The sequence below is a fragment of the Rhopalosiphum maidis genome, chromosome 2, assembly GCF_003676215.2.
Source record: "Rhopalosiphum maidis isolate BTI-1 chromosome 2, ASM367621v3, whole genome shotgun sequence".
In the NCBI taxonomy this organism is placed as follows: domain Eukaryota; kingdom Metazoa; phylum Arthropoda; class Insecta; order Hemiptera; family Aphididae; genus Rhopalosiphum; species Rhopalosiphum maidis.
Window position 1 is genome coordinate 51,734,983 of NC_040878.1, and position 121,127 is coordinate 51,856,109.

Consider the following 121,127-nt stretch of genomic DNA (forward strand, 5'->3'; position numbering starts at 1 on the left):
ATACATTATTAAAGTTGTAGTAAACACCGAGTACTAGAGATCGTATAATAGTAACGTGCATGATTAAATAACCCACGTAAACGTGACTGAACTATTTAACTACATAAGATGATTAGGATGATTTTTTTTTACCTAGAAGTTTGTTATCTCTGTCAATTTTTGTTTTAAATAAAAAACTGTCTGTGAAGATGTAATTTGGTGAGCGCGATTAAAATAAATAATATATATATATTATGGTCTATAATGTTTTTACGTCAACTAAAAACTAATGAATTGCTTGCTATATTTTATCGTAATAGTTGTTTATCGTTTAGTTTTTAACTGATATTTTTATTTATAATCGTATATATTATGTATAAAGTATAGCTAGATATGAAGAACGGTTTGCTTTTTCTCCGTCTATCCAGTTTTATTCATACTGAAAAACTCGTAAGTACCTAACTGTAGGCACCACATAATTCTTTGTATAGCATATATGCTAAAAAAAATTCATATTAGTCTCGTTTATTAAAAAAAACACGAACATCGAACCAAAGAATATTATCATTTATCAATTTATCATAATATTATAGTTATCTTACGGTCTACGAAAAATTACTTTGTAAAATACGTAACCAACGCTATTGTATACAACTGCTACCATACCTACTGTGCGCGCGGCCGACTGCGTATGCCAAATATTCATTAACGATGTACGTATAATTGCAATGTTTAGCCAAAAATATATATAATATATTTGTTTAAAAGTTTTAGAAAAACACTTTGTTAAACGTTTGCCGGCATTCTTTGTCACTGCCGTCTACTGCCAGTTCTACGCGTATGAACTATACACCGTCACTTCGTGGTGCTATATTTAATACAGGTAAATATAATATAATATATTATATATTATCTACCCAAGTGTTTATAATCTTGAGGAAAAAATCATGATTATATTATTAAAGACTTTCTCGCGTGTGCCGCGTTTAAAAATGGAAAAACCCTTGATTACGCGTGCGTTTTTCCCCCATAAAATTCATCAAAATGTCTTTAAACTAGTAAACGTCATCTATATAGTGCAGTATTGTCACATTTTTTTTTTTCAAAAACGCACTTATTGCGCGTCATACAAGTCATGTATATTTTAACCGGATTTCCCGTTGAATATCCGTTATATATACACAATACACACATTATCATTTTCTTCAAACGGTATAATTTACAAAATATTTTGACTTTTTTAGTTTTTTATTCTTCAAATATCAATAAAATAAATAGTCAGTCGGTCAAAAAATTCAATACAATGTTCCTCATAAGTTTTTATTATAATAATTTAAAAGATTTAATACAATATATATATATTAATGATTTAAGATATATAATATCAGTTTCTCCCAAAACCTTCTTTCCACTTAGAACGCTAAATGCTAATCACTTAGTTTTATTTTTTTAAGCTTTTATCTCTTTACTAACTTTTCATTTTTATTGACTTGATGTAAAAACACTCAATAAACTGAGAAAATTTATTTTGGTACATCAGAATAGGGCGACGTGTGTCCAATGTGAAAACATACGTATTATTCAAATAAATGAATATTATTTATTTTAAAACAAAAATTGAAAATATTTACTATTGCAATTTAAAATTATGATCGGTGTGATTATTTTTTTCTCTTTATTGTTATTTCCACAAAATCTATTCGGTCAATCAAAAAACCAGACTTTATATTGGATTTTATTTTCTGTGCTAAGTGAATAATACAATGCTACACCGGTCATGGGCTGTAAATATTATTGTCCGGCCATTTTCTATTCATGAAATTATCTACTATTCATCGTCTTTCACTTTGTGATTTACTAGTTTATTAATATTTTACGAAATCCGAAAGCATTAAATAAATAATGACCGTAATGTATTTATATTAATTCAGTGACTAAAAAAGTAAGCAACTATAACTTGATGTATTTAACACACAGAAATCATTATAAATACGAAGCAATCATAGTCGTGACAAATTGACTTTACCATTCGATCACCCGAATCGTTTACTGTCGCAACTCCCGGCTGTGTACAATAAATTTAACACAATGATACGTAATCATTTAAGTACATTATAATACTATTTTTTGTATATATCAGCTAAGCGTACCTTTATAAACCAGCTGTTATATATTTTCACTCAAATTATATATATATAATAGTCTGAATATGTCATATTTTTTTAAAATAAGTAATAAAATAAAAATATTAGGTATAATAACATAAGCGTGAAATAAATGAACAAACATTGTATATTATGCGGACTGCAGTCGTCGTCGTGATATGGCTGAAAAAATGCAATTCACTATGCCTAAATCCTAATATGTACAATAGTAACAAATTTATTGAATGTTCATCATGAATTCATGAAATATTGCAGTAACAGTAGTAAAGTATAGTCTTCTTTGATTTCATCGTCGCAATTACGATCTATCGTTTATTTCTATCCTATAATTATTCCAACGATTACGGAGAGTACAATTATAAGATCTCTTGGAACACCTTCAACCCGAAACGGGTGACATAAGTTACGCGTGTATACTGACGTACCGTTTACGATAATAATAGTGAAAGCTCTCAGTGTTAAATACAGTAGACGCCGCTTATAAGACTCACGGATATAAGGTTCAGTCGCTTATTAGACTCAAAATCGTCTAGAACAGTCCAAACGTATCAAAACACATTAAAAAAAAAATCGGTTATAACACTCAACACTTAAGTAACAACTTCAACAAATAAATAGTAGAAAATGAACTTTTTTGGTTATAATTTAGAAATAAATTGGTATTGAAAAATTAAATAATATTTGTGTTGATTATTTTTAGTTTCTGTTGGTACTTTATAACGTATAATAATTTTTATCACAGATAAAAGTTCATATTTACCGCAACCATTATCGTTATTATATTTTCGGAATATTAGAACAAAATAAAAAACAAACTAAAATTACAAATTTTTTCAAAATAAATAATAAATACATTATAATACATACATCCTTTATAATTTTTTATTAATGTATAATTTTTATAATATTTTTATATGTAATATTTACCTATTATAATTTTAGTTTTTTTTTATCAGGATTATAAAATGTATTCAATAATAAATATGTAATATGTAATATTTGTTAAAGTATTAAAATTAAAGCAAAATATGTAGTAAAATAAAATTTATAAATACGTATTATTACGTATACGTAATTAATTTTTTTTTCCACTTCGTCTATAAGATTCATTCGGTTATAAGACTCACTTTGGGACCAGCATAAAGTGAGTCTTATAAGCGGCATCTACTGTATATATAAGCCATTAGAGTTTTTTGTTTTAATTATTTTGTTACACTCATTTTGTAAGTTTAATACGTATTATTACAATATCGGTTTAATATTATAATCCGTGTTTAGTAACTATATAAAATCTATAAACTATTTCCAAAAATCGTAAAAAGTTTCATTTATACTTAAAGATCAATGTGTTAGACGAATGAGTCATACAATCTTTACGGGTGGCAATCGTTCGGTTAACCTAACGTGGAAATGTATTCCATCTTTCAAGCTAACCTAAGTTTTCGAAGATTATGGAAAAAAATTAAATCAATGAAACAAGTTCTTATGAGAATAATTTAATTAAGACAAATTTATATCTACCTAATAATTTCTATAGATATACCTAGGTATTAAAAGATTAAGTTAAATTCAGGATGTATAAAAATGATGACCTTAACATATTCTTCTCTTTGAAATAAAAACATATTAAAACATGATTTATATTTTATTATTAAGTTATACTCGTATAATATATTTAAACAAAACCTGTTAATACACTAAATAGTTAAAACTATATTTATAATAAAATTAAGAAAATACTCATAGTTGTTGTCTATTAGTTGTTATATAACTATAAATACCGTTTCAAGGTTAGATCTAGTTCGATAAAAACTAATTTTCATACTAGTTGAATGTAAAATCGTAAAAAATCTAGATGATCGACCATTTTTTTTCAATTATTATTTTCTATGCCAGAATCCAGAAAACTTGTGTATTATTTCAATAGGTACGGGTGATAATATGTCAAATATAGTAGTCCTAATCCGCTTTATAGCTATATTGATGATCGTTTCTTAAAAATACAAGGATCGAAAATTCATTTAAATTTTAGAAGATGCTGAGAATAAATTTAATCAAACATTTCATTTTATTAATTAGTACCATTAATTTTCATGACATATTATGAAAAAAAAATCATTTAAATTCTTGTATACATTATTATAGTTATTACAATTTTCTTATACACATTTTAAACCAAATTTTTCCTCTTTTTTCATCCCAGCGTATTTATATCACCGTCATTATTGAGTTCATTTTTTTACCTCAAAAGACTAAAGACACGTTTTCCGGTGATATATCATTATCTCACGGCGTTATGGATAGGCTATTTATGTACAATATAGACTATAATTATATAATTATTATATATTGATAAACAATGACTGTACAATTTTACATTTACCACAAACTACATCTTTGACGAGTATACGAAATCTGCGGTTGTGGTATTCTGTTACTTGCACTATAAAATATATGTTAATATCACAGCAGTACGCGAATATACAACGTTCGCATAATAAACAACGCCGATATATTTTGGTTATAAACAGCTGGATTTAGAATTTATGCACTAAAAAATAAAAATGATCAAAATTTTTATTTGAGTATGTAATTTAAATTATAGATTAATGTTCTAAAACAAGTACCGGCAACCCGCGGCTCTCGGAACTTTTTGCTACGGTCCACCAAATATATTTCATGGTGTTAAAATTTCAATTTTATATCTTAAATTGATATAAATTAAATTTAAACATGACTTTAATATAACAATGTGCACATCTCATGACATAAGCTATGATCAAGAACGTAATCTAATCGTATATAATGTATATATCGTAATATACATATAATATACATAATAAATTATATTTTTTAATATTTAATTTTTGTAATCGGCCTTCAATGAAAAACTGAAAAAAATTATGGCCCGTGTAGGTAAAAAGGTTGCCGACCCCAGTCTAAAATATCAATTTTTTTAAACATTGTTTTAACTAAATATAATAAAAAGTAAAGGTATATATCGAAATAAAAATGATTAATGATCATTATTAAAAATGTATAAGGTTTGGTACTTATTATATTAAAAATCTTAGCAATATAATTGCAAATACAAGGTGATTTATATTTATTTTAGTGTCTATGTTTAATATTTCAAAATATTTTTCTTTTATAATTTTATGTCATCTATTAAAACATTATTACTTAAGTTTTTATTTTTCTGAATGACACTATTCATTTTTAATTTAAAGTTCCAAAACAAAATATTATTTAAAATATTTTTATCTATAAAAATCAAATTTTAGTTAAGTAGGTAGTTTATTAGATAGTAAAAGTTAAGTTAAAGTTTAGATAAATGTAGTAGTAGACCAACATTTTCTGGGATATTGTATACCGGTATACTCAGAATATAAAATCATAAAATGTATGTTATCATTCAAAAAACTGAAAGACTTAAAAAATAATAATGATAAAATATTAAAATTTAATTTATTTTTTAAAACGTTATTTTATTTATTTATTTATTTGAAATGTTATCAAATTATGTTAAATAAATATTTTTAACATTTTTAGAAATTTAAAACTTTTAGAAATATTTAGTGTAGACATACTTAAATGGATTATCCTGTATATGCAATCAATATTACTTAAACATACCGTTACAAAGGACAATTATTCTGTATAATAAATAATAATGCGTATAAAGTGTTATAAACCGTTAGCTATATGTGCTCTAATATTGATACAATTTATTACCATCGATTAAATATTATTATTGTAAACAGTAAACAGTAAAAATAAACCGTAATTAAAATAACAATACGAAAAATAGTTGTACAATGTTTATGGAGCATTATCGATATCTGCAGTATTTTAATTATTTATTTTGTTAATCATAACTTTTTTTTTTGCTATTTTTAATCGATTTGTATTTGAGCGGCGAGTAATATGTTCAATGAATACATTTCATAGGTGTTTTTATAAATTTATAACGATTAATTTCATAAAATAAATTATAGTAATTTATTATATACTTAATATGAATTGGATGATCTCAGACATTATCGAAAGCTTAAATGCACGCGCGTGCGGCGCCGGCGCCATCTAACAGACACGCGTGTGGAGTATTCGTGTAAATTATAGAATATTCTAGAAACAACAGGTTGCGCCGTATGTCTGTGTTTATCTGTGGTAAATATTAAACATAAACACTAAACAACGTTATAGATAGCATTGCATCAACACCTGATTAATTTATTCTGTGATCTGATGTTCGTATTCGATATTTCCATCATTCTAAACTCTGGTCTGTGAAGTAAGTAGTACCTAACCACTAACTACTAAGTAACTTAACTCGAGATTTAAGAACAGTTAAGATAAATATTATTTTTTTTATTATTTCTGAATGCTGCGGAACACGGTGCATCGTATACGATTTATGTCACATTGAAGAAATAAAATCTTTCGAGTTTGTAATTTTTATTTGATTGTGCGACAAATATTTCGAATTAAAAACTAAATAGCTGTCAAATATGGCACTATCAAGTTATAAACTGTTGCAAGACCTCAAAAATTCGACAAACTACCAGTGTCTAACTACCGGTAACGGTAAGTATAACACCATCGCATATATCAAGCTGCTTAAATCGGACCATATAGTATAGCGATATAACCTGTTACAATATAATTAATATTGTATTGGCCAGACATGGAATGGGGATGGGATACCTTGGAATCAACTACTGATGTGAATATATCAGACGACAACTTAGAGGTAGTAATTCATCCAAACTCTAGCCGTGGTACTGGAGCTGTTCGTGGTGATATGCCGTTTTTGCCCGGTCATATCTACTATTGGGAGATCAAAGTGGATGGCTCGCCTATGGCCACCGACATGGTAACACTTTAACAATCATTTAATTTTTTTTATCTGGGATATCTATAAATATTTATATTTAAAATTTCATTATGTTGACAAATAAATTCTGTACTCATAGATAGTTGGTGTTGGCACAAAAGATTTCGACTTGGAAAGCTCTAAAAACGAATATACCAGTCTAATAGGATCAGATAAAAAATCATGGGGATATTCATATAAAGGTAAATCGAACACCTGAATTCTATAGTTTTATAATTTTGTTTTTTTTCTCTCGCATAATATTATGTATTATTTTTTTCATAGGTGTTAAACATCACAATGGAGAAAGTTTAATCTATGGTCAGAGATACGATCAGGGTGATGCATTGATTGGAGTTCGATTGGACATGTGCAGAGGGACATTGGAATTTTTCCTTAATAGAATTCCATTAGGTGAGTGATACTACTAAATTACCCTGTTAATCAAATAACTTATATTTAATAATTTTTAGGTGTGGCGTTTGAAAAATTGGATAGTAAACATCTTCTTTATCCCATGGTGTGCTCCACTGCATGCCGAACTTATTTCACAATAAAATACTGTCGTTCATTGCCAGTAAATCTGCAACTTTATTGTTTGCAAGCTTTTGACTCTAGTAAGAATCCATTAATACCATTTGGTATTTTGAAAATGGTAATGGACTCTTGGTGGATTCCTAAATCCTCTTCGTCATAACTTAACTTAAGGTTTTGTGATTATAGTTTTAAGATTGTTTTAATGTTATTTATTACATAAAAATTTAGTGAAATATTCTCATTTAGATATAAATGCTGTAGTGTATTATTCTATGCTAATTTGTGATTTATTAACAACTATTAATTAATTAAAAAATAGCATGATGAACCTGGTTCAGATGTAGTGATAATTTTTATGTTTTGTGATAAATTTATTATTAACAATAATTGTTTCAATTTAGTTTGATTTTAAGTTACCTTTAATGAGGTATGTTCAAGATTATATTTAAAGTGCATTATAATTTAGTGAAAAAAATCAAATAATTAATTGATGTATTATTTTACTTAATTACGATTGATAATAAGTACTAAATGCATGAAATAAAATGTGCTTAGATTTTGAATATTTAAGTTTAATGATATTGAATAATCATATATTAGCCTTACATTATTTGTTTGACTAATTCTATTTTGTAAATACATACATACCAATTATATAGTTGTCAACTTATTTAAATTACTATTTTAGAATAAAGAATATTTTGATTCTTTTCTACCTTAAAAATAAACTTAAATACAAATCTATTTCTATACTACTAAAGTCCATTCCAAATAAGATCAGCCTTCAGTGGCCGAATTGTGCGCGTAGGCGTGGCTTCCGCCGCTGGTAGAGCTGCAGTCGAACAACTACTAGGTGGGGGAGCCTAACTGCCTCCGAATGAAAACTGGTCGCCGCGCAAGGCAGATCTCATTTGGAATAGACTGTATACATATAAATTATAATAACTTTTTAGCTTATTCCATAAACAGCATAAACATTATGCTTAACATCGCTTATTTTGTTTTAACTTAATCTGATATTCTGATAGCTTTATAAAATATTTTATTAAATTTAGCCAATATATGTCCTGACAAAAATGTACTCATATTCTTTGAATGATGTTTAATATTAACAAATAGATACAATCATACTATTAGTATAGTATTATATATTTTTTGTAATTTGTTCTAAATATATTTAAGAAAATATCCATATATTGTCATAAGATAACAATTTAATGTATTTATATTATATTTTACTATAATATTTACCTACTATGTAAACACACTACTACAGTAATGTACTAATGTAACAAATTTCTTTCAAATAACTATTGGAGAAATAATTTTAAATATAAATTTAATGTAAAATGTTTTATGTATCTATAATTTATACTATATACTATATTTAAATTTATTTTAATTTTTAGATATTATATAAGTCAAAATAATACATAGTACAATAATTATTGACAGTCACCATGTGTAATAGTTTAAATAAAATGTGTGTTTATGGATACAGTATACCTATTTTTAATTACTTACCTATTTTAACAAAAGGCAATTATGTGTTACAACTAAGAGATCCTTAACCCAGTCTATTGCACTTGTGGTTCTAAAATTTTCTATAAACGTATATATAATACTGTACCCAAGAGGTACTCGTACGCCTCAAGCCAATTTAAAAAAAAACTCATATGAATTTGTTAACTCATGAAAAACTAGTATTTCTTTTATTTGTATAGTGTTGCCGTGTTAACATAAAATAAAATAGTTATAAGTGGATATACGTAACCTTAGACCTGTATTTTTTATTAAATGTGGTCAAAACCAATAAAACCATCCAAATGAATATGTGTAATTTATATTTAAAGAAAATTAAGATAAGGTAAAATTACTGGCATTGATCTTGATTCTTGTTCAACACCATAAGGCAATGCAGAATCAACTTTAACTAACACATACGTATAATATAATATTAGGTATATAAAATTATTAAAATTACTTAAAATCTAAAACTTATTCAAAATACAAATCCATAGGTTTAAAAAATTTTTGATAGATTCAACAATGCGGGTGAATTGTGTTTTGCATTCTGGCAAAATGCTAAATTGCTACACGCATCTGGATATAATAAATCTAGCATTTAAAATATTATTTAAATTATTTTAATGATTTTAATGAATGAAACAAATATTAATATGTGATACAATATGTCAGATAAAAAGAATAATTGGTAAATGGTAATGAACTATATGAGCATAAAATCAATATACCTAATATATTTTGTTTATACGTTGACGTTTCCAGTGCTAGAACAATTTTAAGTAAACACAAATATAAATATAAATTATAATTTATAATTAAACTTTAATTATTGTAATTTTAGATTCTGAACGGAGTAATGAATGTATTGATTTTACAATGTTTTTTTTTTTTAATTTTTATATTTGTAGATTATATATATATCTAGTAGTATTAGTACTTTGATTTTTGACTTCAGCCTTTCTTTGAAAAGGAAAATTAATCTAGGTGGTACTTTGTGGGAATCAAAAGTAAAAAATGTCCAGTATTTCAAAAGCGATGCAAAAACCCCTTAAAAAAGTAACGGAAAAACGATAATTTTAAATTTTTACGCATCATCATTTTTCTACAAAATCGATTTTTTTATTTTGCTGTAACTCAAAAACGAATCATTGTAAATACTTGAAATTATCACAAAATGTTTATATTAGCAATTACCGTTTTTTATTTACGATTACATTTTTAAAATATTTTGAATTTTTTTAAATTATATTAGTTTTAGACAATTGAAATTTTTGATTTTTTTAAGTTTTTTTTTTTAAAATGCCTATAAAAAAATTTGGCACTCCAAAAAATCTTTAAAATTTAATATAAGGTTTATTATAAGTTGCACTTATTGCAGTAAAAAAAAAATCAAAAATTGTGACTAACAATTTTTGTTAATAAGCATTTAAAATTCGAATGTTTACGAAATAGCTTCATTTCGTCGTTACCGTTCCACATTTTTTGTATCACAAGGTGTTTTTAAAATGTTGATATTTTTAAGCATTGGTTAAAAAAAGAGTGGAACGACTTAGTAGTTCTAGCCAAACTTGCCGACGCAGAAGCCCAATATTAAAGTGGAAATAAGCTTTCTTCATTTATGAAATTGTCAGTTCAGTCATCACAGTACTTTTTTAATCTTTCATCATCAGGATAGTCTGACATAAAGTCATTTACAAAACATTCTGACACCTACTTCATGTGGGTCTAAAAACAATAACCCAAAAGTGAGTCTAATCCATTGTCCTATTTCAAATGACATATTTTTATAATATACGGGTAATCCAAATGTTTGTATACTTCCGACTTCGCCGCCAAGCTTGAGTCAAATTAAATCTACAATCTACTATTTCAACGTTAGGCCAAACAACTTCTACAGCTTTGTGAATTACAATTTCAAAGTCTATTGTGACCCGTTTTGGAGAAAATTGTATATTAAATTGATATAAATATAACATGCTATTTATTTTATTAAAAGTATATAGGTACGTCAATTTTATAACTTTTGTTTAAGAATAAACAACAAATTAAAGGAATACATTGACCATTTTTAAGTACAAGAATGGTAAACATTTGTGTAAAAAACCGGGGACAAAATTTAAACGTACCATCCATAAATTATATTGTATCTATTTTAGATAGTAACTTTAAATTTGTGTTACAAGAAAATATAACCGTTATACATTGTATTATGTCAAACAAGAAGAAACGCTGGTTTATCTTCACTTCCAAAAAACCAACTAATATGAACGAAATGAAACTTACATTGAAGAGTGAGGACTACAAAAATAGTAAAATCTGTCGAACAAAAATTAATTTTTAATTTAACAAATGTAATAATACCTATGTTAAATAATATGTTCAGTTGTTAAAATTGTAAATTTTAAAGAAAACTGTGCTGGCCGAAAAGTAAACGGTAAGTTTTGGCTAAAAAGTGACAGTGGCCGAAAAGGGAACTGTAAGTGTTCAAAAACGGCGACGCCCAAATAAATCAGTACCCAACTAGTGTAGTAATTTTAAATTCGGGACCCAACTCGGATGCAGCCCTTTCAAAATGTATTCAAATTATCGCGGAGGCGGACCCAATTTATTTAGCCCCAAATTTACCGATAAAATAAATATTTGATAATAAAGGTTAAAAGGTTTCTCTGTACGACCCCGATACAATGATATTATAATTATTAACTCTGTAACGGCAGCCGTATAATACTATTAATATACCTACTATTTAGCAGTGTCGGGAGAGGTGATTTCGAGTGTCTCGTACTCTCGTGGGTCGGTTTTATCACTTGTTTCCGGCGATACGCGTGAATACAATTAATGAATTAATGAATTAACTATTATTTATTAAGGTATACAAATACAATAAATGGATTCAGATCTAGTAATAAAATAAACACCATCATTTAGTTATTTAATATGACAATATTTATATCTAATACGTAAGTAGGTATCTATATTCTCTATATTATATACGCTGTAGTAATGTATATACACTTATCACACGAAAACGTATTATATACTGGTATCGAAGAAATATTTTAGTAAAATGAAAACCAGCAAAAGTAAATTACTTTAATAAAATCGACTCATCGCGAACAAGAAAATATCAGGTATCTACGTTACCTGAAAATACCTCGTATATTATAATCTGAACATATAAACTAATAATTTATGCTCATCCTTGGATAATTTTCTGAGTTCAGACTACGAGTAAAATAGTACTAGGTACTTATTATCCTTAATACTTATAATAATATTAGGTACCTACCTACATGTAAAAAACTAAAAAGTAAAAACTTTAGTCTGTGGCAGGGGTTAAGTTATATAGTAATTCGTGACCGACTTTCCGTTTAGTTTATTAATTGCCAACATTATATTGTTACCTACAATAAACGTTTGACAACGTGCATGAATTCGAGGAAGAGAAAATAAATTGTACAAAATTGTGACGTCTGTCTAGAAAGTTCTGAAGTGAACGAAATGGTTCACATAATTCAAAGTAAGTAAACTTACCTATTATGTACGATAAACACAATTTTCGGAGAACCAACCCGAGAAAATCAACCAATAGCAGTTGACGACGAATCCAAGGCTGTTAATTCAATGCACTAAAAACCTATTATAAATATGAATAAGGCGTTCATATAGACTATGTACCTACTCAAAAATAGAAAAATAGAAAAATGTATTTTGTTAAATAAATTTAAAATTTTATATATATTATAGAATAAATGGTACTACAAAAATATAGTTAATAGTATACATCAAATATTATAATTGTACTTATTTCTTATACATAAAAAATGTTAGTTAAGTTTTTTGAAAGGATCAATAAATAATACTCATACAATAAGCCAATAACAAAAAAAAACTATGTATAAATATATAAATTATTAATTATTATATGTGATAAATATCAAATTTAGATGAATTTAAGATATGAATTTATTTCCTCAAATATTTATAATGAATACAAAAAAATATTGTTATGACTTGCACTATAAAACATTTATATAATATCATCTAAAAACATACAAAATAAACACTATTATATCTTTAAATGATAATAATTTTTCTTGAATCAAATTTGTACCTCGATTATTTTCAATTCAGATTTCAGAATTATGAATGCGTTAAAATTTCGGACACATTTGCAGTTTTGCAACTAAAACTACCAAAGGATTTATACGAAAATTAACTTATATTAATAATGATTAATATATATATCAATACTCTGCAAATGAATCGACTGATCTCAAAAATTACATAGCTCAAAATAATTTTTCGTATTAACATTTGTCGAATTTAATTACTAATTATAAGTCGTAAGGTATCATAATTTATCACATAACAGTATAATACGATTTACAGTTCGTTTTCTGGTAAGTATTAATTAAGTATTTTTCTAATATTTGCAAAATCATTCGATGAATAAGTAGATAACTATAATTATATATATATATATGATATATTTGCAATTCACACTTATATTTATCTCGGTTTATAAATTTTAATTATACTATATTATAAATACATATAGGTACATAATATAACATGTTCCTGACCCATAATCGTAATCGCACGATTTTTAATTGAAAAGAGATTTGTTAGGTTTTTACTTTGTTGATAAAAACAGTCGCATGTAGATTAGCCCGCAGTCGTGGTAATTTAAACAGCATATGCTATATGATTATTATTTATAATACGGATCATCGCGCAAGTCCACGAACCACTTCAGTACGTGATATAATCGCACCCGGGTATATTGCCCGCGTATTCCTGCATACAGCAGCATCTCTATCGATCTCATACACCTAATCACAGCAGTGAGGTAAGTCTCGTCATTCGTCGATGTATAATATTACGAGTATTATAATTTATAACCAATACAGACAATACAGTCATATGAATATTGTTATTTATTATATTAAATAAATTATTGTATTATTAATTTACCCCGCACAATCGTCACCCGAACTCGTGGTAGTCGCCGTTATGAAACTCGAGGTTAGACATTACTATACATTATTAGCACCTATACTGGCTATACTTAAAGCTCTTATCATTAACACTTATTCACATCGTATGTCTTTCGAACTATAGTAAATTGAAATACTCTAGTAAGCCAGTAACTATCTTCTGCAAAACAGAATGATGATTTATCATTTATTATTTATTACACCAATATTACGATTGAAAATGTATGCGTTATTAAAACGTCATCTATACCTCTATTTGTGTAGTACGGGTCGAGTGTATATTATACTCTACAGATAACTAAAATTATATTAATATATAAATACATATATTACAGTCGAGTCAACTCGAAGTTGAAGGGAGATAAAAATTTGCTTCGAGATAATATGTATTATTCGAGAGATCTAACTTGAATCTATATTAATTTATATATAATTTATATTTCTAGAAGAATAAAAAAAAATTCGAATTGCTAAATTTTTCGAGTTATTGCGACTCGACTGTAGTTATTAATTTATTTTTTTATAAAATCTAAAACGTTTTAGCATGTATAGGCCGTATATATATTTTTATTAATATATATATTTAAATAATACATCCTAGATATATTATTATATTATATAATAGGTACCTTTAATATTATATTTATATTTATATTAGGCAGTAAATAGATACTATAAATTGCATCGAACATTTCATTTTATATTCTAGTATCTTATATTTAATTAATAATTTGCATTTTAATTATATATTTTTGCCTTTTTAAATACCTACAGGCTACAGCATTATGGTAGGTACTCAATACATTTGTATGTGATCCACATCAGATTTAAAATTAATATAATTTGTTATGAAAGTAGTAAGTGCTAATTACGTAGAATATTCTAATTAATATTAGATTTCTCTGTTAAGCTAAGTAAACACTTTCACATTACATAAAAGACATAGTTATATGTACCAATTGGATCTTAAAACAATTAAAGATTTATTTTTGTTATTACATAATAACAGTTATTCTCTGATAGTGTCACCTTATTATGTGGCCTATAGCTATTTTTTTATAAATATTTTAAAGGTTATTATAACAAAGCAATTTACCCATATTTTTGAAACTGTAGAAGACTACAACAGATTATACTAGATTGATTTGTCTTACACTCTTAAATGCATATGATAAATAATAATAATAATATAAGACTGATGAGTTGTAGATAACCAGTGAAGAGAAAATACATTTAAATTAAATTAAATGAAATACGATATCTGACTATTTTGTAACAAAACATTTGATACTAAATTTACTTGTGTTACCTATGTAGTTTATTTTCTTTCTTTGAAATACTTCAAAACTAACTATTTTTAATTATATTTGATATATTACATATCACATATGTATACATTTTTCAATGGGATAGGTTTCTATCAACACCTTAAGTATATAAGTAAAAATGAAGACATATTACATACATATATATTGGAAATGTAATATTATTATATTATATTATAATTTAAATTTTAAAGCCCTGACGAGCCAAAATTGAAAATTGCGCTGGTTCAGAAATTAATATTACTTAAAACTGTGTGGACTTTAATATTTTTTCTCCACACCTTAAAATTTCACAAGATTTGGGATCGCTTTAAAAAAAATATAATACACAAATAGTACATAGAATATACGATAACATACAATTTGGCAGAACAAATACAATAGTAATTACTAATTATTGTTACTGCAACTGTTGTAAGAACACTAAGAAAGAATAACTGTGAATTTGGTCTCGTACTAATTTAATAGTACCTATAATCATATGTATACTTGACAAATTATAATCTACAGATATAATATGATCATTATACCATTTGACATATATTTAAACATTTTTCAATTTGTTAAATGAAATAAAAATAATGAAAAATGGTTGTTTTAGTTTTAGCACATTTCCCTTCTTACTTCAACAGGTTTATATGGCTATTTATTTAAAAACAATGTTATTAGGTAACAAGTATGTTTAAAAAAAGTGTATATATTTTATTTTTGTTAAGTATACACTTATAATATTTTATGATTATTACATTTTTATTACTATTTAATATTTAAAACATTTTATCAAATTTTATTAAATTATATTAAATACAGCAATACAAAAATAAAACTAATATTATAAATAATACATAAACTATGAGCCTACAATTCATATGTACATATGTATCATTGCAGAAATTATAAACATTTTTATAAAGTGATGGCCTTGGAATTAAATGCTGAAATTTAAAAAAAAATTTTTTTAGTAAATACTACGTGTATTTATAAGTTACTTTTAAAGTTAAGTGATTTACATTATGTGTGAAACTTAATGATTAGTTGACAAATCCTGGTTGAAAACTCTTGCTATATACATATTTATTTGGTGATCCTCACAAGTTACAAGGCTATTATAGCCTTCTATAATATTCAAGGCGTTTTGCTACATAAGACACATTTTTAAATTATTTTAATTTATTATAAGATAACATTTTTAAAGAAAAAAATTAATTAAAACAAGTTTTACTTTTTTAAATGATTGGATTGCAGCATAGCATTCATTGTTATTTCATATTCCTAAACAGAACTCATATGAAAACTTAAATAATTAATATACTGGAATATTAAATAAAACATTTAGGTACATCTGGTATAGGTAAAATGTAAATTTCATTAAAAGAACATTTTTTTTGAAAAAAAAATGTTTGGTAATGAATTACGTTATAAAATAATGCATTAAAAAATTGTTTCATTCGAATCAATCCTTGGAGCAGTAAGAAATACCTATAACTTATGTATTATTAATAAAAAAAAATTTACAATAGTGCATTATAAAGGTAAAACAATTTTCATTTGTAAATTACATATAATGCATATATTAAACTAACATAAAATTACGGTAGATAAAATACTTATGGTAGATAACAGATTAAGTAAGTTAGTACCCAACAACGTTAATACTTTAAAAAAAATCACCTAGTACAAAATGAATCTATTTTATACAATAAATTCTGTGTAGTGTAAAATTTTAATCATTCTTAAGTTAGTCATTATAATAATTTGAAGAAGCGATACATCCAAATTGTTTTCATTAAATATTATAATGTAGAATGATCTATAGTATGCTAGGTGTGATCAGTATTTTAGTTAGGCGATAATAGTCGTTTACATCAATTATTAAAAGTCTATACTACAACTGGAAATAATTGATTTTTTTTTTTATCGTATGAAAATATAGAACTTCGACAAATATTTCTTTCGTCTCTCGGATAATAAGTTACTTGTTACCGATAATTACCTTGTTTAAATATAAGTCGCGTTTTACGAATGATGTCATAAAGTCACACTGTCCGACGGGCCATATATCTAAAATACACGCGTGCCATTTACTTCTTAGTTCGTACGATTAAAATAATTATAAAAATGAATTATTTATCTTATAAGTTGAAAAAGTGCATTTCTAAAAAGTTTATCTATTTTTTCAGATATTCTCCAGTGTAGTTTATAGGTTTATTTAAAAATAAAAATAAAAATATACTAAATACTAAAAATAAATAATATTATAATTACAACTTTGTAATTTAAAATTTAAGGTAACGTACGAGTCTTACTGAAATGTATAATATTAATGTGAGAAGTGAAATAAATTTATAAAAAACCTTCTATAAAATAGATAATTCAGTAGTTGGCGTAGGACGTAGAATGTATGAAATGCGAATTGCTATACGCGTACATCTATGCCAGCACTTAAACGTAATTCACATATATTGTAATAATATTATGTAGATTGTATAGATCATTGCGCTCAGGTTTCGGATAATTTTGAAGACGATTTCCCTATTATGCGCAATGCGCTCCACTTAAACATAACTGAGCGTAGGTATTTTATATTATATACGATTAACTGATAACAACGGAAACGAAATATCATAAGTTATTATTCAAAATAAATAATAATGTAATATACCTGCACAGTCCAGCTTTAGCAGTTATGTTATTATACTATATCGATTTGTTGGATCTATGATATTTAAGCACGTTGCAGATACATTTTGTATAGTATGCGTTCATTTTAATATTAAACTAATAATTTATTATTAAGTATTATGCTTTTTTTCGTGGTATTATTCGTGACTTTACCATACGTCAAAAGAACGTTTTATTATATTATAGTTCACACACTTTCTCTTCACGTGCGTATAGGTATAGGTATAGGTATAGGTACCTATATATATATTAACATTTAATTCAACAATTTTTCAACACGATTGGTGTTATGAAAAATGTACATACACCATCAAACGTTTTATAATGTTTTAAAATACATATATATTTTCATCGATCGCTCAATTTGCTCAGAAATCAGATATCGTTTAACTATATATTAGTGTTATTGTTATATATAACAGATTCAGATATGGGTGTATGCATTTTTATTACTTAACTAACCCATAAATCATAATATAATAAAATAATTATAAAAATGTTATTTATGAAGATTTTTTAAAAAAACTAGGTCACCAAATTTGAAAATTTTTCAGACACAATAGGTACATAAAATAAAAATAAACTTTTTTTCGAATTGGTTCATTGAAAAATAAAATTAGTGGCCGCTTGATGGTTCCTAACGAATAACGATGAATTGTGAATCATACCTACATAATATCCTAATAATGACAAAATAATTAGTTCACCGCTGAATGAACGAATAAGCTACTTTTCCTATGAGAGTTGTTAATAACAAACAATATTGCAGTTGCATTGTACTTATATATTACTATAATAATATTTACTACATTACTGTTGATATAGTTTTATAGCACTATACCTTATATGTAAATATCCTACATAGAGATACATATCATACATCATACATACGAGTTCCTAGGTACATATACAATGTATAACCCAGTAGGTACAATAATAATATTATTCTTGTCTGTGCGGTTGTATACAAAGGGCTGTAATAACATTAAACACCGTTCTATTGCAGTTTGTATACTATACATTATACAGGCGACAATAATTACGTGAGTGTGTTATTATACGGTTAATAAATAAAAATGAAATTAGGTACCTATTAACATATTTACATACATATTTTAATAGTATAATATTAAAATATACACATTTTATCCTCGTTTGGATTAATATTGTTTAATTACAGCCCTACTGTTGTCTTACAGTTTATAATTTGTATGTGTGTAATGTGTATACTATATTTACCTATATTTTAATAGTCCTACAGTTCTGTATAAAAAACCTTGTTGACCGGTTAACAAAAAAAAACTGGAGCATACCGCAGCATCACTTTTGCTGTTGTTGTCGTAGTCCAGTAGAGCAGAAAGAAAGGCCAGTGTGTGGTATATGTAGATATTTGAACATAATATTATTATAGTCGTCAAGGTTTTGCGTCAGCTTAAAATTGCCTCTGTTAAAAACTGTTTTCTTCTTTTAATTTTCGTTGCTCACTTCCTATGCAAAATTAAAATAAAAAGTGTAATCATATTATACCCTAAAGACATTTAAAGTATTCCGAATTTCGAAGTTTAATATTTTTACTACACTACTACAGCACACATATACATACACAGACAAAGCATAAAATGTAGAAAATATACCTACTCATAATATTATGTTTAAATCTTATTTTGAGTAATAAACATTAAACCTATACCAAATAATAAGTTTTAAGAATACGTTATTAATTTTTTTAATTAAAGTATGTGTATATTATAGCTATTTGTAAAATCAATTTTCCCTGAAAAGTTGTTCAATTTATAAAATTAGTGCAAAAGTTGGTATTTAAATTATTAATTATTTATACCGTTATAGATGTTGTTCTAAAAAACTAGAGCATTTTTATTAAACACATCAGAAATGTTGAGTTTTATTGGTATAATAATGATATCAGGTAAGTGTTTATACTGTTTATAGGGTTATTGCAATTTATGCAACCCGTTATCTTGACAAAATATTTCGGGACGGATAATTAAAGGGATCTGTGTAAAAACAAGATAATTCCATTTTTCAAAACTTTTCAGGAAACACAAAGAAAACACAAAGAATTGTCTTAAAAATATTGTATTAAAGATAAAATTAATTTTAAAATCAATTTAGAATCAAACTTAAATATTTTATATTAACATTCTGTTTCTACTTAACATTCCATAGTAAAAAAACAATGTTATATTGATAAATTATAAAATTATTAATTATTAATTACTTGATTTACTAACGAAATTAATTTAAAATTATTATCGCTATTATATTACGTATACGTAATTGACAATTTTGTCAATTACTCATTTCAGTTTGTAACATAATTGAGTATACGTTTTCGCCTTATAGAGTAGTGCTGAACTGCTGAGTGCTGGCCATCGTTTATTCTAGTTACGATAGAATAGCAATATAAAATGTTAAGCTTAAGACTGATAATTGACTGTGGAAGAATTATATGCACAACTTTTGTGCTTATAATTTACACAACAAATATTTTTTCCGGTCTAAGTAAAATAAAAAAAATGGCAACCTATTATAGTGGGTTTTGAGATAATAGGTTTTTAATTTGTTATTCTTTGTGTATTTATTCTTGCATACAGGATTATGTTAATGCTGTGATAATTTATAATTAATATACCCGAAAAACGATGGTTAGCAAAAACAATATTTGTCTGCCTATATTACTAAATCACTAAATAGGTATACCTATCTTATGATATATATATATAAATATATATTTATATGCTACTATAAAGTAATTTATTTTAGTTTTAGTAGTACACTAATATGTATAGATTAGATTGAATGAATTATTGAAATTGTCAGTATGTATAGAAAATTAGAATATATAATAATATAAGTTATAAGTTTTAAATATCTACAACTAATATTTTTAAATTATATAACAAAATAATAACTATACGAATTTTATTATAATTTTAACTTGAATTAATATAAAAAAGAATATTGTTTGCTTATATTATATTTTCGAAATATTCGATATTTTTAATTGGCATATAGATAACTAATGAGGATCCTCGTATACATTTTCTAGATTTCTAATACAGTGAAATTTTTTTTTTGAAAAAAAATTGCAAATGTCAAATATCTTAATGTATTTAATCTATACTTCAAAAATCGTTAAAATATTTTGAAAATTAATCAATATAGAAAATTTTAGCATAAATCTTTGGTGAAACTTTCAAGAATCTAAGGTTATTAGTTTGTTATTACTGTTTGGTTAAACATTTATGTATTATATAGTGTTTAATTTCAGTTTTTAGGACATTTTTTCGTGCCATTCCATTGATTCTTGCACTTATATGTAGCATTTCAGCTAGATATTTTATAAGAAAGATCATTTTCGTATGTCGATGCAGTTGATAAAATTGAATCATCATTATATAGATGAAAATTACTTGGAATTAAACCTTGAAGTAGCAATACTTATTTTAACCTTTCATTAAATCTAAAATGTAACTTAATCTTTAATGAGTATTAAATTATAGATAAATGGTATAAATATAGATATTTTAAAATATTCTTCTGAGTTATTAAATATAAAATTAATATACATTAATAATTTGTGTATGACAGATACTATAGGAATTTAATTTTCAACATTTACAATAGAAGCTTATTACTTATTAGTTATTTTGAAAACATTGTATTATTTTTTTTTTTTTAAGTTATCTATGTGATGTATTCTCGAATACTTTGTAAAACATTTTTGTTTAGGTATAGGATACATATCTATTTACATTTATCATTTACATCAGCTAATACATTACATATGTCTTATTGTTTACTTTGTAAAAGTTTAAAATATATATTATATAACGTTTATACTTTATACAATATACATACCTCTCAGTGTCTCAACGTTCTCAACGAATAAACTGTGTATTATTGTGTATTGTATTATGTACCAATTACTATAGAATAATATTAATAAAATATATATTTACTATTTACAAGTTGAAAGAATATGTTAAACATCTATGCGAATCGATTTTATCTTTAGCCCTAATATATTGACAAAACTGTAAAGCTATTAATTTTTTCTAAATTAATATAAATTTGTCATCGCAAAAGAATGCATACCTAGCTATTTAATATGTAAACCTCATCTGTATATTAAAAATAATTCAACTACTGAATATATTCATTATTTTTGTATAATATAATACAACTGTTGTATTATATTATAATTATACATTACAAATTTACAACTATATGAGTCAGTAATTGGGAATTTGCCTTAGATTATATTTTTTTAGTATAAAACTGTAAATTGTTTTACTTTAAAAAAAAAATAGTTGAATTACTATTAAATTATAAATATTGCAAAATATTATTAAAATAAGGCTCTGTGAGATCTGGCCCCTTATCCCCTTAATTACTCCCTTGATACGAACAGATATTATATTGTGTACAAATGTGCTACACTTATGTACTAATCACCCCCGCTGTCTGTAGCACACATATTTTTAAACCTATTATAAAATGGAACTGTTATTTTATTTTACACTATTATTCTTAATTTCTTATAGTACACAGTTAAAACAACTCAAAAACTATCGGTTCAAATTTTGATTCTGATACATTTTCAGAAAAATTATCCGCTAAATAATTTGCAGTCGAACGGGAGGCGTGTATTTGAAAAGTAAACGTTTGTATCTCTTCGGGACACACCTTACCGGGTGCAAAAAGTTTATGACAATTATTTGAAAATACTATTTTTAAATATATTTCAAAATTTCAAAAATCATATTTTGAACAACTGAATTATTACAGAAAAATAGGAATTGGGATGCTCAGTGGATCACGGTGTATAATATTATTTGTCGGCGTGGGATTGTTTACATTGCAGCGCAGTTCTAGGTATACATGTACACGCCTACAGCTGCTGCTGCTGCTGTGCCACCTGGCGCCGGGCCGATCTAGTCATCACTTCATCACTCGCCGACGACGTTTGTCCGTCTTAAAATAACGTAACTCGTTCTTTCGAAGTCTGACGTAGTCGACCAACTAACCGACTGCGACGCGTTGTTTGGAATAACAAAAAAAATAATAAATAATTTGTCATTAACATAAACATAAACAATAACAACGACGACGGCGGCGATCAACATTCAACAGTCCGTCGCCGCGCAAATGCGCAATCCTCACTCCGGCGTGCCCGACGGCAATGTCCGCAGTGTCGCCCCTCTCGTGCGAACCGCGGGGGGATAGGATCGGTTGGCTGCACTAAGGCGCCCGTAGTTCTCTCGCTCGCCATAATGTTCCCCGCACAATCACAGACACAAAACATAAATAGCTCTATTTATTATTATTACAACATCCGGTGGTGGTGGTGGTTGCGGTGGCACAGGAGGCGTATCAATGAAATTGCGTTGGAGTACGGGCTAGGTGGTCGCGGTGGGGAGGGGTGGGGGTGCGGAGAGCGGACAGTCGTCGTCAGTGATAGTAGTGCGTACATTAATATCATTATGAATGAATCCAAGTGAAACGTAGTGAATTGAGTTTGTTGCGGGGGCACCGTGTCCGTGGCTCTGTGTACGTCGGTCGAGTGTTTTATTTTTTTTTTTTTTTTTGTACTCCGTTTACCCTTTCCCGCCCAATCAACGACGTGTAACTGGGTAAGTATCGTAGTAATATTGTTATTAATAATCTACATGAACGTCTTCAAGTGATTCGAATTCGCTGTCTCCCGAGTTCCGATACTTCCGATCGTCGTCGTTCCGTTTCGTGTGTATCTCTCGAGTATAATATCGTTGTTATATTACATCGTCGCCGTCCGTTCAATATGTTACCGCGTTTCCGGTGGTCAACTCGGGGCCGGATCGACAGCGACACCACACGAACGGAACGCCCGACGCGGCAGTCGTCTTATTAGTACCGGTACGTCATCTTCAATCCGATATTGTCCGTGTGTTGCAGCAAAAGTAGCGGCGGCGACGGCGGTAGATCATTCAATCAACTGTTACGTCATGTCGTCCTTGTCGTTACCGAGGGTACTGCAAAACCGGAAGACCAGCCTGGATCAGGAACGTGAACACTTTGAAAAGATTCAAGTAAGATGTCAATAAGTTATGTTGGATTATCTCGGTTAACCTACCCCTCCGCCGCAGTAGTACTTCCTTTGCTATTGTAAATTAGTGTACACATATTATAATATATATATATATATGTATGTATATTTATAAACCCTTACACGTTTCAATAGATAATAAACACTTCAAATCTATGTCTTGGCCGCCCAATATTATGACCACTTGTTTCAATTAAATATGTTGATATTTTCAAATAATTAGAGATAAGGATTTCATTCTGTTACACTTGAAATACATCATTATTATTTCACTTGGCGATTAAATAATTAGTATTGATTATAACTAGTATTATTGTCGTCAATTCTGCAATAGTTTTTGTTTTATTTTTTCATTGAACTAAGTAATAAGTATCTCATGATAAAATTGTAGTACACGAATCGAGTAGGTACAATTTTGTATATTTAGTGATATTCTTTAGAGGTGTGACAAAAAACTATAGCCAATTTTTCATTGTAATAATGGAAGAACTTCATGTAAGAATTTGAATTATATACATACCTACTTACATATTTTACCTATTATTTTACATTTATTGGATTACCAATACTTATTTTGTTATTTCTTAATTTTTGGTATCTATACTAATTAATAACTTCATTATTCTCATAGTTTGACTAATAAGTCATTGTAGATAAGTACTTACAGATACTTTATTTTAAATGTAGGTACTTAATTGTAAACTATCCCTGCTATTATGGTAATCAATATAATAATGAAATTTACAACGCATATTGTGTTTACCTTTTATTAAAAAATAAATAAATGTAAAATATAAACTACTAAAAACTAGAAAACCAATTTTTTTACTATAATTTTATTTTGTATTTTATTTATTGTTTTAGGCTGCAAGTATTAGTAAAGCAATTAATACATTAGAGAATCCAGTTAAAGAAAAACATGCTAGAAGTATCCTTTTCTTAATAGTTAATGATTTATATAAAATACCTTTATTATTGTATTTTATAATTTTAAATAATCCATTAAATCATTTCCTTATAATAAATTATTTAAGATGCTATTATAGGAACATTTCAAGAAAAAAGTGCTGAGACTTTTTGGCGTTGTGTCACTAAATTACCATTACAAGAACACCGTATTGTGGCCTGGAAATTTTGCCACGTGTTACACAAAGTTTTGCGGGAAGGTCATCCAAATGTTTTGGCATCATCACAACGACATAAAACACTTTTACAGGACTTAGGAAAATTATGGGTATAGTTAAATTTTTTCTTAACATCAACTTAAAAAAATTTTTTTTTAATATTTCATTAAAAAAGTAGTTTTCAATTTATTAATTATAATTGTATTATATATGAATTTTTGAAGGTGCATTTGAAAGATGGTTATGGGAAACTCATCCAACAATATTGTCAATTACTACTTACAAAATTAGATTTTCATCGACGTAATCCTGGATTTCCTGGAAATTTAGTTTTATCTGAAGAAGATCTTTGTAGAATTGGAGACAACGATGTTAATAATTATTTTCAAATGTGTGTCGAAATGTTTGATTATATTGATGAAATTCTGGGACTTCAGTCTGCAAGTGAGTATAATTAGGGCAACTTATAATTTATATTTTTTTGATTGTGTGTATTTATTTAATTTTCCATATAGTCTTTGGTTCATTGGATATGTCTCGCTCAAATTCAATGACTAGTCACGGTCAGTGTCGATTGGCTCCTTTGTTGCCTTGCATATTAGATTCTGCACAGTTATATGATTTATGTGTGAAAATTCTCTTTAAAATGCATGCTACTCTACCACCTGATCTATTATCTGGCCATAGAAAACGTTTCCTAAGACAATTTACTATATTACGTCAATTTTATTTGGGGTCATCTAATCTCCAGTATTTTAAAACACTTATACAGATACCTCTTTTACCTGAGGTAAATTAACTAAGATAATGAATGACTGATTATTATTATTATTAATATTTATATTATTATTATAATAGAATCCCCCAAATTTTTTGGTACAAGCTGAATTATCAACCTATGTTACTCAAGCTGCCATAGTATTACCAGATGAAGATCCATCAGAGAATAATAGTATGATTGGTGAACTTGTTGATCTAGGAATTGGGAATAGCGTCACCAGCAGTGAAACAAGTCAAAGATCTTTGTCGCCGGATCTTTTAACCCAAAGGTATATTATTTTATTTTTTTAATACTTAAAGTTCAGCAGTGACGACAACAATTTAATTGAATTACTTCTCTTTAAATAATACTATGAATAGTATTATTTATATAGTTATTGGTATATAATATGCATAAATGTATGGTTTTTTAAATTTTTATTACACAATTATGAATATACATTACAGAGATAACATGATTCAACATTTACATGGAGAATTAAACGCTCATCAATCATTAATAATTCAATTAAAACAACAAGTTTCTACATTAGAAATGGAATTGGCAAAAAAAGTAAGGATTTTATTAAAAAATTATATAAATCAATAAAATCTAAATTTTTTATTATTTGAAAATATAGTGCTTCAAAAAAAATCTTTAAATTACTGTCTGGTAATTACTTCCAAAAAAATATAAGTCATTTTACATGTATTTAAAATTCATATTTCTAAATGTTTCTTCAGATGTTAGTATTATTTCCATAACATTAATATTGTTTCAGGATAGTTTATAGATTATTGAAAATATAATATTTTAAATATCAAGATAAATGATATACACTATAATTTAAAGTTTAAATTAATACATTGTTATTATTTACAATATAGTAACTAAAATAAATGTACATACAAATCCTCACAAGTCACAATAAAATATATAAATAAAATTGTATAGGTTGAATAGGATTGATTATAAAATGTTTGTTTTAAAAATCTGTAGTTCTTAAAATTGATAAAGGTTATTTTTTCCCTCAGAAAATGTCAAGATTGTAAAAATGATTTCGAAGTCTCCTACGTGATTTTTTTTTTATTATTTTAATTTATAGTAATGTTGTATAAAAAATAAATTGTTTTATGTAGTAAGTATACCTTCATTGTAGGTTCACATTCTAATTATATTTAATTTATCAGAGATAATCATTATGAGTTTTATTAATGTACCACAAAGCATTGGTTATTATTCTGAAGGTTATTGACAGAAATTGTATAATTTTTGTATTGTGTTTTTGGGTGTTTTCCAAAAAACGAATTACATAAGCAACCGGTAATTGAATCTGAAACAATTTTAAGCACTATAAAAATAATACAAATATCTGAAGAGTACATTGTACTTTTAAAATTTACACATCATATAGATATTTTTCTATAATTATTTTAATCATACAAAGTAAATACCATGCATGTATTTTTGATACAGCCAATTAAGTGGTATAAAATTATAATGTAAAAAGTGACTTATATTTAAACATGGACGTAATTACACACAACAATAATTTTAAAAAACACCAAAATTATTCATTTTTTTTTATCTCTGTGTTTTTACACATTAAAAAAGTATCGGTAATTTTTGTTTTATAGCCATTGTACTAAAGTAATAACTCATTTTGTTTATTTATTATTAAATTTTATAGGACAGTGAATTAACTCAAGAAAGACTTATCAGAGATGATTTATTGCATCAAGTAAATTCTATGGACAATTTTGATGAATTAGATAGTAAGTTATCATGTTATAATATACCTTTAGACAAACATGTCCTGGTCAATATTATAGAGTAGAATTATAAGTTTAATAAATAAGTATTTCACTATTTTGTAACATTTTGTTGTTTAAGTTTTTATGGAATAGGCATCCAAATTTTCATTACTAGAAGTTCACTAAAAATATTCTACTTTGAGAATTATTTGATAATTATAACTGTAGTAACTGTTTAATATTATTTTTAAAATAATAATTATCATTTTTAGAAAAATATAAATTACTTGAAGAAAAGTTTAACAAGTTGAAAGAAGTGTATACCAAATTAAGAGAAGAACACATTACATTGTTAAGACAGGTAATCATTTTTATTCAATTATTATTTACATTGTAATATTATGTTTTTAGTTTGGTGCCCTAAATAACTAATTTTTAGAAAGCTGCCGTCGATAAGTCACTGAAAGGATCAGAAAAAATGACTAGATTTGCTCAAACTGCCAATTCCTTGTTACTGTCCATTGTAAGCTATAGTTGTGTTTTACGTGATGGGCAAGGTATTGGGAAGGTGTAGGTCAATTATTGAATGATTAGTTGTACAAATTATGGTTCTCTTTATAAATTAATTGAGTTATACAAATACAATTTTTAGTTTATAACTGAATATTATGATAGTGGTTAGTTGGTCAAGGGTGTAGTGCTTGATTAAATTTATTTATTTCAATATATTATATGACGGAATTTTTAATATAAGAAACTCATTATTTCTAAAATGTTTTATTATTCCATAACTTATAATCATAACAATATAAAAATTGTCATGGTTATAAGTTGTTTTTAATTTTTTGCTATTTTGAATGACAAGTTTCTTATTTCATATTCTTAACCAGAATATTTTTTGAAGAATCTCAAAGAAAAAATGGAATTTAAATAGATAATTAAGTATTTGAAGTTTAGATGGGTACAATAGTGGCCTTACGTCTTTCAGGGCCTTTGATATTACTTTACTCGTTCAACTTAATATACTAATTGACTACATATAAGTAATTCAAATTAGATACTTAAAAAAATATTCTGATTCGGACTATGAAATTAAATATGTTGTATTTAAAAAAAGTAAAGTAAAACTTAAATAATAATAACAATAATTAAAAAATATATTCTAACCAAATATTATACAAAAATTGAATTCATTAGCTTAAATTCCTTATTTTGTAACATTTATGCTATACTGAGGATATTAAATTTAAGTAAAAATAAAAAGGTTTTTATTAAGTAGGTAAGGTTATTGGACAAATATTTTGGTTTCTGATGAAAATTAAGTATGTACCTAATATATAATTATATCTATTATGGGCAATGTTAAAATTTGCCTCTGTATAGTACAATGTCAATGATAATTTTATGTTATTTATTATATTTTATAATACTTCTTTCTGTATGATCTCTTACATACATATGAATATATGACTTAACAAATAACACCTAATAAATAATAAATATTCTGAAAGACATGAAAAATAGTAAACTGAAATTTACTATTTAGTGTTACAAATGTAAATTAGTTGATAAAACACATATAAGACTTATCCAGATAAAAACTAGAGTAATTTTAAAATTTTAAACATTTATATGAAATTCAATATAATGGGTAGTTTTTTTTTTTTTTGAAAATGTGTTATAACATCTAGTAAACATTACAGTATCAACATTAATATATAAAAGATTAAATATTTTCAATTATAAAATTAATTTTATTACTTTTAATATTTTGTTGACCTTTTATTATAGTATTTAAAATAAGAATGTATTTTATTTTCTCAGTTTTTATTTCCAATTTTTTTACTATTTCTTCATAACTTTTAATTACAAAAAAATTCTAAACAGCCTTTTACCATTAAAAAAATAATATATACTATTTAATGCGGTTTTTGTAAACTTTTACAAGCAATATATAATATTGATAAATTAAAAAGGATGACTGATTACTAAGTTTTGATGTACAAAATATGACATTTTTAGTTTTTTTTTGCAGAATACCATATGCTATAAATGTAATTTAAATGTGCTGTAAAATATTTTATTAAGATATTGATTAGTATTTATATAGTAGATAAATGTACAATATTTGTATTGATGTAAATTTGTATATATTTTTATTTAAAATAATATTATATTTTAAAATAATATGGTTATTTTAGAAATCTGACGTGGACAAGCAGTTGTCAAACATGCGTACTGTTGAATTTAATATGGCACCTCAAAGAATAAAGTTTGAAGAAGAATTAATAGCACTCCAAACTACTGTGGATTCGACTACTCTTCACAATGATGTATAAATAATAATGTACAAATCATATATTTATATTAATATGTAATCTTTTATTAGGAACTTTTGAGAGTAACTGAGCTATTAAAGACTGAAGTTAGTGAAGTAAAGCAAAAATTGACTGATGCCGTACAAATAAAATCTGATTTAGAATTAAAACTTTCTGAATCTGAGGAATTACGGTTTTCTATCAATGCTCTTTGGTTTGGTTAGTGTATAACATTATTTATAATATTCTTATTTATTGAACTTATTTGATATTAATTCAGTATGTAATTTTTATTAGAATGTTGTCGTAAAATAATTGAACATACAAGTGAAATGTTAGATTATCCTTCTATGTCTTCAGCTACTTGTTCTCCTGGTATGTTATGAAATTGTTGTATAATTTTTATACTTTATAATACTTATTTTCTTTTGTTAAATTTAGAATGTGTATCTTTAATCAAAGAAAAACTTGTCAGTTCCATTGATAAAGGAAAAGATGAAGTTGCAGGGTTTGCCCATTATGTTGCCATGTATATTGTTCTTGGAAAATCTGTATCAAACACAAAATCTGATCTGAATGATGCTCAAAGTAAATTTGTTTATACCACTCTATATTATTTAAAATAGATTTTGCATATTTTTTGTTTTTTGTTTGATATATAGAGTTGTCGGATAAATGTAAACAAGTAGGAAAAGACAGTGTAAAACTCTTAACTGCTTGGCAGACTGGCGTCAAAATTGATGAATGTTGCAATGGTCTTATCAGTACATTGAATGATGTTGAATCCATGGCATTTTCTACGCAAGCAAACGAGTCGTTGGGAGATTTGGTTGAAGATGAGCTTAGTATAATGGATAGAGCAATTGAGGAAGCGGCTAAACGCATTCAAGTACACATTGAAAGTTAAAGTACAAAATATTCTTTCAAATAATAATTTAATACATTTAAAATGTTAGGAAATGATCACTGAGTCGAGAGCTGCACATTCTGGAATTAAACTTGAAGTGAATGAACAAATTTTGGATTCGTGTACTTCCCTCATGGCTGCCATTAGAGTGTTGGTGCACAAATCACGTAAACTTCAAGCTGAAATTGTAGCTAATCAAGGTTCTAATGGGTCAGCTAAAGAATTCTATAAGCGTAACCATCAGTGGACTGAAGGGTTAATATCTGCAGCCAAATCTATTGGGCTGGGTGCTAAAGGGTTGTTGTAAGTAACAATTTTGTTGAATATTAAAATAGTATAATTATAAAAATAATACTCATAATATTAAATAAATTGGTTTCTAGAAGTTTGCAATATTTTTTCCACATAATTTTATTTAAAAAATAATTGGATATACATTTAATATATTTTTAAAAATGACAAGTTGAGTTAACTTCATAAATATAGAAATATAAATTAATATAGTATAGATATAAATAAAATTATAGTATAAGGTAATTTTAAAATGATTATAAATAAAAATGCAGGTTTTTGAATAAGTATAAAAAATATTTGTTCATTTTTGTCGAAGTATATTAGACATAACAGAAAGTTATAATTAATTTTAATGGACTTAATTTTTGCTAGTAAAATAGTATAATCATAACTTCTAGTTATAATTATATTATTTTTAAACCATATTCTAAAGTCAAGAGAATTTTGACTTTTTTTAAATCTATAAAAGAATTAATATTGGATTAATATTTTTGTATTTAAATTCAGATTAAAGGTATCACTTATTCTTTAGTCAATATTGAAAAAATATTTATATTTATACAATAATTAATGTATCTGACTTACTTTAATATTATATTTAAATAGAAATTTCTATTAATGGCATTAGTGCTAATTTACATATTTTTTCATTATAATCAACCATCATCACAATATTACAATATGCTAAACTAAATATTTCTTCATGATGTTATGTGTATGTTATATAGATTTTTCAATGTAAGTGCAAATGTTTTCATTTCTTATGACTAATTATTAGTTTTTTATTCAATAATTAATTTTATCTAGATATTATTCATTTTTAGAATTCTTTTAGGTTTATTTTCTTTTAAATTAAAAATATTTATTTTATATTGTTAATAGACAGGCAAAATATTAGATACAATTTAAAATCAAAAATTTGTAAAGACTTGTCTATAGTTAAAGTTCTGATCAACAACAATTTATATTTAATTATATTCCAAGAGTAATATTATGTGCATATTAAAGTTATGTTATTAAAAATTAATATTGTTCAAATAGAGATGCAGCAAATGAGGCTGTAAGTGGCGAAGGAAAACTTGAAAGATTAATAGTGGCTTCACATTGTGTGGCTGCCGGGACAGCACAACTTGTGGTTGCCAGCCGTGTAAAAGCTTCACAAAACAGCGATAATTTGGCTGAATTATCCCAAGCGTCACGTAATGTTACTAATGCTACTGCTACAGTGGTAGCCACTGCCAAATCTTGTGCCCAATTAGTTCAACAAACAGGTAAAAAAAACTAAGATTATCTCATATTTAATATAAAGTAAATAATTTTTTTATTCATAATTTACTTATAAAATTTTTTTTTTTTTTTAATTTTTCAGAAGACCTAGACTTAGGTGTCCTGAATGAACATCAAACCAAACGTTTAGAAATCGAGTGCCAAGTTCGTGTGTTAGAGTTAGAGTCATCATTAGAAAAAGAAAGAATGAAATTATCTGCATTGCGTAAATTACATTACCAAGAAGATCAAAGTTAGCGAACAAAGTATAAATTTCCTCTAATAATTTGTCTATTGTATCAAATTTAATCTGCTTCCAAATAATATTTTTCTTCTTATAATTTGACCACTAAGTTTATATTTTTATACTGCTCAAACCACTACTATTAGACATATTACGTGTTTTAACTTTTATTCCATTTTAAGCTTAATAAATTATTGATGTTTTCCTTATTATATTTACATTCATGAAAACTGATTTAGTAACCTAACTATATGGCTGTTAAATAATATTATATAGTATCAGTTTCAGAGATCTCTTTACTCATGTTTCTAAAGTTGTTTTTAAACAAAATAAAATTGCCAGTCAAATATTGAATTTTTAGGACTTTGGGTACAACAACTATAAAATTATTTATTTATAATAATTTATATTCCATTTTTATTTTACTTTTTATTGAGCATGCTTGAAAAAAATTACTTTCTTATTTTTTTTTTTTTTAATGTTATTTCACTCGTTGACGTTTATATTAAAAAAGTTATGTAGTTTGTATCTTAATGTTGTGTAATAATGATGTATTGAACAAAATAATCTAATATTTATTGTTAAAATAATGGATATTATGTTTATTATAAATTATATTGTAGTTGTTGCGTATGCGAACAATTAGATATAAGTTATTATGTTTTTATACATTTTTTTAAAACCTTAACATAGCAAATGTAAGTTAAAATTTTTTCTATTACTTTATTTTGTGGCATATTTTATAATTTTTCTACTTAGCTTACTTATTGGGCCATTGATCTGCGCCAATTCACAAATATTATTGTTAATCATTGTAACCTAACCAAATATTAAATTATGTTTCCTTTTTTTTTTATATTATATAATTATTATTATTATACATATTATATAATAAAATGTGAACTATTACTTTTATTATTTAAACGACCACAATTTTGTCATATCCTTAAACGTTCTCCTGTGTCATCATGTGTTGCAAATTATCTCTCAGACATCGCGATCATAATAGTAATATAAGTAGTGTATGTAATAACCTTTTTGAAGATAATGGTTGTAGGTATAGTATAGCTTACTATTTCAACATTGGCTTTACACAAATACACAATTACTCTGTTGGCTTAAATTAATTTGCAATATTATTACTCATTAGCTACAATATGAAATTGTTAACATATTATAATATGGTATAATAAAATATAAGTGCTTTATAAGTTGCATTATAATATTCCTAAGTTAATAGGAAATTTAGATAATAATTAGTATTAATTTCTATGACATAAAGTTGGTTATTTTATTAATACGTACATTAATATAATCATTAATTGTATAAATTTATAAATTATTTTGGACTACAAATTCATAAAAATTATACAAGATTTTTCATAAGTTATTCACCTATAATAATAAAAAAAAAAATGTTTTGCTAGAGAGACTTTAATTTACGACATTGCAAATTCATTATTCACCCGTAAAATATCACGAGATGTATTTAAAATGTTGATACTTTTATTTTTTTTTGAATATATCTGTTTGAACTTCATTAATAACACCGGTTTCGACCGTTCGGGGTGTACCTACTTCAACCGGGGTAACTGCAGGTTTGCTTTCAACTCGAACACCACGTGTGATGAAGCGTATTTTTATTTAGACATCACCACAAGTATCATTTTGTGTTAAACATAAATACAGACATACATTCTTAAAATTACTATATATAAACTTTTTCTTAAAGTTCCCATCCGTTTCGGATGTTAGAAATCAAATTGAATATTGTTTCTCTTTCCAACGATGAACAAAATAATTCGTTAGGTAGTTGTTGCGCCAAACCAGAACTCACCGAGATTTTTCCACCACGATGTCCTTCGTCTTCCAATACTTCTCTTACCTTCTATATGTTTCCTTGAAGTATACAAGTTGCAGCGATCCATATCTTAGATTATTTTTCATCGTGTGACCCGGGTATTCCAATTTCCGTGTTTTTATAGTCATCATTTCATCAGTAATTCTTTTTCCTTTTGCATTGTTTGAAGTACCTCTACCTCAGAGCTTCCGTTGGATAAACGATCTGTCCAGTCCACGATTACCATACCGAAAACACGTACAAACAAAAAATTTATTTTTGCACTAGACAATTTAGCTGTTTTGAAAACCATAGTTTTTCGAAAAACGTGATTTTATTTTTTACATTGTTGACACATATAGATGGACTTAGGTCCATACTTAGGTCTTAGACAAGTTAGACGTGTGGTCTATTTCCATATGATTAGAAATTATTCTGGAATAATAATAGATTTCGTAGGAACTTTCATAAGCATTACCTATATCAATTGTTAAAAGTTCATAAATTCAATTTAATTTAATCTTTTTCAAATTATTATTTAAAAATCTTATTTGAAATAAATATAGATAGGTACTTGACACGGATTCTTTTGACTCTTATTAGTAAAATCTTTTTACTTTTAAATTATTACATAACATGTAAATACGTTTATATTTTATACATATCAAACAAATGTTCCTAATGGCAACGTGCTACAAAAAAAAATTCACGAAATGTATGTACCTATATATGAAATCTTCTATATCCCGAAGATTTGCGGTTTACTGCAATTAACGTGATTAAAATATTTTAAATTAGTAAATACTTTCAAACAACACTATATTTATAATATAATAATATTGTTTTATTTGTACATTATTATTATTCTTTGGTGTTTACAGCTAAACATGACGAAAAAATGTATTTTTGTATTTTGCTACGGTGCGATGGTAACGTCTAACTCGTATAATGATAATCTAACATCACGTGCGGTTACTTTAAATATTTTACTTTTGATATAAAATTCAATTGGTAATTCATTAATCGGCTCGATATTTGGAAATAAATTTAAATCCGTCTATTTTGTTCATTACTGTCTCTCAAAAGTTTTTTTGATTTGGTGTGGATAACGTATTTATGAATGTTTTAGTTAGTTGCAAGGAAACCAAAATATATTTCAAACTTTATGTTTGCTTTATTATTATTTGAGAGTTGATTTTATTTTGATTCAGTTTTCAGTCAAGATACGTACAAATTATACATATTTTATGTTCTACGAGATTTGTAAAATATGTATAGCATAATTATGAAACTTCGATTTGCCTTTATCGTTTTCGTGACATGCTTTATCTGCGGGACAGTGGGAAGAACGTTTAATTTGGATACTATCCCTGCACAATGTCAAAATGCAAGTACCTACTTATATGACTATATTTATTTACCTTTTATAACTGTATTAATAAATATTAATAAATATTAAAACGACTCGAATTAAATAAACCGAGTACAGAAGTTTTTAATTAAGGAGATAGTTATCTTAAAATTAAATATATTTTTTGTTATTGACTCGCTATTCTGCATGTACGGTTTAATTTCTTCTCGGCCGTACAACCGACTTGTTAGGTACGCAAAAAAAAATTATCACTATTGGCTAACTATCAGCTGTTCGTTGAACATTAATAAGTTGTGCATATCGTAACGATTCTTTCAAATAAAATTTATTAAAAATAATATAGGTAATATTGCTTATAAGTTATAATTTATTATATATTATCATGTTTTCCTAAAGAAAAATTTGATGTGTGGGAGGGGTATGATAAAAAAAACAATAGTATATATTTGGTACCACTTTTTTAGAGTAATTATATTTAAGTAATAAATACTGATCCGTATGTGGCTGTACTACATTCCACGAATAAAAAAAATTGTATTTAACTAAAACTTTTTTATTTTCTATTTCAAGTATGATACGATCACCGTGACAAGTCTTATGCCCGTCACACCACCGTGTTTTGAATGCACGACGCAGACCGCACAACCGGCAAATAAAATTTGTTCCGATCTGGTCGCAACATTCAAATACGCATGTACAGATGACCCGTGCCATACAACGAGTCCGTGTTCAACTCCTAAGCCCAGTTGCAAGAAAAAAAGGTCTAAAAAACCGTGCTGTATTAAACATTTGGAAGAAGCGTACAGAAAACGTAAATAACAATATAATTATATTATAACGCTATTGTAGGTGGGTACTATTACTGTATATGGTGTATTACACTATTACATAACACAACTACATTATAATTTATAACGTAAATAAATTATTTATGATTATATTTTTGTGAAGCTTGCGAACGTTTTTCAGCTAAATAAAGCCCCCTCTCTTCCTTTTGTGCGAAGACGAAAATTTTACTCACTACAGAGTCATTATAACTAACTACTGCAAATATCAAAAATCCGACCTAACCTCTTATAGGACCTGGACCTTATGCTAAATTAGGAAGTGTTTGCTTTTAAAGTATTGAATCGGATAGTGACTACTGCAGTCTATAGTAAATCGAAATCTATTTTCAGATTATAAAAAAATATTGATTTCCTTTAACAAATAACTGATATACTAAAGGGAATATCTTGCAATGTTAATTAATTATAAATGTATAAAAACAAATTAAGTATTGAATTTTTTACCTAATTTTGTTCATGACTGCACGTTGGCACTTCTTTAAAACGTTAAAAGTATGTTATAGCATATTATTATATTTTTTTACTCTACCACTAGCTAATTTTATAACGTAAAAAAATTTCTAATTAAATACTAAATAGTGATAAACTAATTACTCTTTGGGAAATATTTTAAGCACTACGATACAAACCTTGATCCCTGTATTATTAACATTCACGTTACACGCGTATACCTATGTATTATAGTGTTGTTATCTATGTAGGCTATAATATAAGGCTCTGTTAATTGAACGATATATATCTTAAAAATGGATTAAAGCAAATATGTGATAAGCTAGACTTAATTATATTTTGTTGAACACACATATGTTTAAAATTATTAAAACCATAAATATTTTCACAGGCAAGCTCAAAACGTTGAAGAAAAACAAGAAAAGTAAAATCATAAAAAAATACGGTTTCATATAAATATTTTTTTTCATTTATATCTGCTTATATTTACCTATATACTTTATCTTTAGTTATATAAACCTATATTGTTAATAATAAAATATTGAATTCATTATGAACTGTATAGTTTTCATTTATTTTTGTGTAATTTATCATTTCTAATATTATTTTAATAGATTCGCAGGCCTATTGTTTTTGGGACCACAGGGGTCTAGTACAGGACTAGATGTTTTGCGGGCTTTACCTACATAAAACTTCCAATAACAAAATTTATCATAAATTATAAAAGGCAGGAATAATAAGGATTCTTAAGTACAATATAAATATAATGTCTTTTTTATTCTTTTTTTAATTATAATATTATTTAATGTTCTAAATATAAAATAACATTAAGTATAGTTTTCTCTTTTACTATATTATACAATTAGCATTAAAAATGATCAAGGAAAAGCCTAACCTAGTATAGTGTTATTGTAGGTACATACTATATTCACATATACTTTAAATAATATACCCATCATTGTTTTTCATCAATTATTAAATTATTATATTATAATATAATAATTATATATTGTGAACCTAATTTATTATACAAGTAATAGATACTACATTAATTTTATTAATAAGGTAACTATAAAAGATGGCATCTAAAGTACCTGTATGACATTAAATAACAATTAATTATACCACAGTTAAAATAACATAATATTATATTTATGGTTATTGATATGTTGAAAAAGTGTTAGGAATAAATTTATTGAAATATACGTTTGTTCTTTAAAAATTTTAAATTTTAAAATGTACAAAATAATAAAAAAAAGTATAACGTATTTAGTTGCTACGGTGCTTTTTTAACTATATTTTTATATCGGGGCTTCTTTATCTGTATACTATTGAAAATGTGTTGACTGGCTATATTTAAAATATTAATTAAATTATTATCACATATTCATATTTTAGTGGCGTCATTTGGGGGGTGGCCATTTGAGCATTTGCCCTAGTCTGACATTTACAGCAACCTTAAGCCGGCACATTTAAAAATTATAAGAAGTTTTATTTTTAATTACTAAAGGCCATAGTTATAAATCATAATGTTGAATACTGATATTTTATAAGAAAAGATTTATGTTGATTTTTTTGTTGGTATTTATATTATGTGAATGTAAATCTGCAGTATTAAAAGGTACCTATTACCTATTTATTATTTATTTACATATTATTCAGTTATTCTATATAATAAATATTAATACATATTAAATATAAATATTTGACAAAATTTTTTGTACCTATTTAAAACTTCAAAATATTTTGTGTGACGTTTATATACCTGAAAATTAATCACCCCCTCTCAACAACTATGGCACTATTCTACGTGAACTGCGTGGAAAAAATTTTGAGTCGGCAAATCAGTTAGTAGTTGCCCTAGTCAAACAAAAACTGAAATGACGCTACTGTCATATTTGCAATATACTAGCATGAACCTATTCACACAATTTTACGATAATATGGTATTGACTCAAAAGTTAATACCTAACACTAATATAATATTATAATAATATAATAAATGCAATGTTTTCGGAAAAAATTAAATGGACTTAGCGTAATAACTAATAAGTAATAAGTTAATAACTACATTCTACAATAGTAAAATGAATTAGTTAAATAGCAATATTAATAAATATATCATGAAGTATACTTATAGTAGTGTAAGCTGACAGACCGTCTCCACTCAGGATCAGGATTTTCGTATGCAATGATATATCATTGAATTCAAATTTAACATAATATCTATTACAGTTCTGTTTTATGTTTTATTTAACATCTACTGTACAGTAGAGCGGTACCCACTATTGTTCACTTTTTTATAGCAGATTATAGGTAATATCATTAAAACAAAACACAATGCACAGTTATTATATTTGTTCATATAGTATTATGTTTTATTTTTTTAATCATAAAACACTAAATGCTCGAAATCAGGTGTAGTTTATAAGTAGATTATAATAAATATAAATTTAAGATATATGGAAGCGGTCGTTTTATCTTAATGGGTATATTATAATTAATATTATTATAATATTATAAAACATTAAATAATAGTTGTAACATAACTATAATAATACAAATATAATATCTACTTTAAAATAAATTATACATACGAATATACGATTCAATATTTGTAATAATTGTGTAAAATATTTTGGAAGACTCGTTTGCGTTCAAAAAGCTTTATGTTAACATTGGAAGACATATTTTTCAATAATATCACAAAATTATAAACAAATGCTCAATCTTTCTACACACGTATAATAGTTGTGCAATATAACGTAGAACCTATTTTGTTTCAGCCAACACCTGGCGAAGTCTGTCGAGGAACATGTGAGCATGATGTGGCTGAAAGATCAATGCCGGTCGCATCCTGATACCCACAATTCCACATCCTCCAGATTGGACTCCTGATTTAAAAATGAAAACAAAATAATAATAATTACAGTCAGTATCATACAATTTGTATTATATGTACATTGTACTCATATAGTTATATAATTTATTAATATTATTTAGTGACTTATACATGTTTATATAGACAAATCTATAAGTTAAAAAAATGACTTAACAATTTCATAAAAAAAGCATAAATTATACCAACGTTTATATTTTATGCGCTGCATAAATTTGTACACCCTACTTTACCTATACATTATTTTTGTTTATTATTAGATATTCAGTTTCTGAAATGTTTATTTTTATTCAACGAAAATCTCCAACAAGAGATAGATTAAATATATACAAAATATAGATATACAGTGATTATATAGGTACACTATTCAATAAAGTTTTATTATTTATTTTATTAGGTAATTATTATTTTATTTAAATGAATCGTATACTAAACATGGCCGATATATTATAATATTAGATTTAAATTACTTACTGTTGAATTGTGTTTTACATAATGTAATAACTACTAACCAAATTAAAATTCAATAAAATTAAAATAATCAACTTGAATAATGGGTATATACACTAGCTAGGTATGTCAATTTCAGAATATAAAATAACGATTGATAAGACGTAATGTTCATTTTAATACAACTTTAATGTTCACGTTATTGTTTGATTATTAAATGGCAATTAAACTTATTTAAATTTATTTGTTTAAATATCTTTATGACTGTATAATTATGTTAATAATATTAACAAAAAATTAACAAAAAACTATAGTTAAAGCGTAACAATTAAAAAGGGAAAATTAAAATTAGTAAATAATTAATCTTCAATAATATTAAATTGTATACTTATTACCTACCTACCCATTATTTTAAAATTAGGTAAGTACGTTTAAATAGTTTTTTGTATAAAATAATATACGTTTGTTGGTTTTTGAATAATACTTAAAGTTGCATACATTTAGAATTGAATATAAAGCTTAAATGATTAAAGTATTATCAAATAAATACATATAAAAATATAATAGTATCATATCTAGTGGAGTATTATATTTATGCTCTTACCGTTAAGTGTTTATTATCGTAAGATATGTTTATAATAGCTTTAGATAATTTAAGCAACATATTACACGTGGACGAGGATACTGTTGAATACTATAGACAGCTATTAACATTATAATATTCCAAACATGATAACATAGGGAAAATATTATAATTTAAATGTAATAGTAGTTTTAGAATTTAGAATGTAAGTCATTATCATAGGTATGACCAGACAATGGCAGACTGAAAAATATCGGCCCGGGAATACTGTTTTACCGGCTTTCAAATTTGTTTACATATATTAAGTGATTTTATTTATGAAAGGGTATAAATACTAAAATACGAGTACATCCTTGTTTTTAAGTTTTATAGAACATTTTGCCCTCATACCAGTTATTAATAAACAGAACAACTCATACTTTACATCTTATAAGAGCAGAATAAAATATTAAATTTAAAAAAAATGTACCCACATTTTTTATAATTTTTTCGCTAATAAATCTTTTATTTTTCAACAATGTCTATAAAATCTTAATCATAAATATTCTATAAGTAGGTTTTAGAATGTGTTACTCAAAACGAGTAGTACAATACACTACATCACTACATATAAATCATTGTAAAAGGACGTAGAAAACGGATTCTATTTATAGCCATAAAATAATAATTTTTGAATATTAAAAATTTAAAAGATTATTATACGAAAAATAAAACACGCATTAAAGGTTTCATAACAATAAACACAAAATATACACTATTAATTCGTGTTCAATATTATTTTAATATTTACCTTTAGTTAAAAGTCTATCGACGATGTCGTTTCGGAGTTTGCAATTAGCAGCGTCGAACGATATGAATGTACCGCGACCTCTAGTAGAATTTATCAAAGCCGGAAATTCGGCTTCCAAGTCTCTGAGCCCAGACATGAGTACATCACCGGACTTTTCGACCAATGACAATAGATTGTCCCTCTTAATCACCTTCAATACAGCATCGAGTAGTATGATTTTGGTCGGATCTCCCATCCAAGTATTGAACACACGGTACGGAATGTCGGGTCTGCAAAAGGTAGATGGGTATTTAACAAAAAACAAATTGAGTAACTCTTCTACAGCGATAGTGATTTTTATTTTATATTATTACAAGAATTCGTTCTTCAAGTAGTATCCACCGGTCTGCATTTTTTTGCTAAAAGTAACAATGTCCGGAGAAGTTTCCAGGTCGAAATGTTCGTGACACCACATCTTACCAGTGGGGCCGCCGCCGGTCTGCACCTCGTCGATTAGATAGCCCGCATTATACTACAGTTAACACATGATAACAAATTTAATACCGAATACGATCAACTTATGCGTATTTTTTTATTCAGATCTTTTAACAGCTGCTGTACAATCAACCGACCTTTTTGGCAATCTTCTGAAGTTTCTGGAAAAAATATGGAGACGCGTGGTTGTCTCCACCTTCCGACTGGATGGGTTCCACCACAATTCCGGCAACAGGGTTACCCTTCTTATCCCACTTTTCTATCAATTCCTCCACCTATAAGGACAAAGTCAAACCGATCAAATCTTAAAATAGACCTATACTTAATTTAAAAAAAGGATCTGCTAATTATAATAACTAATTGTTTTTGTTTTTAACACGTAAAGCGTTTCAACAATTATATTTAATATATTCAATTCAAAATTTGAACGAATAGTTTCTCAATTATTAAAATGTTTTACTATAGAGAAAAGTCCTTAAAAATGATTTTACAAAAATATAAAATAGATATAACATTGTATTTTGTTTTTATTATACTATAAACTTGTACTAATTTTACAAATCCATAATTAGGGATTTATTATTCATATTACCTACACAAAGTTAACAGTAGAAAGGCAAGTTTTCGTTTAAAAAAAAGAAGTTTGTAACTCCGTACAGGATATTTCTTAAGTAGATCAAAAAAAATCTCAAAAATTTGGTTTTTAAGTAGGTACCTATATTTAAAATTGTCAAAATCAGATTTTGAATAACTGCATTATTGAAGAATAAAATGGGTGAATACATTTAATGAACAATCCTACATATAGAATATAGATAGTATATATACATTATAATATTTATAATGTATAATGGGTATTATATAAAATATTGTACTCACTTCAGCTAAGCAACGTTCGTCTTCTTGTTCATTTTCTCTGAGGTTCTCGTGCAATGGATACTTGTACTCGGGGAATCTGGCTATCGGCCAGTCGAAAGCTGGTACGTCTAACTTGTGTACGTATTTGGAATGCGTGGTGGATAAGACGCCCAGTGTGCGGCCGTGGAACGAGCCCTTGAACGACAGTATAGACAATTTTGGCGCGCCAGGTGGCATGTTAATCATGCACGACTCCTTTTCCAAGTCTGTGAAGTCCGAAGTACCTCCTCTCTTGTCTCGCTGGTACTTCATGAACATATTTTTATATGCGTTTTCGTTGGAACAAGATCCACACATCATGGTCGTAAGAGAGTCCATACCTTTAGGTGCAACCTATATACATAAATATATAATATAATTTAATGAACACTTATAGTCATATAATCATAATCATAAATTATAATTAGTATCAATCATCGAAGAAATCAATAAAATCATATTATTCCTATACGATATCTTGGCCAAAACAAAACGGCATTGGATTAATAAAATATTCAAAAACATTTTAAGAAAACTAATTATTATTTATTTGGAACGGTGTGTATACAGTTTTGACACCTGGCTGCAACATTATACGTAGTTTTATTACTGATAAACTAATTTACTTTATGTGATGGTAAATTGTCTACGTATTTATAAATGAGTAGCGTTTGCTAGTAACAATATTCAATCGAAAAATGCAAAAGGTTTCAATCAAATGCGCTATGTTATAGTCTGGTACCACTATTGTACATCTTGTACAAATAAATAATAATACATTTTTTTTCTTATCATTCATGTGTTGCTATATTATGCGTGTACTGGCACGGCTATGTTAAAGGCTATAGCGCATTACTACATACTCTGTTCAAGCAAAGAAATATATTCGGCGGCCGATTAATGCGCATGATGGCTGCATAAGCGTGGCCAAATTACACGGCAGGCATAAAGGTAATGATTTAGTGGGGATCAGGGTCGTACCCAAGAAAAAATTTCGGAATGCGGGGGTGAACCTCTATAGGTACGGCCTTAGCGGGGATGACAAACAGTCTGATTTCCGCCTAATGAATACTGGTCACCGCTGACTATGTTTCTTAACTTGTACAAAGTATACCTACATAAGTATATAAAAAAAACTTACACTCATGAGCGTGTTTCGTAATTTTGCTGGCCAGTCACCAGCTGGGAACACACCCAACGCCGGACGATTGACAATGACTTTCTAATACGACAAAAAAATATTAATACGACATTATTAAAACGTGATAATAGATTACGCGAAGTCGATGGATATCGTTATTTGGTATATAATAAGTGATCAATTATTTAATATTATGATTTTAATAGTTTACAGTAATACTTGAAGTAAATTAATTACTTATACCTACTTGTATAGTTTGAACACCTATTTTATTATTATCTAATTATTATATATAGTTAAATAAATTACTTTATAGCAATATAAAATATACATAGTGTATACATAGTGTGCTTGTCGACAACCCGTCTTTTCTCAGATTCATCTTTCGTATGTAACGTTTATCATTGAATTCAAATTTAATATAATATACATTACAATGACATATTCCAAAATAACGAGGTAAACTCGCTACCTCTATATTCTCCCTTTTTTTAAATTATTTTTGTTGTTTCAATTTTGTTTCAGAACTAATACATTAAGGCGATGGAATAAAATATTTTAGTTATTTTATTTCCATTGAGTACTCTAAATTTTGAACGAATCGTAAATCCGAGGACAGTCTCAATTAAGTAATGTTCATACTTTGTTCTCGTCGCTATCCAACACTTTCAACATTTCCGGATGGTTGTAACCCAATGGCATTGATGATATTTGCGTGTATACATCCAACATAACATTACCGTCGACGTCAACCAAGTAGTTGCCCAGAGATTTGTTATAGTCGGCGAATAGCTGAACCGAATCGGATTGCTAAAAACACATAGTAGAATGATGACTTTAATCACAGAAATAATCTTTTAAACAATCTAAACAGTAGTTAAACACAATACTGTTAAATTATACGTCATTAAGTGTGATATTATTCACGTGTTGTACTTTTATTATTTCTGAAAGTAATATATGATATGTAAGTATACATTTATAAACATTTATAAACTATATAGGAACAAGATGTAAATTCACGTACAAGAGATCTGTTTAATTTATGAAATAATTTATCATATTTTCAATTTTCTTAAAAAATTAAAAATAACTAAAAAATAAATGTTATGGTTTCATAACTGGCAATCAGGGGCGTCATTTGGAGGGATCAGGGTGTGCGGTTGCACCCCTTATACTTTTAAAATAGTTTCAATTGTCATGCACTCTGATGAAATAATGCACGATTATTAATATGAATTAAATTAAATCGTATTTTAAATATTTTGAATTTTATATTGACATTTATCAATATTGGTATACTGTCAATCATGATTACAACTTTAAATTACATTGGTTATACACAAATATTAAGTTATAAATTGTTATTGTATTTTAGTTTTTAAATTGATTTTTAATATTTATGTTAATGCATTGATTCGGTCTATGATGTATGGAAATAATTGGAAGCAAAATAATGTACATATACGTAGTACATATATTTTTATATGGTCTGATAAAATTTCAAAATGACCTGCTTGATATTTCGCACACCCGAAAAAAAACCCGAAATGTCACCCCTACTGGCAATCACTGTTTAGTGTTTACTGTTATAAATATAAATATTTCAATCTATTTAGTAGTAAATAATTAAATTTGTATTAAACTAATATTTTGATATATCTATAGAATCTACTATATATTATAATGTTTAATGTTTAATGTTTAATTTATTTATTTGGTATTTGAAAAATAAAAAAAATATGGAAATTCAGACTAACAAGTATAACTAGCATCATTTTAAACAATATCTCCTACATATTTTATAGACCCTTGTTGTTGGGTGTTTAATAATGCACTTTATTTATTAAATTAAACAACACTATTTCCTGTCATAAAATGAATATGAATAAATAAAACGTGATCTCTGCATTAAATAATATCAGAAGATGCCATATAGCCAAAATTTGTCGATTTAGCTATTGTCTCACCTGAATTTGTGAAAGCTCAGCGAGAAGTTTTTTTGACTTAGGTCCAGGTACCGAAGTTTCGACCGACGGTGCAGCATATTCTCCGGGACACAATGAAGATGCCATCCTCACTGAAACATAGAAAATATAATATATTATTTTAAAGAAAACAAAATTATTATGCGTTATGTCTATGTTTTCTACAATTATTACCATTCAAAACAAACGATTTTCTTTTCAATTATGTGTACATAATATTCAAGAATGCATTTAAAATAATATTTTTAGTATTTAAGACTCCAAAATATAGACACTGGAAGATTTTAATAATTATAATGTTATGTTTTAATTAAGTATTGTAATTATTGTAAATTTTTTCACCACATCTTTTGATATACGTATATCATCTATATATTATATATTTATATGTTTTGATATTCTAATCATATTCTATAACTAATGCGACTTATGAGAGTACATAATAAGTACATAAGCACCTGTATGAAATTTATTACTTATATTAGTTATTTATGTTTATAAATTATGCTGTATCATAACTTCTCATTTATTGGTCTAGAAAAGTTTTTATTACTCATTGTATTTAATCTTTGTTTATATAGATAGGTACTTTAATATCTAATATTGAATAATATAATGCCTAATGAAATTCGTTAATACATTTGAATTCAATGTATTATTAGTTATTAGCAATTTGAACTTTATTTGAAACAATTGTATCAAAAATGTGGATTCTTGTAGTGAATATAAGCAAAATTCATATTTTATTGTTATAGTATACCTAGTACCTACAATTGTTAATTTTACAGCCCATACTATAAAAGCTGGCGGAGAGAGGTATTATAATTTGATTAAGGTTACAAAAATATTCTGTATGCAACAGTAGATTCCTATATTATGTACTTATAGTATAATAAAAGTATAGGTATACATATAAATTAAGAAATAAATCTCGAGTTTTAACAGCATAAAACGAACAATATTTTTGATAACTTAAAAACACTTGACACGGTTTCAGAAATGTTTGTATAATTTGTATATTGTGCCTTGTCGATGAAAAGCTACAATATAAAATATAAAATTAAACATTATGATTTAATGTGTTTATTTGATTAATACAATCGGATAATAATAAATAATAAATTAGAACTAGTTATTTTAGTAAAAAATATAAAAGAATTAGTTTTAGCTAATTATTATGGATAATCTAGATTTTAATTTTTGTAGTGGTTATAGTAGTTCATGATTATTAATATTGAAATTTATAGAATCTGCCTACATCGTGTTTTTGTATAAACTAATTATTTGTCAATAAACAATACACTTCTCAATATTAAACCTATATTATACTGTTTGATTTCTGTAAATAATCTGATACTTATGTGAAACAAGTAGTTTGAAAACATCATACATCTTCATACATAATTACAGATTATTAATTAATCAATTAGGTGTTAAAAAAAGTTATATTAGCTTCAAGTAGGTACCTATGCATACATTATAATAACGGAGTTAGACATCAAACCCCGGAACCCAGCCATCAACTTATGTAAATATTGTTTTTGACCTTTGTTTGCCGACATTAATCTTTAATAATATACTAATACTGAACTAGATACTGAAATCTACCTACCAATAGATTCATTTTTATTTAGAAAAAATAATACATTCATATCGCTTCAAACGATTGTAATAACAGTGTGTACGTACAATATGTATATACAGTATAACTGATGTGCAGTTGTTTTAGTTATATAACTACAATATGCCGATCAGTGATTGTGTCTACCCATATCATCCAACTAGACAAACAAATATAAACTTAATTAAATAATAATTGATAAACTGTTTTGGACTATGACGTATTATATAATATAATATTTGTACATTGGGATCAATTGTGAAAAAACACTTAGACAATTCAAAAAAAAAAAATTTTCGATAGTACCTAATCTACATAGGTATAATATTATAGAATAATAGGTAGATACTATACTACTATATCAAGATAATATTGTATAGAAAATACGAAATTATTATAATATTCATATTATTGTATCATTTTGTCTGATTATCCACCATAGGATGTTATTTAAACTTGATTTTGTAATAATAATTTAAAAATAACTCAATCATTAAAATGTTTTTCATAAAATGACTAGGTACAGTAGAAGAAAAAAAAATTATGTATTATTACCTACCGTGCGTTCCAAAATTAATCAGTTGATCTGATTCTCCAACTGGACATATTTTTATGTATCTATAGATATATAATACACTATAAAAATATCATAACTTGTATCAATATCAATAGTATGCATTGATTATTATTTATCCATATAGATAATATACCTTATTATTTGTTAATCGATAAACATAAAATCCGACAAATTATGATAAATGTTAATCAGTGTAAGAAATTATGAAGTCATGTGTGGATATTATATTTTAGCTAGATATTTCACTGTATTGTAACACTACATACAAAATTACAGGTTAGGAAATAGCAACAACATAATGTCACCAATTACTGCATTTTGATGTCTAAAGTTTAAATTCTAAAAATGAATGGTATAGGACCCATATTAATAAGGTACGGTTTTTAGTACAATGAGTATAATGTTAAGTAACTAAAATCTAACATAAATTAAGTACATTATTAAATACATCAGCTAGACGTATCGATATTCAAAACTGACTACAGTGCGTATAAATAAATATGTATAGGTAATGAAAATATTATACAAATTAGATCCATGATAACACCGTGTGTATATAATATAGAAGCAAAATTAAGAATACGTAATTGTTTTTCTAATTATTTATACATAGGGTGATTCTTTTATCGAACAACAATTATTATTTAAATAACCAGTTAATATTTTTGAAAATATTGTTTATCGTTATAATTTTTAAAGTTTATTACTTTTTTGAATAAAAATATACATTTTTAATTTCATATACTGATGTAGAATATTTTTCGTAGTATTTTGATTCATAAAAATCGAAATTAGGACGAATAGTTAATAAGTTATATCTTTAAAGTTTAGTTTAGCGGAGTGGAAAGGTATAGGGTTACTCCACAAAATATTCCTTTACTACTCCGTTTATCATTATTTTAAATATGTATAACTCATAAACTACCGAATTTCAATTTTTATGTACCAAATACCCATTGTAAAAAATATTTTGCTTCAGAATATAAAATTAAAAACTATGTTGTCATTCAAAAAAGTAAAAACTTAAAAATATATTACAAATATAATTTAAAAAATAAGATTTTTTTATTTTGATAAGAAATTAAATAAATTTATTTTTCTAGTACATAATATGTATTATACCTACACACATGCATCAACTTTTGACCGACACGAAGATATTTTTCTGTTATAAATTTCAGACGTACAGGTATTACAGTTTTCTGTTTACCATTGAAAGATTTGAGAGTCTATATTATAATTTATAAGTGCCTACCAATTTATGGCTTATGCACTTGCACTATATAACTACAGTAGAATAAGTACCTAATGTATTAATAGCATAGGCGTGCGCAGACCTGCATTTCGGGGGTGCCTACAATTTTTTCGGGCCCTCTAGTAACAAGATATGTATATATTTTAATAAATTATAATGCCTGAATAAACATTGCTTAAATTATATTACATATTAATCAGTAGTATGTAGTTGGATCTAAAATCTATTTTAAAGATAATTGCAATATATTTTATTTATTATTTTTACTTTTGTGGTCAATGACATCTAGCTGTTATAATCATAAAAAGTTTTACCACCCAAATTTAAAATATTTTAAGTTGTATTATTTTTTTTTATCTCAAAATATAATTTTTTACAACATATTTTAGAAAAAATATCATTTTTATTCTAGTAACATTAGTTAAAATACGGACCCATATATATGCTATAGGACTTAAATTTTAGGGCCCCAATTACATGTCGGGGGGTGTCCAGGCACACCCAGAACCCCCCGTGCGCACGCCTATGATTAATAGATATTTTTAATTGTAATATTGAATATTTTATAAATACATAATATAAGTACTTTAAAATTTAAATTACATAAAAAAACGACGTAAAAACACAAATAATGTTCTTATACCTTTACAATTAATTTTAGTAATAGGTCAACTCGTTGTAACACTATACCTACCTAGCTAACCACATAACATTTGTTCCATATTTGAACCTACGTTATTAGTACCTATAAGACGTAGACAACAAACACATATTATATGCATAGACGAAAATAGATTGATATTTTTTTTTGCGGGGGAGGGACTGAAGCTTAAGTCTTTTCCGGACTCGTTTCAGTAGTTTTATGTTATAATAAACCCCCCAAACAACTGTTGTGAATGTAATGAAAACTTAACCTATTAGTATCGGAAACATACATATAACAATAAAAACAACTAAATCGGATATTTATTACGGTCAATATTTAATAACTATAATAGGTACCTATATGATATAAGAGTATCAATTATTGCATAGTTCAATTATAGTTTTATACTACAAGTCTATAGATTACGAACCTCTCTAATTATTGTGTAAAACACATTTTCAAACACACGTATACTAACGTGAAAATGTCTATACACAGTCATTAAAGCGAATTTCCAACTTTCATATTATAGTGAAGTTAAGTCATGCAACTTACATGGTGTGTTGACAAAATGTTTGGCCGCTGTCGCCGCTGGACGGGCCACGTCTTGGAATCTATACATAGCTGAGTGAGGTTTTTGATATTATATTATTATTATAACGGCGCGTTCGTATGCCACCGGCGGATTTTACTTTTCGATACGACGGTGTGTGTATGTGAGATGTATAATGTGCAGTTCGATTTCGACTTGTTTGAAATATTAATACTTTTATTATATGTATTGTCGTCGAATCGCGATGAGGTTTTTTTTTTTACAGCTCAGATCGTCACGATTTGCGTTTGTAGGTGTTCAAAATGAGCCTTACCGGAGTCGCGGTACACAAAGCTGGTAATATGTAGGTATGTATTGACCGGTCTTCACCGCGGTGGTGGTGTTGATGGGCCGTCGTCGTGAGTGTGACTGTGCGCCGTCCGGGCGAAAAGTATTACCGCGTGCGCGCTACCGACTGGTGCTAGCGGGGCGGCGACGACAACGACCGCGAAGTCGCCCGATCAATATAGAACATATAATAATAATATATATATAATATTCAATCATCGCATGAATGATGAACCGCAAAACATTTATCGTCTGTTATACCGACATCGAGACGTTAGAAAGTTATTTTTTCAAAAGATTTTCTTGATCGCGATAATCTATTTCGTCGGTGTATAAGTATTAGATATATATTATATATTATTGTGTATTTATATGTACGATGTACAGTATAATATACATAGGTACCTTATATATATGCAGGATATTTCATCATAGACACCGCAATAGGTTCCTATAAATTACTACAATTATAAATTATACATGTATTTTTTTCAATTATAAGTTTTAAAAATGTGAGGTAAGTACTCAGGTAAATTAGCTAGACCAGCGATTCCCAAACTTTTACGACTACTAACGGCACCCTAGACAAATAGTTTGTGTTTCGCGGAACCCCCTTTTTAATGATATAAAATGATAATTTTTGATACCTAATATAAATGATAAAAATATAATATAAAATAATTGTCCCGATAATCACATACATCTGGCGGAACCCTCGAGATTGCGCATAAAGGCAGCAGCCCGCAGGCCATATTGCTCTGCATGGTCCGGTCTTAATCAGTCCGGTCCGAACCGAACCGGACCATGGTCTGGTCTAGTCCGATCCTAACATACAAAAACTATGAATCATCGGTTTGGTCAGGTTCAATATTTTTTAGGAGTAATTCAGTCCAGTCTTCAGACAAAATGCATTATTTTCAGTCCCTTTCGGTTTCAAAAAAAAAAAAAAAATGAAAAAAGTTCAGTCCGGTTCGGTTCGGGTCCCAATCACGGTTCTTAAAATCTAAGGAAGTTATTTTTACGTAATGCCATTGATTATAAATACTATAGATAGCTCATTTAAAAACAATCTCTTTCCATTGTAATACAAAACACATCATTGTCCAGTCTGAGCTAATATTGACTGAACCTTACGGTCCGGTCCGTTAACGGTTCGAAGTGTTTTAAGATCGAACCGGCAGTCCGGTCCCGGTCTACTCTATATGAATAAATTTAATAACTGGTCCGGTCCGGTCTATAAATAATACGTATAGCCACGGTCTAGTCCGAATTCGGTCCCTTCCTCAAATTTTAAGTCCGATCCGATCTTTAAAATAACGGACCGTGCAGAGCTCTACCGCAGGGTGTACTGAACTGGTTCAACTGGCCCATTCGTATAATGCTCAAAAAAAAAAAAATTAGTTGGTTATCCAAAAAGTGTATTAAATTGCTAAGCATTGAGCAACCAAGCTAATCTTCTCTGTGTTTAAACTTTAAATAGGTTATGGATTACAAAAAGCACAGCGACAACAGACTTCTACAGTATTCCATGTCTATTATTAACATCATTACGTATGTATCATGTACATAATATAAATACTCATTGTATCATTCCCAATCAAACGTAGTCGGCTTGTATTAAAAAAGGCTTAGAAGCTTGTATTATTAATTTTGATTTGGTACCTATACCAGTGTTGAGCAAATTAAGTCTATGATTAACCAATATGATTACCGTTCAAAAGAGTTTTATCTATAATTCAAAAGCCGTGAGTTGCATTAAACATAAATTCATCGTTTTGTCGATACTTAATTATTAAGGTAATGTAATATTTATATTAATATATATATTTTTTTTATAATCAAATGTTATATATTTGAACACAAGTCATAAATATTATATTATCTTAATCCTAATTCCTAAGTATTAACAAAATGTATGCTTAATAGTTAATGCAATCCATAACTTTAGAATTATAGATAAAACCCATATAGGTATACGTAAATTGCAATCATCGGTTAATCATACAATTTTTTTCCCCAATACTGTTTAGTATACAATTTAAAGTTTATAATTTTAGATTCTTAACGGAGTGATGAATGTATTGATTCTACAATGATGTGTGTGTTTTTTTATTATTATTATTATTATTTTTTTTTATTTCTGTGTCATCGCATTTAGTTTTCAAAAGCGTCAGGTAAAACCCTGAAAAAGTAACGGAAAAACGTGAATTTTTACGCATAACCACTTTTCGACAAAATCGATTTTTTGTTTTTACTATAACTCAAAAACGAATCATTGTAAATATTTGAAATTTTCACAAATGTTTATATTAGCGTTATCTATTTACGACTAAATTCCTTTTCAAAATATTTAGAATTTAAACTATTTATAAGCCATTGAGGTTTTTGATTTTTTTCTTGAAATGCCGATAAAAAAAATTTGGCTTTCCAAAAATATCTTTAAAATTTAATACAAGGTTTATTATAAGTTGTTCTTGTTGTAGTAAAAAAAAAAAAATCAAAAATCGTTAGTCACAATTTTTTAAAAGTTAAAAGTTAAAATGTTTACAAAATCGCGAAAATTTGCAAGGAATTTTGAAATTGAAAATTCATATAATTTATGTGATTTATATCTAAAGTTAAAAACCCAACACAAGGTTATCCATATCTTTTTCTTCAAATATCAGTAAAAAAAAACTCCAGCGTTAATATAGAAAATAGTTTATGAGCGTATGAAATTGATTTTTTATGAAATCGAATAAAATAACGATATTGATATATATTAAATTATTAACTACTTTATAATTACAATTTCAATATAGGTAATAATATAATATATACTTATATACTACTAATTATCCTAGACTTACAAATCATCTCCGTTCAGAACCGTTTTTCGTATACAATGATACCTGTCATTGCATTCAAATTTAACACATCCATTGTAGTGACCTACTCATCTTCGTGTATACTATACAGCAGAGTGAATCCACTTGTCCACCTTTTTTTTAAAATTTATGTTTGTACTTTATTTTTACTTAATTCGATATTTTATTTTAAAACTTGAATCCGTCCAATTTATATAATTAAATAAATATTTATATATAATATAAATATTCTATAATATACTAATATATCTATCGTAATTATTTGTTAGTAATTTATTTATGACATTTATGTAGAACCATACATATATCATAATGTATTGTGTATAAAATATAAAGTAATATAGATATCTAGGTATATAATTATGTTATTTAAGATATATATTATTACATTTGAGGAAAAGATGTAAAATTGTATGCAAGATATCAATAAAGCTCAAAGGTTACATTTTACTTTTGAGTTTAAAAATGTGAACCATTAATACCCTCTGCCCTCGACTTGAAACTCTACGCACGCTTATGTAATAGATGTTGGTATACTTATAGATAATTGTTCTGTTGCATAGCTAGTTAAAATACCTAAATAATATAATTATTAATTATATAACAATTTGAAGCCAAAAAATTACAATTCAAATTCAGAGCTTAAAATTAAAAAACTGTAAAATAATGTTTCTTTTTTAAATATAAGTGGTACGTGGCAAAATTGATAATTGTATTATTTCGCCATGAACTAGGTACTTATAGTTTTATTTTATTTTTATATTATCAAGGTTTAAATTAACTTTTTTTTCATATATGAAGTAAATAAGCACTTTTTGATGCATTGATTTTTCGTTTCATATTGCAAGCACGGGTGGGGTACTGGGGTGAGGACTGAGGAAATATAATTTATAAACACTACCTATCATAATATTCTATATTAATAAAATAGATAGCATAAGATAAATTGTTTTTATTTAACGAAACTGACTAATAAATTTGTTTATATTTGATTTTCTATATTTTTTTTAGGAATTTATTGAAATTTTATTTTAATTAAATATATGACGAATATATTATAAAAGCATGAATTATTTAAACATTGGCATAACATTAATAAGACTTTATTTGGCTAACCTTATGGAATTTTGTACTTAACCTACCCCTTAAACTTTTACCTATGAGCGCTCATGATTGCCACATTAATACAACAATTTTATAATAAAAAAGTTTAATACAGGGGTAAATTTGAAAATTTTTATAACCAGATAAGACATATTAACAATTAATTTATAAGCCTTAAAAATTAATTCAATCAGGATTAATTCAATATTTTTAGCAGAAGCTTAAAGTTGAGATAAAGTTAAGTGAAAATCGTTAAAATTCTTCTTATTTTAACGGCACTTACGTTAAAACTTAAATAGCGCAGTCAGGTATAATAAGTATATATTACTATATACATACTGTATATATTTACTTATCAAACGAAATATAATAATCATTATTTATTAGATTATTTTACACGTGGTTGCGTAGGTACGAGTTGATTCTCGATATTTTTCAATATTAAATATTATTTATTATACCTAATATTCAGCCTATTAGTGTAACCCAATAGACACCACAAGGAGGTTGGCTGACAAGTTACTCCCTAATGTTCTTTTTAGTTTTTCATATTTTGAAAATCACTCATTTTTTTAATTTATTGTATCATATTATAATTTATTAAGAAAATTATTAGTAAAAAATGTAAGTAGTTAAAAAAAATTTAAAACATATTTATTAAAAACTTGTATCTGATAATGAGATTTCGAGTTACCGTGACATCACTTCTCACAAAAAATTTGTTTTTCTGATCCCGTTGTAGTTGTACCTATGTGGCGCCGTAGCGGTCGAACTCTACCGTCGTGTAATCTATTGTTAAATAGGGAATCAACTCGTACCTACCTATTAATGATCCGGGAATCAACTAAAACATAAAAGGTCTCGTGAATCAATATATCACAGCGCACACGTATACTTAACGTTGATTGTCGTTAGTTGTAAACTGTAAAGGCATATGCATTATTTTTTATAGTAATAAAAATAAATAATAATAAAGATCTCAATTACTTATAACGCGACACGTAATCAAACGTAATCACAGCAATATCATTATTAATACCATATTAGTATGACAGTTTACGTGTAGGGAGTTCTCCCCTCAAAGGCGTGTGAAACACAAACGTTACCATAGGAAACAACATACAGGAACACATCAATTTGGTGTTGGGGAATAATCAACGAGGTCGACTAGCTAATTAAACCTGCAGGTTCACACTTCACACTAACCATAGTACCATCCTAATAATATAATATTTATTTTACTTTTCGATTCTCTGTTATTTTTCCAAATTTTTTAATAGTAATAATTACAATAGTAAGTATCAAACAAGTTCATCAAAACTAGATACAACATAAATAATAGTAATAATAATAATAATAATAATAATAATAATAATAAAATAAATAATCATAAATGGAAAAAAATTAAATCAAACAAATAAAAAAAAAAAACTAAAAGGCATGTAAGAAAAACATCATCACCGTTTATATAATAATCATTATTAAATCATAGTTAATTTTAACATATATAATTTTTATTATATAATAAAATAAGAGTAGGCTCTACTCCTACACATTATAACTATTTACATGCATTCAATAAACAAATCGTACAGATTTTTGGTTTTGAGTTATGACATATTTAAAGAAAAATAATATTAAAACATTAACATATTGTATAAAACATGTTTTGAGAGACAAATATAAAATATACATCACTGTAAAACGTTTTATTTATAGTTATATATATTATATTATTTTTACAAAAAAACGGTTAAACAGATAAAAAATATATACTTTGATTTAGATTTTTGGAATGAGTGTTTGGGCTTCTGAGCGGTTAAACAAACATCAATCGTTTAACAGTAACTTTGTAATAAACTTGTTATCTTGTACAATAGTAAAGTTATTCAAACAAAATTGATAAAAAAAGATAGATTCACCAGCAAATCAGTTTATGTCAATAACAAAATATTCATGTTGTTACTGAATAGGCAGTGAACTGTCCGTAAAAATGTCAATAAAACAAACAATAAGTTAGCTAAAAATATAGATTTTCTCTAATATATCAATAATTTTTGTTATGATAATATATTGTATTAATAAATAAAATAATCTATTGAGTAAATGTAAGTTTTTTTCTGTAAGATAATAAAAAAGAACAAAAATTGTTTATTAAAATAAATAATAAAAAAAAACATCAAAAATGTATGATACCTAGAAAATTATCACAATTGAAAACCGTTTTTTAGACTTCCATGTATTGTTCACAAAATTTGTCCCTTATATTTTTCAATTTTGACACAAAAAACTGTTCTAGAATTTCGGCACACTTATAGAATTGTGATTCACGTGGATTATAATATCTACAATTGTCAAAAACCTTGATCATGTCACGAATGAATTCTGTGAGATTCTTGTATTTCTTATCGGTCACATTTTTACCAATGCAATTCAAGTCTGATAAAAATAAGCAAGAGGTTACACAAAATTTTCAAAATAATCAAATTAAAATAGAGAAGTTTCCTTACCCATAGGCTCCTTGACAACATTGTAATAATCAGGAGCTTCATGAGGATCAACTGGCTCCATGAAAGGCCATGCACTTTTATGCGACTAAAAATAAAAGAATTTTGTGTAAAAGGTTAGGTTTAGTGTTTTTATTGTGATTCACAGTAAATAATTACATGTATTTGTTTGATAAGTTTCAATAACTCATCATTGTCTTGTTGGTTCAATGGTTTCAAATTGGCAAAATTTATTTCAGAGTTGGACATACACCTAGGACAATTGTAGTCATCCATTTTATCGCCTTCACACTGCAATACACCAACACAGCTGCCATGGAACCAGTCTTGGCATTTATCACAGCAAATATAAAATCTAAAAAAAAAAAGAAAATGACTAGATAGTAAAAGTAATAAACTGCAGATGTAAAATTAAAATGTAAAATTGTATTTATTATTCAAACTTTATACTTTCTTATTGTTCCATTGAATTCGATAGTAAAATAGCAAAGTACCTTTAAACCTTCACCTTTGTACAATCGATTCTGATGGAAATATGAATCATAATATTATTATATATATATTGTTTTACTAATTTATACATATACAAGAATATTTAAAATAAATTATATAAAATACTTTTAATAAATAGTATTTAGCAGATGTTATTTTATCTCATAATTTGTTTCATGTTCTGTGTCAATTAAGCTTCAAGTTTCCGTGACTGTAAAAAGGTTGTTTTTTAAATACAATTTAAGTGTCCCAGAGCTACATGCGCATGAAAATTTTGTAAAAAAATAATTTGAAAGAATGAACAAAAATGGATATTGCTCTGCTTTAAATAGATGTGGAGAGTAGGTCACTATTATAATGGATGTGTTCAATTTGAATGCAATAACAGGTATCATTGTATATGAAAAACGACTAAATGGAGATGATTTGTCAGTTTAGGATATTATATTATTACCTATATTTAAATTGTAATATATTTATTTTTTTTTTATAAGTAATTTATTTTAATCAACTATTGGAGAAAGTTTCAAGTTTCTAAGACATTTTTTTTTTCTATTTGAATCGACGACGTTGTGGGGACAGCTTCCATATTACTTCCACAATGTTTCTTACTTATACTTTATGAATAACTACAAATATTTTAAATCATTTAAGGATATATCGTTATTTTATGTGATTTTGTAAAAATTTAAATTTCTTACACTCATAAAATGTTTTTTATATTGATGCTGGAGTTTTTTTTTAGTTATTAGAAGGAAAACTTGTGGAGAACCTTGTATTAGGTATTTTAACCTTAGATATAATGCAGGGATGGCCAAATTGCGGCTCTCTTCATTGACGTATGCGACTCGCGGTCTTATTTACAAAAACCAAAGTTTTAATTTTTTTTGCATACATTTATAAAAAAAAAAATGTTTTTATTATTATTATTTTATAATTTCATATTTCGTAATTTGATATGTTTATCGGATGTAAGCTATCTTTATTATTTTTATGATATAAAAGTACAGATTAGATAATTTAGCTCTTGATATAATTGCATTAATATCTGTGGCTCACGTACATAGTCATGTTGGCCACTCCTGGTACAATGTATAATTCACAAAACTGTTATGAATTTTCAACTTCAAAATTTCTTGCTTGCAAATTTTCGCGATTTTAAAATATTTCATAAACATTTGAATTTTAATGCTTATAAACAAAAATTGTGACTAATAATTTTTGATTTTTTTTGTTACTATGATAAGTACAACTTAAATAAACCTAGTATTAAATTTTAAAGATTTTTTGGAATGCCAAATTTTTTTATAGGTATTTTAAAAAAAAAAAAATTAGAAAAATCAAAAACTTCAATTGTCTATTAACAGCTTAAAAATAGTCAAAACATTTTTACTTTGACCACCCAACGTACCAACTAGATTCACTTTCCTTTTCAAAAAGGGGCTGAGTCAAAAATCAAAGCATTATTACTAAAAAAAAAAACCGCGATGACAGACACAAAAAAAAAACATATCATTGTCAAATTAATACATTCATCATAGTGATGAACGTAGTGTTCAGAATCTAAAAGTACAATAATAAAGTTTTTGAAACACAATTTATTAAATTTAAATTAACAGATACAACTTACTGTTGATCATCATATGGTTTTTTACATATACAATAGAGAACTTCAGGATCTCTGGATCGCTTGCATTCTGGACAATACCATTCGGAAATTCTTTTAGACATTTGCACAGTGATGCCGACACAAGAACCATGGAACCAATTATGGCACATATCACAGCCAACATAAAACCTAAGACAAAACACAATTATAACATACTTGGTCATAGGGCATGAGTCATAATAGATATTTACTTTGAACTGTCATAAGGTGTGCGACATAGACACATAATTTTTTCCTTTTTACTTTTCTTTGGGCTAGATTTTTTAGCTGGTGTTAATGATGATGGTCGAGAATGGTTTCGATTTGGAGCTGGAGGAGAAATCTTCATTGGTCGTCGTCGACCAGGTCCCAAATTACTAGTTTTTGAATTACTATTGGCATGTGGTGTAGTTTGTATAGTGGTTGGTGGTCCTGAAGCATGTTTACGTTTACTACTACCTTGAGGAGGAGGAGTCACTTGTGCAGCAACTGGTGTTACTGGGATAGACTTTTCAGTCACATTAGTGGATGTGGTCGTAGAGTCAGCTGATGAAACAGTCACATTAGCAGCTATTTCATTCTGAAAAACACATCACACATAAAAATAATTTAAAAATGAAAAAGTTGTCTAAGCAAACATATTACGCCACCAAATAAATTCTTTTCTCCTACTAGGTACATTGTACACTGTAATCAAATCGAGCAACGACATTTCTGGAATCGGAACTGAGGATCGAAACTCAGGAAATTATGTTTGTCAGGAAGTTCGATAAAACCGAATTTCGAGAAAAACATGACTAAAATACATACCTGAATATCGATTTGCAATTCTTTTTCCAGAAGCGCCCTCTTTTTTAGTATATCTTTTTTCAATAATTCTTTTTGTTTGAACAAGCTAACCTGGAGTTTTGATTGAAGTTGTTGCATTTTACGAAGATCATCGCCCTGTTTTAATGTCTGATATAGTTTTGATTGTTCGGGAGACACCAACGACCTATAAATATACAATAAAAAGGATTAATAACACAAATTAAACTGAATCAAGAGTTGTACATATACAAAAATAATATAAAAGTTGGTAGAGTTATTAATTGAATTACAAAATTGTTTAGTTTTTATTAACAAAATATAAAAATACCCAGAATTTTCATGTTCGGTTGATTTTTTGGGTGGTTCAAATTCTGACAAAGTATCAGCATCATAAGGTCGTTTTCTAACAGGAGACGCAGGTACGGTTGGTTGCGATACTGGATCGCGCAATTGTTGTTCTTGATATTTTTGCAATTGTAACAATTTTTCTTGTGTTTCTGGGTTCAAATCTTCATTTTTTAAGACATTTTTAATTGCTATAACAGTTATGAGTTTAAAAAAAAAAACATTTAAGTTACAACTAAATACAACTTACATTGACTAATATAGTTTGGAGTCACTACAAATGAATTGGAGGAATCAATTGGTTCTTCTTTAATAACGGGAATTTTATTCACAGGAGACTTCGATGGCTAAAAAAAAATATATTATTAGGTTTCATTAATAAATTGTACTTTAAATAATAAATTTTACTGGTTCGGTTTTAATTTGAGTTATGCTTTCAGATATATTGTTTGGAACAGGAACTGATGGCTTAGAGGATGGTTCAATTTTAATTGTAGGTTGGGCTGTGATGGGTGCAACAATTCCAGTTTTTTGTACAGGAGGAAGTTGAGAATCTGGTGGTTGAACAGCAAGGTAAATTTTTGTAGGGCCTAACACTCCTTGAGTACCACTGGATTCTTGAGCTAAAATATTTAAATAAGCACATTAAACTATAATTCAAATTGTTTGCTGAAATATATAAAACTGCTCACCTTTTAAGAGTTGTTGTTTGACTTGTTGTTGTACAAGTTGCAATTGTTGAGGTGTGAAATCGTTACCTTGCAACCCTTGCAAAACTATTTTATTACCATGCGTTGGACTCTGAATAACTTGAGCTGTAATACATTTTATTACAGTACCAGGTGGCTGATTGGCTAATAATAATTTTTCTTGTTCATCAACTATTGGTGCAGGTACAATTTGTGGATGTACTGGTCTATGTTGATCCTAAAATCAGTGGTCAATTAATATTATAGGAAAAATGAAAACTATATTTAAAACCTTACTTTAACAATTCCAGTTGTTGTTTGATTAACTCTAGGCGATAGTGGTGGTACTGATTGATGAACTTTTTGTACTGTTTGCTGAGGTCGTACAAACTTAATTGTCTGGCCACCACTACTTATGATGTTGGCAGAAGTACCTAATCAATTAAAAATAATGATGTATTCGTGCTTTAAGTCATTAGTATTAAGATGACCTGAATGAGTTTGTCTGTGTCATTTAAATGTTCAATATGGGAATTGGAGTACATACATTTTAACTATGTGTTGGTTTTCATATTAGAGTAAATTGATCTATTATCAAATTCAGATTATCTGATTTATACATAGATTATTTTGCTATTTTAATGTGCAAGCATGCATGATAATGATAAATATTAAAAATGTAAAAAAAAATATTAATATTAATACTTATTTATTATAAATACTGATATTATTTTTTAAATAATACTAATAATAGCTTTAAAATTAAAATATATAAAAAAAAATACAGATATTATTTTTACCATTAAGTATGATAATAGGTTATAAACCTATAGGTTACTCTAATATTAAAACTAACACAAAATTGAAATAAGAAAATTTACTATAAAATTTGTCATATTATATATTTTTAAGACAGACTACAATTACAAGTGTAGGATTCTATTAATTTTTAAACTTACTAGTATTGGGCCGTATTAATACTTGTTGGCCATTAATAGTGGCTATAGTAGCTTTATTTGGATTAATATGTTGCACAATCATTTGTTGACCTTGTGAAACATTTACTAACTGTCCACCAGAAACTACCATCTGTAAAAAATACAAATCATTACTTTTCATCACATATAATTTATATAATTATCAATGAAAACAAATATATTTAAATAATAATTTAAGTAAATATATATATATATATATAAATAATGCATTTTATTAATTTTTTATATTAACATATTATTATATTAATATTACTTGAGAAGTTTGAGGTTTTAAAACTTGTTGAATAGGCTGTGATCCTCGGTTCAAAATAATTGTCTGTGAATATACATAATAAAGTGATAATATTAAACACTTAATAACTTTACATAAACAATAAAATAAACATGCAAACACACATATATCACACATTAAAACCTTACTTGAGTGCCAGATTTTTGAAAATTATTATTATTTGCCAATATTGTATTCTTAGATATTTGCACAGTACGAGATGGGCTAGGATTTATATAGCTGGTAACATGTAATTTGCCATCTGGTAGTTGAATAAGTTGTTGTCCTATATTTGTCCAATAATAAAGTTTTAATATTTAAATGAATAATTCTGATTAGGTAATGTATATTAATATTACCTGGCAAAAGACCTTTGAATTGTAATTTTCCGTCTTCGCCTTTAATACATTGCAATTTTTGTTGGGTGACATTATTTGCTAATAATAAAAAATAAAAATAAATAAATAAATATTACCTATCAAATTTGAATGCACGTTTATTTAAAACTTACTAGTAACTATTTGTGAGTTAGTCGATTGTATCTTCATTGAATTTTGATTCATCACATTAGTGTCAGTGATTATTGTTTTTGGTGTAGTCACAAGTCTGGTTTTACCATCAGGACCTATATTATAAAGGCAGAAGTATATAAAAATAAAATTGTGTAGGTACTCATATATTAATTCAAAAACCAAATACAATACATATAATAAATAGTACATACATTTAGTCATGTATATACGTCGAGTAGATGGAGTGGTATTAGTAGCTGGTTTATTGGCAACTCGCGGGGAAGATTGAAGTAAAGAAGGACTTTGAGCTAAAGGTTTATTATTAGGCATTAGTCTCAACCTTCCACCTTCACCTGTACAAATAATAAAAATTTACATCTACTTTCATCAATTTATAACGGATAAGTTGTGTAAGACTAATTTGCCAGCAATCAGTATATGAAAACAATAAATGTTCTATAACATAAATTGTCAAGTATAGTATTTATGGTAATAAAACAAAATCAGTATTCTTATAAATGTTAATATGTAAATGTATAATACCGTTTTAATAACTAATAAAATTAAATTTCATGGCTCTAAAAGAATTTTTGCCAGCATAATTTTAAATAGTCTTACCAGGTACTAGTTTCATACGTTGTGTTGAACTGCTAGTCACCGGACTCTGTGAGTTAGATACGTCCATGCACAATTTCTTATTTGAAGAGTTATTATCATTGTTTACTGACGATCTTTTATAAGCTATTCTTTGGGCTCTAAGAGACTGTTCTAGTTGCTCTTTTATGTTTTCTGTTGTATCTGAGTTTTGTATGCGGAGTTTATCATTTATATTTCGATTATGAGAAGAATCATTATGCAACAATTTATTAGCAAAGGCTGTAGACGCACGTGTTTTCATGGCCTGTTGCATCTGCATTTCACGTTCCACTCTGTAAAAAATGAAATTAATTACTTTGCAAAAATTATAATGAATAATAATAAAATATACCTTTCATGGAACTGCTTGATTTCTACCAACTCTAATTTACTTTCATCTACCCACACTTCAGATACCTGTGGTGCGGTGTTTCTTGGGGCTTCCTCCCTTTTACGTTTTCTTAAGCCACTTCGTATGGGTGTAACTTCTGAAGTTTTAAAAAATAAGAGTTTTGTATTCAATTTACATAATTTGAATGATAGTTTCACTTACCTCTGACTTGTTTTGGTATATCTAATGGTATTACAACTTTGCGAATTAAATATTCAGTGTGTTCATTGAATTGGCCCGAAGTACGGCACTCTAAAGTTTCTGTAGTAACTAATTCAGTTTCAGTTGTTACCTCTCGTTTGCTAGCCAAATGAGCAGTCTTAGCAGTTAATTCATCCCATTTTAAGCATGCCCATAAGATTCTTAATTGTAAAGCAGCAGCTGATATGGTGTTAAACATTATTGTTCTATAAAGCCAGCATGTCTTAAAATATGGTCTTGGGCAAGGATATGGCCATACAGCGTTATTGGTCTGAAAGAGAAAATAGTTGAATAAAAATAATAAAAAAAAAGTTATCTTCATATACCTTGCTATTTGGATTGAAACCATTAACAATATCATGTCCACCGTGTCTAGCTAATTTTCGAAGCTCGTGTTTTGGCAATACTAATAAACTGCAACGTTTACTTCGTGTATAAAATCGTGAAGTAGGAGGGTATTTAATTTTCTCTGCTTTCTTTTTAACAGGAACATTATTACTTAAAAGCTTTTTCAAATAAATCTTAAATGAAAAAAATAATAATGACTAGGTTATTAATTAAACTAAAAAATATTTTTTAATGAATGATTAAATCTTGATTATATTAACCTTTTTTCGTGTGTCTTCAGTGGAATAAATACGACCGTCATCTATACAATCTACTAAAACACCTTCCCGCTTAGCACCACCTCTTTTTCTTGCTGGCTTCAAAACACTTAGACTAAAAACAATTTTATTACTAAATGGTTATGAATATTATATTTTCATGTTAACATACCCTGTAGGACTGCTGGTGACGTCAACTTTCACATTTTGTTCATCTTCACTTTCTATTTTTATATCTTTTTGCTTAGTGATACTCTCGGTTTTAACTTCATCATTCTCTTGAGTTACCTGTTCAGTTTTAACAATATTTTCTTCTTTCTTAACTTCAGTTTTAATTGTAACTGGTTCATCTGGAGTATTATCAGTCTTTTCGGTTTTCAAATTTGATACACCCTGGTCATTAGGCATTGATGATTTTAATTCTGTAAATTTAAATACGTTAAGTAAATATTTATTGGCAATATATATTAAATACTCACCGGTTAATTCTGATTTTAATATATTCATTTTTCGTAGCAATGATAGAAGTTCGTTTCGTACACTCACGTGTCTAATGCAAAGTGGACTATAACATGAGGAAGTTACACTAGATTTGTTAGCTGCTCGGCAGCTACTATTATAACATATCATATGTTCAGACATAGTATTAAATGATAAATAATGCTGTTTGAGTTGAATCACACGTTTTTGTAAATTGCTCAACATATATGACTTTTCTCTCATTTTGGTAATGATTTCAGATGGCATTTGGGAAGAAGCACTTGAAGGCTTAGTATTTACAGCCTAGAAATAAATAGTTAAAATAATAAAAATAGAATTAAATACTTGGTAAGATTAAATATAGTGAAGTCTAATTAAAATATATTTCTCAGTTATTGATAAAAAGCATAAGAATAATTTTGAACTGGAATGTTATTTGTTAAAATAAACTCTCTTAAAGATAACACAATATACTAGAACTAATTAATAAATTGGAAATACCAAAAATTATGTTCATTTAAAGATTTACATAATTATTTATATGATGAAGTTTTTTTTAACGTGTGAAAAATAATTAATAGAATTAAAATCAACTTGATTACTTCCAACAATTTTTTCATTTTAAAATTTAAATAATAATAAATAGTCAAGATATTTACTTCTGGAACTGATTTTGGAGTGTTGGTATTTTTTGTCAATATTGATCTTTCTTCAGCTAATTTTAATTGCATTCTTCTTGGTAACAACATGTCTGTTTTACATTTTTTGGCAAGTTTAGGATACATTATACGACTAGTAGAACATAATGTACTGCTAATATTGATGTTTTCATCTAGTTTATCAATGGGTGAAAGGATTTTCATATTTATAAAATCAATATCTGAAATAAGAGATTTTATTATTAAATGATGTCTACACTGATGTAAAAAAAAAAATGTTGTTTACCTGAAACACTATCTAAATGTATGACACTTTGGTCATCGAGAATTCCACTTGACACTTCTGAATCAAATGTACACTCTTTTAATATTATAGAGTCGTAAAGTGTTTCAGCGATAGAAAATGTTCGAACTCCTTTATCATCTAATTAAAAATAAAACAACATTTTAATTATAAATTAACCAAGATGATCTATTGAAGATTCAAGGTTTCAAACCCTCAACCTAACGTAGAATCTGTAATATATTTTTAATCCATCCACTCATTTAAATGAGTTTAATTTACCTTTGCCTTGAAAAATTCTTTTGGCAGGTCCAGCTGCTAAGCCCTGTTTTGAAGAATCAGCTAATTTATAATCTCTTGTTTTAGATAGCCACTGCCACCCCCATTGACCATGAATTCTATATTCTTCTCCTTTTTGTTTGTGAACCTAACACACAATGTACTTAGCAAAACTTTCAAAATTGAATAAACCACATTATAACTCACTTGATGTTTCAAACCTAGAGTGTACTTGACAAAATGTATGGTCAATCTATTACGCTCGTCTTCTTCTGCGTCTTTATCTTTTTTATCTTTTTTGTCTGTTTTTTTCTTTTCTTCGCGTTCCGCATGTGTGATACGATAAATTTTAACATGTCCTGAAAGTCACATAAAATGAATGAGTATAAAGCCAAAAAAACCATCTTTACATAAAAGTATAATCTTTACCGAGTTGTTCGTGCCAAACTGGTGCATAAACAACTGGTTTAATGCAAGACATCAAAACAACCATAACTCTTGCAAAATCCTTAGGAGTAGAACAAGAGTTAACTTGATTTAACCAAGGTTTACGTAACACTGACCAATTGATATGCATCAATGATGATGGTAACAAGTTGTCTAATGAAATAATAGTTTGTCTGACAGTACTGATCAGTGTTGACCGAGCACCTAAAAATAAATAAGGAAAAAATTAAATAGAAATAAGCAAATATGTTTTGTTGATTTAATACTATTACTATTACATACCAAATATTTGCCCACACCACTTGAATTCACCAGGTCCCGTAAGTGAAAACTTGTGGGACATATATCGCTTTTTATCACGTTCTTCATTTTTTTGAATTTTATTTAACGCAGTTGGGTTTGTACTGTATTGATTTACATATGTCTTAAAGCTATTATCCATACCAAGTTTGTATAAATAGGTACCAGCTGCTATATGTTGAGCTTTGAATCGAGTGACCCTAGTACCCAAGTTATCTAAATATGAATGAACTGGAGAAGGTTTTTCAACCACAGGTATTTTTTTTGGTTGTTCTGGAGTTTGGCGTTGTGAAACTTGTGCAGGTTTTAAACGTAAGGATCTGTTACGAGTGCTCCCTAAAGAAACAAAATAATATTAATTAATATTGATATTTATTAAAAATAAATTAAATTATCTGAGTTGAATTTAAAAAACTCATTTCTACTTACTTAAACTATGATTATGTTCACCATCATCAACATCCATTGAATTCTCATCATTTTTTAAGTCACCACTACCATCTTCATTTTCTAAACATATATCTTATATGAATAAATCAATATGTGAAAAATAGTAGTACATACCATTTTTGTCTGTAGATACATCATCTGAATTTTCTTGTTTACAATCTTTTTTAGATTCATTATCATCTTTTACATTGTCAGCATCGTCTTCGGTGTTGTTACTTTCATTTTTTGCCAATTCGGTTTCTTTTTTTTTTTGCATCTCTTCTCTCATTCCTATTATATAACCTATAATATGTTAATGTAAATCATCATTAATCAATCCTCTTTTTTATTTAAGTATTTTTTTTTGTATTTAATTTAATAATGATGAAATTAAGAATATTGATAATGAATGATTAAGATTTTGGCCTGTTTCTAATCTAATTGGTTTTATACCTTTCACGGTGACAAAATTGTGAGACTTTGGCTTTTCACTGAGATTTTCATTCGGTTAAAAACTTTTAGACATATTTTTTTAAACTTAGGTATTTTTAAAATATGTATTTTAAGTAACTTATGCATAAATAACAAAATATTTTAAAAATATAAATGTTCTATTTGTTTATACAAATATAAATCAAAGACAGGGAAAATAAGAAAATAAAAGATATTTCCTTACCTAGGACTAGATTTTGTTTAGATATAAAAACTATTCTCATTATTAATTTCTTAATGTTTACTAATTTTTGTGATTATTAAAATGCTGTATATAAGGTTTAACATTTAAAATTAAATTAAAGAACAAATATTTCTTGCAGAAACGTATTATACATATAGCAGAAATCGCTACAAAAAACATTGATTAAAATGAGCAAAATAGGTACTGGTAAGTTCATATAGTTATACATTAAAAATTAATTTTCTTAAAATAAGTAATAAGCTTTTTGATATAATGAGAAAAAGTATTTGACCTTCTGAACTCAATGTAATTGATTTCTGCTATACATACTTACATTTAAAATGTCTATTTTATGAATAATGAGAAAAATAAGCTTTAAGTGAATATTTTACTTTATTTGATTGAAGTATTTAAATATTTACACAATTAAAATATTTTCTAATAAAATGCAGTAATTAGCATATTAAAGCTGTTAATTTTTTTTAAAAAACAGGGTTTTTATTAATATGATATTTTTATTTTAATACTCACCAATTCAAAAACAAATTAAGAGATACATAAAATTAAAATAACCAATTACTTAATTAAATAATTATATTACCTCATATACAATATGAAATACAAATAAAATTAATATATTAGTTATATTTACAAGCATGCGCAGGTCCTATTAATAAGGGTACCTTAGGGTTTAGGGCCCCCTCTTAATATTTTTTTCAAATATGGCCTTAAGGTGAAACAACAGTCTTTGAAATGAATTTTCACACAAAATCATGTATATGGTTATAAAATAGCAAATTAAGTATAATAAATGTACAGCGAAAATGACTTAACGGACTCTTTGTACTATGAACATGGACACTAATATTTTACTTCGACGAAATAAAAAAATCCTAGTTCAAATCTAAATGTAATATCAAATTATGTATATAGAAACTGGGAAACAGCTTCAATACAGAGTGAAATTAAGTACACGTGAAAACACAGATTATGACCAATTGCATTATCCTCGATTTCGATAACGTTAATTACGAGTACCTATTGAATTTATGAAGTTGAGATACATTTAAATAGAAATAAATCAAAAATAAATTGTTATAATATGTTTAAAAGAAAAACCATAAGTAATTCTTATATTTTTATTCAGTTTTTACCGATTCGCAGTCAAATTTTACATATTTTTCTTAGCAATGGCACTTATAGTACTGCGTAAATCTTTCAAGTTAAAACAAAAGGTAAACATTATTCGTTGTAAAGAGTAGCAGTTGGTCTATTCGTAAAAAACATGCTGATAAATATTAAAATTAAATAAATAACGTATATATAAAATATAATGATATAATAATAATGACTTATAAAACACTGAAACCTGTCTAAAACTAATATTTAAATCGCATTATCAGGTTTGAGATATATTTGGTACTGCTGCAAAGCCATTATTTTCACGAAATAGTAACTATTGCTTAAGTTGTCTTTATAATTAGATAACATAAAATAGAGTAACAATATTATTTTAGTATTTTATTTGTATGGTTCATATTAAGAAGGTTTTTTAAAAAATATTAAATACTTTGACAAAATCTTGCAGGATAAGCAATCGCCTCCCCTACATACACTTATGGTATAAACATTAGGTATATTTTTTTTATTATTTACTCAGTAACTATATATTATAATATTAACTATTATATAATATACTAAATTATAATATTGATAAAGATTTTCAAAAGTATTTATATTTATAACTAAGCTTTTGAATTTTTCCTTGCTTTAAATAATTTATTATTATTAATAAGGTTCTAATTACTTACTGTTTTCTATATCCAAAAATGTTTTTCTGTTTGATGGTCGATATTGTAAAGTTAAGTCCATAGTTATTTTCATTTGTCGATTAATTTCTTCTTTGACTTTTTCTATTTCGTTGAAAAGAGCAGATTCCATTTCACGATCCAAAGAGTCTATTAATAAGCCCAACTGCTCTTCTGTTGTATAATACCAACATTCTCCAGTTTCTTCATTTTCACTATGCCACAAGACATATTATGTTAGTAGATATAATATTATTATTATAAATACACTTACATGAAAATTCGTCTAACTAGGAACCAATATTTACGACCATGTCGGTCATAAGCTAAATGGTCCTGACGGGATGATAGACCAGATTTCTCATCATCAGGTATGCAATCAGATACTCCAATGACTTTGTGCTCTTTACACAAATTACATTGCCAATCTTCTGTAGGAACATCATGTAAAGGAGGCTCAGCACATTCTAAATGAAATACAGCAGGGCAGGTCTCACAACATAAAAGATCTCCTACTTTATGGCACACTCGGCAATGATCGTCATATTGAAAACTGTGACCTACAAAATAAATGTTTGATTAATATTTTAAGGCTTTTGACAATTTATTTATATATTTTATAAACAAAATAATAATAAATTATTTTATATTAATATTTATGTACCTTCATGGATAAAATCTTCTCGAATAAGAGTAGAAGTCAAAAATTGATCAGTTAAAAACTGCAGTACAGATAATCTATTTTTGATGTTTGTAAATGGATATTCATCTCCATTATTAAATACTTTTAGAACTTGTGGATCAAATGATTTATCAGATTCAATATATTCTCTTAATACTTCAGGCCATGTAATAGTATCCATAAAATACAATATGCTATTGATGCTGTCTTTTTGATCAACAGCACCATAATGAGTCTGCTGTAAATCTTCTTCCCGTAATATTGCTTTCAGTAGCATTATATGAATCTCTGCCAACAGGTAGCTTTGCTCTTCATAAACAAGAGCTGCACAAAAATCTTCAAAACGAAATGGTGACAATCGCACCTACAAAAAAATACATTTAAAAAATAACTTAGAATGGAGAAAAAACTACCTATTTTTTAAATGTAATATACCTGGCTTTTGAACCGTCTCAACACTTCGTAGACACTCAATGCTTGCATGACATGTTCGGTAGGCACTAGGAGATCTTCTGAAGATTTGGGTAACTCCAATTTAGGTATTTCTTCACCCCTAAGCCATAAAGGCTCAGGACTAGGATTCCTGATGTAAGAGACATTGCTTTTACGTGCACGGCTGGTAACGGAAAAGCCAGACACGGAGAAATCACTATCACTAACATCATCAACAGCGTCTTCAACATTAGTGTCAGACTGTTCACTCTCAGAAGGCTCTTCGCTCTTTTCAGACTCGTCAAAGTCAGAACCATAATGGTAATCATGACTTTTGTCAGCAGTAGTCTTTTTCTTAATCTTCTTCTTACTAGTTGATGGACGTAGTGCCCTAGGTTTTGGTACGGCTGGCGTTTTGGGAGTTTTGGGCTTCTGATTAGATCGCCGTGTGTTGCGGGATGGCGTTTCGACAACAGCCGCAGTACGACTACTAACAGACGCTGGGGCGCTGCGTCTTGAAGCTGCAGACCGTGCAGGTGCTGGAGATTGGACAACGTCCACGGTTTCGAGGTTCTGCAGGTACTTGGGTTTTTTCAGCAAGTGCATTTGAAACTTGGGCTTGTCCGAACCCGAGGTTTTCGGAGGACGGCCTCTGCGCTTTGGTCTGCCAGACATGGTTCGCGTCGTTATCACTACAACAACAACAACCACTACTGGCGACCGTTATTCGGACGATAACCGAACAACTGAATAAACAAAATAATATAGTCCGGGGTTGTCCGCCGGGACGCACAGCACCCCGAGGACAAATCTTAGAGTGATGATCACCACGATCTTCTTGAGACGAGATAATCCGGATAACCGAATACCATCAGGCAACAAACGATGGTAATGATAGGTGGCTGGAGTTGTGATATTGTTATGCCCGCGATCCGTGGACACAAAAATCGCGCGCACACGCACAGCTGTGTCGTAGTCGCGGGTAGGCCTGCAGTGCGTGTGCGACGTCGGTGAGCGCGCGAAAAAAAAACGGACGTTAACGGGCCAACGGTGGGTGCCGAGACGCGGTCATGTGACCTTCGTGGGCCTCAGAACTCGACGCACTCGTTCTCATCGCAAATTACCGTGTTACGTACCGTCGTAACAAAAACACTATTATCACACACTGCAGTCGTGTGGTCGGCCGCGGCGGTTCGCTTCGCTTGCAAGTAGTCGTCGTGGTCGGCAATCGCCTGGCGGGCACGCGCTGACAAGCAACCGTTCGTAAACAAAACAAAACGACACGACGGGAAGAAAAAACGAAACAAAAATAAAAGAAAAAACGGGTACGGAATATTAAATAACAATAATAGTAATAGTCATATAGCAATAATAACGTAGCTTTAGTGTTGTGTTGTACACTACTTCGTTGGTGTTGTCTCGCTCGCTCCAGTTGCCTGGTGACGGTTGTTGCTGTGCGCGACGGACTCGGCGGTGCGGGTGAAATGCGACGCGTCCCGCGAACTCCCCCAAACAACACATTTTGCCATGAACTCTTGCCGCCGCGGCAGCTGCAGCTGCTGTCTCCCGCTCCCATTGGCCGGCCGCCGCCCCGCGCTTTCCATTACAATAGATGATGGTCATCGCGCGGCCACCATCCCGATTGTCCGGCCACAAATTGTGACCACCAATTTACCCGAGTAACAGTCCCGTCTTCTCCAGAAAATTCAGTCACCTATGGCCATCAAAACGTCCGGCCACACAGTTACTTTTGAACGGTTGGCCGTTGTCGGTTGGTCACACTGTCTCCCCTTATCACCGACGACGGTTAGGAGATAATACGCTGCGTCAGCCATCAGCTGGCTGGCTTGCAACCCGTTTTACGACGGAAATGCGGAATTCCGAATTGACCGAATTATAATTTACAACGAGACCAGATTCGCCATATTCGATTTTTATAGTTATTTTGCTGTTCGACGTCTATTTTGACTTGTTATCTGTCCAAATATTTTCAGTTCGTCCTTTGATTTTTACGATCATGTACAAGCTGAAACCGGTAGTCCGTGTTCCTCTGTTGATTGAGAATACATCCCGCATGTACAAGCTCAAAGACTTACAACAGATGTCGTTCGCCGAGGTGCCGAAGAGCGAAAAGTCTGACAAGGTAAATGTCGTTACCGCTTTCCATTTATTTGTTTTGATAATCCATTAACTACTCGCTTATTTTTCGAAACTTGGATTGAAACGATCAACTCCCTTCTGCGTACTCGACCCCTGGTTCATGTTTAAAAAAAATCACCAACTTACCATTTTGTCGATAATCACACGGTTTCGGAATGGAATTGCTCGCGGGAATCGAAAACCACGCCATGACTGTGTCGCGCAACAAATCGAGTAACAGACTCAAGTTATTACAATGTTAACAGTTAATGGTGATCGTAGATCAATATTGTTCTACAACAAAATTATTCCTTATCATACTTAAAAGATACCACCAACATTACTTGATCCACAGAATAAAAAAAAAAATTTGCTTGACTGCCTAAACGCATGTGCATGATAATGAGTCGGCGACCGGCGTCACTCCTCTGGTTGATCGTCATTTAGAATTTACCATTCAAGTCAATGTTTACTACGTATTTCAAATTATAATAACTGCCATTCTATAATTCTAATTTTATTTCGATTATTTGCTTTAGCGATCGTTCGGCAATGGGCTTTCCAACTATTTCGCACCTTTTTGTAGATTTTGATAACTTAAAATTTTTTTTTAAGGACAAACGGAAGCCTAATGGTATCAAAGGATTCTTCAAATGAAAAAAAAAAAACGTTTGAAATATTAAACGTCCTGTAGTGAAAAACCAATTCTTATCAACAATGTTGCACACAGTACCTACCTAGTTATGCATTTTGCTTATTTTATAACGTTTACAATTCAATTTTCATCACAGTAATCTATTTTGATGTTTGATTGATAATTGTTGTCATTTTTGTTTTAATTATTATTTTTTGATTTAGTTGCAGGACAATTTAGACGAAATTGAATTATCTGACCAAGAAATTCAAGTACTCTTAGAGAAACAGAATGAAATTCTTAAGACATTAGAACAACTTGAACTTAGATTAAATAAATTAGATGTTAAGTTCCCTGATTTAAAAGAAAGTTCACGCCTTCCAGAAAAACAACAATCAATTCTGTGTAATGTACATAAAAAACATGAAAGCAATTCAAAGTCTGTAATCAATAATGATATTGAAAATCTGATAAAAGTAATATTTTAATTCTTATTAAAATAATGTTATGGTTTGAATTATAGTATTATACTATACGTATGTAATTGTACTTTTTCATAGAATGATACTGTAGTGTTTGCTGATCCAGAAGATCCACCTTATTCTCTATTGGCTTTACCAATCTTGTGGCCAACAGTTGCATGGGATATTACTTATCATGTCCATTCATCTATATCAAAAGATTTGAAGGCATTAGAAACCATTAAAGCATTCAAAAATGTGACTTGTAAAAATTCAAAGAGCATTGTCAAAGTCTTTGTAATATGGCAACACAGTAAGTCAACAATTAAATTAGCTAAACATTTATGTATAATTTTAAATTTTTTTCTTTAGTTAAGCCTAGCCCTAAAGTGGTCAGATCTCCCACAAATTCGTCTATCGGTGAAGTATCATTGTTACGGATGTTCAATCAATATCTGGCCATTCTACCACTGGCTGCTGCTGATCAAATAAAATTTAACCAGACTTTAGATTTAATAAATGAAATTGAGTATTCGGCAAATGAACGAAGTCCAGAACTATACAACCTGATCATAGATTCGAATACAAAATTGGACATTACAAATATTGTTGTATGGTCTTTGTTGTACAAAAAAAGTGAACACCCACCAATGATAGAAAAATGGTTATCACACTTTACAAAAATTATAATTGTATAAGAAATTGTTATTAAAAATAAAATATTTATGTACTTAAACATTTTTGTTGATATAATTTAAACTTTATTTAAATCAGAATGCATTAATACTTATTGTTATTGAGCTTGAACATATTATGAATCATACCTACTTATTACAAGTAATAAATTACTTTTAATAATACTAAAGTACCCAGATAAAATATATGCTTTGATATATCTTTAATTGTGACTATTACTGAAATTACTGTAGTCAAAATCTCATAACTTACTTTTCAAAATGGTTTTCATTATTATTTTTTATCCTGATGTACTATCCTACAATCTACTTAGTATCTTTTCATCCCTAAATTTGCGAAATGCTAATGAATACTTTAGAATCAGTGATCACTTTTTATAAGCTCTAAATATGAACATGTCCTGTAAACAATTTATAATTATTATTAATTTGAAGTCTCAGAAATAAAATAAGATAAAAAAGAATCTAATGTCATTTTTTGAAAAGTGTTCCTTACCAGATAGTAGGAATGATGATCTTTGTAAGATACTAAAATAATAAGAGGTTTTAATTAAAAATATATTAATAATTCTAGAGTAAAGTATATTAATCTCTATAGTATAATATTATATTTTCTTAAATATTAAGTTCATGATTCTAATACTAAAAACAGTTATCAGTTGTAACTTCTCACCTATTGTCTTTTAATATTTTTGATGAATGTTGATATATCATTGGTAAAATTATAATGCCTATGTTACAATCATGATTTTTAAAATTATTATTTATTGGAAATAAGTTTGTTTGATATCTAATTGAGGGCATTGATGAGCTATATTTTTTAAGAAGTAACTCAACTTAACTAGTTAGCATTTATTCTACAGTACAACTTAAGTTACTAATCAGTTAATTAATTTTATACTCACATATTTTTATTAATTTTTTTCTTACTATGCAGTTCGTAAATTTAAAATTCATTTTATTTTTACAAATTATTATTTAATAAAAAAATAAATATTGGTATCTTAAACATCATGTTTTATTATTTATTAATATTAAATTTTTATTGTTCAAGTATTAAATTACACTATTCTAGATTTTAATTAGGGTCAAAATAATTTATCATTACAACTAAATTTGGATTTCTATAGAAAATGATAGTATCACCCTAACATGATAGAGTAAAAGTAACCTCTTAAAACTCAAGTCTCCGAACTTTACAGGTCAACCCTCTACAACATACTCTAAAATGATAATCCTTAGCTCATTCTCATGTATAACTAAGCAATTAAATGGAATAATAAAGGTTGGCTCCGTCAAGTACCTTGGTTTATTCTTAAATAATAAATTAATTTAATTAAAAAGCTTGCCCCAGGATATACAATAATGAATATAGGTACTTCACTTTCTTAGAGGTGTGGCCTGATGAAACTCTGAAAGATCGTCAAATAAAAAAATCAAATCTATTGATAAATTAATACATTTTTTTAAATTTAAAATGAAAATATATTTAGTTTTTAGGCAAATATATTCAAATATGGAAATATACATTTTTAATCATAATAGTAATAATAAAAATAGTATAGAAAATTATAAACAACATTGTAGAAAAACTAATGTTCAAGTCAAAAAAAAAAAAAAATACATGTATATAAAAATTTAAAACAATATTGTAAAATTAGATTTTTCGTACCTACTGACAAGTTTAAATTATTTTCACTTACTTGTCGAATACATGAAAAACGTAATGAACACATTGATAATAAATTAACAGTTGACCATTAATTAATTTATGTTAGAAACATTGAAATTTAAACATATTATTTATGTTTTAACATATCTAATTTACTAGTTGTAAGCAAATATACACATGAGACTCAACTAATATTAAAAATAACTATACTACATAAATCACAAAAAAAAAAAAAGAAATAGGACAATAGTTGAGTAAAGTCTTAATAGTAAGCAGTGAACATTTTTTAAAATAATTACAATAAAAAATACACTAATATTTGATAAGATGAGAAATTTCCTATCTTTATAAAAAAACTAAACACAAAAAAATCTATTTTAAAACAATAACAGTGAATTCAAACTAAAAAAAATTTATATAAATATAAATATAAAAAAATACCAAGTAGTAAGAACACTTTTAGTTTATTTCTAGATTAGGGTAATCAAAGTTTTCACAGTTAGTAAGTTACATGGTCAAAACTCGACAGATTCCAAAATTATTCTACCAAAAGAGTAGTTTTAAATCAAAATCACAAATTAGAAAACTGTTGAGTTTCAAGCATACTGGCTTAAACCATTCTCTAACAAATACATCAGACAATAACATTTTTTTAAAACAATAAGTTTCAGTAAGTATAAAATTTATATAGTTGAAATATTTTCTTAAAATATTGTAAATTTTACAAAAATAAGAAACATGATTTCATACTTTTACAAAATACAGTGAAAATTGCTCATAAATTACATGTCATTATCGTGCAGTCAAGAAAAACAAATATGAAACATTTATTATGATCTATTATTGTTGCAACAATTTATAGACAACTTTTTATTTTAAATTTAATATGCATTATATTGCAAAGATTTGACATATTTTAATAAAAAAATGTAAAATTTAAGATACAACCTTTGCAATTCTTTTATTGCACAAAAATCAATTAAATTTTTTAGTATAGAATACAAATAATTTAAGTTTCGAACTTAAATGTGGAATAGATTATATCGATTTAACTATGAAGTTCATTTTTCTCTATTTGTTTATTATTTACAACCGATTGTAAAATATTGATGAACATGTGAAAAATATCACCTAATAGATTTTATAACTAATTTATTTAACATTATTTGGTGAAATCATAAGTAGGAGAATAAATATGATAAAATCATAGAATTAAATTTGAAATTCAAGTAGTTTATAGTATTTTGATTTTAATAATTATATCAGTGTTTAGGAAAGGCGACATTATATCTTAAGGACATTAGATATTTAATTACCATTAGCTGTTTAGTATTAAGTAATCATCAGTTAATGCAATCATAATTTTAGTGTAACAAGTGGCAATTGTTATTATCAATAATAATAATAATAATAATGGTAATGAAGTTGACTGTAATATGTAGCCATTACTGTAGTATTATTTTATAAATTGTAAGCACTATAAGTACAAAAACAATAGTAAAAAATATGAGATAAGCACTTTACAAGAAAAAATTTAAAATAATTAGTCATTTCTTAAGTTTTAAATAAATTTAAATGTAAATTCAGTATTAAACTAGCTCTTATTCGTTCATTGACTTTTTGTTTATCAATATGTCATGTGAAGTCAGTATAATACTGACTTTAGATTATTTATTTAAGATTTTATGTTAATGAAATAATAAAAAAAAAAGGAAATAAATGAATTAAAATTTATCACTAATAAGTAATAAGTATAAAATAATTCTTTTACAATTGACTAAAACATTTTTTCTTTCTTTTTTTTTAAATTACTAATAATACTTAATGAATTAATTAAAGTAATATTTATATATATAAATAATTGATATATAAAACATGTATTGCTTGATCCCCCAGTTTTTGTATCACACTAAAATTTAAATTAATTTATTAATGATTCAATAATTGTTCGGGTAGGTACTTAATATTAGTTACAATAATGTTAACATAAAAAAAAACAAATAGTAAAAGCATTTAAATATTTGATATTAAATTAAGCTTAATATTTGCATATAAGTTTGCATTAACAAAACTTTCATCAACTTTTAAAAATAATATAACTATTCATTAAATTTGTTGGACCACATTTACATTAAAATAAAGATACATAAAAAAATCTTGATCAACACACAAATTAAAAAAGAAAAGAACGGAATATAATGTGTTTTTAAATTTTTTTAAAAGTAATACAGTCAAGATACTCATTAAAATAAAAGGTATTAAACCCATCTATTAGAGTAATTTAAAGAATATAACATTAGGACATAATTTATCAATATGTTATGGCATTTAAAATTAGAAACATATCATTAATATTTATTGTGTTAAAGATCAATTTCAAATCAACAATAATTTAAATACTGATTGGAATTTAAATAAAATATAATACTGAAATGTAATTTATTATGTTTATTTCAGTCTTTAATTTTTATTTGCGTAAATGTGGTTAAAAAATATTGATGAGTTTTTAGTTTAAGTAAAAAACTTTTCTAGAGAAATATAAAATTGAGATCAACTTGTTAGAGCTAAATTATACATACAATTTATCAGTCTGTAAAAGACAATTAAACATTTTCAATTTTAGAGTAAAGTAGTCATACTGACCAGTTCATAAGTTAAGTCATGGTACACATATTTACAAAATAATACATAATTAATTTTAAATTAAACAAAATCACGGACGGATTGGTAAAGATGGCACGCACTAGAAGAAATTAAACAAACGATGAGAATCCTGGTAGTGGAGCTCGTGATCTGGCCATGTTATTCATTATAATTTGGCCACCATTAAGGCTCATCACAGCACTTCCTTCAGGTTCCGAATCTGTATAACTAGAATAGTTTCTAACAGGTTTTTGCCGTTTCCACGACTGTCTTAAAGAATCATTGACATTAGCATAGTGGTTAACAAACGAATGCGGATCTGATCGCACACTTTCATTCTCACTTTCTGATCCCTAAAAGTTTAATACATAGTAACTATTAATAACACTTACCATTAAAATTTATATAAACTAAATATCATACCTGAGAGTCTGTTGAACTGATTTCTGAAGGTTTTTCAGTAACTGAACTATCGTCTGGATTTTCATCATAACCTTTAACACTATCATCATCACTATGGTAAGGAACACTAGCTGGAGATGGCCTTGGTGGAGATTTTCCTAAAGTTCCGATTGGTGGTTTCCGTCTGTGTAGTGAATGGTGTAAAGTATTATGAATAGACATCCGTCCAAGAGAATTGTTGTTTGACATTCTGGTTCTATGAAGTTCCATGGCCAACTGCTGTCGATCATCAATATCCATAACCATAGATTCTTCTAAGGTTTTTTGTGCTTCTTCTAGATATAATATAAAAATTTCTTGCAAAAATTAAGAAGGTTCATAATACAACAAAATTAGTAATTAAAATTGACTTACGTTTATATTTGTAACTTTTGCTTTTAACACATAGTATAGCAATAACCATAATAAGTATAACTAGTGATGCAGCAGCTAAAGCAACCATAAACCATGTCTGTCTATAAAATGGCTTCATTTGTAAGTAACCATACTCTAAGTACAATTTTGATGGAGTTAAAACCTACATTTTATAATAATTGGATTATAATACATATTAAGCACATACACATTTTAGATAACAGTTTTTAATACTTTATATACATACCACATCATCTGAATAGGCTGGATAACTAATACCAAACTCGTTATGAGCTACAATTCTAAACAAATATGAAGTTGATGGCAGCAAACTCTGATAGGATACTGAGAATTCATCCAACGGTCCACTGTTACTTTTTGTAACTGTTGTCCAACGTGTGTCATCTGAAAATAATACACACCAAAAATAAGCAACTAAACAATCTAACATATTAGCTAAGCATAGTGCATAAGACACACGTGAAAACTAGATATCTTAAAAACATTTTTAACACATTTATGGTTAATAAAATACTTAAGATCTATGTTAAAAACATAAGCATTTATCAAACACTGTTTAATAGTAGTAGTAGTGTCCATGTATTACATATAATGTTATAATATTATGTTATAAACTCAAAATTTACACGAAAGAGAATATGAAATGCGTAGGATTGTAGGAACATAATTATTATTATATTATGCAATTAACATGATATCTCTTTATATATTTTGACGTACAAAAATATAATATTATAAATGCATTATTGATTAATTACTTTATAAAGTATTGTTAATACTTATGAGTACATATAAAAAGCAAAGGCTTTAGTTAACTAAAATTAATGATTATGCAACTTTTTTTTTTATGGTGACCTATTAATATTCATGATAACAAAACATTATGATCAATCAATATAATTTATATACATAGGTGTCTGCAAAAATTTTTCTAGGGGGGGCAATGTTAGGGTACGAGGAGAAATATTATTATATATTATATTAAAATATAATTTTACTAGGTATTTTAAAACATTTTTTTTTATAATACTCGTTACATAATGTATTTTATACAAAGGGTATAGATACAGTTAACTTTATTAATTCTCAAAAAGAAATTATAATCGTCTAGCATCTCTTCCAAAATTATCAACAATTTCATCAATAAATTATATAATGTATGAAGTTTTTCGAATTATATTTTATTAAGGATTTAACAAAATTATTTAAAAATTAAATACTTTCAAAGAAAATGAAATGTATAATATTTTAATGTATTTTATTATAAATATTTAATTTTAATTTGAAATGTTTTTTTACTTTGTTGCTAACCAAAATCGAGTTAATCAAAAATGTATTGATAATGAGATTGCTCCCCAAATCAAACACAAAAGCAACATAGTGTATAATAACATTCACATCAAAAACTTTTTAAACAAACTTACAATGTTCCCAGTCGTGTGTGGCTGAATAGTAAATAAAATATCAAAAAACAAAAAACAGTTTAAGAATATTGCTTTACTTAAGCTTTTTATTTTATCAAACTATCAAAACAATTTAGGTCATTATATAGAAGTGTTTCTAAATATTACCTTTACGTCTGCTCTGTATGTAGTATCCAAGAATTGGTCCTTTTCCAGATGCTCCATTTGTCCATTTAAGTGCAACACTAGATACAGTTTTGACTAATGATAGGTCAAATGGACTCTTTGGTGAACCCGGTTGTGGTCCAGTGGTTACATTTCCTTTAATTGCAACTCCCAAATCTATAGTTTGAGCCCTGACTGAGAAAGTATAAGTCACTTCTTCTTCTAGAGGCTGAACAAGAAGCCATGTTTGATTTACTCTTTGTTTTACTTGTTTGCTAAAACCTATATGATTTTTACATCAATAAACTAAATGTTCACCATTAAAACAAACAATAGCCAAGTATGTTACTTACGTTCGTTTTGTTCAGCTGTTTCATATGTAATTATGTAACCTAGAAGTTGGCCATTTTTCCGTTTTGGAGGTGTCCATGAAACTTTAAGACTATTCATTGTTATTTCAGAAAATTGAAGATCAGTTGGTGGACCCGGTACTCCCTTTTATGACAAAAATAGCAAATAAAATAGGTGACTTACAATAGTAACATTATTTTAGATTGTACCTGATGAGTTCTAACAATAATAGGTGCAGACCTTGGCCCATCACCGGCTGGATTAAATGCAAGTATTTGAATTTTATACTCAGTGTATTTGTCCAAAAACACCAAGCTATGACTAACATATGTGGCAGGAACAACTTCTGTTTCTTCTTCCACACGGTGTTCATTTGGTGAATCAATCACAATGTAAAATATCTATTGAAAAGAAATAATCAGTCAAAATAATTTTACAAATTTTAATTTGTTAATCCAAAAAGTACTTTGTATCCCAATAAATCTCCATTTTGTTGATTTTGTTGTGGATGTTCCCAAGACAACCGAACTTCTGTCGATGATATGGCAAATGCGGATACACTACGAGGTTCACCTGTAGGGACAGCTTCTCCAACGTAGACAGGAATAGGCATAGAAGGTGGACCATTACCTTGAGAATTGAACGGCACTACAATGATATCATAATTTCGGTCACGAACTAAATCTCCAATGACAAGAGTTTTTTCTGTTGTGCCCATAATTAATTGACTAGGTATTGTTTGCAATGCCATAGGAATGTCAGAAACAGGTTGATACAAAACTTTATAACCTCCAGTTTGGGTATCACCATTCCAATACTGAGGAGGTATAGGCTCCCAGGTGACACGTACACTTGTTGTTGTAATGGGTACAACTTGAACTTTACCAACTACACGACTTGGAGCTAAATAAATTTAAAATAAATTCATAGTTAATTTTGAGCAAAGAATTGTCTGGATATTTTTAATTATATAGTGACTCACAGGTAGGTAAAGTCCTGACTTGAGGAGATTCATGACTATAGCTACTTGGACCAATATCATTCGTTGCTTGAATGCGAAACCGATATAAAGTGAAAGGTAAGAGGTCTTGGATAGTGTATGAAGTAATAGATGGATCTATTCGTTCAGGTATAGTGGTCCAAGGCCCAATTTCTTCTGACTTCTGTACTGTATAATATCTTAATGGAGCATAGCCATCTCGTCCTGGGGTCCAACTGAATGTAATTTGTGTGGCTTGAATCTGACTACGACTTATTTGTGGCGAAGAAGGAGCTTGTGGTATTTCACGGTTATTTGATGAAAAAACAAGTGCAGACTGACTTTTACCCCAGCCTAACCGTGTTTGGGCTGTGACCCAAAACATATAGTACTGATTAGGTATAAGATCAATAGCTCTGTAAAAACATTACCATACAGATAATATAGATATGTATACTTAAATTATGGTGAATAAAATTAATATTTCAAATTGTTATCTTAAGTAATACCCTTTATATTACCTGAATGTTCTGTCTGAAGCAGGAAATTCTTTAGAAAAATTGTAGCCCTCGGAACTATGTAATTGATAATTTATGCGATAAGCAAGAATTTCACCATTAGGATCAGCAGGGACATCCCAAATAACTCTGGCAGTGGTTGAAGTAACATCAGGAAAAGATACATTAGACGGAGCACCAGGAACTATAGAATTACAAAATTATATACATAAGTACATTTTTATAAATTATAAATGTATGTTTGTTTTTTTGTAAAATATAAAAATTTTACTTACCATCTTCAAAAGTTTGAACTCTAGTAATTGGAGTAGATAACACACCATCCCCTAACCGACTATAAGCTAGAACTTGAATACTGTACTGAACAAATTTCTTTAACTCTGTCAATGTAGTTGTGAAAGTTGAATTTTTTGGAATATCTTTTATTTGTACAGGATACACAGCACGGCCACCTGGCTTATAGTAAACCTGTTTAAAATTAATTTTTTTTTTAATGACTATAAAAAAAACCAATTAGAAAAAAATATTTCAATTTACTTTAAATCCTTCAATGATTCCATTTCGATGATCAGAAGGTACATCACCCCAACTAACCACAATGGTTGTAGAAGATGTTGCATTTGCAACAACATTTATGGGCCCCATTGATGGCACTTTAAATTAAAAATAATGCAATTATTAATTTATATGTTTACATTTACCATTTTCTTTTTCTAATGATGGTACCTGATTCTCTTGTACGTTCAAAAGCTGATGGACTAGGGCCAGATGATCCAACATCATTAAACGCATTCATAGTTACATCATATTGAGTAAATTTTTGTAAAGAGTCCAAAACAAATGAATTTGAGGTAATATCTTCAATTGTGACAGTATATACAACACTAGTATTAAATAATCTATAAGTTATATTGTAACCTTTCCCATTTCCAAACCATTCACTTTGTTGCAAAGGCTAAATGATAAATAAGATTCTGTTAAAAATTATTCTTAAATTAATAATCAAGATTCTTTCTAATACTTACAATCCAACGGACACGAAGTTCAGTAGAAGACATTGCACGTACAGTGACATTATAAGGGGGATGAGCTGGAGGTGCTTGAATAGTTTGAAAATCTTTAGTGGGGTCTGAAGGCTCTGATGCACCAACTACATTCCATGCAGTGATTCTTAAACGGTATAACGTATAAGGAACTAATTGGAGAACTTTCAGTGTAGTTGCTTCAGGACTACTTTCTTCATGTACAGTAAACCAAGTTGTATTCCTTGCCGTTTGTGCCTAATTAATATGGAATAAAACATTTAAAAATAAAAGAACCCTTTCGTGGAGGATAAAATGTAATTATTAATTAACATACTTCTACAACCCATTTAGTGATAGAAGAATTTCCATCAAACCCTGGTGTAAATTGGAGCACAACTGAAAAAGGCTCAATATTTGTGATGGCCAACTTAGTAGGAGGATTGGGCAAAACCGGTTCAATACCAGACTGTATTGTGGCTATTCTACTAGGACCGGAACCAACTTTTGTCCAAGCGAATACTTCAAATTTATAATGGGTAGTGGCTTGTAATTGATCAATTACAATACTAGTGATGTCTGAGGTGACGTTTACTAAGTGTGTGGTTTCTGGTCGATCACGTATGGAATAAGACACAGTATAGCCAATCAAATGACCATTAGTATGCAATGGTGAAGACCAAACAACATTCACAGAACGATCTGATACATCTTCAAAGTGAAGACTACCAACTAAATCAGGAACTAAGAGAAAAAAAAATATTAAAATTATAGATATAAAAATAAATAAATAATTATTTAAATAATTTTTAAATTTTAAATACCTAATTCTACAGAAACTTAAAATAAAATAATAATTAGAAATGATTATGAGTATAGTATTTTTTTTATTTAAGATGAAGTTGATTTTACTTATTTAATTATTCAAAATATATACTTGAATTTTAGACATATACTTTTATAAAGAAATATTTAAACATAGTTAACTTAAAATAATATTTAATAACTACCATCTTCGTGTGTAACAACTAACGATGGACTACTGATTGGACCATCACCAGGATCAGTGAAACATAACACCGTTACATTATAGATTGTAAATTTCTTAAGGTTCACAAATATTGTAGTTTGCTGAGCAAGTGGATCAAATAAACTAGGAGCAACTGTCATTTCATGTTCTACTCGTTCTCCTATAAACATTGAAATAGTAATATGATAAAATATTTTTTTTTATCAACAGTAGAAAAATACAATGTAAAAGGTAAAAACTTGTAATTTAATTTAATAATCAAAAATTATTTTTGACTATAACTTACCAATCCATGCTTGAAGTTTGTAGCCTTGATTAATGCCATTTATTTTTTGTGGATCTGGAGGTTTCCACCAAACTTGAACCGAAGTACTATTTATTGGTCTAGCTATTACATCGATTGGAGCTGCTTCTGGAACTGTAAAAAGATCAAAGAAAAAAAATCATGACTGTTTAAATTAATTGTCAAATATTTTTAATAGATCATAATAATTTATAATACAAAAATAGCTAATAAAATGATAGACAAAATGAATTATAAATAAAATAAAATAAAAAAACTAACCTCCTTCTTTAGTCTTTATTCTTATACTATCACTATAAACTCCAACTCCTTTATTATTGTAGGAAGCTACTTGAAGCACATAGTCTTTCCATGTAATAAGATCTTGAATTAAATAATAATGTTGAGCCTGAAAAAGTTTTAAGCCAATAGAAAATATTAGTTGAAATCTTTTTAATATGTACTACCAAATTATGGGACATTTTTAAATATAAATTGAGCTAAATAATAAAACTTAAGACTCACCCCACTAGTAATATTATGATCAGTCCATGGACTATTAATATAACCATGTAACCTATATCTTATAATATATCCAAGAATTTGGCCATTATGATGCTCTTCTAATGGAGGTTGCCATTGAGTAATAATTTCTGAATTTGATCTAGCTGATCCCACAAACCCTAAAGGTGGTCCAGATGGAGCTAAAAAACAACAAATTTTAAAATATTTAGTTATATTTCATTGTTTAATTGATCAAACCTTGTTGTGGCAGTGTAACAAAATTGCTTGGTTGTGAAGGTGTTCCTTCACCAATTGCATTCATAGCACTGATTCTAAATTGATATGTATTAGCTGCTTTTAAATTTTCCAAGACCACATAACGAGAATTTGCAGATATATTTGTAAGTTCAGTAACCCAATCAACAAGTGGATCCAATAATGATTGAGTTTCTAGAATTTTTTTTTTAAATATTTAATTTATAGTAAAATAAATAGTAAACATATAACTTATTTATTTATCAATGCCTACCAATTTGTCGTTTTTGAACAATATATTTTAATATAGGACTATTTCCATCAAAACCTACAGTCCAAGAAACATTCACAGATCTGGGTCCAACACGTTCAGCCTGAGCAACATTTGGAGGATAAGGCAATTCAAGTATACTTAAATGTGCATGTCTTTTCTCATTGCCTCCGGGGGATGAAACTGAACAAGTATAGACACCAGCATCACTAGCACGCACAACTCCAATTTCTAATGTACCATCAGCAGAAACTTTAATTCTTGAATTTCCCGCTCCAAGACTCCTAGTAAATTATATTCAGCATAAGCAAAATAAAAATGACTCAAGACATTAAAAATTATACACATACTTGTTATTATGAAACCAATCAATTTGATAAAGCACAGAAGGATCACTAGACACTTTACATTTCATAATAGAATTTTGTCCTAATAAAACTCTAGTATCCATAGGAGGTTCAACAATGGTAGTTTTACCTACAAAAAAATAATTAAGTTAATAACAATAATAAGTATAATAATAGTTGAGAAAATTATGATTTTTATAGATTAAAATTTCAGTTGTTATTAAATTAAAATACCCATGTTTGTTTCTTTAGTTTTTTAATTTTATATTACTGTTTTAATATCAGATTTCTAAAAAAAAAACCAATTTAATACCTAGAACTTTAATATACGCATGCATTTCCACAGTGCCGGCTTCATTCGATCTTATGCAAGAATATTTTCCAGTGTCTTGAACTTTTGTGGATGATATAAATAAATCTCCAGTATCTAGAATACGAATTCTTTCATTCAACGATAAAAATACATCTAAAACAGAAGAAAATCAATTATATTTTTATTAATTTAAAATGTTACAAATATTAAATTATTAAACCATACCACCAACAATCCAAGTAGTATTTGGTTTAGGTGCACCAATAACTCTACAAGACAATATAACTTCATTTCCTTCTAGAACTGTAGAATTTTGTGGTTCATTCTCAATAATTGGACCAGTAGCTGTAAAATGAAGCATATAATAAATATATTACACAGCAGGTAGTTTACAATAAAAATTAAGACATTTGCTCAATATTTTTTATTATTTTTATTATTCTATTGTGATGACTACAATTTTGATTTTAAAAGCATAATATATTTGAAATACAAACACTAGGGTTTGGATTTTGTAGCATTTGTGTATATATTGTAAATACAGTCCTAGTAAAATGCCTAAAAACAAAACATTAAAGAGGACAAGGTTAATTGAATGCAGTGGCATAGCCAAGGGCCAAAGAAGCAACGGTCCTCCACAAAATGTTGGTTAAAATAAATAATAGTTTCAGTATTCAACACATAGCTATGTATTAAAATTATAATTTTTATGAAGGCTACTGCAAGTCTAAAATGGTATACGTCTACTGTTTTATGCATAACAAACTTATAAGAAATGGAATTCTATAGTTAAGCTTCCCCAATACAATAAATCATCACCTCTTCCAAAGTAAAACCTTGGCTATGCCACAGTAACAATGTGCAAACAAAACTATAGAATACAGCTTCACTAAAAAAAAAAAAAAAAAAATACGGCATTGGAATGGTTTGTATACCTAAACACTTCACCATTCCTAAAATTTACATTTCAAACGGTACATGTTTTTTTTTAACTCTATGTCTATATGCGTATCTATAATAGTGCAAAGTGCTGTGCTAAAACATAATATTTCTATCGTGCCTACATCAAACATATAACCACGTGTTTTTAAATAAAACCTTACGAGGTACATTTTTTCGGGCACTCGGGTGTTGCCATGGCATCATTCTGTATACAGAGGCTCTCGTCCAGCGTTTAGAACGTCCTACATTAACCATAAAAGTATTTACATTTTGTACACTGTTCAACAAATGATATTATGAATAATATGCACCAAATCTGTACAAAAGAGTGACTTGTATACACAAATATAAAAAAATCAGAAATCTACAGCAATTTTAATGTTCAGATTCGTCATTATTTTTCTTAGATTTTTATTTTCATGTCACTTAAAACGGACACAATTCTTTTTATTTCAATACAATAATACCTAGAACTTTTTAAGATTAGTCAACGTAAAAATCATTATTATAGATATACTTTTATTTTTGACTTGGGTAATCAAATCATGATTTCATGGTCCTCCGGCGACGATAATTTTATTGGATTTATTAACAGAATTTTGATGACTATAGTATTTTATTTTTTATATTTTTACAGTCTAAATACGTTAACGAACAAAACATTTTCCCACAAAACTGAGACGAATCGATCCATTTAGGAGTAGTCGTTAAGTGTATCTGAGGAGATCAATTTTTTAAATTAATTAGAACAGATTATTGAAATATATCCATTATATTAACTAGTATATAAATACTATTATTGTAACCTAAATTAAATTGATTTGTGTACTATAAATATATGGGTAACCTTTATGTTAATTAAATTCTAATTAATGTCTATAGATATTGTTATAATTCTATATAACTCGCTCAGTAAAAAAAAAACAATATTTTTAACTAACTTAATTACAATAAAAAATATACAAATACGAAGACGGAATTTTTCCTAGTAGGTACACTTACTTTTGACTTTCAACCACGTACTAATAGAATCTGACCCGGCTTCATTTTCTGCTTCACATTGAAACATGCCAGAATCTTCGATGTTCAATTTCTTTATAACCAAAGTACCATCTTCTTCAACCGTGTACCTATAAAAAAAAATCGTGATATTTATTCATAGAAATTATAAAAACTGTATAGGATATGTTTTTCACTTGAATATATTATTACCTATTGTTTTGACTTATTGTCTCTGCGTTACGATACCAAGTTATTTTTGGCTGTGGCACCCCAATGGTGTCACAACTTATTCTGACAGTAGACCCATATTCGCCAAGGGTTTCCATCCTCAAATTACCAACAAATGTTGGAGGTTCTGCAAATAACATGTTTTTATAATACTAAGGTAATTTCGTTAAGTGCATTTATTAAATGTTTAACTAACCTAAGACGAAGATATCAGCGTCTGCAGAAATAGGTGCATATCCACCTGATACAAATCGAACCTGACAAGTATACCGACCGGTATAAGTCAATTTGGCATTGATAAGTGATAAAGTTCTGTTCCACGGATCGTTGTAAATATAATCAACACCATTGGTATTTTCTATCGGTATGTCGTCTTTGAACCACATGGTTCCTAATTCATGTAAGGGCCTTGCATTAGCTATGCACTGGAGCTCGGTAGTTTTATGACCTTTGATGATGTGCTTTCCTTTAGGTTTAACAACAAAATAAGGGGCAATTTCTCCAGACTGAGAGCCTCCTATGGTGTTGATTCTTAAATACTGACTAAATTCGTCTTTTCCTAACAAAGGGTTTGTTGCTCTCACCCTATAACATATTTTAAAATAGTTTTCGTTGTTATGGTAAGTATAGCTAGGTACATATAATTATTAGTATACGTATTTGGTTAAAGAAATTAAAAAATTAAATATTATGAACATGCATATTGTACTATAAAAGTGTACGGACCAATAAAAACTTAATTTACTCTCGTATAACTCCACTGTTATACAAATTTATAACAATAATAAAAGAAGGAAATATAATTTCTCTTGATATTAATGTAAAAATAATTTTATGATATTTTCAATTGACCTGTATGCTTTTTGGTCGCTGTCAGAGGCTGATAATACCACTAATTGATGAGTCTCTGCAACTGAGGCATATTTGATGTCGTATAGCTGAGTGCCGTCATCAGTTAACCACTGTACCATAGGTGGTGGGTAGCTTTTAATTGGCGGGCAATCCAAAATTGCTGCTTGACCTCTTTCAACTCTAACTATTGGATCGGTTACTTCCATAAAATTGTCCATATCTAAAACGTATTAAAATTAATTTAACACATCCACCTTAAAAAAGTACTAACAACATAATATTAAAACAAAAATAAAAAATAAATCTAAATGTATATAGTAAAATACTTGTAACTATTATATAATAATATACTATATAATTTTAGAAATATACTTTTTATTCTGACAAGAATATTTATGCTTTACTTATATATTTAAAACTTTTAATAGGTCGATAAATTATTTTTTAGTATTGTATTTACTATTTAGATATTCAGAACATTTTTAGTTCGTGATAAGAACTTTATTGAAAAAATCAAAAAAGATTTTGTAATAGTTTTTAAATATGTTTAAGGGTAATTTTCTAACAAGTCATAAAAATAAAATTAATATCGTATTACCATTAATCTTATAATAAATAACAAAATCAATAATACTAATTTATTGTTCACTTTAACTTATACGAACACACTACAGAAGCTAGCAATAATAAGTCGCGATGTATTGTAGTATTAACAATGCCGTGCTATATATAGACATAACAACATACCAAATATATTAAATCAATAATAGTTTCGTAAAAATTACATATGAATGTAGAGTTAATTTAAAAATAAAATACTTTAAAATAACTTAAAAATTAGCTTACAATAATGATATACGATAGCTGTTATTAATTTATAAATTTGAGAAGTATAAATAGTATATACTAATTAAATATAAAACAAATTAATTATCTTTAATTTTTAATTTGTTTCTCACAAACAAAAAGAGAAATTCAAAATAAATTCGCAAAAAATCACAAGACAAGTATTGTTTCAACTATCATTGTAAGTTTAGTGTGAATTAAAAAAAATTTCTAAATAATTGGGTTTAAAAATGAAGAAAGTAAACATAATATATAAATTATTACAACGAGTAAGGGCCAAAGTTATTTAAATTAGTAAACAATACGAATTAAGAGTAACACTTTCTCAACAATATTCATATGCACTTGAAACACTTTCCACTATATAAACATGCAGTTATTGATCATTCAAATTAAAACCACTTACACTTAAGGTATAATAAAATAATAGTATTATATCGTTATTATGCTAAATTTAATAGATTTAACTTACACGCAATGTTTATTTCAATTTTTTGAGATAGTATCGATCCAACTTCATTTTTTGCTATACATTGATAAGTTCCTCCATCGTCATGTTTTAGATTTAAAAGACGGAAAGACTGATATTCAGATGAAAAATCTCCCACTTCTTTTCCATCTTTGTACCATTTGTAAACTGGAGCCGGAAAGCCTGTAAAGTAAATAATGATATGACTATTCAATATTCAATAATTTATTTAATTTAAGTAAACAAACTGCATAATGGTTAAAATAAATTTGTGTATATCTCAGTTATTTCGTGGCCAAACGCCAAACCTAATATAATCATACATTTCAAGATAAACAAACGACAGTGTGTTTCTTCTATTCATACATTTTCACAGTAAAAATAATTTATCGCATAAAAAAAATACATCGTTAAAAAAAAGAAAACAACAAATAACTTGCTCTGCTGTATAGTAGGTTTCAAAATTGAGTAGGTTACTATTCACTGTAACGAATGTATTAAATTTGGATTAAATTATAAGCCATTGTATAAGAAAAAAATTCATGGTTTGTCAGTTTCTCTTCAAGAGTGCTATAATGGGTGAAAGGTATTGTTTAGTGGTTTACATTAGCACCCTTAGCTCCTTCTATTAGTTATGCCGATTGCCGACGCACAAGACATATGACACATAAATATCAAAAATAATCAATTATACCACAAGTATTTTTTTAAATATTTTATAGGTATACATAATTATACAATGTATATTGCATATATCATTGTATGGGATATTTATAATTATACAATTTGTAAGCTATCACAAAATAAACATTACTTATTTCAAAAATTAAATTATGATAATTATATCAAGTAATTAATTTATAGCAAGTATTACTTTTTATGATTTATGAATGTCAAAAACTTGTAGAACTTATTTCTTAAATTCAACTGTAAGCTACAATAAAAGAAATATGTAGATCTTACTATTTGCAATTGTGCAACCAAATAAATGGATCACTTAAAAATATTGTGATTAAAATACGAAAATAGTTAGTTTGCAGGATTTAATTTTTTTTTTATCAATAGATAACAACCAGATTACCTAATATTTTGAAACGGAAGTACCTAATTCTAATTTAAACCGTACTAAAAACGAAGTATAGTCACCGAGGTAATTGCAAATTTAAATATTGTATTTATTTATACGTTAATTCATAACATCCAGTAATAAAGGTAGTAAGGTGTATTACGTGGTATTGAAAATGCTAGTTTTCAAGAAGAGTAATAACCTGAAGTGAATCTAATATTGTTCAAGGTTAAAGTACTTTTCATCATCATAATATGTATAAACTGGGTTGTTCACTGTAAAACGAGATGGATAACGTGGGCATCCTTTTCTTTCTTAGAATGCAACGAGACGAGTTTCATTGCAAGTGATGCCACTTTTTATGCCTTCGTCATCGATGTTACGTATAGGAATATACTACAAACATACAATTATTATTGTACATATTTGCAATGAAATTAAATTAAAAATACATTTCTTTAAAACATCATTAATATTATATATTTAAAAATTCAATACAAATTTCAACAACATAATATGTAGTATCGATATTTTTTAAAGAAAACAAAAATAAATTATTGCTTTAAAAAAATAAGAATAAAACCGCTACTTATATGAAATAATATCAGATTTTTATATGAGAAAATGTATGTAACAACGATTCAAGAACGTGAAATGATTTAGTACCATCTTTATTCTATATTATATTAAACGTTAATATTAATTTGTACATGATTAAATTTGAATGGATTTATCTATAAATATATATATTAATTATTATGTAAGTTAGTATACTACATTTATATCTATAGATTTCTTATCCAAAATTTAGCAACTGAACCGTTATTTAAAACTCATGTTTTGAGAACTCAATCTCTTAAATGCACCCCCTGCGTCTATTTGGAAATAAATTGATAACTATAGAAAAAAATATTAAAATCATTTTATCTCAAAAAGTGATCATATAATAATAACAAAAATAACCAAATCAATATATTATTAAAAAATGTATACAAATTCATCGTTCTGCCAATAGGATTCAATACTTAAAATAGTACATTTAGTATCTTTATAATACCATTAAATAGTGTTGATAAAATAATACGTTTTATTTAATATACGTTATTACTTTAAAATTTATATTCAAAAATTATAGAATCAGTTAAAAATATAGATAATATTCCAATAACATCATCCGTTAGGAATTCTATATTAAAATGTTGGCTAGGTAAATTAGGTCTATGATAATTTGTGTACATTTTGAAAGTGGTAAATTGAGTCCTATGGAATAAAAATAGTAAGCAATAGTTGAGGAAAGGTTATTCAGGACCCAATTTATCAATCCCAATTAAATGTTCTTATTTCCAATTGCAAAGTAGTATATACTACTATAGATATGATACCTATAAGGTATGCACTAGTAGCTGATGACTGATGTCAGTTATTATAAATAAAAATAAAATGTAATTTTCAGATATTCCCCTATAAACTTATTATGTATTAATATACTGCATTTAAATAATAATTTATTGAAGAACATTGCAGTTTTTATAAATATTATAGTCAAAATAAAATTATGAAATTAATAATATTTGTAAGGTTACTACATTCGTATAATAATAATAATTATTATTATTATTTTTTAAAAGTTTTCATTGTCTGTACCAGCTGATGTATTTTTTCTAACGTGTTAGGGCTTGAATAATAAAATTTCACATGCTAACAGTTCAATTTGATTGTCAAGGATACACGTATATCCCACGCTAAGAATAAACCTCGCAATTAACCAGCCTGATAATCATGTATAATAACACATAAAAACATTCAAGTAATGATATGTAAAATTGTTTAGTTAAAGACTATTTTTTACACAACAGGACATGCGAATGATCGGTGGTACAGACATGCTACGTAGGTATTCATTAATTAATTTAATAAATCATTTCATAAGATAAAAGTTGTTTTATACGATACATAAATTTCAAATTTAAATCTGAACAATTTTTCAATTTATAAAATCCAAAATAAGTACAACATACGGTATTGTTAATACGAAATGCAGATATTTAATTAATTTAATGTGGTTATTAAAAATATGCTATACATTTAAAGATTATTGATTTAATACATAGATACCTGACATGTAGTTTAAACTTTTTTAAGAAAAATAATGTTATTTAAGTTATATTTAATACATTATGAAAAAACTTTATGAACAGATTGTTAACTTTCGTAAATGAATGAATAAAATTATATTATAGTATCACTATCCCCATTACAAGTGGATGATTATCTGTAATATTTTATTTTTATACTTATGCAAATTACTAATTCAAATTAAATCAACATAGTTTAATAAATATTTTTTTGATAATCTTTAAACATTTTTTTACTTATTTCATCCATAACACCAATCGCATAATTATTTATACAATAAATATAGTGTATAAACTATAGTACGCGTCTGTTAGTTAGCATGGTTAGCGTGTAACGTGTAATGTATAATAATTATTATACTGCAGACGAGAAGTATAAAAATACCTTAATAGAGAATAGAAACAGGATTACGTGAGTAACGTAATAATTATTAAAGGAAAAAATACTATTCCATAATAATATATCCAAGAAACGCGATCAACGGTGGCAATGTGTTTTTATAAGTAACACAAGAAAAATAAACTATACGTTAGACTGAACTATAACCAGCATAACAGACGGGCAGGAAATACCGACCGAGGGTCGGGTGGGAAAAAAAAAAGACATGCTGACAAATTTTTGAAGAGGGGCTTTGGTTCTTCCTGTTAAGTAAATAAGTGGAGTGGCCTGTGGATATTAAGTTACAATATAACGCCATTGTTTTAGAAAAGCAAAATCCTCCACCCGCGGTTTGCATCGTCAACGATCGTGATCAAGAGCCCAATTGTCGTCAGATGACTTATATATCTACTACTTTTTAAACCTAAAATATCACACGCACAAAATTAATGAATACCTGATAAAACCACTAAAATATTGTAGTAACTGTTATTGAGACCAGAATATAAAAAATAAAAATAAAATAACAATATTTGTTAATGAATAGCTATTTTATATTATGAGTTCAGATTTCCTTTCCAGCTAAACTTAGTATTAATTACCCGTATAATGTTTAAAATATTTGAATAATAATATCAGTTATTTTAACGTGTTTTAAAGCATTCAAATAAAATTTAAAATGAAAATGTCTACAATACAAAATGTACTAAGATAAATAGATTTAATATTTAAACAAAAGCCTTAAAGTCTTTAAATAATTCTTATTAAAATATTCTAATTATAAATTGTGCCTGAATTATAATTGCTGAAATGATTCATAAAACAGAAAGTTTAAATTTTTAGTTAAATAGATGTTATAACACCATTATGTTTATGTGGTACATTACCGTGTTTATACGTATACATCCAACAAAATGATATTCGATTGGGTATAACATATCAGTAGTTACTAATGACAAAAAAAAGAAAGGATTTAATACTTTAATGCTATAGAATATAGATTATCCTATATGTTCATTGTTTCCCATGCTTATCCGTTTTAAAATATATAATAACCTAAACATATAGGTTATAAAATAAACCGATAAAATACTGCACGTAAATGTACGATACGCTTCACGAATTATGGAACAAACGTACAACACGAGTTACTACATTATAACGAACTATCCATGAAAATACATAATATAGGTACTACATATCATCTATATTTAATAGAATCATAAATTAATAAGACATTCAGTAGCGCAACTATTATACGATATATCTTTAGAAAGGGTGATATACTTCTATAAAATACATAGAATATCTCAAGGAATACTTAATTATAGAATTCACTATCTGATTGTTAGAGAGTAAAAATTATAAATTATAATGATAAAATGAGTTTTTTAAATAATAAATATATCCACGGTTGTATGTAGTATCATACTATTTAACAGTGACCTATATATAGAGGGGGTAGGGGTTCAAACCCCCCTTGAAATGTAGGGCTGATACAAGCATTGATTTTGATTGTATTATTAATTGAAATTTAAGAATGGAAATTTTTTTTTAAACCCCCCCCCCCCTTCTGAAATTAATTTCTATATACGCTACTGCTATTTAAATTGTTCGTACTTTCATGTTCATACTACTCATTCTATATCAAGATTGATGTGGCATATGTGACTCATAGTTAAAGATATAATAACTGTACAATCATCAATCGTTGAATATAATAATAATATAATATACTAATACAGTATTATTCATCTAAAAAATTAATAATTTGAATTTAAAAAAACGTTTATATAAGCGCCAAACTAAATTGGAATGATTAAAATGAGTCATTTTAAAATAGTTGTCAGTGACAAACGAAATTCCCGCGGATTTGTCCCTTCCATTAAATGCAAAATACACATAATTTTAATACACTCATTTGGACAATTTTGATCAATTCTTTTTAAATACAGGTCAATAATATTATATTCAATTAAAACAACTATTTTATTTTCTGCCATATGAACAAAAAAACATTCCTTTGTCGTGAGTCGACCAATCTTTGCGTGAGCCTATTAAAATGCGAAATGTAAAAAATTGGCTTCAAGTTGCACATCCTTGAATGTAAGATTACCTACGTACCATATTCAGAGAACCATGAGTGTAAAATACTCAGCTGTAAATTTCTTAGATATAATACATATATTCATCTTTTGTAGATAGATAGATTCTCAGAAATACAAATTATTTTGAAGATAACCGTTACTACAATCATTATATTATTGTATACATAAATTTATATTTTGAACGAGCCATTGACGAAACTTATTGTTTTCACTTCTCACTTCTCTAAGTCTAAATTTTGGAACTCAGCATACATTCTGTAGGCAGATTGAGTTTATTTTGACTCAAATTAGAAAAATTAATATTCTCATAAGTTATAATACTTATAATAAACAGTCGTTAAAATATTCAAAGTTTTAGAACAAATGGAATCTTGTTTATAAAATATAATATAAGTACATTTATATTGCATTTCTAATAAACATTTTTGTTAATATATTGATATTATTTATAACGTTTTAAGTTTTTATAAATTATAATCACGATTTTACAATTTTATAAATAAGAATTAAAAGAAATATTTTTAAAACTAATAATATTGATCTAACATATTATGCAGCTTGTTTTTTTTCAAACCATTCAAGTGATGGAGAATATTGAGCTGCGAAAAGTTCCCCTAAATACTTTTTCTAGAAACCTTATTAATTGATATTCAATAGAATCATATAATACGGGTTGAATTACGTACTATATAGATTTTTAATATTGTAATAGGTGTATAATTATTATTTGAGTTTATAACTATAGTCCGTGGTAGCCGCTTATATTGTTTTAAACAATTAATTAGGTATATATTAAAATTATTCTCAAAACATTTAAATAGATATTTATACTTATTACTCATATTATTAAAAATTCAAATTGTACAGTATTAAAATGTTGAATAATTTTTTTTAGATATTTTTATTTAAGTTTTAATAAGCTTTACTACATAATGTTAATAAGTTTAAAACGTTGAAAATTAAGTACCTATATAAAAGTTGATTATCTATAGGTTTGAAATCGAACATTCAAAAGAAGGATGTGCAAATTATTGTTTTGTTAAGATCCGTAATTCGAACTAAAGCGTCTCAAAGTTTAATTTAACATACATCCTTAGTTAATCGCCGACATGCTCTAAACATTTTATTAATCATTTCTCCAAAAACTCATCTCTTATCCAGTGGCGTAGCCAGGGGGGTTTTGGGTGTTGACTCCCCCCCCCCTTCTTCGGCTGTATTTATATCAAAAATATAATGTTTATAATATAGGAATACAATCATTTGGTCGTGATAAAATGTATTGTTATGCCGTATTTACGTTATCGACTACACCGATGATAATAATAATTATTCAATTATTTTATTATTTTACCACGGTTGTAAATTTATTTTATTTTATTACAAAATTCTCCCTAAAAAAATCCTTATTAAATTTAAAAAAAAATTTTAATGTAACCTCATTAATTAATTATTAAAATATGAATTTTTAATTTTTACGAGGTTCGTCTAAATTGCAAATTTATTACTTTTTAAACATAATAATATTATATTCATATTCGGTCTCCGCTCAAAATCATTTTGCACCACACACAATGATGTATTATTGAATTTAAATTTAACACATCTATTATACTTAATACTTGATTAAGTATCAGAAAGTTCCTAATTATTCTGTTTACAATAAGGATTGATACTTTTTATATTTTTTAAATTTAGTTTTTTGATATTTTTTAGGTATTGTAGACAGTAGTGCAGTAACTTCAAAGCATTAATAATTATTCTTCTGATTATAATTGTATAATGATGTGGTACCTAGTACCTACCCATTTTAATATTTAAAATTTTTATCATAAATAAAACCAGTGAAATAACTTAATTAATAATTAAAATAAAATACAATTTTAACATATAGTAACTATCATAAAGGTAAATAGATACCTAACACATTGGTAATACCTTGGGTAATACTTTGGGTAATTTTATTAATATCTGATAAGCAGGAAGTATGTAAAATTTAAAAAAATTGTCATCTTAATGATTTTTATATTTTAATTGACAGTGTTTTGTCTATAAAAAATTAATATAGTAAAATAAATAATATATTAATATATAAAATAATATTACATGGATATGAAATTTAAAAATGTATAGGTATACATATTATAAGTGTAATTGTCTGTCAACATAATCAATGTGCAAGTGTAAGTATTTGGCTAGATTTGTAACTGTAATATTTAACAATTTAAACCATGTGAACGTTACGAGTAAAATTTGTGAGAAAAGAACATTAAATTTTGGATATAAAATATTACTTTTGGTAATTACATTTAATAAAATCAGCTATTTGGAATTAGATTAAATTTTCTTGTATAAATTTTGAACATTTAAAACTATTTAGGATGTTATTTAGGAATAACATAGTAGAAAAAAAAATTAGTAGGTACCTAAAATAAATGTTAACAGTTTTAAATAAGTAAATTTATTGGTACCTACTACCTATGTAATTAGGTATTATTAAAACCATCTAAGTAATCTTTCTTGAAAATATTATGTTAAATTGTACATAAGTTAACAGCGAGTTCACATAGAGATAGAAAGAGGAGTTAATTTATTTTATGAAAATACCTTCAGTATCCTGTACCTATAGGTACCTACAAACCAGAGAAAACATTATAGACCAAATTATAATTGTTAATTTGTATTTTATAATAACTTAGGTATTTCTAAATAAACTTTATGATGACTAACCAAGAGCTTGGCATTGAATAATTTTTGTCTGTCCTTCGCCGATCACATTTTTAGTAGACGTAGGCTGCGTGATGAACCGAGGAGCCTGATAGGACTCTATAAACATAAAACGACATAATAATTGACTAGCTGTTTTGGGGCTGTGGTTGTTATAGTAACTTACGGCATTCACAATGAGTGATGGAGGACAGCAGTAATACAACAGTGACGGCGAGCATGTAGTTCCTTTGCTTGCAAGATAAACGGTCATTTCTTTCTTCTTCTTCCATTTCGGGTCGGGCGGACGAGAAAATCACGTTTATCACACGACGAAGCAAACCGATCTTATAATAATATCAACCGTGTCGAAAAACGGACGAAACGGCGATTCCGAAAAATTCGACGATCACACACACACGAAAGAACACCTATCTACGACCTACCCACTGTCGGAATTGCAGCATCCGAGACGAATGTTTCTGTATGTCACGCCACAAAGGCCAGAGGCAGCGGACACCTGTTGCTGCGTTTCAAAAGCCATAGCGCGCGCAACGGCCGTTTGCGCGATCTAACGGTTTTTGGGCGATCGATGATGTCGGAACGAGCGGGTGCGTTTATCAGTTACGCCGATACGCATATAATAAATAAAAACAAAAATATTAATAATAAACAACAACAATCAACAACAATAATGGGCCGATAAAAATATCTGTAGTATAACAATAACAGATGACGAGCGGTGACGACACGGGTAGCGCAGCGGACGTAATAAAATAATATAATATATATAACGTTCCAGCGGTCGACTAAAGAATGCGGTCCTCCAGTGTACCGTGTATGTGTATTACACACGCACACGAGCGTCGGCACACGGACGTGCGTGCGCAGGCGCATAAACGCGAAACTTGAAACAACGGTTCAGCGTTCAGCCGCGGCACGACTCCGACCACGATGGGGTCAGATACCTACTCTAGCGTCTACATGCTGTACTACAATCATTGAAGGTGGTATGAACCACGGACTAAGATATCAAATAATAATAAACCTTGGATACCGGATTGAATAAGAATTATGATAATATTATTATCATTTATTGATTAAACCCATGGTCTTAGAAGACCGTGGATTAAACTATAAATTGTATGCTAATCCGAGACTATAAAATACAACCTATGTCTTGTATAAGTCATAAGACATAAGATGAATGTAGTTACAATAAACGGGTATTTATTTGCTACGTCCATTGTACATATAATATGAACAAAGTGTTTCCAATATTCACTAGTCTATTTAAGCTATTTTTTAAAACAATTAATAAAAATATGCAAATGTATACAAGGCCGGGCCCTAGTTATGACATTTTTTTTTTGAAACCACAAAGATAAGAATTATGACAAGATATATTATACTTTTTCATAACTAGAATATTATTCAGTTAATTACAAAGATTCGGTTAACTTAAATTAGTTTATAATCATTTAAACCTAATATTGGATAGAACCTGGAAGTACGGTGCCACAGTTTTATAATATATAGTTGCATATAATATTCATTGTCATACGACATACACTCATACAAAATACAACCATTGCTAGATAAACGTTTTGGACTTTTGACTTTCCACCAAAATACCGTTGAATAGCGCTAGTCTATAGTTCCACAACTGTTTTGACGACTCTGTTTGATAGTCTTGAAAAAAACATTATTTCATAGGACGATTTTTAACCTGTATATCTTCATGAAGCGCGGACTAAGGTACTCTAGTCGTCTAGTATTCTAGTAATGTCGTAAACTAGATATTATTTATTTATTTGTATTTTTTTTTAATCTTATTCTGTCCCGATAATCTGAAAAATGATAAGAAACTGATAATGATAAAAGATAAGATCTAAAATCAAACTACCAACAGTTGTTATTGAAATTACCGTATAAATCTTTGTATCAGTATAATAATAATAATATTATACCTATGAATTAATAATAATTAATTATATTCTTATTCCTATTGATAAAAGTTATACAACTATTCTGATTCTGATTCCGTGTTTTTATTCGAAATACCACGGGCGGCAGTAGCGTAACTATGGGATGGCAAGGCACGGCAATGCTCCGGGGTCCTGGAGTCTCGACTCTTGTAAATACAATTTGAATTATAAAAAAGCGTGGGCAAGTGGGTATTGCTCTGCTGTATAGTATATAGTAGAGATGGGGAGTAGGTCACTATTTGAATGCAATGACAGGTATCATTGTATATGAAAAACGATTCTGAACGGAGATGATTTGTCAGTCTAGGATTATTAGTAGGATATATTATATTATTACCTATATTTAAATTGTAATATATCGTTATTTTACTCGATTTCTTAAAAAATTAAATTTCATACATTTCTAAAATTTTTTTTATATTGATGTTGGAATTTTTTTTTATACTTACTTTAAGAAAAACTCATGGATAACCTTGCATTGGGTTTTTTAACTTAAGGTATAAATCACAAAAATGTTATGAATTTTTAACTTCAAAATTCCTTGTTAATTTTTGCGATTTTGACATATTTTGTAAATATCTGAACTTTAAATGCTTATAAACAAAAATTGTAACTAAGGTTTTTTAGGATTTTTTTTTCTACGATAAGTACAACTCATAGTAAACCTTGTATTATATTTTAATGACTTTTTGGAAAGCCAAATTTTTTTAATCGGCATTTAAAAAAAAAAAAATTTAGAAAAATCAAAAATTTCAATTGTCTGCAAAAAGCTTTAAAAGTCAAAATATTTTGAAAATTTTAAAGTAAATATATAACGCTAATATAAACATTTTGTAAAATTTCAAGTACTTACAATGATTCATTTTTGAGTTACAGCGAAATAAAAAATCAATTTTGTTGGAAACTGATAATGCGTAAAATTTCCCGTTTTTCTGTTACTTTTTTAAGGTTTTGAAAATTGAAAATTCCTGGACATTTTTTTGACCCCCCCCCCCCCCTTAAAAATACCAACTAGATTAATTTTTTAAAAAAAAGTTCAAAACATATACTTATCATATTATTAAAAAACAGACAAATGGACACTAAAGATCTAATAAAAACATTTTCTGAGATGGAAGCTAGAAAAAAAAACTTTGAATAGCTACTTTATAGTTTTGTACATATAACATAAATAAACTATATTTATAATAAGTAATGACTGTTTTTTTTTTTTTTAATTTTGGTAATATAAATATATGGGGGGCCAACACTTGATACTGCCCCGGGGACCCAAATTTATAGTTACACCACTAACCACGGCCCATATTTTTGAAGTCTGTTGTTAGAAACAACTAACAAGTAACAAGTTTTTCATTAATTTTTTAGATTTCACTGATATGTATTACACCAGTTTGGACCACGACTAAAGATATCTATAGCCGTGGTTAGGACAAACATATTTCTAGAGATATAATACACGGACTAAGATAGAATGGAATGGAAAAGTAGACAATGATTGAATAATCTGAAATGAATACAGCCTTTTCTTCGAATTGAGGGCTTTATTATAATAGTACCTATGTATACAAGGTGACGAAATTGACGAATATAGGTAGAATTTTTTATAAATTTGTTCTTTTTCCTAAACGTTCATCATGCTCTTTAGAATAGGATATGAGGATATGAATTTTATAAACGGTATGTATCTCATGTTGTATGCATAGTTATTTAATGATTATATGGATCAATAATATGGAATTTCGAACCAAAAACATAGAAGACATATTATATTTCTTTATTTTTCATTAAACATTCTTTTATCGCAATTTAAAATTTTTAAATGGTAACAACTATATTTTTTGATGGATTCTGGTAGAACATTTTTTCTGAACATTTTTACGATCAAATTATTAATTTAAGTTCAGTGTTTTATTAACTATGGCTTCTATAAAGTTTAGAAAAATATGATATTATATAATATTTGTTAACATCCAAGAAAATAAATTTAATTTTTCCGTAGTTACTATGTGATATATTTAAATATGATATTTTAATTTCAGCAAAATTCAATTTTTATAAAATAATAATAATAGCTGATACATATACCTTCTGAATTAAGCTCGTATCTGGTATACGGAATTCGTAGATTAATATAATAACAACGTACCTATACATTTTTTCTACAGTTGAAAAGTTAACTTAATTTCCTAGATATAAAACAGAACTTATTGAACACCAAAATGCCCTTAAATATTTATATTTATACATATCGCGCCTTTTATAATTTGTTTGATACACATTACACACATTCACATCAAGGTAATTAACTATTTTATTTTATTGTTTATATTAATTTTTATTAATTATATGTCATTCGTTTTATTAGACTTAATTCCATGTAGACATTTTATTAGACTGGGTCTATAACGTTTGAGTTTATTCCTATCATCTATTAAACTTACAGCGGTGGAACTAATTGCTTAGTCAATTATTTTAGATATAAATACAAAAAAGCTTTTAAAATTCCAAAATATTTTTATATTCTTTTTATTATAATTGGATGAAGATAATAATATTATATTAAATCTTATATCTACTAAATATTTTATCAAAATGAACAAAGAAAAAACCGTGAAGTATATATACGGTTCGCAGTATAAATATAAATTCGGAATATGGCCCGCAAGTTGAAAAATGTTAGACATGCCTGGTTTATACTAATGATATTTAAATGTAAAATTAATTTTTATAATATTGTGATAACCAAATTACACAGATATGATTGTGCGTTTATATTGTGCGACTATGTTATAGGCTTATAGAGTTATACCTAACTTAGTTTAATAAATGTTTTAATAAAATTAGAGAAGTGATGATATATTTCTCATATTTAGTTATATAATATAATATAGACAAGGTACATTAAGAATATCTCTTGTCAAAGACTAATTTTCTTTTTGTTTAGTAAGACTATTTTCCTACCATTGGTCTAACACGATTTTTATAGACAATCATAGGAGTATTTATAGATCACACACTGCCACTAACTTCTGTAAAAAGTGTCCCTACTCTTAACCTAGGTAAATAAAGGAATTTTACTTTCTTATTCTAATTCATTAATAAAACCCCGTAAGTAATTACGAGTATTGCGATATTTTTAATATTCTAGTTTATATTTTAATCTTTGATCGCATACATAATAATAGGAGTAGGTTTTTTCCTCAGTAAATATACGTATCTATATATCCTATTACATTTTTATCAGTAAGGTAATTTAGTATAGCCTAATACATTTTTATCTTTAAAAATATTATTTTACCTATAAGTAGTGAATGTGGTGGGGAGAGGAGTAAACGTTAGTAAAATCACCTGAGGGCAGGGAAATTACTTGTATAGTTGAGTTTATATTTTTACTTTTGCAAAATTACATTATAATCTAGGGCAGGCACCGGCAACCCGCGGTCCTCCAAATATATTTCGAGGTATTTAAAATTTCAATTGATTAATCATGACTATTATATAATAATGTGCACATCTCATGAGATAAGCTATGAGCGAAAACGTAATCTAATCGTATGTAATACATGTATCGTAATAAATATAATAAATTGTACTTTTTAATATTTTAACTTTGTGTGCGGCCCTCAATGAAAAACTGAAAAAAATTATAGGTAAAAAGGTTGCCGATCCCTGATCTAGGGGGAAGATTTATTAATATATCATAATTCATAGTACATATTTACTCGAAGGTAAAAACATATTAGCCATCAATTTTTGTGGTTATGGAAAATAAGTTTCTCATCGAAAAATCTTGAAAATATTATAACACAATTTATTGCTATAGCTATATTCTTTATCGTTTCGAATGTTTCCTCTAACTTCTGGTCCGATTTTGTCTGTGGTAGATGCTTTTGCATACTGACACTAGTTTTGTCCATATTTATTTTGATATAGTACTAAAGTAAAAATAAATCAAATATAATAATAATTTGATAATATAGTATAATACATAAACTATTATGAATCGAGTTACAAGTATGACCGTACCTTCTTTTGTATTCGATAGTGTCCAAAAATAATAGTTTCATTATATTTCATTTTTTTTTATACGGAGCGGTTGATCTTGTCGGAAGTTTCTTTTTCTATTTCATATATATATATATATATCGAATATTCTACAAGCTTTTCTTACAGTTATCACCTATACAAATGTAAAGTGAGGTCAGCGAGGACAAAGAATAAATTATAAAATAATATATACTTGATATTCCTACTTCTTCGAATTTATTTCTCCAATTATTATCATTAAAAACTATCTATGCGTTTTTTATATGCACTATAGAAAATAAATTTTTTACTTTCCACGAGACAATAAAAGCTTTGTTCTCTAGCTGTTGAGGAAATCGAACATTTGCTATTATTTGGTATATTGACGCAGGATTTCTTGACGCGACACTGGTTCGAACAGGTAGTAACGCTGGACGCTGTGTCAAACTCAAGTAGGGAAACCTGTCAAACACAAAATACATAATCTATACTTTTTAGGAATTTGGCATTTGACGCCACAGCTGGACGCAGCAGAAAAATAAAAATCACAATAATTTTTTCATCGCAGTAATGTACCTATATAGCCTATTTTTTACGCCGCGCAATACTTATATTACGTAAGTTTGTCCATCAAATAAAGTTTTTTAAAATCGGAAAAATCGTTTTGCTGTATAGTATATTTTATATGTATGTCGTCATTGAGTATAAGCCGCTCTTGTAACGAACATGTCATATTTAATTTTAATTATATATCATAAAGCATACTAAACTTATTTTTTCAAAACAAGAAATTACAAGTTAAAATAAAACTATTTAAATAAATCGTTACAAGGCTTACATATAAGTTATAACAAACATTTATTTTTATTTTTTTCACAGGTATGACATAAGACATATTTTGTTTAATTTATCATTAAACAGAGTGATTTTTTTTATAAAATAATATTCATTATTTAAAAATCTATTAAAGTTTTTGAATATATTTCTGTTGTATAATTTTTAGTCGAAATAAAAAATCGTTAGTAGATTTTAAAATAACGAGTGTTGTTTGATAAAAGAATCACTCAGTAAAGCCTGCTATTATATTATTTTCAATGAGTAATATATGTAAGTTGGGTTGCATGGAAAATTTGTTTAATCGAATTGAAAATTGATTGATCTCGTACCATAAAATCATATTTATAGCACATTTAGCACATTAGAATATTTTATTGATTCATTATTGTGTAGTTATTGTCGTGTGACCTGGTACTAGTAATTCAGTTTATTTATTCGTTGTACCTAAAATTATGAAGATGTATTTGCATTTTATGTACAATTTGTATATATCATATATGTAGATATGTACTAGGTAGTTTAGCCTCACGCAGTTTATTGCGCCTAAATTTGCTTGTCTAATGCTAACGTTTTAGCGTGAAGATAAATAATATTTTTGATTTTCTGATTTGGTGTTTAGATGTATTTATTCCAACATATCAACTTTGCATGAATGTTTCGTCCAACGTTGCACAATATTTTGCGACCATTTAACATCAGCTTTTCGGGATTTTCATATTACGAAACAAACAAACAATTATTTGTTTATAGTCTATTTGTTTTTTTTTGTTAATAACTATTAATCGTTTATAACAAACTCAGTAATTCGATTATTTAATTAACCGACTATGTATAGTTTTAGAGTTCATCGTGGACATACCCGTCGTACATGAAATTTTTATATATAAATATATATATACAATAGAAATTCAATTAACCGTCACTTCTGGAAATTTTTTAATAAACGTGTATGTTTACAAATGTATTATAATATCAAAATTAGGGTTAAAGAAATGTACTACATACAAAAATATTATAAAAATGATGTACTAAACAAAATAATCCGTCATCTTCACTTACACACATATCGCCACAAACACTTCTTATAATTTATTGATATACACATTCTCATCAAGGTCGTTTACTATTTTTTAAGATTGGGTATATATAAGATTGAACTTATCTTATCATCTATAATCTTACAGTAATAGAAACATTTGTTTAGCCAATTGTTTTATAGGTATAAATAAAAAAATAATATATAATTAAAATTTTTTATATTTTGATAAACTTTTAAAAATACAAAATATCTTACAATTTTTTTTTATTATTATTGAACAAAGATAATATTATATTATATGCATAAGATTTGTATGGATCATCATAGAAGTATATAGACCACACACTGCCACTGAATTTTATAAAAAAGTGTACTTAAGAAATACTCTTAACGTAAATAAATGTATTTATTTATTATTCTAATTATTTAATAAAAACCCAATCACAAAATAACCACAAGTATTACAATATTAAATATTCTACTTTATATTTTAATCTTTGATCGCATGCACAGTAATAGGTGTATATGAAAAAGTAATCATTCCTGTATTGGACATATTCAACTGCTTGTGTCTTACATAGCTTTTCTTAACATGTACGAAGTATCTGTTATGTGACTGCTCTGGCAATAAAGTGTACATATCGTCAACAGCTTTAATATAATCTATTAAGCACAAATAATAAACAAAGTCAATAATCAAGAAACCATAAAAAAAAACTTTTAGTTAGAACAAAAATGTTTGACATTTATTTATGTCTGGGTTATTCAATAGTTTAATACTACACTAAAAGAAATCACTGATTTTTATATTGTTACAGTTAGTTGTTTAAAGAGTTAAATAGAGAATGGAACAGAACATTCGACTGAACAGATGAATTGATGATAAAAATTTAATTTACAGATAGGTATGAAAAGGTTACAAATATAATGAAGTGGTAAGTATATATTATAGAGCCATAAGCATATTAGGTTATATGAAAAGATTAGATTTTCGTGATAATTAAAAAAATTAATTAGGCCGATTTTTTTGTTCATAATTATAAGTTTTCATTTAAAACTATTTTTAGTTTTTTTTTTATATTTGAAAATTTTGAGGAGAATATAGTTAGTTTATAGGTATATTTAAATTATGTTTAGTGCATGAAATTAGGTTTTACATTTGATTTAAAGCCTCAATATAGTATGAGTAGTACATAATTGTAAATAGTTAAAAAGTGTTATTAAAGCTTAAAATAATAAAATTAAATTAATTATAATAATTACTTAAAAAGGTTGGAAGGTCTGAAAATGAATATTTTTTGATACTTGATTCTAAATTAATAACTCGAAATCCAGCCTTGATAAAAAATCTCTATTTCATCTTGTGAGTACAAAGTATGGAACATTTTTTTTATAAAATTGATTTATAAGTATTAAAATTATCTGCTAAGTTATAAAAATTTAAATCTATTTAAATGGGTAAAAACATGAAATTTATTACTTAATCTATCAATAGGCCAGCCTACCAAATTATACTCGATAAATCACAAGTTCTATCTGGTTCTGATCATATATTTAATAAGAAAATACAAACCAATAACAATATTTATTTAACTGATTATGTTAATACAACCAGAAGATTACTTTGGTTTTGCTTGATCGCGTATAAAAAACACTGTATAAATAGCTTAATAAATAAATTAAACTATAAGTTATTATATAAATGAAAATAAATTTGAAAAGATATAAGCAATAACGTAAATGCTCACTTAACATATTTTTGCCATTCTGCATCCAAAGATGTATACAATTCAGCAAACGGATTGATTAACAAGAAGTTAATCAACATTTCTCCACCATTTTTCAACATTAAATGTAGATTACACAAGGTATCAGGTTTATTATGAATCCAATGAAAGCAGAAAAATGAAAATATTTGTTAAATCTATTCGAATAAAAAGAACAGTCATTGACATTTTCAATATCCAGAACTTCGAAGCCCATCTTAGAGCATTCATATGTTTTTTTAGCATATTCTACCATTTCTATTGATTTATCAACACCAATCTAAAAAACATTATTATATAAATACAATTTATGAATAAAAAATATTAAAAGCAACTAACCAACTGATTGATATTCTTCATTAATAAAGGATAAAGTATATCTGAGGTTACATCGCCTGGTCCACATCCTATGTCTAAAATTATTTCATTAGATTTCCAAACCATTCTTTGTATATATGTATTACAGGTATCCTCGGCATTTTTCCGTTGAAGACTATTATTTTTAATATACTGCTCTGGGAAACGCATTTTAGCAAACTAAATATTTTTCTCATAAAACGTTTTATTTTATACTAGGTATTTAGGTTATATAATATCTTCATATTTAATTATTCATATATCTTGTAAGATAAATAACAGACCTTCTCAACATGCGATTTCCAAAAAAAAACACATCATTGTAAATTAATATGAATATATTAATGGATTCTTGTCGTATACCTACTACTACGTCACTACACGTGTTTTTATGTCATAAAATGTGGTCCACGGCATATTTTTTATACTCAATTAAAACGTGAATATGGATATAAAATAATATGAATATAAATGTAGTATTTATAATATATTTAATAATACATATTAGTTGACGATAAATGTAGTGTAATAGACCAAATACGACATAAATACAAAACTAATATAATGCCATTTCATAAATCATATGTCTGTTAATTGGAGGTAATGCATAGGCTTAAAATCCAAAAAAAGTATATGACAAGTAGTAATAAGTAAATTAGTAAATTTTTATAAATTAAATTAATAATGGAAGTAAGACATATATTGTTTAGAAGCAGTGATTGGCATTGGTCACAATACAATACGCCATCTTGGTGTTTAAATGTTCTATTATAAAAATATTCAGTCGACATCGAGATAATGTTTTGACTTTCTTTAATATCTATATTAATATAATATTTTGTAATTTTATATCCGATGCTTTCTCATACTCATATGACTATACGATACTATGCAAATGTAACATTATTACATTAATAATATAATACAATAATTTTTTTTATAGTTTTTTAAAGTTTTGACATAAATAAATTATTGACAAATTTACTAATTTTGTAAATAAAATTAAACATAAAATGACCAGGCTACTTGATCACAATTTCGTTCAGGCCATCTGGAAAATTCCCATTTCCAGCTACTCTGTTGCTGGTTGACAACCTTTACCTTTTTAAACTCTGGGTTACAATGTTAAAAGTATCTCAGGCCGTGACGTAAAAAATTAAAAACGTAAAGCCTTATTTTAAAATTTTTTAATTATTCTATAAAAATTTTAAAATTTAATAGTTAGAGAATTATAAAATTACAACTGTTTGATTACTTGATGAATACACTTAATGTGATTTTTAATGTTGAATATTTTTCACTATTTTTTTCGATTTCCACGTAAAAAATTATTTAAGACCTTAGTTAAATGAATGGGCGAATGTAAGTTCATACACGAGAATAGCAGTCTTGTAAAGTATTCGAATAAAAGTATTCGAATACTATTCTAAATATCTTTTTTTAGTATTTTTAATTTTATTTACTACAATAAAAAAATTTATAATAAACTTTATATTCAATTTTAAAGATTTTTTGGAAAGCCAAATTTTTATTACCTGTATATCAAGAAAAAAATTTAGAAAAATCGAAAATTTCAATGTTCTATAAATAGTTTAAAAAAATTCTAAATATTTTTAAAATTTATCGTAAATATATAACGCTAATATAGCAAAAAATTGATTTTGTCATAAACTGATTATGCGTAAAAATTCTCTTTTTTAGGGTTTTTTCTAAAGTTTTTGAAAACTACTGGACATTATTTACTTTTGATTTCCCCCCACAAAGTACCAACTAGATTCAATTTCCTTTTCGAAGGAAGCTTAAGTCAAAAATCAAAGCATTATTTTTACTCCAAAACGTGATGACAGACAAAAAAAAAACCACACATCATTGTAAAATCAATACATTCATCACTCAGTTCAAAATCTAATAACGATACCAACAATCAATTCAGCAGATGATAATTCGGCGTCGGCGACAGATTGCTGACCTTACAGCGGCGTTAGCGACGATCCTCGATCATAATTATATAACCCATTCAGTTTATCTTTGCCATTTGCTGACGTCACAAGCTACCAACACAGTTAGTTGTAATTTACATTATAATATAGTAATCTTAACGGTCACCGATGACCCTGATGAACTGAACGGGTTATAAGAAGACGTCATACTAGGCCCGTTACTCCAACACCTCAACTTTTTTGTGGTTACATTTAGTTACAAAAGGATTACATTATCTTGTGAAATTTTGGTGTAAAAATTTACAACTTGGAGTGCTGGAGTGATGGATCTCGTTATACCCGCATGTGTTGTGACGTGCGCGTTGTATAAAAAATTGATCAACGACAGCAGCGAGTCACGAATTTGCGAGTTCTACCCTTCGTACTCCCTTGTTTCCACAATTATAATGCGTTTATTTGGTTACTTATTGAGCAAGACCGCAATACGTATATACGCTATATTTACGACCCGACGACGCACGACATAAATAGGTACGATCGTAGAATAAGTGTAAAAGGTGGATCAGGGATCTACTACAAGTATAATACGAGCTCTACAAAGTATGGAAATGACTTAAAATCAAACAAAAATAGTGAATAATACGTTTCACGTGAACTCTGGACGTTTAACAAAAAACACGCGGTATAAACACGACACTTACGCAGGACCGTTCTGCATCAGCACCGGTGAGTAGCAAAAGACAGACAGATGGATAAATAAAGGCTCCCAATTGCAGGAAAATGGAATTATTCATAGCTAAAGCAAAATTACATTTTTAATTTATATTTTAATATTCATTGTATAATTAATAAAATCTGTTTATATAGGTATTCACATATTATTTTGTAATTTAGCGCCTTCCGACCAAGCTAGACTTCCGAGAAAGTTTCCAGGTTCGCCATCCTCCCCCCTAGAACCGGCCATGATTATACGTTGGTCCACAATCAATGCTATCGGCCCTTCTTTGAAAAGGAAAATTCATCTAGTTGGTACTTTGGGGGGTCAAAAGTAAAAAGTTTCCAGTAATTTTCAAAAGCGTCAGGAAAAACCCTGAAAAAATAACGGAAAAACGGGAATTTTTACGCATAACCACTTTTCGACAAAATCGATTTTTTAATATTGCTGTAACTCATAAACTAATCGTAGTAAATACTTGAAATTTTCACAAAATTTTCATATTATTATCTGTTTACGATTAAATTTTAGAATTTTTTTAAACTATCTATAAGCCAATGAAATATTTTTCTTGAAATGCCGATAAAAAAAATTTGGCTATCCAAAAAATCTTTAAAATTTAATACAAGATTTATTATAAAATGTACTTATCGTAGTAAAAAAAAAATAAAAAATCGTTAGTCACAATTTTTGTTTATAAACATTTAAAATTCAAATATTTATGAAATACATATATCAAAATCGCGAAAATTTGCAAGGAATTTCGAAGTTGAAAATTCATAAAAATTTTGTGATTTATACCTAAAGTTAAAATACCCAATACAAGGTTATCCATGAGTCTTTCTTCAAGTAAGTGTAAAAAAAATTCCAACATCAATATAAAAAAAAAAATTAGGAACGTATGAAATTTAATTTTTTAAGAAATCAAGTAAAATAACGATATATTACAATTTAAATATAGGTAATAATATAATATATCCTACTAATTTTTATCGACTGACAAATCATCTCCGTTCAGAATCGCTTTTCGTAAACAATGATACGACCTACTCTCCATCACTACTATACAGCAGAGCGATACTCACTTGTCTACTTTTTTATAATTTGATTATTAATTTATATTTTATGGTTCGACCTAAAGCATCCTTATTGGTTTGTAGTAAGATTAAAGATAGACTAAATCGTATATATTTAAATTTTACACTTAGTACTTTTACGTCTTAGAAATAATTAAGTTTAAGTATAAATAAAATTCTTAAATATCGAAGTATTTTCATCATACAGACACACACTAAATGAGTTGACATTATAATTTCAAATAATTGGTTTTTATAATTTATAATAATAATAAAATAAATAGAGTAATCAGATGAAAAAAAAAACAATTTTTATAGAAGGAGATTTTATCTATGGAAATATGGGTAAAACGGGTAGAATAGTATACGCATTGGGCAATTACGACAAAGAAGGAGCTAAGTTTTAAAATATGCTTTTTTAATTTTTATATTTGGTCACCATAGGTATAAGGACTATAAGGTAACATTTTATACCCCTTCCATCACTTATTAAATACTCTTTCAATGTAAGCGGCATGATGACGTTCGTACTACCGATAATATCAATTAATAATAATATCATTTATTTACTGGACCTAAATGTTTAAATAACTTTTGTGCGTGTCAAATCGTATTACAAGCGACACTTGTCTTCAGTCACATGTGAAAATAAATTGTTTGATATAGAAAACAGTTCCGGATTAAGACCGACCATAGCTCTAAGCAAATATTTTTTTATAGCATAGTCCATGGCATTAAAATTTAAGACATTCACCGCGGACGCCTAGTTAAACTTCCACAATGCCACAATTATAAAAAAAATAGCCCCCCTCTGACGACCACTTTTTTCTAGCCCTAAGCATATGCCTACTGTACCTATATGTTAAATCGGCACTAATAGAAACTTATTATATTCATATATTAAATGAAAACCTTGTAATACAATCTACTATAGATATACATAAACAATACTATACTTATCAGTTATCACCAAACTAAGCTTTAATCATACTTCATACTGAAGTTCTGAAATAACAAATTAAATAGTTATAGCTTACCTATTGACCAAAGTGGTTTTATTAATTTATATATGGCTATACTAATTTGTTTTACTATAATAATTATAATAAAAATGGGTATATTATACTTATGAATAACACAGTAGTGCTAAAAATAAGTACGTCATATGACGTATAGGTAGGAAAGTAAAATAATTAATTTAAACAAATAATTTTAATTGACTTCCTCTGCAATAAAGGTTTGGTCATGCCTATGGGTTATGGACATAATTATAAAACATCTTGGATAAGTATGTATGTATTTCAATAATCTTTCAGGAAATTAACTAAAACTTTTTATGAAATGAATTTATATTTTCTCTTTAATTTTTTCAAATTGTTGTAATAGGTACTATTTTTAATATTTAGTTAACTATGAAACAAGTTCGTGATTTTCGTAGCTCATAAGATATATATTTTATAATATATAAACGCCTGAGGATTTGTAAATATTTTATCAATTATATAAAATACAACTAGTAGATAAACCGGCTTCGATCAATAAACATATTATATATAATAGTAGGTAAGCCTAATGTCACGTGAACGAAAAATGACTATTCGAGCTGGTTGGCAATAAAACTGTTCGAAGGTTGCAATAGATATAGACTTTAAATGACGGAAAATAGGCCCATTATGGGCAATTAGGCTACATCTAATAAAATTGAACAAAGTTTTTATTACATATAAATACATTTGATTATATCAATAATATGGATATTTTATTCCACTTAAAAAAATAATTACTGAGTCCTTGTAGTATTTCGTTTTTGTGAGATATAATGTAGTTATACTTATTATATTTATATATTTTACCGACATATTTTAAGTGACATTTAGAAATTAACAATATACTAATATCAACAGCTAATCATTGGTAAAAACAAAATATACAATACAAAAATGCCCTACCAAATAGGAAGTTTCGTAATAATAATATATTGTAATGTAATATTGTTAATTGCGTGGTTGCATTTCAATATTTCGAAATTCGGGATGTTTTATTACTAGACTATTAACTACTAAGTAACTTAGTTAATTATGAAACGTCAGTTAACTTATATTACCATAAAATCTTACAAACTTAATATTGGTTAAAGCCTAAAAACACAATGTCACGGTCTTATATATTTATTTACGAGCATTATGTCATACGTCATATCATCATACGACCGTTGCTAGATGTACGTTTATAATAAATTGTTGAGTTTCCAACAAAATTCCGAAAGATGGCATCAAAGTGTAATTTACAGTTGTTTTTTTTTTTTTGTTTTGGCGATTTAGTTGACGGTTATATTTTAAATATAGCATTTTTATTTTAAATTTTTACAATGATGTATGTTTTTTTTTTTTGTGTCTGTCATTACGTTTTGGAGTAGAAATAATGCTTTGATTTTTGACTTCAGCCTCCTTCGAAAAGAAAAATTCATCTAGTTGGTACTTTGAGGGGTCAATCGTAAAAAAATGTCAATAGTTTTCAAATGCGATACGAAAACCCTACAAAACTAACGAAAATTCTTACGCATAATCAGTTTTCGACAAATTCGATTTTATTATTTTGCTATAACTTAAAAACGAATCATTGTAAATACTTGAAGTTTTCACCAAATCTTTATATTAGCGTTATATTTTTATGATTGAATTTTCAAAATATTTAGAATTTTTTTAAACTATTTATAGACCATTAAAATTTTCGATTTTTCTAAATTTTTTTTCTAGAAATGCCGATAACAAAAATTTGGCTTTCCAACAAATCTTTAAAATTGAATATAATGTTTATTATAAACTGTTCTTATTTAGTAAAAAAATCAAAATTCTTTAGTCACAATTTTTGTTTAAAAGCATAAAAATTCATATACGAAAGAGGTATATTACAATTTAAATATAGATAATAATATAATATGTCCTACTAATTATCTTAGACTGACAAATCATCTCCGTTCAGAATCGTTTTTCGTATATAATTATACCTGTTAAACCATGTTACTTATATTAAAATAAATGTATTCAGATTAAGATTTCAATTTAATCATTAAGATATTAATAAATATGCAAAAATAAGCAGTAACCTAATAATTTATGTATTTTTATTTTTAATTATTTTTGTTACTACTGTAACTAATAACAATTTTGTTATGTAGTAAATACACATATAAAAAAATCACTACTTAATACGAAATGCATCTATACAGATTATTGTAAATTACCAAAAAGTACAAAAGGGTGCTTTGAAAATTGTGCGTAGAGCTTTAGATTGGAATCTATACAATATTTGTATGTGATTAATGTTGATTATTTATGTTATATGCATGGTTAATTAATGATTATAATACAGATCAATAAAACGGAATTTCGAGTAAAAAACATAAAAGACACCTTTCTTTATTATTAAATTAAAATCGAATAACTAAAAGATTAATGTATTCTGGGCAATAGTTATAGATAAAAAATATATATCATGTATGTCCTTAAGTTTGTTTTTTACTCAGTATGTATATGTATTATTCTAGTACGTTTTTACCGATGAAGTAATTTAGTATAGCTTAATAAATTTGTATCCTCTTAAAAACCATAGTTAACCTTTGAGTGGTGAAGTTGGTGGGGGAGGATGTAAATCTAAATAAATTCACAAGAGGGCCAGGAAACAATTTGTATAGTTTAATATATTTTTACTCTCGCAAAATTACATTATGATCTAAAGGGAAGATTTATTAATATATCTTAGTACATATTTACTCGAAGGTAAAAACATTATACTCGTATTAGCCAACCAATAATATTAGCCATCAATTTTTGTGGTTATGGAAAATAAGTTTCTCATCGAAAAATCTTGAAAATATTATAACACAATTTATTGCTATAGCTATATTCTTTATCGTTTCGAATGTTTCCTCTAACTTCTGGTCCGATTTTGTCTGTGGTAGATGCTTTTGCATACTGACACTAGTTTTGTCCATATTTATTTTGATATAGTACTAAAGTAAAAATAAATCAAATATAATAATAATTTGATAATATAGTATAATACATAAACTATTATGAATCGAGTTACAAGTATGACCGTACCTTCTTTTGTATTCGATAGTGTCCAAAAATAATAGTTTCATTATATTTCATTTTTTTTTATACGGAGCGGTTGATCTTGTCGGAAGTTTCTTTTTCTATTTCATATATATATATATATATCGAATATTCTACAAGCTTTTCTTACAGTTATCACCTATACAAATGTAAAGTGAGGTCAGCGAGGACAAAGAATAAATTATAAAATAATATATACTTGATATTCCTACTTCTTCGAATTTATTTCTCCAATTATTATCATTAAAAACTATCTATGCGTTTTTTATATGCACTATAGAAAATAAATTTTTTACTTTCCACGAGACAATAAAAGCTTTGTTCTCTAGCTGTTGAGGAAATCGAACATTTGCTATTATTTGGTATATTGACGCAGGATTTCTTGACGCGACACTGGTTCGAACAGGTAGTAACGCTGGACGCTGTGTCAAACTCAAGTAGGGAAACCTGTCAAACACAAAATACATAATCTATACTTTTTAGGAATTTGGCATTTGACGCCACAGCTGGACGCAGCAGAAAAATAAAAATCACAATAATTTTTTCATCGCAGTAATGTACCTATATAGCCTATTTTTTACGCCGCGCAATACTTATATTACGTAAGTTTGTCCATCAAATAAAGTTTTTTAAAATCGGAAAAATCGTTTTGCTGTATAGTATATTTTATATGTATGTCGTCATTGAGTATAAGCCGCTCTTGTAACGAACATGTCATATTTAATTTTAATTATATATCATAAAGCATACTAAACTTATTTTTTCAAAACAAGAAATTACAAGTTAAAATAAAACTATTTAAATAAATCGTTACAAGGCTTACATATAAGTTATAACAAACATTTATTTTTATTTTTTTCACAGGTATGACATAAGACATATTTTGTTTAATTTATCATTAAACAGAGTGATTTTTTTTATAAAATAATATTCATTATTTAAAAATCTATTAAAGTTTTTGAATATATTTCTGTTGTATAATTTTTAGTCGAAATAAAAAATCGTTAGTAGATTTTAAAATAACGAGTGTTGTTTGATAAAAGAATCACTCAGTAAAGCCTGCTATTATATTATTTTCAATGAGTAATATATGTAAGTTGGGTTGCATGGAAAATTTGTTTAATCGAATTGAAAATTGATTGATCTCGTACCATAAAATCATATTTATAGCACATTTAGCACATTAGAATATTTTATTGATTCATTATTGTGTAGTTATTGTTCGTGTGACCTGGTACTAGTAATTCAGTTTATTTATTCGTTGTACCTAAAATTATGAAGATGTATTTGCATTTTATGTACAATTTGTATATATAATATATGTATATATGTACTAGGTAGTTTAGCCTCACGCAGTTTATTGCGCCTAAATTTGCTTGTCTAATGCTAACGTTTAGCGTGAAGATAAATAATATTTTTGATTTTCTGATTTGGTGTTTAGATGATATTTATTCCAACATATCAACTTTGCATGAATGTTTCGTCCAACGTTGCAATATTTTTGCGACCATTTAACATCAGCTTTTCGGGATTTTCATATTACGAAACAAACAAACAATTATTTGTTTATAGTCTATTTGTTTTTTTTTTGTTAATAACTATTAATCGTTTATAAACAAACTCAGTAATTCGATTATTTAATTAACCGACTATGTATAGTTTTAGAGTTCATCGTGGACATACCCGTCGTACATGAAATTTTTATATATAAATATATATATACAATAGAAATTCAATTAACCGTCAACTTCTGGAAATTTTTTAATAAACGTGTATGTTTTACAAATGTATTATAATATCAAAATTAGGGTAAAGAAATGTACATACATACAAAAATATTATAAAAATGATGTACTAAACAAAATAATCCGTCATCTTCACTTA

General features: G+C 27.3%; 8 protein-coding genes across 17 annotated transcripts; 4 read left to right on the top strand and 4 right to left on the bottom strand.

Moving 5' to 3' along the window:
* The first annotated feature begins 6,333 nt into the window (after window positions 1–6,333).
* LOC113553321 (SPRY domain-containing SOCS box protein 3-like) lies at window positions 6,334–8,017 on the top strand. The gene is made up of 6 exons (XM_026956600.1): window positions 6,334–6,438; window positions 6,576–6,731; window positions 6,830–7,020; window positions 7,121–7,223; window positions 7,306–7,434; window positions 7,494–8,017. The coding sequence occupies exons 2-6, from the start codon at window positions 6,656–6,658 to the stop codon at window positions 7,715–7,717; spliced, it is 723 nt and encodes a 240-aa protein (XP_026812401.1). The 5' UTR covers window positions 6,334–6,438; window positions 6,576–6,655; the 3' UTR covers window positions 7,718–8,017.
* Window positions 8,018–13,882: 5,865 nt separating this feature from the next.
* Window positions 13,883–33,316, top strand: LOC113554079 (huntingtin-interacting protein 1). 5 transcript variants are annotated; one of them, XM_026957757.1, is made up of 19 exons: window positions 13,883–13,936; window positions 24,050–24,183; window positions 25,065–25,128; window positions 25,235–25,434; window positions 25,549–25,768; window positions 25,840–26,114; window positions 26,183–26,373; window positions 26,552–26,657; window positions 27,775–27,859; window positions 28,111–28,199; window positions 28,278–28,361; window positions 30,040–30,171; window positions 30,228–30,375; window positions 30,454–30,531; window positions 30,598–30,744; window positions 30,819–31,045; window positions 31,113–31,366; window positions 32,399–32,628; window positions 32,727–32,881. In XM_026957757.1, the coding sequence occupies exons 2-19, from the start codon at window positions 24,100–24,102 to the stop codon at window positions 32,879–32,881; spliced, it is 2,769 nt and encodes a 922-aa protein (XP_026813558.1). In that variant the 5' UTR covers window positions 13,883–13,936; window positions 24,050–24,099. The 5 variants fall into 5 exon arrangements, with proteins under 5 accessions (XP_026813558.1, XP_026813557.1, XP_026813562.1 ...); XM_026957756.1 differs by lacking the exon at window positions 13,883–13,936 and adding an exon at window positions 23,587–23,748; XM_026957758.1 differs by lacking the exon at window positions 13,883–13,936 and having other exon boundaries at window positions 24,100–24,183; window positions 32,727–33,316.
* A 3,324-nt stretch (window positions 33,317–36,640) lies between these two features.
* Window positions 36,641–38,041, top strand: LOC113552506 (the record flags this gene model as incomplete). Its single annotated transcript, XM_026955374.1, has 3 exons — window positions 36,641–36,890; window positions 37,769–37,822; window positions 37,992–38,041. Coding segments are annotated over 3 exons (354 nt in total), but the record flags the coding sequence as incomplete, so codon positions are not given.
* A 1,684-nt stretch (window positions 38,042–39,725) lies between these two features.
* On the bottom strand, window positions 39,726–51,679 carry LOC113551600 (4-aminobutyrate aminotransferase, mitochondrial). The gene is made up of 9 exons (XM_026953932.1): window positions 51,254–51,679; window positions 46,582–46,691; window positions 45,254–45,421; window positions 44,612–44,692; window positions 43,453–43,824; window positions 42,711–42,848; window positions 42,453–42,610; window positions 42,100–42,368; window positions 39,726–40,271 (listed from the first exon to the last, which is right to left on the bottom strand). The coding sequence occupies exons 1-9, from the start codon at window positions 51,318–51,320 to the stop codon at window positions 40,150–40,152; spliced, it is 1,485 nt and encodes a 494-aa protein (XP_026809733.1). The 5' UTR covers window positions 51,321–51,679; the 3' UTR covers window positions 39,726–40,149.
* Window positions 51,680–56,992: 5,313 nt separating this feature from the next.
* On the bottom strand, window positions 56,993–73,471 carry LOC113554669 (nucleosome-remodeling factor subunit NURF301-like). Of its 2 annotated transcripts, none has more exons than XM_026958620.1 (36): window positions 72,133–73,471; window positions 71,680–72,061; window positions 71,290–71,575; window positions 71,019–71,230; window positions 68,667–68,834; window positions 68,532–68,612; window positions 68,085–68,438; window positions 67,785–68,006; window positions 67,563–67,714; window positions 67,359–67,503; window positions 67,080–67,217; window positions 66,794–67,014; window positions 66,134–66,437; window positions 65,827–66,076; window positions 65,658–65,769; window positions 65,376–65,570; window positions 65,011–65,320; window positions 64,810–64,945; window positions 64,440–64,750; window positions 64,034–64,174; window positions 63,821–63,934; window positions 63,669–63,746; window positions 63,459–63,595; window positions 63,292–63,354; window positions 63,000–63,129; window positions 62,338–62,474; window positions 62,044–62,278; window positions 61,760–61,974; window positions 61,602–61,698; window positions 61,335–61,542; window positions 61,097–61,190; window positions 60,409–60,776; window positions 60,179–60,346; window positions 58,216–58,411; window positions 58,060–58,144; window positions 56,993–57,988 (listed from the first exon to the last, which is right to left on the bottom strand). In XM_026958620.1, exons 1-36 carry the CDS (start codon window positions 72,802–72,804, stop codon window positions 57,777–57,779), a joined length of 7,329 nt encoding a protein of 2,442 aa, XP_026814421.1. In that variant the 5' UTR covers window positions 72,805–73,471; the 3' UTR covers window positions 56,993–57,776. The 2 variants fall into 2 exon arrangements, with proteins under 2 accessions (XP_026814421.1, XP_026814420.1); XM_026958619.1 differs by having other exon boundaries at window positions 61,007–61,190.
* Window positions 73,472–73,961: 490 nt separating this feature from the next.
* On the top strand, window positions 73,962–76,101 carry LOC113554670. Of its 2 annotated transcripts, XM_026958622.1 has the most exons (5): window positions 74,134–74,272; window positions 74,884–74,997; window positions 75,127–75,378; window positions 75,463–75,676; window positions 75,736–76,101. In XM_026958622.1, the coding sequence occupies exons 2-5, from the start codon at window positions 74,986–74,988 to the stop codon at window positions 76,059–76,061; spliced, it is 804 nt and encodes a 267-aa protein (XP_026814423.1). In that variant the 5' UTR covers window positions 74,134–74,272; window positions 74,884–74,985; the 3' UTR covers window positions 76,062–76,101. The 2 variants fall into 2 exon arrangements, with proteins under 2 accessions (XP_026814422.1, XP_026814423.1); XM_026958621.1 differs by lacking the exon at window positions 74,884–74,997 and having other exon boundaries at window positions 73,962–74,272.
* Window positions 76,102–80,229: 4,128 nt separating this feature from the next.
* On the bottom strand, window positions 80,230–102,205 carry LOC113555263 (protein sidekick). 4 transcript variants are annotated; one of them, XM_026959668.1, is made up of 33 exons: window positions 101,569–102,205; window positions 101,406–101,501; window positions 92,994–93,173; window positions 91,676–91,895; window positions 91,020–91,408; window positions 90,806–90,950; window positions 90,596–90,723; window positions 89,755–89,835; window positions 88,877–88,996; window positions 88,652–88,804; window positions 88,342–88,468; window positions 87,995–88,275; window positions 87,724–87,915; window positions 87,487–87,665; window positions 87,244–87,370; window positions 86,965–87,096; window positions 86,659–86,838; window positions 85,986–86,392; window positions 85,652–85,906; window positions 85,353–85,581; window positions 85,164–85,279; window positions 84,902–85,094; window positions 84,630–84,810; window positions 84,112–84,524; window positions 83,596–84,032; window positions 83,339–83,530; window positions 83,132–83,273; window positions 82,782–83,060; window positions 82,635–82,655; window positions 81,437–81,594; window positions 81,190–81,352; window positions 80,797–81,110; window positions 80,230–80,726 (listed from the first exon to the last, which is right to left on the bottom strand). In XM_026959668.1, exons 1-33 carry the CDS (start codon window positions 101,672–101,674, stop codon window positions 80,484–80,486), a joined length of 6,579 nt encoding a protein of 2,192 aa, XP_026815469.1. In that variant the 5' UTR covers window positions 101,675–102,205; the 3' UTR covers window positions 80,230–80,483. The 4 variants fall into 4 exon arrangements, with proteins under 4 accessions (XP_026815469.1, XP_026815472.1, XP_026815470.1 ...); XM_026959671.1 differs by lacking the exon at window positions 89,755–89,835 and having other exon boundaries at window positions 101,569–102,204; XM_026959669.1 differs by lacking the exon at window positions 82,635–82,655 and having other exon boundaries at window positions 101,569–102,203.
* An 8,914-nt stretch (window positions 102,206–111,119) lies between these two features.
* LOC113552507 (juvenile hormone acid O-methyltransferase-like) lies at window positions 111,120–118,957 on the bottom strand. Its single transcript, XM_026955376.1, has 3 exons — window positions 118,899–118,957; window positions 111,377–111,552; window positions 111,120–111,317 (listed from the first exon to the last, which is right to left on the bottom strand). Exons 1-3 carry the CDS (start codon window positions 118,912–118,914, stop codon window positions 111,120–111,122), a joined length of 390 nt encoding a protein of 129 aa, XP_026811177.1. The 5' UTR covers window positions 118,915–118,957.
* Window positions 118,958–121,127: the final 2,170 nt, after the last annotated feature.

Coding starts and splice junctions, on each gene's coding strand:
- LOC113551600 (XM_026953932.1), bottom strand. CDS start 51,320: ATGTATAGATTCCAAGACGTGGCCCGTCCAGCGGCGACAGCGGCCAAA. Junction 44,693..45,253: donor TGGATAGCGACGAGAACAAA/GTATGAACATTA, acceptor TTGTCGTATTAG/AAAGTCATTGTCAATCGTCC. Junction 42,369..42,452: donor TACTTGAAGAACGAATTCTT/GTAATAATATAA, acceptor TACCTTTTGCAG/ACCCGACATTCCGTACCGTG.
- LOC113554079 (XM_026957757.1), top strand. CDS start 24,100: ATGTCGTCCTTGTCGTTACCGAGGGTACTGCAAAACCGGAAGACCAGC. Junction 28,200..28,277: donor ACATTACATTGTTAAGACAG/GTAATCATTTTT, acceptor ACTAATTTTTAG/AAAGCTGCCGTCGATAAGTC. Junction 28,362..30,039: donor ATTCCTTGTTACTGTCCATT/GTAAGCTATAGT, acceptor TGGTTATTTTAG/AAATCTGACGTGGACAAGCA.
- LOC113554669 (XM_026958619.1), bottom strand. CDS start 72,804: ATGTCTGGCAGACCAAAGCGCAGAGGCCGTCCTCCGAAAACCTCGGGT. Junction 64,946..65,010: donor TATACCAAAACAAGTCAGAG/GTAAGTGAAACT, acceptor TTAAAACTTCAG/AAGTTACACCCATACGAAGT. Junction 63,355..63,458: donor TTCAAAAATCTGGCACTCAA/GTAAGGTTTTAA, acceptor GTATATTCACAG/ACAATTATTTTGAACCGAGG.
- LOC113552507 (XM_026955376.1), bottom strand. Junction 111,318..111,376: donor TGAAGAATATCAATCAGTTG/GTTAGTTGCTTT, acceptor AATGTTTTTTAG/ATTGGTGTTGATAAATCAAT.
- LOC113553321 (XM_026956600.1), top strand. CDS start 6,656: ATGGCACTATCAAGTTATAAACTGTTGCAAGACCTCAAAAATTCGACA. Junction 7,224..7,305: donor ATGGGGATATTCATATAAAG/GTAAATCGAACA, acceptor TTTTTTTCATAG/GTGTTAAACATCACAATGGA. Junction 7,435..7,493: donor CCTTAATAGAATTCCATTAG/GTGAGTGATACT, acceptor AATAATTTTTAG/GTGTGGCGTTTGAAAAATTG.
- LOC113555263 (XM_026959668.1), bottom strand. CDS start 101,674: ATGGAAGAAGAAGAAAGAAATGACCGTTTATCTTGCAAGCAAAGGAAC. Junction 91,896..92,993: donor AATTGAAATAAACATTGCGT/GTAAGTTAAATC, acceptor AATACGTTTTAG/ATATGGACAATTTTATGGAA. Junction 86,393..86,658: donor AGTTGTTACACACGAAGATG/GTAGTTATTAAA, acceptor TTTTTCTCTTAG/TTCCTGATTTAGTTGGTAGT.
- LOC113554670 (XM_026958621.1), top strand. CDS start 74,147: ATGTACAAGCTGAAACCGGTAGTCCGTGTTCCTCTGTTGATTGAGAAT. Junction 75,379..75,462: donor ATATTGAAAATCTGATAAAA/GTAATATTTTAA, acceptor ACTTTTTCATAG/AATGATACTGTAGTGTTTGC. Junction 75,677..75,735: donor CTTTGTAATATGGCAACACA/GTAAGTCAACAA, acceptor TTTTTTCTTTAG/TTAAGCCTAGCCCTAAAGTG.